This window comes from Callospermophilus lateralis, chromosome 3 (assembly GCF_048772815.1).
Source record: "Callospermophilus lateralis isolate mCalLat2 chromosome 3, mCalLat2.hap1, whole genome shotgun sequence".
Taxonomy (NCBI): domain Eukaryota; kingdom Metazoa; phylum Chordata; class Mammalia; order Rodentia; family Sciuridae; genus Callospermophilus; species Callospermophilus lateralis.
Window position 1 is genome coordinate 86,137,483 of NC_135307.1, and position 144,179 is coordinate 86,281,661.

Below are 144,179 nucleotides of genomic sequence, written 5' to 3' on the forward strand. Positions count from 1 at the left end.
CACTTAAAATAAAGTGGTGAAGGAGTGAAACAAAAGCTCATACCGGTTAAAATATGCTATCAACTGTTCCCTTAATAATCTGCAATTCATTTAGCACATCCTTAAGAGCCAAGCACCTGGCTCGGCATTGCTATTCACTGCCTCTTAGGTACTCAGAACAACTTAGAGAGGTAGGCATTATTATCTCCATTTTACAAATGAGGACATCAAAACTCAGAGAGTTAACTTACCAAGGAATCCACAGCTCAGGATTCAATCTGCAGCACTTTTACATTTAACACAACACTTGTATGTGAATATGGCACTGGCTCCACAATACCCACTAGGCCTTCTGCTCTTAATTAAGATGCCATCTTGCCCAGAAGGAACACAGTGTGATGAAGAAGGGAGTCACAAGTTCATACACACATTTTTGCAACTAAATATGAAACAATGTGGCATGAGCTTTGGGCCCACAAAATACAACTCTTTACAAATTTTTATCTTCACGAAAGAAAAATGAATTGCTATGTTTGGCTTGGTGTCCCTGTTAAGTAGAAATGGACAAACTATACTGAGTGTGCCAGATATTGTGTTAGGTGTTTTAATATAGTAATTTGATTTAATCTTAAAATCAAGTTGATTAGAAATGTAGCAATATTATCCACATTTTATAGACAGCAAAATTGAGAATGACATAGGTCAAGAAAAATCCCAGGATAACGAGCGGGAACCAAAAGAACACAAATAACTTGCAAAGGAAAAACAAAGTAGTACCAAAGATCAGTACCATTAAGTCTATATGAAACTGGAGATACGCTCTGAAATGGAAAACCAAACCCCATGCTGATGCAAGACACAGTGCATTAAAACTGACCCTAAACCACAGGAGTCTAACTGCAGAATAGTTCAGCTTCCCAGAGCCAGGCTCTATGGGCAAACTCATCCTACTTCTTGGAGTTGTTTTGACATTAAAATGTGAAAGTTCTTAAAATAAGGAGGGGGTAAGAGACTCCAAGGAATGTTAAAATAGTTTGTGGCAAAACAGAGAAAGTTAAATATTCATTAAAGGGCTTTCATTTCAAATGATCGTTTTACCATATTGATGTCTAAATTGAGGAGCAGGAAGAAGAGGAAGAAACTCTTACTTAATCCCTCTTCTGAATTCACCATAGAGAATGCAGAGCAGAGGCTGGGGATTTTACCCTCCTCCTGCGTGAGCAGGGGTCTGTAGATGCTGAGATCTTGCACAGGTATCCCTGGCTTCTCATACATGTACTGAAGCTGAGCTGGCTTGGCCAAGAGTCAGCCTCTGAGCCCTGCTGTCTCCATCACTTACTTAGGGATCTTATGCCTATATTTTTTTCCCAAAGGCAAAGCTTGGTCCTGGATTATAACTTCATTACTTTGCCTTTAAATCCAAAGAACAAATGTTAGACTCCAAAATCCAAGGAAACATCTGAAACTCAATCCAACGAAGCTCCATAAATTAAGGAATGTCCAGCTTCAAATACAAATATTCACTTCCAAACATCAGAAGGGTGTGTATGTGCAGGGAGCTGTCAGGAATGAATGGCTCCTCTCTGGCTTTCCATCTACCTGACCAGCAGGAGCTGCTTCAGCTCTACTGTGCTGGGGGCACTGGGAGCCTCACTGCTGGAATTAATCCTCTCACTCAAGGCCTTTGGGACAGACTTTCTGCTGGTTTCCTGGGAGGATATTCTTCATGTTCCAGGGCCTCCTGATCCCATGCTCATTCACTCATTTGTATATTCAGTTATAAGCTCTTCAGCGGCTTTGAACACCCATGGGCCAGGCATGGAGCTAGACAATGAGGATACATTAGTGAACAATCACCAGAATTTCAGCCTTTGGATTTATTATTTCTTTTATACTTACTTCATCCTCTACCTTGTAATCAGGAGACTGTTAAGAATCCATCATTCCTTCAGAACTTACTGGTCTACCAGTACCCTGGTCCAGCAGTTTTCTTGGAGAAAAAAAAAAGACAGAGATCCACCAGACCTGCACAGAACAGTCCAGAAGAGCTCACATTTAGGCTGAGGCAAGGTTAGGGACACCTGGGGAACTGTCTTCTAAAAGATGGCATCATTAAAACCAAGATGGTGTCATCAAAACAAAGATGGTGTCATCAAAACCAAGATGGGAATTTTAGGAAAAAAAATTCATATGCCCCCAAAAGCCGCAGTGGGTAGGCCACATCCCTTGGTCACTCAGAAGTACCTATAGCACCAGCTCCATGCGGGCACTGATGGCTACAAAACAACAAAGGGTGAGCTTCTCATATTCAAGGTGTTCACCAAAAAAGAGCCAGATCCACACAAACATGGTGAATTACAAACCCTCTCCCTTGAGAGTTTGTGGTCCTTTCCTCATTTTTCTTCTTGTGTCAGACTCCCTGATTCCCAAGTCTCATACTTCCCAATTTCTCCCCTCCTCTAATTCATCCTCCACACCCTTGCCTGGAATCTTTATAAGATGCATATTTTTATAAAAAAATTCCACTCAGGGTTATTTATAAAATACCTGCTTGGAAAACTGCCTAAGGGTAGTTCCCAAACTGCTTCTAAGAGCCATGCTGGTCAATCTTCCTGAGCCTCCAGATCCACCAAATCAGAATTTCTGGGGATGGGACCTTGGAATCTTCATGAGAAACACATTTTAGAGTCATTCATATGTGTACTCCAATTTGAAAAGTAGCCTATGGGCTAAAAGTTGATCAACAGGACAAATGCTCTTTCAAAACATTCTCCCTTCCCAGCTGTGCCTGAAGCCATTAGTACCCGTGCAAATACATTCCCTGAATTTAGGAACTTCCACTTCCTGGGCCTGTTCCCCTATAAACACCCCTAAGTTTTCCACGTTTCCTATCTTACTCAGATAAAGACACACACACACACACACACACACACACACACACACACACACTCCACTTGGGAAATTCTGGTTCATCCCATAATCAAAACAAATGTCACTCTTTTGTCATCTTCTCCTGGACCCCTTCAACAGGTAAATGTGCTATGCTCTCACTTGGTTTCCACAGCATTGTGTACATTTTATTTTGTCTCATAATCCCATTGTATTGTGGTATTGAATTCGTGTCCAGTGGCCAGCCTACCAAAGCAAACATGCGCGCACAAAAGCGTGCACACACACAGATACACACACACACACACACACACACACACACACACTCACACACACACAAATACTTCTTGAGGCTATCAGGGTTTGGACTGTATCTTATATATTGCTAAATTCCAAGTGCCCAACACCTATTGAATATAAATATTATCATTAAACTAAGGCAATTCAAATTGTATATATAAAAACATTTTCTATCTGTACATTGCTGTACATATTTTTAAAATATATACATCTTCCCCTCACTTCAAGGAAGATATATATGATTGAGAAAATATGTGATTGACTCTTCAATTCAAAAAAATATTTCCCTCCATTTACTTAGATCCTCTATAGTTTCTCTCATAACTTCTTAATATTCTGGTTAGACTTTTTACATTTCTTTTTTAATGTTTATTCCTGGGTATTTACTGTTTTGATGCACTTTTAATTATTTTGTATTTCAAATCCCAGTGTTTATTATAGACATATTAAATACAACTAATTTTTATATATTTACCTTGTATTCAGTGACCTTGCTAAAGCTACTTCTCTTAATACTTATCTGTAGACTCTTTTTATAGGGGGAGATATCAGGGATTAAACTCAGGGACACTTTTCCTCTGATTTACATCCCCAACACTTTTTATTTTTTTATTTGGAGATGCAGTCTTGCTAAATTGCTTAGGACCATTCTAAATCCTTGAGGCTGGCTTTGAACTTGTGATCCTTCTCCTCAGACTCCTGAGGATTATAGGGGGATTATAGGCTGGGATTTTAGGACTGTGTAACCATGCTCAGCTATCTGTAGATTCTTTAAATTGTTTATGTGCATACATAATTTATATTCAAATTTCTTGCCTTATTTTGATGAGTTTTAGTACAATGTTGAATTAAAGCAGTGATAATCAATGTCATTGTTTCATTCCTAGGGCCAGGTACAATACCCTTTAATATTTCACAATTAATTTTCCTAGAGTTTTTAAAGTGATAACAGTCTTTATTTTCTAATAATATTTTCTATGAATAGATATTGAATTTTACTAAATATTTTCTTTGTCCATTAATGAGATTATCATTTTTCTTCTTTATCATGTCTATGTAATGAATGAATTACGTGATGTTTCAAATGTTAAACCAACCTTGCATTCCTAAATCAAACTCAAGTTCCTTGTGATACAAAATCACTTTCAAATGTCACTGGATTCTTTGCTAATATTTTGTTTACTATTTTTAAGACTGATAATGAGAGAGGTTTGCTTGTGATCTTTTTTTTTTCCAGTATATTTATAAAGTTTTTGTAACAAGGTTTGCTCTGCTCATAAAAATGTTGGTAAGAGTTCTGCCTTTTCAATTCTGGGAAGTTTGTGATCCAATGTTCTCCATTTTAACAAGAAACAGATGTGCCTCCCTTTTCCTTTCTCATCCACACATTATCTTTAAGAGGAGATACATTAACCTATAAGAGAATAAGGTAGCCAGGATAAGGGACTTAGAACACTCTGAAGGTTTAGAGATGTGGTATCCCCCAAAAGCTCATGTGTTGGACAATGTAGGAAAGTTCAAAGGCAAAATGATTGGAGTATGAGAGCCTTAACCAGATTGGTACATTAATCCATTGGTATGTATTAACTGAGTGGTAACCTTAGGCAGCTAGGGTATGACTATAGGAAGCAGGTTCCTGGGATCATGTCTTTGGAGTTTATATTTTGTCCCTCATGAGGAATGCTCTCTCTACTTCCTGGTGGCCATGTCCTGAACTGCTTTCCTCTACATACTCTTTCACCATAATGTTTTGCCTCACCATGGGTTCAGAACAATGGAGTTATCTGTCTATGGACTGAGACCACTGAAACCATGAGCCCCAAATAAATATATCTCTTTTCTGTTATTCTTGTGCAGTCTTTTAGTCACAGCGATGAAAAAGCAAAGAACTCAACTTAGTAATATGTCCACCAATTTTGCATTAAAAACCGAACAACAATATGCGAGTGTGTTGTAAGCATGATTTGTCCTCAAAGTCAATGGGTGAACAGATTTAAAATATAAAACATTTTATTGCAGATTTTCTTACCTAGCATTTCCATATATTTTAACTCTTTGACCAGTATGAATATCCTTGAATTACGTAAGATATGCACATAATATTTAATCCTGATTGACTATATTCAAGCAGACCTTCCATATAGGCTAATTCTGACTCTATGTATTCTGACTATATCTAGATTTATTTTAGATAACTTTATTTATTTATTTTAAGAATCTAAATTTATCTAAAATAAATTTATCTAAAATAAATCTAGATATATCAAAGCCCAAAATCCCATTTCCATATAGATGTAACTAATACTCAGTTTTTATGAAAAATAATTATTTAGGTTGGGCTGGGGATGTGGCTCAAGCAGTAATGCGCTTGCCTGGCATATGCGGGGTACTGGGTTCGATCCTCAGCACCACATAAAAATAAAATAAAGATATGGTGCCCACCAAAAAATGAAAAATAAGTATTAAAAAATTCTCTCTCTCTCTCTCTCTCTCTCTCTCTCTCTCCTCTCTCTCTCTCTAAAAAAAATTATTATTATTTAGGTTATTGTTACCATTATTAATTTGCTTGGTAATAAATTTATTGGTTCTTTTCTGTTAAAACAGACCCCCTTATTTTACCTAGAAGTTAATAATTGCTCAATAAATTCTTGTTAATGTTATGAATAAATCAATAAAATGAATGAACAGAAAGCTACCCTTTCCCTAAAACAAGAGCTAGCAAACTACATCCTGATCCCTTTTTAATTATATAAATAAACGTGTTTTTGGACAGAGACAGTTTCATTTGTATACATATTAATCTCTCTCAGAGTTGAATATCTTTCCTTTCAAAGTTGTATAGCAGAGACCATATGAATGACAAGTCTAAAATACTAGTGATCTGGTCCTTCTGGGGAAAAGTATGCCAATGCCTGCTTTAAAAAGTCAATCTTCAATAAATAATTGGTGAGTGACCAGAATGCACACACCCCGGGAAGCCTATAAACTGGAATCTCTTCTTGTTCACTGTTGAAATAGTAGACGATGGTGCCGGGGGGGGGGGGGGGGTAGAGGGTAGCTAGTGACAAAAAAAAAAAAAAAACTCTGAATTTTTTTTTTTTTCAGGAAACCTGGTTAGATCTTTTGTCAAAGGTCACAATGTGAGGGGTCAAGCCTCCATAGCTGACCCTCTTTTCTGAATCACTTTGTATTATCCAGCTTACCCCCTTTCTCCCCAGGAGCTTTGGTTAAATCTTTTTCTGAGTTTCAGGGCTTTCTTTGCCTCTTTTTTTCAAAAACAGGAATTCTGTGAACTGAATGAATAAGATAGTGACTCAGCCCAGGTGGACTGTTGTGATGACTTTGACAATTCAGCAGATGCCTGGGCCATAACAAAGGGCTTCTCACACAGAGCACTCCTAATTTCTTTCTTCTTAAAATGAAGAATCCTTCACTCTTGAGCTGATTTGGTCAGCAATTCAACGTGCAGCTGAGTGGAAATTCTACAATGCTGGGAACTGCCTAAACAACATTTGTTTTCAATTTCCATTATCCTTCCTCCCCATTCAGAAGGGCATTCTTGTTAGAAAGAATTCCAGTGTCAATATGTTTTCATAACACCAAAACATAAAGTAATTTGGAAAAAACACTCAACTCTTAAAAAACACAAATGTGGAGTTTTCATGTTGATATCCATTTTTACTGCATAAGGTGTTACACACAGATCAGCAAGTTGTCATGAAAAGCAAATGTAAAAGCCACATCTATTCTGGAAAAAAACACAAGACAGCACCACAAATGATACCCTACCCATCTTCTGAGAGCCAACAAAGTTCAGCAATTAATGAATCATATTTTTGTAGCAAACAGTGAGATATTTTTTCTGGTTCTTCAATATGATGATTTCCCAAATATTATATTAAATTGAACAACAGACTTTTATTAATACACTATATAGTCCCCATACCAATTATACGCAGGAACAAAAGAATAGAAGATGAATAATTATAAAATAACCTAGAGAGTCAGACAATATTATTTGCCCAACACCCATTGTTTTCTCAAAACTATATTGGTAACATTAAAAAAATGCAAAAAGGAAAAATATTTTAAGCTAACATATGTTATCATTCAAGTTTGTATTACAGATAAAGTAAGAGATCATATTTTTCTTTGCAAAATATTTCTTTCTAAAAGGTTTGACTGGAATCCATATTTAGAAAAATGAGCAACCCTGATACATTAACTTCCTTATTCAATTCATAAAATTTGTATTTAATTTCAACTTTAGCATGCTTTATTAATTAAGAAAAGCATACCTCAAAATAAAATCATGTAAAGTGATAATTCAAGAGAAAGGACAAAGAAGTAAGTAAGAAAGGAATATAAATGTGTGTTTTGTTGTTGTTTTGGTTTGTGATGTTTTTTACATGCCTCAAGCAGTGCTTTAGTCAGTTTTTTTGCTGCTGTAACTAAAAGACCCAACCAGAACAAATTTAGGGGAGGAAAAGTCTGAGGGCTCACAATTTCAGAGGTCTTAGTCCATAGAAGCCCAGCTCCATTTCTCAGGGCTCAAGGTGAGGCAGGGCATCATGGCGGAAGAGTATGGCAGAGGGAAGCAGCTCACATGATGATCAGAGGGCAGAGAGAGAGAGAGATTCCACTCACCAGATACAAAAATATATACCCCAAAGCCATGCCTCCAATGTCCCACCTCCTCCACCCACACTTTACCAGCCTTCAGTTATCACTCAGTTAACCCCCATCAGAGGATTAATTCACTGATTGGGTTAAGGCTCCTTCAACCCAATCACTTCTCCTCTGAACCTTCTTACATTATCTCACACATGAGCTTTTGGGGGCCACCTCACATCTAAACCATGACAGAAAGGTTTGGTTCTTAGAACAAAAGGAAGTGGTGCCAGGGCAGGGAGCACAGGTATAGAAGAAAAAACTCCTGAGTTCCTGGTCTAGTAATCTTCAGTAAATGAACTAACAATGAAGCCTCAACTGCTTGATCTGGACAAGAGAATAGAATACAGGGCCCTGTCTAGTTCAGAGGATGCTTAGGAGGAAAAGTATAAGGTAGCCATAGGTAAGTGGAAGTTATCAGTTGCAAAAATCACATATATATTAGACCATATTAGTAGACAACATAAATATTAAGAAAAATTCCTAAATGGGCCTTCAGAGACTCTTCATTTTATTCAGAGCTATTTATTCCATTTGTTATTCTTGTAGCTGATTCTAGCCTTAGATTAAATATCTAATGGGTAGATGGGTTTTAATGCAAATATTCTGCTACTTGACAATGTTGATGTCTTTTCTATTAAGTTAACTTTATACAGAAACTTCGTTTTAAGCTTTTTGTTTTGTAAAGTTGGCCAATGGTGGAAAGGAACACACATTCCATACATTAGCAAGAACTGATGGAATGCAAATAAAAAGCAGTTTGATACCAGCCATGAAAATTTAAAATGACCTCACCTCTGTATGGCCATTATACATTTAGAAATTTATCTTATAGCTATACTTGCATAGATGCATGATCTTTCTTTTTACCTTGGTCATCTTAAAGAGCATGACAGTTTTAATTGCAATAGCATTTTAATAGATTGAAAATAATATAAATGATCATCAATAACTTAATAAATATATTTTATTTATTAATAATTGGTTAAACAATGTGTATTCAAACAACTGAACTCTCTCGGCTATTTAAAAAATAACTCGACATTCTGTAAACCTATTGGGAATAGGCTCTAAGATTCTAGGAAGTGAAACAATACAGAATCTAAACACTATAGTAATATTGGAGGAAAAATGGATATTTGTATACGCATTCATGTACGTAAGCCTATACCACATAGAACCTACTTGGAAAAATTACTTAAGTATAAAAAAGGTAGGGCAGGGAACTAGGAATAAAATATGAGAAGTCTTACATTTTATTCTCTGTTATTTTATGCATTTTGAATTTTGGTTCATAAGTTAATTTTGAATTTTGGTTCATATGATTCAAAAATAACTTTCCATAAATAAAAATGGCAGATGAGATTTTCTGTTTTAGTTTCAGGTTACTCTACTGACTGTTAATGCATGAACATTCAGAAAAATCCACAACTAATTTAAAAATTATTTCTTCTTTTTCAGAAAATGTGAAGCATAAAAGTTTAGTTTCCATGATTTCCTTTGTTTCCATCCTGGAAAGCTGACTCTTTTTTTTTTTTTTTAAGAACAATTAGGCTTCCAAATTAGATTGTTACCTTACTTGTGATAGGTACTTGGGAATGTTCAAATGTTAACAAGAGACAAAAAGAAATGGAAAAAAAAATCTTTATAGAGTCTTACACTAGTTCCAGGCTGTGTAAGGAAATCATAGAAAGGTGACTTTCCTCAAACCTGCTGAGAGGACTAGAGAAAAGGCAAGAGGGGAAATAAATAAAATCCAGACAGACTTTCATAGTCAGTTCTCTCTAGGACCAGAGGAAGGTCATGACAGGAATCCTGTATTACTTATTCAGCCCCAGCCTTGGAAACATACCAGCACTTGGTGGGGGTCAGTGGTAAGAGATGTAGAAGGTGAAAACAGGATAGGAGTTAAGGATGTGAACATCAGTGGAGCAAGGACAGAGTACAGCAAGGCAGGAAGATCATATCACAGGGTCCCAGCATTTAGACCCCAGTCTATCACAGCTGGTGGGAAGAGAACAGCAGAAAGCCTTAGGCAACGGTGAAGAAATACAGGCGTCTGGAATTGTCCTGGTGTGAGGCCATGTGTGGGGAGGGGTTTTAATCTAATTTAAATTAGGATCCTATTTTTAACAAACTGACTCTGGAATAGGATCCGACTACTGGGAAGAAAGGGCTAGAAAACACTAGCTGTGGTTGAGCGTCCATGAGCAAGTCTGGCTTGAGAGCCAAGGTGCCAGCAGAGTAGCAGCCTTGGAAGTTGTCTGGGATGAGGCTGAACTTGGTGAAGGGCCAGGGGAAAAACTCTCCCCAGAAATGTGGAACCAAGAAGTCAAGCAGCAAGACCAAGTCCAGATTCCCATCATTAGGAGAGAAGTGTGAGTAATTTCTAAGATGATCCTTAACTCTCTGCTCTTTTTTAGTTTTATATTTCTTTCTCAGATAAATCAGTCTAATGTATTCCATTATTATTTCTTGATTAATGACTCCAAATGAATATCTCCAAACCTGTTCTCACATGCAGTCCCCAATACTGCTTTCCAAGGCTTGTTTGTTTCTTTGCTTGCTTGCTTTACTCTCCAACTACAACTAGACATTTCCTCTGGGATGTTCCAACATCATTTTAAATTCAACATTGTCTTCTTAAGCCAAATTCAACATCTTCTTTTTTCCTTCTGTTTATTTGTGCTGCTACAACAAAATACCTGAGACTGTAACTTGTAAACAACAGAATCTTCTCACAGTTCTGGACTCTAGGAAGTTCAAGATCAAGGCTCCAGCAGGTTCACTGACTGCCCATTTCCCATGGATGGCACAATGTCTTCATATGGTGATAGGGAAGGAAGGGCAGAGGCTGCTCCTTTCAACCTCTTTTTGGAGGTCACTAATCCCATTCATGAGGGCAAAGTCTTATGACCTAATAACCTTCTAAGCACCCCATCTCTTAATACTGTCCATTTGGTGATTAAGTTTCAACATATGAACTTTGGGGAACATATTAAGACCCTAGCACATTCCCTTCCTCTTCTCTCCCCCAATCTCTTTGTTTAGTCAGCGATATCTCCATCTTCTGTTACCCAAGTTCAAAACCATGTGGATACTTTTCTGCCATCTTCTTAGAAATCCAGAGTTGCAAAGTTCTTCATTCATTCATTCAAATATTATACTGAATGAAATCTAGTGTAAATCACATTGCAGATGTGGTCTCCTTAGACCCACACTTCCTCTTTGTCCGTTCCTTCTCATACCCACCATCACACACCCAAGATCTTTGTAACTTATGTATTAGAATATTGTTAAAGCTTTTTTAAATCCTTCCATGATTGTGATTCCCACCCCATCTAATCCATTCATATCTTTAGATTTATTCCAACATATAATATTCATGCAGGCAATGCTTTCAATGAGGGAGTAATCATCTCCCTCTCTGGGTTGTGTGCTCCTTAAGGACAGCATACATTAATCTTACCTACCATGGTATCCCAGAGCCTGTAATATCCAAGAAATTTTACTTAACAAATTCTTATAAACTTCTAATGTCTCTCTATAACTTATTGGAAGCAAACCTCTCCATCTCTGCTTGACTGTCACAGTCCTTGCCTGTCTGGCCACAATTTGTCTATTTAACCATATTCTTCACTTATTTGGCACCTGCTTCCTCTGTACACCCAGGCTCATTTCCTTATTCTATGACACTTTCCACTTACACGTTTGCATCTCCACTGTCTTACTGCCTGAAATGCCTCTCCCTCCCCTCTCATTCAGAGAGCATAGATCCTATACCCAGCTGTGATAGAACAGATACTAGAGGGAAGGAGTGGGGGAAGAAGGTTGGCCATCCCCCTCCCAGCCTCCTCTGAGAAGCATTCACTGTCCCTTCTGCACTCTCAGTGTCAGAGAAAAGACATGCTGTTTCTCACCGGAGCTCATTCGGAGCTTAACCTCCGAATCCAAGCCCATCAATAATGCAAATGGAGCCAAAGGGCAAGAAGTAAAACTTGTCAGAGGCTACAGAGGTCCTGTCTTGAGTATCAACCAACCATACAACATCCAAGTTCAGTAGGGCAGGCAGGGAAGGGAACGAGGAGGCTCACAAACTCTGATATACCAGATATTAGCAAAAAGACAGACTCTTTTGCTTTCTAATGCCCCAGCTGACCTACCCCTTGGATCAGAAGTTGGGCATTTGGCAAACCTGGTTTCTGGTCCTTGATACCATTTACAGGCCCTCTTGCTATGTTACCTTCTGAAACATAAAGAAGTTGAAATAGCCCTTTAGTAAAACTACCACAAAGTTTTTGAGGCTAAAGGCAATTGATTGTTCTAGACACCCTTTACCTATGGCCTGAGGAGGCAGCAGCCAATCCTGAACATTCATCTGACCTCAGCAGTTACCACAAAGCATAAGTTCAATTTAAGATTTTCTTTATATGACAAACACTGTGGGACATTCTAGATAAAGATGAATAAGATATGGTTCTTGGTGTCCCAGCTGCCCCAGCATCCAACATATCTGCCCTTGGACTCACTGAATACACAAAAGGTTCTTCATTACCACATTTGTCCCTCTGAGTCTGTCTGACAACCACTTTCTATCTCTCTCTGACTTTTATTCAAGACCATTTCATAGAGTTTTAGATTTTATTAGACACTGTCTACACCAAAGACTGGATATTTTACGTTTTGCATTTTTCCCTTCATTCCCAGCAAGATCTTTTGAGCTTGATTTCTAATTCCTCCTCGGCTCCAGCTGCTCCTACACAAAAACCTGACTGTAAAAATTCCAGGTCAGGTGATGAGCACTCAACAATGTAACGGTACTCAAGGCTACTGAATTGTACACTTAAAAACGGTCAAATGGTAAATTTTACACTGCATGTATTTCAACACAATAAAACAAAGTCCCTTATCTGGGAAGTACCCAGTCCTGGCCCTGGCCACAGAGAGCAGTCACCTTTTGTAAAGGAATTCAAATTCAAGTAGGAGAAACACAATTTTAACATTCATTAATCATGGAACCATTATTGACCATCGTCCATGTGATGAACATCAAAGTGGGAACAGAAGATTCAGGGAAGACTGTGAAAAACATAGTACTTTCTTTTTTTTTTTTTTGAGAAATGCCAATATAACATTTTATTGCAACCGGGATGACAAAAATCCTTTTCTCTACAAGGAAGACTATATGAAAAATAGGCCCCATGCTAAGAAACCTTTGTTCAAATAGGAGTAATAAAAGAACACTGGAATTGGAATAGAATACCATGGTATTCACTTGGTTCCCTCAGTCTAAGGAATGAAAGTACATCAGAGGGACGAGTTTTCTCTTTTTTGTTTTTTTAATTTTTATTGTTGGGTGTTCAAAACATTACAAAGTTCTTGACATATCATATTTCACACTTTGATTCAAGTGGGATATGAACTCCCATTTTTACCCCGTATACAGATTGCAGAATCACATCGGTTACACATCCACTGATTTACATATTGCCATACTAGTGTCTGTTGTATTCTGCTGCCTTTCCTATCCTCTACTATCCCCCCTCCCCCTCTCCCCTCCCCTCTTCTCTCTCTACCCCATCTATTGTAATTCATTTCTCCCCCTTGTTTTTTTTTCCCCTTTCCTCTCACTTTCTCTTGTATGTAATTTTGTATAACCCTGAGGGTCTCCTTCTATTTCCATGCAATTTCCCTTCTCTCTCTCTTTCCCTCCCACCTCTCATCCCTGTTTAATGTTAATCTTCTTTTTTTTTATTATTATTTTTTTTCCTCTTTCATACATTTGATTCATGTGAGTTATGCTTTTCCATTTTTACCCCAAATACAAATTGCAGAATCACATCAGTTATACATTCACCATGTTTACATAATGCCATATTAGTGACTGTTGTATTCTGCTGTCTTTCCTATCCCCTACAATCCCCCCTCCTCTCCCCTCCCATCTTCCCTCTCTACCCCATCTGTTGTTGTTCCATTCTCTCCCTCCCCCCCCTTTCCCGTCACAACCTCATATATGTGATTCATATAACGATGTGGTTTTCCTTCCGTTACCATGCAATTTCCCTTCCCTCTCCCTTTCCCTCCCTTCATTCGTTTCAGTTTAATGTTAATCTTTTTCTCATGCTCTTTCCCCCTGTTCAGTTCTTTGTTGCTCTCCTTAAATCAAAGAAGACATTTGGCATTTGTTTTTTAAGGATTGGCTAGCTTCACTTAGCATAATCTGCTCTAATGCCATCCATTTCCCTGCAAATTCCATGATTTTGTCATTTTTTAGTGCTGCATAATACTCCATTGTGTATAGATGCCACATTTTTTTTATCCATTCATCTATTGAAGGGCATCTAGGTTGGTTCCACAGTCTAGCTATTGTGAATTGTGCTGCTATGATCATTGATGTGGCAGTATCCCTATAGTATGCTCTTTTAAGGTCCTCAGGGAATAGTCCGAGGAGGGCGATAGCTGGGTCGAATGGTGTTTCCATTCCCAGCTTTCCCAGGAGTCTCCATACTGCTTTCCATACTGGCCGCACCAATTTGCAGTCCCACCAGCAATGTACAAGAGTACCCTTTTCCCCACATCCTCGCCAGCACTTATTGTTGTTTGACTTCCTAATGGCTGCCAGTCTTACTGGAGTGAGATGGTATCTTAGGGTGGTTTTGATTTGCATTTCTCTGACTGCTAGAGATGGTGAGCATTTTTTCATGTACTTATTGATTGATTGTATGTCATCTTCTGAGAAGTGTCTGTTCAGGTCCTTGGCCCATTTGTTGATTGGGTTATTTGTTATCTTATTGTTTAATTTTTTGAGTTCTTTGTATATTCTGGAAATTAGGGCTCTATCTGAAGTGTGGGGAGTAAAGATTTGTTCCCAGGATGTAGGTTCCCTATTCACTTCTCTTATTGTTTCTCTTGCTGAGAAAAAACTTTTTAGTTTAAGTAAGTCCCATTTGTTTATTCTTGTTATTAACTCTTGGGCTATGGGCGTCCTATTAAGGAATTTGGAGCCTGACCCCACAATATGTAGATCGGAGCCAACTTTTTCTTCTATCAGGTGCAGGGTCTCTGATTTGATATCAAGCTCCTTGATCCATTTTGAGTTAACTTTTGTGCATGGCGAGAGAAAGGGATTCAGTTTCATTTTGTTGCATATGGATTTCCAATTTTCCCAGCACCATTTGTTGAAGATGCTATCCTTCCTCCATTGCATGTTTTTAGCCCCTTTATCAAATATAAGAAAGTTGTAATTTTGTGGATTGGTCTCTGTGTCCTCTATTCTGTACCATTGGTCCACCTGCCTGTTTTGGTACCAGTACCATGCTGTTTTTGTTACTATTGCTCTGTAGTACAGTTTGAAATCTGGTATCGCTATACCTCCAGATTCACACTTCCTGCTTAGAATTGTTTTTGCTATTCTGGGTCTTTTGTTATTCCATATGAATTTCATGATTGCTTTATCTATTTCTACAAGAAATGCCGTTGGGATTTTGATTGGCATCGCATTAAACCTGTAGAGAACTTTGGGTAATATCGCCATTTTGATAATGTTAGTTCTGCCTATCCATGAACAGGGTACATTTTTCCATCTTCTAAGATCTTCTTCTATCTCTCTCTTTAGGGTTCTATAGTTTTCATTGTATAAATCTTTCACCTCTTTTGTTAGGTTGATTCCCAAGTATTTTATTTTTTTTGAGGCTATTGTGAATGGAATGGTTTTCCTCATTTCCATTTCAGAAGTTTTGTTGCTGATATACAGGAATGCCTTTGATTTATGCGTGTTGATTTTATATCCTGCCACTTTGCTGAATTCATTTATTAACTCTAGCAGTTTCTTTGTAGACCCTTTTGGGTCTGTTAAGTATATTATCATGTCATCCGCAAATAGCGATAATTTAAGTTCTTCTTTTCCTATTTTTATGCCTTTAATTTCTTTTGTCTGTCTGATTGCTCTGGCTAGCATTTCAAGAACTAAATTGAATAGAAGTGGTGAGAGAGGGCATCCCTGTCTAGTTCCAGATTTTAGAGGGAATGCCTTCAGTTTTTCTCCATTTAGAATGATGTTAGCCTGAGGCTTAGCATATATAGCTTTTACAATGTTGAGGTAAGTTCCTGTTATCCCTATTTTTTCTAGTGTTTTGAACATAAAGGGATGCTGTACTTTGTCAAATGCTTTTTCTGCATCTATTGAGATGATCATATGGTTCTTATCCTTAAGTCTATTGATGTGGTGAATAACATTTATTGATTTCCGTATATTGAACCAGCCTTGCATCCCAGGGATGAATCCTACTTGATCATGGTGTACAATTTTTTTGATGTGCTTTTGCATTCGATTCGCCAGGATTTTATTGAGAATTTTTGCATCTAAGTTCATTAGAGATATTGGTCTATAGTTTTCTTTCTTTGAAGTGTCTTTGTCTGGTTTTGGGATCAGGGTTATGTTGGCCTCATAGAATGAATTTGGAAGAGCTCCTTCTTTTTCTATTTCTTGAAATAGCTTGAAAAGTATTGGAATTAACTCTTCTTTGAAGGTTTTGTAGAACTCTGCTGTATACCCATCCGGCCCCGGGCTTTTCTTAGTTGGTAGTCTTTTGATGGCCTCTTCAATTTCTTCTTTTGTTATTGGTCTGTTTAAATTGTGAGTGTCTTTCTGACTCAGTCTGGGCAGATCATATGACTTAAGAAATTTATCGATATCTTCACTATCTTCTATTTTATTGGAATATAGGGTTTCAAAATATTTTTTAATTATCTTCTGTATTTCTGTAGTGTCTGTTGTGATATTGCCTTTTTCATCCCGTATGTTAGTAATTTGCGTTCTCTCTCTTCTTCTCTTCGTTAGCATGGCTAAGGGTCTGTCGATCTTATTTATTTTTTCAAAGAACCAACTCTTAGTTTTATCAATTTTTTCAATGGTTTTTTTTGTTTCAATTTCGTTGATTTCCGCTCTGATTTTAATTATTTCTTGTCTTCTGCTATATTTGCTGTTGTTTTGTTCTTCCTTTTCTAAGGTTGTAAGATGTAGCGTGAGTTCATTTATTTGTTGGTTTTTTCTTTTTTTGAGGAATGAACTCCAGGAGATGAATTTCCCTCTTAACACTGCTTTCATTGTGTCCCATAGATTCCGGTATGTTGTGTCTGTATTGTCATTTATCTCTAGGAATTTTTTGATTTCCTCCTTTATGTCTTCTGTAACCCATTGATCATTTAGTAACATATTGTTCATTTTCCAGGTGATGCAGGATTTTTCCTTCCTTCTTTTATCATTGATTTCCAGTTTCATTCCATTATGGTCAGATATGGTGCATGGTATTATCTCCACACCTTTATATTTACTGAGATTCGCCCTATGGCATAATATATGGTCTATCTTTGAGTAGGATCCATGTGCTGCTGAGAAGAATGTGTATCCACTTGATGACGGTTGATAAATTCTATATATGTCAGTTAAGTCTAGGTTATTGATTGTGTTATTGAGTTTTATAGCTTCTTTGTTCAGCTTTTGTCTTGAGGATCTATCCAATGGCGAGAGTGGTGTGTTGAAGTCCCCCATAATAATTGTGTTGTGGTCTATTTGACTCTTGAACTTGAGGAGAGTTTGTTTTATGAATGTTGCAGGTCCATTGTTTGGTGCATACAAATTGATAATTGTTATGTCTTGTTGGTGGATGGTTCCTTTTAACAGTATATAGTGTCCTTCTTTATCCCTTTTGATTACCTTAGGTTTGAAGTTGACTTTATTCGATATGAGAATGGGCACTCCTGCTTGCTTCCGAGGGCCATGTGAGTGGTATGATTTTTCCCACCCTTTCACCTTCAGTCTGTGTATGTCTTTTCCTATCATGTGAGTCTCCTGAAGGCAGCATATTGTTGGATTTGTTTTTTTAATCCAGGTTACTAGCCTATGTCTCTTGATTGGTGAATTTAAGCCATTAACATTTAAGGTTACAATTGAAATATGGTTTGTACTTCCAGTCATGTTTATTTATTTATTTATTTTAGATTGGTTAGTTTTCCCTCTTTGGTTATTTTTTCTCCCCCTTTACTAATATACCTCCCACTGTTAATTTTGGGCGCTATTTTTCAATTCCTCTTCTTGTAATATTTTGCACAACATATTTTGCAGTGCTGGTTTTCTAGCTGCGAATTCTTTTAGCTTTTGTTTATCGTGAAATATTTTAATTTCATTGTCAAATCTGAAGCTTAGTTTTGCTGGATACAGGATTCTTGGTTGGAATCCATTATTTTTCAGTGTTTGAAATACGTTGTTCCAGGATCTTCTCGCTTTCAAAGTCTGTGATGAAAGATCAGTTGTTAACCTAATTGGTTTACCCCTAAATGTAATCTGCCTCCTTTCTCTCGTAGCTTTTAGTATTCTCTCCTTGTCCTGTATGTTAGCTATCTTCATAATTATGTGTCTTGGAGTTGGTCTATTATGGTTTTGGATGTTTGGGGTCCTGTAAGCTTCCAGAATTTGGCAATCCATTCCATCTTTCATCTCTGGGAAGTTTTCTAGTATTATTTCCTTTAATAAGCTATCCATTCCTTTGTATTGATTCTCTGTGCCTTCTTCTATCCCAGTGACTCTCAGATGAGGTCTTTTGATGAGGTCCCATATCTCTTGGATAGATTGCTCGTGAGATTTCAGCATCTTTTCTGTCTTGACTATATTCTTTTCAATTTGATAAACTTTGTCTTCATTATCTGATGTTCTGACTTCTACTTGATCCAGTCTGTTTGTAATATTCTCATTAGCGCTTTTAATCTGATTTACGGCTTCTTGCATTTCTAAGATTGCAGCTTGATTTTTTTTTAACACCTCTATCTCCTGATAAAGTTCATTCTTTGCGGATTGAATTTGTGTGGTTAGTTCCTCTTCAAAATATACTTTCAATGCTTGGATTTGCTGTCTCATGTCTTCTCTAATATTCCGTTCCATCTGAATTAGGTATGCCTTGATTTCTTTCCCTGTCCATGTTTCTGATTCTTCTTGGCCCTGCTGTAAATTTAGGTTGTCCTCTATTGTTTGTAACCCCTTTTTCCCTTGTTTTTTCATATTGTTCACGTTGCTTTCCAGCTCTGTTTGACTGCTTAGTAACTGCTTTCTCCTATACATTTGTTTTGGCTTTGTATATCTCTGTTGTCTCTCTTTTGTGGTGGGGGATTATGCCTAGAAATGTTGGGCTTTGTTGTACTTTACATCTGATTCATTCAATTCATATAAGGCTTCTTGGTTCTGTATGCATATAATGTTTTGCTGTTTGTTCTTAGGACTATATGTTTAGGTTGGGTGCTCTGGTGATACGATGGTTAGTATGTCTTGGCTACTTTAGAAGATTGCTCCACTGAAGGTGGATACTACCAGGCAATTGGATCAGGGTGCTGATAGTAGCTAGGTATTTATGAGTCTTATAGACAGCCTCGAGATATTCACCTATTTGCATTTAGACAATTACACGCAATGGAAGATGTAATGCTTGGGATGAGAGTTGGGGGTTAGGGGAATGAGGGTGCTGTTAAAAAAAGAAAAAAGGTTAGAGGTAGAGATAGATTAGAGGGGAATGAAAAGAACAATAAAACTTGAAATGGGGTAGAAAGAGAGAAGGAAAAGGGGAGAAAGGAACAGGGAGAGAAGAAGGAGAGTATAAAATATAGACAACAGCAACAAAACTAAAAACAAAAAAACACAACAACAAAAAAAACAAAAACAAAAACAAAAACAAACAAAAACAAAAACAAAAACAAAAACAAAAAAACCCCACCAAAAAAAAAAAAAAAAAAAAGACAAATTAAAGTCTTAGAGATCCACCTTCCTCTCTTCCAGTAGGCGGTGCTGTGCCCTCCAAGAGGAGCTTCTGCTCTCTACCAGCCAAGAGCTGTCTCTGTAGGGCGTCTCCTGGGGGTCTCTCAGACTTGTCAGTCCAGAGCCATTTCACTTCTCCAGCTCTTAACCCCCTTCCTCCTGACAGTCTACCAGCCAGGTCCTGTTCCCCAGAAGTGACTCCCCCAAGGTCTAGTTACACTTGCAGCCCCACCCCGTGTTCCTTTTAAGCCCCAGTGCTGTGGTAAACTGGTGGCTAAGACCTCGGGATTTGCCGCTGGTGATATGTGGGGCTGGGGGTCTGGGATCCCCTCTGCTTCCCTACGGACACGACCCCTGAGAAGTCAATGAAGTTTCCTGGCTGCCTGTATCAGTATGGGAAGTCACGCACCTGCTAAAGTGGATTCTGCTGAGAAAGAATTCTGGCGGCCGAATTCCGATGACGTCACCTCTCTGCTATGGCGGGCCCCAGGCTCCTTGCCGGAGTGTCCGAGGGGAGGGGTGGGACTGGTCCGGCCCGGTTCGCCTCAGCTTCAGGCTTGTGGAGGTTTGGCTTAAGACTTCTCCCTGCCAAGCTGTGTCTCGGCGTCTAGCAGGACCCAGTCCTTTGGCTGCGGGCGGGTGGACGGATCTGCAGCTGCGTCCGCGGTGCGCGGATTGTGGCTGTTAGTTTTGGAATTCCGCGTCTCTGGCAGGGTCCCGCTCGTCCGGGTCACACAGACGCTTCAAAAAAATTCTAGTAGCTCCCGGGTGGTCTTTCTTCAGAAGAATTTTGCTAGAAGAATCTCCGTTGGACGAATCCAAGAGTTATCCTTGCGATTTTATGTTCCCATCACTGGGTGTGCCTTAAAAGCGCAGCTTCTCTGCCCGCCGCCATGTTGGATCCCCCCAATGTTAATCTTCTTTTCATGCTCTTCCTCCCTACTCTGTTCTTAGTTACTCTCCTTATATCAAAGAAGACATTTGGCATTTGTTTTTTAGGTATTGGCTAGCTTCACTTAGCATAATCTGCTCTAATGCCATCCATTTCCCTGCAAATTCTATGATTTTGTCATTTTTTAATGCAGAGTAATACTCCATTGTGTATAAATGCCACAGTTTTTTTTATCCATTCGTCTGTTGAAGGGCATCTAGGTTGGTTCCACAGTCTTGCTATTGTGAATTGTGCTGTTATGAACATCGATGTAGCAGTGTCCCTGTAGTATGCTCTTTATAGGTCTTTAGGGAATAGACCAAGAAGGGGAATAGCTGGGTCAAATGGTGGTTCCATTCCCAGCTTTCCAAGAAATCTCCATACTGCTTTCCAAATTGGCTGCACCAATTTGCAGTCCCACCAACAATGTACAAGTGTACCCTTTTCCCCACATCCTCGCCAGCACTTGTTGTTTGACTTCATAATGGCTGCCAATCTTGCTGGAGTGAGTTGTATCTTAGGGTGGTTTTGATTTGCATTTCTCTGACTGCTAGAGATGGTGAACATTTTTTCATGTACTTGTTGATTGATTGTATGTCCTCCTCTGAGAAGTGTCTGTTCAGGTCCTTGGCCCATTTGTTGATTGGGTTATTTGTTTTCTTATTGTTTAATTTTTTGAGTTCTTTGTATACTCTGGATATTAGGGCTCTATCTGAAGTGTGAGGAGTAAACATTTGTTCCCAGGATGTAGGCTCCCTATTTACCTCTCTTATTGTTTCTTTTGCTGAGAAAAAACTTCTTAGTTTGAGTAAGTCCCATTTGTTGATTCTAGTTATTAACTCTTGTGCTATGGGTGTCCTATTGAGGAATTTGGAGCCCGACCCCACAGTATGTAGATTGTAGCCGACTTTTTCTTCTATCAGACGCCGTGTCTCTGATTTGATATCAAGCTCCTTGATCCATTTTGAGTTAACTTTTGTGCATGGCGAGAGAAAGGGATTCAGTTTCATTTTGTTGCATATGGATTTCCAGTTTTCCCAGCACCATTTGTTGAAGATGCTATCCTTCCTCCATTGCATGCTTTTAGCCCCTTTATCAAATATAAGATAGTTGTAATTTTGTGGATTGGTTTCTGTGTCCTCTATTCTGTACCATTGGTCCACCTGCCTGTTTTGGTACCAGTACCATGCTGTTTTTGTTACTATTGCTGTGTAGTATAGTTTGAAGTCTGGTATCGCTATACCGCCTGATTCACACTTCCTGCTTAGAGTTGTTTTTGCTATTCTGGGTCTTTTATTTTTCCATATGAATTTCATGATTGCTTTGTCTTTTTCTACAAGAAATGCCGTTGGGATTTTGATTGGCATTCCATTAAACCTATAGAGAACTTTTGGTAATATCGCCATTTTGATGATGTTAGTTCTGCCTATCCATGAACAGGGTATATTTTTCCATCTTCTAAGATCTTCTTCTATTTCTCTCTAGTTTTCTAGGTTCTGTAGTTTTCATTGTATAAGTCTTTCACCTCTTTTGTTAGGTTGATTCCCAAGTTTTTTTTTTTTTTTTTTTTGAGGATATTGTGAATGGAGTGGTTGTCCTCATTTCCATTTCAGAGGATTTATCTGTCGCTGATATACAGGAATGCCTTTGATTTATGCGTGTTGATTTTATATCCTGCCACTTTGCTGAATTCATTTATTAGCTCTAATAGTTTCTTTGTAGACCCTTTTGGGTCTGCTAGGTATAGAATTATGTCATCTGCAAATAGTGATAATTTAAGTTCTTCTTTTCCTATTTTTATGCCTTTAATTTCTTTCATCTGTCTAATTGCTCTGGCCAGTGTTTCGAGAACTATGTTGAACAGAAGTGGTGAGAGAGGGCATCCCTGTCTTGTTCCAGATTTTAGAGGGAGTGCCTTCAATTTTTCTCCATTCAGAATGATGCTAGCCTGAGGCTTAGCATAGATAGCTTTTACAATATTGAGCTATGTTCCTATTATCCCTAGTTTTTCTAGAGTTTTGAACATAAACGGATGCTGTACTTTGTCGAATGCTTTTTCTGCATCTATCGAGATGATCATATGGTTCTTATCTTTAAGTCTATTGATGTGGTGAATAACATTTATTGATTTCCGTATATTGAACCAGCCTTGCATCCCAGGGATGAATCCTACTTGATCATGGTGCGCAATTTTTTTTGATATGTTTTTGTATCCGATTCACCAGAATTTTATTGAGGATTTTTGCATCTAGATTCATTAGAGATATTGGTCTGTAGTTTTCTTTCTTTGAAGTGTCTTTGTCTGGTTTAGGAATCAGGGTGATGTTGACCTCATAGAATGAATTTGGAAGTTCTCCGTCTTTCTCTATTTCCTGGAATAGCTTGAAAAGTATTGGTATTAGTTCTTCTTTAAAGGTTTTGTAAAACTCGGCTGTATACTCATCTGGTCCTGGGCTTTTCTTAGTTGGTAGTCTTTTGATGGCTTCTTCTATTTCTTCGATTGATAATGGTATGTTTAGGTTGTCTATAACCTCCTGACTCAATCTGGGTAGATCATATGACTTAAGAAATTTATCGATGCCTTCACTATCTTCTATTTTATTGGAGTATAAGGATTCAAAATAATTTCTAATTATCTTCTGTATTTCTGAAGTGTCTGTTGTGATATTGCCTTTTTCATCCCGTATGCTAGTAATTTGAGTTCTCTCTCTTCTTCTCTTTGTTAGCATGGCTAAGGGTCTGTCAATCTTATTTATTTTTTCAAAGAACCAACTTTTAGTTTTGTCAATTTTTTCAATTGTTTCTTTTGTTTTGATTTCATTAATTTCAGCTCTGATTTTAATTATTTCTTGCCTTCTACTTCTTTTGCTGTTGTTTTGCTCTTCTTTTTCTAGGATTTTGAGATGAAGTGTGAGATCATTTATTTGTTGGTTTTTTCTGTTTTTAAGGAATGAACTCCAGGCAATGAATTTTCCTCTTAGAACTGCTTTCATTGTGTCCCATAGATTCTGATATGTTGTGTCTGTGTTTTCATTTATCTCTAAGAATTTTTTAATTTCCTCCTTGATGTCTTCTATAACCCATTGATCATTCAGTATCCTATTGTTCATTCTCCAAGTGATGCATGATTTTTTTCTTCCTTCTTTTATTGTTGATTTCCAATTTCATTACATTATGATCAGATAAGATGCATGGTATTATCTCTACTCCTTTATAATGTCTAAGAGTTGCCCTGTGACATAATATATGATCTATTTTTGAGAAGGATCCATGTGCTGCAGAGAAAAAAGTGTAACTTCTTGATGTTGGGTGGCATATTCTATATATGTCAATTAAGTCTAGGTTATTAATTGTATTATTGTGTTCTATAGTTTCTTTATTCAACTTTTGTTTGTAAGATCTGTCCAGTGGTGAGAGAGGTGTGTTGAAGTCTCCCATAATTATTGTATGGTGGTCTATTAGACTCTTGAACTTGTAAGAGTTTGTTTGATGAACATAGCTGCACCATTGTTTGGAGCATATATATTTATGATTGTTATGTCTTGTTGATTTATGGTTCCCTTGAGCAGTATGTAGTGTCCCTCTTTATCCCTTTTGATTAACTTTGGCTTGAAATCTATTTTATTTGATATGAGTATGGACACTCCTGATGGTTTCCGAAGTCCATATGAGTGATATGATTTTTCCCAACCTTTCACCTTCAGTCTATGTATGTCTTTTCCTATCAAATGTGTCTCCTGAAGGCAGCATATTGTTGGATCTTTTTTTTATCCATTCTACTAGCCTGTGTCTCTTAATTGGTGAGTTTAAGCCATTAACATTTAGGGTTATTATTGAGATATGGATTGTTCTTCCAGCCATATTTGTTTATTTATGTTACTTAACATGGTTTGTTTTTCCTCTTTGATTATTTTTCCCCTTTACTGTACTACCTCCCACTGTTGGTTTTCATTGTTATTTTCCATTTCCTCTTCCTGTAATGTTTTGCCGAGAATGTTTTGAATAGATGGTTTTCTAGCTGCAAATTCTTTTAACTTTTGTTTATCGTGAAAGGTTTTAATTTCATCTTCCATCCTGAAGCTTAATTTCGCTGGATACACAATTCTTGGTTGGAACCCATTTTCTTTCAGCGTTTGAAATACGTTGTTCCAGGATCTTCTAGCTTTCAGAGTCTGTGTTGAAAGATCAGCTGTTATCCTGATTGGTTACCCCTAAATGTAATCTGCTTCCTTTCTCCTTAAGCTTTTAAAATTCTCTCCTTATTCTGTATGTTGGGCATCTTCATTATAATGTGTCTAGGTGTGGATCTCTTATGATTTTGCACATTCGGTGTCCTGTAGGCTTCTAGGACTTGGGATTCTGTCTCATTCTTCAAGTCTGGGAAGTTTTCTCGTATTATTTCATTGAACAGATTGCTCATTCCTTTGGTTTGGACCTCTATACCTTCCTGTATCCCAATGACTCTTAAGTTTGGTCTCTTTATGTTATCCCAAATTTCTTGGATGTTCTGCTCATGGTTTCTTAACAGTCTAGCTGAGCTGTCTATGTTCTTTTCAAGTTGAAATACTTTGTCTTCATTGTCTGATGTTCTATCTTCTAAGTGTTCTACTCTGCTGGTAGTATTCTCATTTGAGTTTTTAAATTGGTTTATTGCTTCCTGCATTTCTAGGATTTCTGTTTGTTTTTTATAACCTCTATCTCCCTATATAGTTGATCTTTTGCTTCTTGGATTTGTTTATGTAATTCATTGTCAAAGTGATCTTTCATTGTCTGATTTTGCTGTCTAATGTCTTCCTTAAGACTCCAGATCATCTGAAGCATGTAAATCCTGAATTCTTTATCTGACATTCCAACTGCTGCAGCTATTACCTCTTCTAAAATTGAGTTGACCTGCATTGCTTTGTGGTCCTTTCTTTCCTTGTCTTTTCATACTGCTCGTGTTTCTTTCTGCTTGGTGAAACTGTTGTGTTATTGACTTTTCCCCCTATATATTTATATTGCTCTTGTATAGTTACAAAGTCTCCCTTACAGGCTCGGGTGGCAGCTCTGCTCTGCCCCTCCTCCAATTGGGGCAATGTGTCTACCACGCTGGTGGGCCGCTGGGCTTGCTCCTCCGGTGGGTCGCAGGTCTGCCGGTCTTGCAGGCGCAGGAGGCGGCTCTGCTCCACCCCTCCTCCAATTGGAGCGATGTGTCTACCATGCTGGCATGCCAGTGGGCCTGCTCCGCTGGTCGGTCGCAGGTCTGCCTACCTTGCAGGCGCGGGCGGTGGCTCAGCATAGTACTTTTTTTTATAAAGTTCATGTTCTAGCCTAGGAAATAGCCATGAAGTAAACAGGCATAGAATTAAGTACTTTTTAAAAAACAATTATTTGTTCCTTTTAGATATACATGACACTAGAGTGTATTTTGATATACATACACAGAGTACAAGTACTTCATTAAAACAATAATAAATGTTATAAAGGGAAATACAGGGTCCTCTGAGAACAAGGACAGATTGACATGACCTCACCTGGCTTCTCTTGAGAATTGAAGTTGAAGCTGAGACGTGAAAAATGAGTAAGGAAAAGGGATATGCTGGGGTTGGTAAGGGGTAGAGCATTCCAGGCAGGCAGAACCAAATGTGTAAAAGTAGAAAATCTTTCACAAAAGGTCAAAATTAACCTTGTCTTTGCAAGGAACTGCTAGAAGTAAAAGTAGGCAAATGCAGAAAGAAGCAAGACATCAGACATTTGAGTTCCAGAGCAATAAATTAAAGGTCACACTATGGTGCCCCAAGGAAGTAGGCACAACTTCCAAATAGAGGGGAGGGTGGGTCATAGAAACCTCAGTAAAGAGTTAATATTTGGCAGAAATCTGATATTTTGATAGCTGAAGAAGACAGCTTCCAGGTCCAAAGACAACCTAAACAAAGACACAGACCTGGGAAAGTGCCAAGGGCACCTGGGGACCAGAAGCAGTCCTGTTTTAGTGGAGCACAGAGAAGAAAAGGAGAGAAAATAGGGTGAATGTGAAAGATGCAAAGGGTTTTTAAACAAGATGGTTGGTTCTAGAACAATGGGTAGAAGTGTCCCACCCTCCACCTCCCTGGCTCCTACCTATCTTCAACCACCACTGATGGTTGACCCTGTAAACCAGAACACCAGCTCCCATGCACCTGTAGGAAATCAGTCCTGCAACTGAGAGGGATCCATATCTCCAAGGCCTCCTGGCACAGAGCTGGAAGTAGCCCTCCCTTCTGCTTCAATGGTTTAGAAGCAGTAATAGAGTTAGCTGTGGAGTTCAAATAATTGGAGACTAGAGGGCCTAAAACCAGTACAACACCAGAATACTAGCTGCCCATCCACCACATTACTTCCTTGAGCCTGTGGTGAGATCCAACTGCTAAGGAGTTTGGCCGAGAAACTCTCAGACACTAGGCAGGCAGTAGCATCCCAGGACCATGTTTGACAGCTCCTGGCTCGATAAGGGGGTTCTGAAAAGCTTTGCCTTTTGCCATCTTGTGTCGACCTTAATCTCCAACTGACTCTTTTTTGCTGTTGTCTGTAACCATGTTCTCTACAAATATGATCATTTACTTCTCCAGATGGAAGGCCAAGTGGGAACACATAAGAAAATCATTAACCTCTTTTTCCTGATAACCAGGAAGACTTTTCTTCAGAAAAGAGCCACAGACATTGGCATGCTAAGAAGCAAGGACTCCTCATACCACAATCACATCTATGGGAGAAGAGTCCCCATCCTCATGCGGGCCAGGAACCAGGACCGAAGGGCATGCCCCACAGAAGCTGGCAAATCCTGGACCTCAATAGTTATTCTCAGGGACTGGGCCTGCAGAAACATGGGGTCTGCATTTCTTCAACCATAAACTGTAATTCTAGAAAGCACTGTAAAGAGTTTGGAGATCAGCTCCTTTCTACAAATGAGAGGATTAGACCCTGAGAGAGATGATCTGTATGCACAGAGGCAAGGACTCTGCAACACAAGGCCAGTTACTGTATGATTCAAATTTCCATATGGTAAAGTTCATCATGACCAGCACATTTGTGAAACTGGGATTTCTACCCACTTGATTTTTGAAAATCTAATATTCTTTTAATTTTTTAAAAAATATAACCATTATAGTAAGATCTTGTAATGAGTTTTCTGAAATTGAAGTTGTGCAGAAATTAGAGATATTTCTTCTAGTTTCAGGTTAAATATTACAATTTTTTTGTAAAGATCAAGTGGTTTTGAGTATTAAAAAGCAAAATAAGATAACTCTCCTTATTGGGGTTGAAATTTTAGTAGGAAATTGTTGGGGTACTTGAATGATAGTGATATCCAGGATCTAAGCATTTACACACATTTTCTTCCATCTTCCCAGCAGAGTTTAATCAAAATTATTATGATAACTGCACAAACAGTTCATTGCTGAGCCAAGGAGCATATTATAATTACTTCATTTGTTTCTTAAAGTTTAATACTCTCCAGAATTTTTTCTTCTTCACCATTCTTTGGCTATACAAAAAAAAAAAAAAACTTTTTCCATACCCTGAAATACTTCTATAAAACGTATCTCAATTCAATTTTCCATTTGGATAAAACAGAAAAGCTGCCAATTCCAAGTTCCCCTGGAAGCATTCCTTGGGGAGCATTTTATATCACACTTTACAACGACTTACGCCTCCCTCTCCCAATAATAAAGGTAAAGGTAAAGACCTCTAAATCTTTACTGGGTCTTGCATCAGAAGCCTGCTTATTAGAAAACCAATTCCTCGATGCTCAAATTCTAGAGATATTTCTCCATATTTCTAGAAAATAATTTGGGAAGAAGTAAGCATTCACCAGTAAGGTTGAGCTCATCTGTCTTGCTGGCCCATGGGGTAAAACAGAAAAAAATAGAAGGCTTCATATCTGTAAGCTGAATTTGAATCCTTCCTTGGTCACTTATAAACTATGACATTAAAGAAAGATTCATCCTTATGTTGTCTTGTTCTCCCTCTGGGAAGTGGAAATAATAACACCATTCTAAACACCAATCAGATTATATTATATCAATTTCCCTAGCAGAGATCCAGATGCATAATTGATTCTAAGTTAGTGTCAACTGAACTGTAAAGAATGAACTTATATCCTCCTTGAATCAGCTTTCTGGCAAGATGGGCCTGGGATGCCTTAACTTTCATGCATTCCTATTGATAATATGGATGCAGACTCCTCAGATATATGGAACCAATTTAGTAGGCTTCTGAAAGCTTCTCAGAAGAATCCAATAGCAAGAAAAATCATTTTAGGGAATTTAAATGGCAGAGTTAGTGATGGCTTTATCCACAGGAAATTGGAACATGTAAGATAGTTTCTTATCTGTTTCCCTGAGAACCATTAAACCAGAATTAGATACCTGGATGAAAGAGAAAAATAATTGTCCAATTTCATTTATCATCAGTATCCATTAGTTTGAAACAATGGCCCATAGATAAGTACATGGAGAGTTTAATTTGCAATGCCCAAGAAGAAGTTGACTTTATTTTTTAATTACATAATCATCCTTTCATCTATTGTTTTCATCTTTAAGATGTGTCTTCTAGGCCCACATTGAAAGTCACTATGCCTCCCTTAAACTTTCTCTGACCCTACCTAGTCTCTCTGTATGCACAGCAGAACATCACATGGTACCCCATAAATATGAGCAATTTTTATGTTTCAGTTAAAAATAAATTTGACATCTTCAAATAGCAAAATTGAAAGTAGAATGGTGCTCTCTCTTTCTAATCCCCCAAATCAGCTTTCTTGAAGTGGAATCATATGGTACATTCTTCTCACATTATGTTCTGGTCCATGTTCCCTCCAACTCTACCAACAAGGCAGAGACAGGCCAAGCCCAGCTGACCACTATGTGTTGGGCCAGGAACTGATCATTCTGTTTCTTGTTGGAAAAAATTTGACAGGAAGTCCGACCGATGCTTATAAAACTAAGAAGAAACTATCTTAAATGGAATTCAGAAAAATCCTCCCTAAAACCTATTAAATATAAATGATGAATGTAGCAGTAGTTTTTAACACACTAGGTAACAAACCTTAAAATTTATTTTCACTCTAGAAAACTGAGAAAATTCTTCCAAAATGCATGCCTCTTGACCCTCTGCAACAGTTGTAACAGAAAAAAAAATTATTATGGATCTCCAACAACTTCCAGAAAAAAAATTTGCTAGCAATGATTTTCTGTTATTCTGGAGTCTAGCATACTATTGTTGGCATAGTAATAATGAGAAATCAAACAAATGAAGAACCCCAAGGAGCATTTCATATGACAAGCTACTGGGCACATGGCAGAATGGAAGAATATTTAACTGGATTCAAGGCCTGTTTGTTAATTTCTAGCTTTGTGCTTTGGGTAAGTAATTTAACATCTCTATGCTTCAGTGTCTTTGTCTTCAAAATGATAATATCTCCCCAACAAAGACTCTTAAAGATGTAACAGTATATTGTGAGGAAAAACAACTTAGGAAATGTAAAAGCTTTATCCTAATATAATATCCTAATTGTTGTATTAATTGAGTCCAAAACAAATATATTCCTTGGTATACATACATCTGTTTTCTAAGATGAGATGAATTAGGAAGATTAACTTTTTTATTTTTATAAACAGATAGTAAAAGTACATGTTAACGGGATTTGGTGTGATACCTTTTGTACATTTCATATAACATGCAGGGATCAAATCCAGCATCTATTTTCCTACTCTCTGGCCCCACCCCATTCACCCTTCCTGATCTTTAGTAATCACTTTCCCACTTTCAGGGAGAATGGACATTTAAATAAATGTTTATCTCTAAATTATTTTGAGACTCTTTAGACCACACCACTGCATTGAGTTGAAATACATTGAATCCACACACAATGAACACCCAGGACTTCACGGGTAAGGGCTCAGGGCCTTACTAGGAAAGTCAGTTGCCCCTTGGTCCTGTGCTTCTGTATTACACAAACTACAGCCAACCTTAACTTCTCTCCACACCCAGTTCCTCTTATTAGAACTGGGCACACCTTTGTACATTATTACATTCTGTAATATGCACGATGATTTACCTTTATTTTATGTCTCATATTTGTGTGTTATTGACCAAACAATACTTCTCTCATCTAGTTCAGTTCTCTGATTTTTTCATCTGAACTCTATTTTTGTTTGTTTCTTGGTCTTTTGGTCTTGTGTGTTTGTATGTTTCTTTTTCTTTCTTTCTCCCCCAGCCTCCCTCCCTCTCTCTCTCTCACACACTCACAAACACACAATTTGAATTAATCCTTCAGTGTCCTAATTTAGATCTTCAGACTTTCAATAATATCTTTGACTTAGCATCTGCTGAGCCACAATTCACAACGTGATGGTCTGCAGTTCTTCTCAGGCACCTTTCCATGGCAGGCTCTGAATTATTTTGATTGGTGCAATATCTGCACATAGACTCTCACCACAAAAGAAATTACTCACTCATGGAAAGAGAGGCCAAACCCCCAATTTAAAAACATCAAATGAATAATTCCCAAAGCATTCTATTTCTCCTTTAAACCCAGAACATTTTAATTACCTTGAAATAAACAAAGAGAATTACAAAGCTAACTCAAATTGTTTATTCAAAAGTCACCATCTCTGAAGGATTCCCACCTGCTCCAAAGTTCTTCATGTCTTGAACATTTATTTAATCTACCACCCATGTGGTAAAAAGCCCATTAAAGCAGACTTTAAGTAAACTTTGCACCCATTTGGAGTCCTAAACTGGCCTGAGAGAGAAAGGAGGCACAGAAATGAGGAATGACCCATCTCTTCCCTTACATGTGCATTGGCTGGACCCAAATGGTCAGGCTCCTTGCCTGGAGCTACATATTTAATTGTGATAAAGAGCAAAGAAAAGTAAACATCTTCAAGGACTGGAGAAGTACTCTCTCTACTGAATGGTGTGTGCTATTAGTGTTGCATCTGATAAGCAAAACACACTTGCCTGCCAAAGGAGGCGGGTGACCAGGGCAGAAGAAAGCATTACACACACAGTAGCAAGGAACAAAGACCTGTACATTCAATAGTTTCAAACATGCAAGCCACTTTGATGCAAACTAGAGTTGGAGACAAAAGGCTCTTTCCTCCCCTCCATGAGTGATGAGACCATTAAGTCACTGTAGAACCCTGCTGCTTGGAAGCAGTTAAGGTCTGGAATCCAATCATAGACTGTTTACCAGCCAGACAAGCAGCATTGAGCACATAATCACTCTGTCATCCTCAATTCTCTTTAATGTGCCAATGCCCTGAGATTACACAGAATTTACCCAACCTAATTAACCTGGCCAAGGCCAGGAAGTAATCAGAAGTTCTAGTCTCTCATATTTTCAGCAATGAATAATGAATATTTAAAATCTCATTTGTAAGATGAAATTTTTTCAGTTGAAGGATTGATCGTCTTTTTTTAATTCTGGAAACTGTTCAGTTTATCTCTCTTAACGTTTTTTCTTTCTTATTCTTTTTATTCTCTTTCTGGGACTCTTTAAATTTAGTGCTGAGGATGTAGCTCACCTAGCATGGACAAAGCCCTGGGTTCAGTCCCCAATACACACACACACACACACACACACATAGATATATTTAGGAGCTTTTATTCATGTCTTTCAACTGTTCTTTTTTATATTTTAAACTCTTTAGCTACCTTCCTGGTCATTTATTCAGTTTTACCTTCTAATTCGCAATTTCTTCCTCAGCCTTGTCTACCAGGACCAGCGCAATAGTAAGGTCAGCAAAGTGCCCAGGAAGCACAGTTTAAGAATCCACTCACTCTTGGGCTTGTGCAAGTTCAGGGATGGCTCCTGACAGTGCAACTTCTTTCATTTTGCATCCTGTGTGCCCCCTTGCCTCATCTGAGTTATGGTCCAGATATCGAATCTACAGTTCACGATATCAGTTATCATTTTTATTTTGATGGACTACATTTTTCACGTCCAATTTTTATATTTTAATATCTGCACATTCTTGATTAATAATCCTTTATTCTCATTCCCTCTTTTACTTATTGATCATTCTCTTTCTTTTAACTTTTTTCTTTTCAAAATGCAGAATTATATCTAGTTCCTTACATGGAAAGTCCACAGGTTCTTGGTATGCTGACAATCATAATAGAAAATTTCCTTGGGTGTTTTATGATTTTTGTTTGAAAGCTTATTTTCTTTGGGAGTCTTTTTCTAATAGATTTCCCTCCCTGTCAAGTGGTTTTAGGGCTGGTTGCCTTAGCCTAGTACTCCAGGTTTATGTCACCAAGCTACTATCTAGTACCTTACTTCCAGCCACCCCTGTCGGTGCCATCTTGAAGGCTATGATGGCAGGGCCTGATTCCCATTCTCATGCAGATATTTTTCCCCTTTCTGAGAATTGCAAGCAATCAGGTCTAAGGAGGGGTAGTGGAGTTTCCATGCCTGATTTACTTCCAGAAGTTTAAACACTGATCCCAGCTTATCTAGGAAGCCCAGTTCAAGTGCTCTGCCACTTGTGAGATGAGCAAGGACTTCATCATCACCAAATGCTCCTTGAAGTTCAGTCTCTGTATAGAGTGTGTGTGTGTTTCCCACAAGCCAATAATCTCTCTGTTGATGACTACATCTGTTAGTTCAAGATCATTGGATGTTATCTGCTTATTTTTTAGCATGTTTATATTTACAAAACAAAAACAGTTTGTCTTTTTAAATCACCTCGGTTAAAACCATGTAAATTATGAATATGCTCTTTTTGCCCTCTTAAAATATGAAGACCAATTTTAATATACAAATTTTAACATAGTTAAACCTAAATTCCAGTTTGAAAGATCTAATCTAATGTCACTGTTAGAAGTAGACCTGTTCTTCTCCCTTGCAAGTCTCATGTAAGCCTCAAGGGTGCTTTATGTTTGGGCTTTCTGGGGCATGGGATATACCAGCTTACCTTCCCCACTACCTCCTCATGTGATTTATAGTAATTTCTATTGTTCCTTCTAATTTCTCATTGTGAGATTACAGCATATGGACTCATAGAACAGAGCAATATTTATCTTCTGTAATCTCATCAAGGCCATAATATCAATTATTGATTTTTGCATGAAAAGCCGTCATAAGATTTAGTACCTTATCTAACAAAACAAACACACCATCTATAAACTGAAAATTATAAGATGATGATGAAAGAAATCAAAGATCTAAAACAATGGAAATATATATTGTATTCATGGATTGGAAGACTCAAGATAGTCAACAGGTAACCCAAACTCTTCTATAGATTGAATGCAATTCCTATCAAAACCTCAGCAAGAGTTTTGAAGGCATAGAAAAACTTATCCTAAAATTTATGGGAAGGAAAGGGACTTGAATGGCTAAGCCAATTTTGACAATATAATAATTAAGTGGGCAGAATCATTCTATATAATGTGAGGACTTACTATATAGCTATGGTAATCAAAACTGTGTGATATGATGATATAACAAACACATAGATTCATGGATCAAAATGGAAAAACCTTAAATAGATCCAAATTGACTTTTTCACAGTGATACAAATGCAGTTTAATAGAAAATTTGTAGTCTTTTCAACAAGTTGTACTGGAACAAATGTGCCCAAAATGTTATATACATTACCACAACACTTATGAACTACAAATAAATTTTAACCTAATCTCACACTGTTTACAAAAACTAATTCAAAATGGATCAGAGGTTTAAATGCAAGTCATAAACAATATATCATAGACTTAAATGGAAACATAAAGTTATAAAACTTTTGGACAAAAGCAGAATAAAATCTTAAGGACCTAGGGCTAGGTAAAGAGCTCTTAGTCATAACACCAAAAGCACAGTCCATAAAAGAAAAACTGTACTTCGTCAAAACTTAAAACACATGAGCTGCAAAAGATTTTGCTCCAAGGATAGAAAGACAAGCTAAAGATTGGGAGAAAATATTTGCAAACTACATGTGTCACAAAGAAGTAGTGTGTAGAACAAACCCGGTATATCTATACAAATGAATATCATTGAACAACATAAAGGATGAACTCCCCATTATGAGACAACATTGATGAACCTCAAAATGGTGCACAGTATATGACTCCTGTACATAACATTCTTAAAATGGCAAGCTATAGAGACTAAAAATAGGATAGTGATTGCTAGGGGACAGGGTCAGGAGTCTGGTAGACATAGGTACAAACACAAAGAAGTCGTAAGACGCTCTTTTGTAGACAGAGATTCTTTATACAACTTTATATGTGGGATAACACCACACAAAGCTACACACACACACACACACACACACACACACACACACACCAGTGTACACAAAAATGTGGATTTTAAAACATGGTGAAAACTGAGTAAGATCTATAGTCTAGTTAACAGTAATGTGCCTATGCCAAATTCCTTCTCTTGAAATTGAATTTCAGCTATCTGAGTCTCCATTTTTAGGGATATCTGGGTGAATGGGATTCCATATTACCTCTGCAATTTATGTGAGTCAAAAGAAAAACTATTTTCTTTTTAAAATTAGTGGCTTAAGGCAGCATCATTTATTTAGCACCCAATTTTTACAAGTTGGCAGTTTGATTTGGGGCCACTTGAATTCTTTAGCCACTCCCAACTATGGTGACTCATGCCTTGTCAGTCAGCAGCTGGTCCGCTAGGTGTCTGTTTGGTGGGGCTTGGATGGTCAGGGAATGGGGTAATAACTCCTATTTCCCCTATTAATCAGACTAGCTCCAGCTCATTCACATGTGGCAGTTACAAAGGAGGGTACAATGTGCAATCTTTTCATAAGTCTCCCCCTGTATCAATTTGCTACAGTCCTATTTGGCAAAGCAAATCATATGGACAACCCAAACTCAAAGAATAGGGAAATAAATTCCAGCTATGGTCAGAGGAGTTAAAAAATATGGCAGTTATTATTTTTTCAATATATCATCACTACATTATACCTGTGAGTAGCAGAAGGAAAAATTGACTTGGAGGTTCAATATTTTCTTTTTCTAATTTGCCATAGATCATGTTTCATCATTCCCAATCCTGAATAATAGGACATGGAGAAGAAAAATAATAGAAATATTTTCTTAAAATATGCACAAGATGGTAGTAGACGTTTTTTCTTGCGTTTTCAGGTTTGGGCCAGGTTCAAGTTCACCTCTTATGATATGGAACAAATTCTCCATCTTACTAGCACCCCCAAATAGGGAGAATTTCTATTTATAATGTGTCACCTGTTAAACTAATTTTCTTTTCCCTAGGAACTGTGAAAATGTTTGCACCCAAGTCAATGACATTTTTATTCATATCATAATAGGTTGGCCCAAAAATCTTCAAGAAATAATGTCACTTTGAAGAAATAATACCTATTCCTTAGAGCTGCAAAAACTAAAGAGCTTTTCTGAGGCTACAGAGAAAGGACCACACTGACAACAAGAGAAAGGACCAATAAAAACGGTTCTCTCAGGGGAAGAGGCTCTCTGAGAGGCCCAGCTACACAGCAGTCTCTTGGGCCTTCCAGCCATGACAGAAAAAATGAGACAGATCTAGTGTGTGTGTGAATGCCTTTCTAGTGAGTTCCATGTCAGCTGGGTGCCAATATTTAAATGAAGGGTGGGGATCTACTAACTTGGGGGTAATATTCTACTTCAGCCTCATGATTTGGGATTTCATCAAAGGATTGGTATTCTAAGCAGAAAGAAACTTTCATATTGAAAACAGTATATATGAAGTTCTCCAGAAAATGGAACTGATCTAAAGGACTTCATGATAACATTCACATGTTCAGTATTTGCCAAAACCATCTCTGCTTCTGGGCCATTTCATGTTATATCATCCAAGTATTTCTTTGCAAAATAAGGTTTGCATCATTAGCACCATAACAGTTTAATTTAATAATAATCTTAATAAATCTAATATAGAATAGATATTTTATGGCATTTTTAGCATTTTTGATGCAACATTTTATTTGATGCCCTTCAACAACCCAGTTAAATGGACTGGACAGTATTATTACCCATATTTTCAACTAAGTAAACTGAGGTTCAAAAGTTAAAGGTCACCTACTTACCAATAGCACAGCCTGGCCTGCTGAATGTAGAATCAATGCCCCCTTTCTCATTTTCACCATCACGTCAGAATTCAACAAACGGAAGAATACACCGAAGAGCTATCTCAGGTATTGAAAAGAATATGCGCTATTCGAATCCACAGACATAGAACTGCTTGAAGGAGTCATCAATGGTCAAACATGGTACAATGTGTGAACCAAAATAAGTCATCGTGGTGATGGATTATGACTTGATTAAAGTTAGAATTCATGAATCCATAGTGACAGATGATAGACAGCTGAATAGGAAGGGAAAGCTGTTTCCTATAGTAGAAACCTAAAAACTTTATAAAGAATGACAGGGTTTAAAAAAAATCAGTAATAGATGCTAAAACTAGCAGGTGAAAGTTTTATGAGAAATAGAATATTTACATAGCATCGAAGTATTTCCCCACAAATTACTCATTAATTTCAAAAGGAAAACAGTAACTTTATAGTGGAGAAAACTGGCAGGCAGCACCTTAAGCACATGATCAAGATTAACCACCCCAGTAACAGGACACACTGACGTGGCGTGTCTCCCCATGTACCAAGAAAGACATAACATCACTTTTCATGGCATTTTTGCAAAAAAAAAAAAAAATTATAACCTGAATCTGATCCAGACAAAATGTCAGACAAACCCACATTGAGGGGCATTCTACAAAATAGCCTGTACTCTTTGAAAATGTCAAGATGAAGAAAGATTGAGGAAATTTTCCACAATAAAAGATTCTAGTGAGACAAAACAACTAAATGTCATGTGTAATTCTGAACCAAGGAAAAAATAGCTAAAAAAGGGCATTACAGGACCATTGACAAAATAGACTGTGGATTAGACAATGATATTGTGTCCACGTTCAATTTGCAGATTTAATGTTTGTGTTTTGCTTATATAAAACAAAGCAGCCCTTGTTTTTAAGAAATAAATACTGAAATATTAGGGGAAAGTACACAATGTCACAACAAGCAAGTTCTATACCTCAGTTGGTACAGAAAAATGAGAGAATAACTTTAGATTCTGGGGGTGGGTCAGGAATTTTTAGATATAGCAATGGATTATGGCCCTACAAAGGGTAAAATTACATTAACAGACACACAGTTTATCTGTGGTCTTTTCATGGAGTAAGTAATTGGGAAAAATATCTAAAATGTCTCTTCAAGAGGCAATGATGAAACAAAATGTCTGGTTTTGTGACTCTCACATGTAGTAGATCTTCTCGCTGCTTGAGGACAGTAGTATCTCACTTGGACCATTCACTTAGGAAGAACAGTTAATACGAAAGGCAAAGACATCTTCTAGTTTTGTGAGAGACAGAACAAAACAAAGGTTGTAAGTAATAGCAAGTAAGATCTAGGTTAGATGCAAAAAAAAAGTTTTAAGTATAAAGAGTTGGGAGAAAAAGTTACTGAGTTGAAGATAAAATACTCTCACACAGACACCTTTAAGATATTTAAGAATAGTGTTGACACATATGTCAAAGGGCAGTTCAAGGGAAAGAGATGAATTAGAAGAGTCATTTGTTTATTGATGCTTTCAGTGTAGGCACCATTGGCCCAAACTGAGTAAAATGTATGGTGAACTTGCCAAGTAGTAGAGATTATTTTAAGATTCATTTCTCAGTATAATAAAATATTGTTACCTCATTTCAAATCCTCAGTCTTTATAACTTTCCCTGACAAAATGTCAATACCATTTTGCTAACTGCTGTTATAATAATTAATATATGTATCTTTTCACCTCGTGACCATGGATTACTGTACAGCTGCTTTTGCAAAGTATTTTCTAACCACCAGTGACATTACAACACCAAGACAGGTGAGGAGATCTGCATTCTACAGACCTGTTGCAACCAGGTATGCTCAGATGGCAAACAGCTCTTGGGAGCCAGTGCAGTCAAATGCCCAGGATCACCTGAGGCCCTGCTTGCAAACCCAAGTGCAAACTGACTCTTGCTCCCATTGCATTCCCTCACTTGATTAATTAACTTAAAATTGCCTTCAGTGGCAATCCAGATTTCTGTTTTTAATTTCCTCCTGTGCTGAAAAATAAATAGGCCTAACCACATTTTCAAGCCCCTGTGCAAGGGCCTTTTGTGCTTATAGCAGACCAGTATCCACTGGAAGACATCTGGGCCACTGCCAAGCTGGGTATTTGGTTTCTTTGTTGTCTCTCAGGATAACCTAGCTAACCGCAATCCCTTTCCACCATCCTTCTGCAATGTGCTTGAACTAAAGCCAAGAGCCCATCCTACAAAATGAACAAGAAAAACAAAAAAGGAGGAAATAAATAAAGAGGGGGGCATGGAAAAAATTAGGGGTTGTGAATATTACTCCATTCATCATATTTTTTCTACATTTTCCTCTCATGACTGCACAAAAGTATCCAGGCCCTGAATGCACAATTATATTCAGGAAGAGCTCCAATGGATTTCCATTCCCTCCCCCCACCCAAGAAGATTACAAGATTCTTAACATGAGGTAGATTCCTATGATCCTGTTCCTTTTGGCTTTGGGAGGTGGAGGTGGGATGGCAAATGCCTGAGAGTTTTTAAATGACTATCTGAAGACAATCAGATGGCTTTCGCAGGCCTGTGCCTAACACATGATTTGTATGTCTTCTGCCCTCTGAACACTCTCTCCATGTCATTCCCTGTCTCCTACACCCCAGAAAAATAAAATGAAAAATGAGTCTCTGCCCATTCAAAAGGTGAATTTTTAAGAACAAGTCTTCCCATTTGGAAACGACAGTGGCACCTGGCCAGAGCCTGTACAACAAAGAAGGTCTTGGGATGTTTCATATTTTCTCTTCTGATGGGTTCCAAATGTTCTGGTGGACAATCTTTTTGTTCTTCCCCAATAAACTCCCTATTCTACTCCCCACTGTAGCTATTAATAAATTTTCAATTTTCCTCAAGTCCTCAAATAGTGGTTAACAGTATGAACGTAGACACAAAGGCAAGAAAATATGAGGTATGAACTGGGAAGAACAAACAGTTTGATGGGAATAAGAGTACTCAAGGAATAATATAAGAAAATGAGAACAACCCAGAGTCTGGGTCAGATAGATAGATAGGGCTATGACCATCAGACCAAAAGCTCAAACTTTGTTTGGTAGGGGGAAATCATTAAATATCAAAATATAAAGCATTGGAAAAGGAACTGATTTAGAACAAAGACAAGCCACATTAATAAAAAATAAAATAAAAAGATAGAAAACCAAGCATGAAAATTAGTAGAATATGAATGTTTCATCTTAAGGATTAGCTCTAATGACTAATCATGCCTGACCTAAAAAAACAAATTGGAAGCCTCATACATCTTTATCTGATAGAGCAAAGTTTATTAGTTCTTGAAAAGAGAACAAACATTCTAGGAGAGATCATGTGGACTCCTTTAAATGCCATTAAATGACACAATTAGAAAAATCTTCCAACAACATTTTTATCACAAACACACAGATGAAAAGTCACATGACTCCTAGTAGTTTCTTATACTGACAATTAATACAGAATCTGAAGAATAAGCATCATCTACAGGAGACAGCTGTGTTGAAGACTGATGTAATTTGTGAATGTGGATTTCTGATCCTTCCCGGTCATCAGGGAATTGTGAATTTACAAGACCCAGAGGAGTGAAGGAATAACATATCTTTCCAACTATTCCTATCAGGTATCACTTATGTTAGCTATTCTTTAAATAAAGCATGTCAACTGGAGTTTGTTCATCAATGAGACCCCTACCACCATCAAAAGGGGTAGTATACCTTATTAATTAAGCAGAGATCTCTGGTATTAGATAAAGGAATCATATATAAGCTGGGTACTCTCCTGGTTTATGCCTGCTACTCTAGAATAATTAAATGTAGCCCTTCATTCCACTCTTAAAACAGCCCAGATTTGGGTGGTAAGCTACATGGTCACCCTAGCCCTCATATCTGATGAGCAAAAGGTAGGTTGCCACATACTATGCATGTTATATTATATCATGAGCATGCATTGAGTGAAGTAGTTGGATATGGATAGCCATGACAATATGTGACATGAGTCTCCCTTTCTGGATAACTAACATCATGCAAGATAAATCATTCTATAAATTTATGATCTAAATGTCTTTTTTCCCATTTCTTCCAAAAGACATTGAGAACTGTACAATTTATAACTTCCTTTGATAACTTCCTTTTCTAGCACATCTACAAATATCACCAAAGATATTTACCCTCCAGAATGCAGTCCAACTCATTCAACTTAGAAGTTAAACCTCCAGGATGTCACAGAGATCCAGTTCAGGGTGTTATTTCCCTGAAGTGCCAAAGCCATCTATTTTTCAATCTGCCAAACCAGCAACATTTTAAAAATGAAATATCCATAGTGCAGGAAATTCCAGTTCTAGGACTCAGACTTGAATGCTCTGGCTATTATTGTTAAATTGCATGTGTCAGAGTAGTTTTTTCCTGTTGGAGGTAGACAGTACGGCATGTACATTGTGGTTCACAAAAGCAATGAAAGTATGCTATCATTAGATCCTGAAAGTGGCTAGAAACCTAAAAACAACCAACTTAAGGGGATTTTTTAAATTTATGATTTTGCATATAATTTAGAATTTTATGAGTGATTAGTGTGTTCCTACTTTAGGAATCACTGAAGAAAGTTTAGGGCTTACCTCTTTCAGACGTCTTGTTTAAGAAGTGCTCAAGTTCAATGAAGTTTGATATTTTGGACATTTTACAAAAAATAAATAAATGAATCTTAATCATCCTATGTTATCTTGAAACATTTCAAAGGCTACTGGGTTTCTCTGTCTTTTTCCTTCCATTACCATTGTGCCTTTAAGTTGGTCTCTGAACCTGCAACTATATACCAAGTAGCCAATGACATTATCAATGAAAATTTTGTCAGTAGTTAACAATATCACATCAAAATTTATTTCACTAAAGAGAAAGTCATTCTGAGATAAAGAGAAAAAAAAATTGATAAGGCAAAGGAGTGATGGAAGAACTGAAAATTTCCTCACTCTTTTTTTTCTTTTTTTTGGGGGGGGGGCGCCTTAATACCTGTATATATTAAATGCTAAGTGCATGTCACAATGTCACATTGAACTGATGATTTTTTTTTTTTTGCTTTGGTCAAACTAAATATGAGTATGTGTTGGCTTGGTCTCTTCTTGCTTTGCTTGTATGTACTAAAATTGCCTTTTCTATTGACTTTGGAGTCTACCATAAATAAAAAGAACTCATTAAAGTAATTCTCACTTAAGTAGCCTTAGGATAAGAAAACATCATAGTCCTCTTTAAAAGGTGCCTCCTTTACCCTACCCTAGTTGAGAAAGATTTTACTAGGTGGGTTTGAAACAGGTAGAATATCTATGCACACTTCTTTTTCATGACAGGACATATTTATTAAAAGTCCAATATTCCACAGAACAAATGAATAAGAGCAAATCCTCAATTTTACAATTTGTTGGAAGACATTTACATGTATATGCATACCTAAAGTGTCAATTACATTTTACTGACGGAGGGATATTTCAAATAAAACTAGGAAATTCAAATTTAAAAATAAGAAATTATGAATTCCTTTGGGAGTATCAAGAGAGACTTATAAAAGTGTCAATTCTGTAGCTAACTCTTGTAAAATGAGCTAAATTTTTATTAGAGTTTCAAGTGAAGGAAATATCATGAGTAAAAGCAAAGAAGTCTAACTGCTGGTTGTTTGTTTAACTGGATTTTGTCACATGATTGTATGTGAGTAGTGAAGGAGAATGAGACATCAAGAAAGCTAAGCTTTCTAGATTGGGTGAGTAAATGGGAAATAGGGAAATGAAGACTTCTCTTTTGTCCAGTGAACTGAAGTTCTCTGGTGAATGTCCCACTGGAAGTATTAGAAACACAGACCTAGAGAAAGAAAATATATATGATAATATGAGGAGATAAAGATTTAGAATGAGTTCAAGTATGACATCCAGTTCAAAACAAACTATAAAATCTTGTATTATCCCAACATTCAATGATTGGGGGCTTGGGGATGGAGAGAATGGAAAGGCACAGACAGAATGATAGAAGGAGAGCTGAGAGAGTCTACACAAACCTGAAGAAGAACTGATTGCCTGGCCTTGGCTGTTATTGTCAAACATTATGGAAATTGGATAGATAGAGATACAGAAGATCCAGTGTTGAGAATGGAATGCTGAATTGCACTAAGAAAACAACACAGCTCTCTAATCAGTCAAAAAGAAATAATAATAAACATCAGTATAATTATCATTATCAGATTCAGTAATATTATTTTGATGTCTTTTTTTGGTCTTAATAAATATTTCATCCTCTGTGTCATTTATGTCAAGTGTTGATCCCTAAACTGTGTAAAAACCCTTCTCAAACTTAGGGGATATATCAGTCTTTTTGCCATAACTGCGGGCTTGAACATTTTATTGTTCTTTCCACATGGAAATGAGCTTCAAGCATGGTAGTCTTTGGAGGTTAAGGGTGGATACTTACCTAAGAGAGTGGGATAAAGTGGAATAAGCCTTGTCTAAGTCTCTTAATCACAGAATGAGGGGATTAATGCACCTAATCTTTAAGTGGCTTGGTCATCTTTGGATGTTGTTGGATAACAAATTGTCCTTTTTTGACTATAATAAATTTTCATATTTGGATCAAATGTTACATAGATGTTGAATTTTCACCCTTTAATTGATTAAATGTGGAAAAATTGGAAAGCGCATGTTCAATTGGAATTTATATGAGCAAGAGCTGCTCTGTGGTGGGGGGAAGAGGGAGATGGGAGATGGAAGAGGGAAGAAACGTTTTCTAAGAGTGCTTGCCATCTATCTTTCAGTGTCTTCCTTGATCAAATTATTTATTCGCACTTTCATTTTTGTGGTCTGGAACTTGAAAACTATTTTTAATAGTCCTTTAAAAATAATTTAAAATGTGAAACAATTTATGGAAAACAAATTTTTGTACAATTCTGTCAGCATCTAGAGAAAATATCTTGTTTCTCTAATTTTTCTTCTACCTAGGAAGTTGTCCAACAGGAGGTGAAAGATAAGTTGGGACTCCAATAGGTTTTTTCCCTCCTGTCAAATTGGCTGTGTGCTTGAATTGTCAAGGTTAAATTCATGGCATTACCTCTTCTTGTACTTCCTTACAATTAAGTTTTGGGTAATATGGCAAGGCTTTGATAACTATTGGAATCATTCTTTCAATATTGCTTAAGTAAAGTAGTTAATTAGGGTATTTCAAAATGAAGGAGAAAGGAATTTTGTCTACAAAGAAATAAAATTTAATAATAACGATGAATCACAATTTATTAACAGCCAAAACCACTAGGTAAAATACAACCATATGATGAAATAGATTCATAGAAAAACCTATCCCTGTATAGAATATATAAAAAGTACTGAATAAAATATTCTAAACATTTCTCAAAACCATGACTTATTGGGACATAAAGGAAAAATATAGCCTAGAAATTACATAAAGTAACATTATAAAGGAAGTCAGCGCTAAGCCTGTGATTTTCTTCTGCATCTGCAAATTTGAGTGGGCTATAGGCTCCATTCAGGAGACAGAGGTTAAGAGAGAATTAGCAAACTGAAAGGCAGATATAGAAAGAACTCAGAAGGCAGCTGCATACAAAGTGATAAGGAATATAAAAGATTAAGAGATATGGCAATAGCATACATCTACAAATATATAATGAACACTTCAGAAAGAGAGAAAAGAAAAAATGGGGCAAAGATGTTATTCAAAGATATAATGACATAACTTTCAAGAAGGCAAAGAGACAAGAAAGAAAGAAAAGAGGGAGAGCAGAAGAGAGATTAACCACAAAGGGAAGACAATTAGACTGGCAGCCAACTTCTGCCTACTCTCTCCAGCCTCTGGTAGCCACCATTCTGCACTCAACTTCTATGAGATCAACGTTTTTAGATTCCTCATATGAGTGAGTTCATGCAGTGCTTGTCTTTCTGTGCTTGACTTGTTTCACTTAACACAATGATCTCCAGTGGGCTATCTTATATAGGAACCAAGCCCATTCATGAAGGCTCCACACTCATATCTATTTAACTTCAGAGGACCCATTGCCTAATACCATCATGCTGGAGGTTAGGATTTTGACATAAAAACTTGGGAGGACACAAATATTCAGTCCACTGAGCGGGTATTGACATGGAAGATCAAGGGGAATGTAAGTGGAACAAGAATGTACATTTCTTATGGGTGATTCCCTCCTTGAACCAGTGCTAGAGGTATTGCCATCATCGTTATTATATTTTTTATAATAAAGACATAATTTAAAGTTACTAGCACAGTGTTAAGGATACCTCAAAATGTTTGATAAATGTTAATTGCCCTCAGGGCTCCCTCCATAAAATGAAAGTATAACCATTTCCTTTCTAATATCACTGTGATTCTTTAGGTATCATTGTGATTCAAAGGCAGATGATATTCTAAGTCCAGCCCTGAGTCAAAAAACACAGTGAATCATGACACATTCCAGAAATATGAGGTTAGAAAATAAGATTCTTCAAATGCTCATCGTCTAGCCTTATTCTATCCCTCAACTTATTAATTACCCTCTTCATTTGTCCACCCCAGAGAATTAATTCCTAATTCCCAATTCCCCAGTCTTTGGTGAGCCTTTCTGCGAGTACAATGCTAAGGCAGTTTTAAAATGCAGCCAAGCATAAGTCCATCAATTCTAGATTCAAGGTCAATGGCCATTCAAACATTGACTTCAAGAGTTACCTAGACACCCACAGTCTCTATGCAGCCAGTGATGGTGGTTTTCAACATCTCTTTACTAAACTGAAGAATTGGTAAGGGACTCAATGGTGGCCTGGCTCTTTGGGAAATTGCCCTTGGATTTGATTCAAGGCTGCCTCTAGATTTATTTTCCAAAGAGAAAGCTCTGTTTCTCTTCTGAAAAGAACATGGGGAGAGGCTAAGAATAGGGAAAGGGTGACAGGAATGATGCTGTCATTTGGCTTTATTATGCAGGTCTCTTTCCCATGTTCTACTCTGTATGACCCCTGTAATGCCAAAACACGACCATAGAAATACCCTCATAAAATGTCAAAGTTTTATTGTTTTCCAAATCCATCTGGGAATTTGAGGCTGCTTCTAAGTTCCTGTTGCCTATCAGAGCTGGTGAATTTGATGAATGCTTGGCCAGCCGAGTGGGCATTGTGAAGCTCCCACTCAGCAAGCCTTGGCAGGTTCCTAAAAGATGAAGGGAAAATGGGGAGGGAAGGGTATCCTGCTGGTTCCCCTTATGCTTCTCACTGGAGAGCTGACCTTGCATTTGCCTTTTCATCCATGAGTCCAGTGACAGAAGTTTTCTAAGCCTGAAAATCGTTGTGACCACCCTCTTCTTAACTGCCAGTGGAGCCCTGTAGGGCCGCCTGCTGCTGTTCTTAGTCCAAAAAGTAGGTTAACCTTAGGGACTCACTACCACGCATGCTCTGGAATTGTCCAAACCCTCTCAAGCTGGGAGCCTGCCCTGTTATTCCTTCCCTGTTACTCCTCTGAGATAGTGTTAGGGACTGAATTGTGTCTCCCAAAACTCCTACTTTTAAGTCTTAAAACTTAGCATCTTTGAAGTTGACTGTATTTGAGGATAGGTCCTTTTCAAGAGGAAATTGAGTTAAAATGGAGCCCTTAAAGTGGACTCTAATCCAATATAACTGATGTCCTTATAAGCAAAGATCAGGACCCAGACACAAACAGAGAAGACCATGTGAGGACACAGTGAGAAGACAGCCATTTGCAAGCCAAGAGAGAGTCCTCAGCAGAACCAAATATGCTGACACCTTGATCTTGAATTTTTAGCCTCCAGAACTGTGAGAAAATGAACTTGTCTGTGGTTTAAGCCACTCACTCTAGGCAGTCCTAGGAAGATAATGCAGATGGCTCGCTTCCTTTCTAGTGCCTGGACAGCATAAATTCCCTAGAAAGCCTCTTCTGGTCCCAAGAGGGAAAGTAAGAAAACCAGAAAATTCTGGGAAAATGATAGCTGATTTAATGGCTCTGACTTCTGATTTTTAAGCAGTGTTGATTCTTTTGTGAGATATAAAATATTTTATCTAACCTCCAACCAAAACAGTCCATAGATAATTACTGAACACCTACAATACAGTAGAACCAAAGTATGCATGAAGACATGAATTGGGTGTCAACATATTTTATATACAAACAGAGATAGGAAAAATTGTGGTATATATATGTAATAAGTATTGTAATGCATTCTGCTGTCATTTTTTTAAATCAATAAAAAAAGAACATAGGCTCTGTGCCTTAGGGAAGCTGCTTCATCTTGATTTTAAACAAAGTGGTACATTCAGTATCATGTTTGTTGTTGGCGCTTTTGCAGCTGTTTCTTAAACAAGTTCAGGGAATTTGTATTCTTAGCTATAAATTTTCATCATAAGTGGTTATTGGATTTTATCTGGTGTTTTTCCTGCATTTATCAAAATGACCATATTTTTCACTTGTCTTGTTTTGTTTTGTTTTGGAACTGAGCCACATCCCCAACCCTATTTTATATTTTATTTAGAGACAGGATCTCACTGAGTTGCTTAGCCCCTCATCATTGCTGAGGCTGTCTTTGAACTCACAATCCTCCTGTTTCAGCCTCCCAAGTAACTGGGATTACAGGCGTGTATCACTGCACCTGACTCACTTCAATTTTTAGTGTAGTAAGTTACATTAATATATTTTCTAATGTTTAACTAGACTTTTATTTTGGAAAACATTCAGCTTGGTAAAAATTCATTATATTTTGTTAATATATTGTCAGATTCTGGTTGCTTAGCAGTTTCATTTAGCATTTTATTATCTGTTCATAAGTGAAACTGCTATGTAAATGTCCTTTCATATCTTTCCTTTGTTGATTTTGGCATCAAGTTTTTACTCCTTTAATAAGGTAAGGTGATAATATTCCCTCGTTTTGATTATCTGAAAGATTGGAATTGCCTGTTCCTTGATAGTGGTGAAATTCACCTCTAAAACTGTTGAGGCTGATGTTTTCTTTGCAGGAAGATTGTTAATAACTGGTTCAATCCTTTGGGACTTTATCTCTTCTTAAGTCGATTTAGGAATCATATTTTTTCTATAAGTTTTGTATTTTTTAAAATTTTTCTAAGATGATGGCATATAGATCTACCTCTTTAATAGTCCTTAAGGTACATTTATTTTTTTGTCTCAATTTCCTTCATCAAGCCTATGAAAAGTTTGCCAGTTTCATTAATTATTTTCAAAGACACAGATTTTGTCTCTTATGCTAGCAGAGACATGTGTGTTCACTGTGTCCCCAGTACTTAGAATCCTGCCTGGCATGTTGTAAGCACTCAATAAGTATCTTTTGAGTGAAAAAATGTAAAAAGCATGGAAAAAGCATAAGGAAAACTGTAGCTAAAGACCAAGTCTTAATGTCTATAGCAGAAAGCAAGAACTATTAAATGTGTGGACCTTTTTTACAAGAAGAAAAGGTAAGTGGTAGCTTAATGAAGAATATGTCCTTTGATTGTTAATATCCACATTCAATATTTGCCTAATTCTGATCCCCTAGAAGGAAACACGGATCTTGAAAGATTTTAAACTCATAATAATTTCCTTACTAGTTCTAGTAGTTTAAATAAAAGGAGCTTTGTTTTCAAAAACACATGATAGGCCCTGGCATGAGAAACAAGTGAGATCATGAATTTGCTGATTTTTCTTCACTGTTGCAGACATTAGTCAATATTTGATCTTATGACACCCAGTACTAATCCATCACTATTGTTCATTCTCTAAACTGATGTTGCTTATATCCTGCAAGTGAAGGGACCTCATACAGGCAGAGATGCAGAGGAAATGTTGAAAGGGCGATGAGCTTTGCTCCTGTTGCTTAATGCAGTCCTTCAGATACTGGGTTGTGCAATAGAGAAGGGTGTGCCATTCTTTGTACTTTCAGGAAGAACTCTCTAGTGATCAGCAATTCTAACCTTGCATCTCTGTTCTTAAACCAAATTGAATTAGGAGGGAAGAGAAGTCAATTTCCTGTATTCTCTACACCTTTAATCTGGACACTTCAAAGGATTTTTCTGGTGCTACCTGAACCAGCTGGGAATCAGATTGATTGTGTGAGTCTATAACATGGAAACTTTGGAGATCAGTGTGGGTGTGCTGGCCCAAGCACATAATTTTCTAACAAAATCTTCCTATCATATCATTTTTCCCCAAAGAGAAATAATGAGAACAGACTCCAGGCAAATGACAGTCCTGCAGATCTTTTGTTGCGACAACCACTTGAAACTAAAGGATACCTCTATCAGTTCTTCCTCCCAACCCAAGGGAGTGATGGTGAGGCTGCCAAATGTGAGCACTTGAACTGAGGGAAATGGGTCAGAAGCAGCCCCCTCCCTCTCCATTGTTAGTGATCTGAGCCGCAGAGAGGAGGTAGAAAAAGTATGACTCCTGGAAAATTTTTAAATTGAAACTATGTCTGAGTATACTAAAAGGATCATTTTAAAAGTTGTAAGTGCTGTATATGAGCACCATGTTTTTGACATGGTGGGTACATGAGATTGTTTAGCATGTTTATAGTACAACTATTGGCCAGTAAGTGTTGCACAACAGGTGCTAATATTTTTTAGAAATTTATGTGATATAAAGAGCATTGATCTGAGAATCAGGAGGTTTGGATTATAACCCTGACTCTAACATTAACTAGCTGTGTGACCTCAGGAAAAATCACTGAGTTTCTTTGCATCTCAAGGTTTTCACCTAACGAGCAGAAGATAAGTTGAATCACCATAAGATTGCTTCCTATTTGTCTAATCTGTGTTTCTGTTAATGCTACAACATACCACAGCAAAATTATTCTCTCAAGGAATTGCTGAGCAGCATCACAAACACAAGGAAGTCAATGAGACTTACAGTGAATCACATAAAGTCTGATGTGACTGCAGTATTGGATTCTGGAAAGATGACATGAGGGATGAGAATGGAGGGTCTGAGAATCATCACTGAGTTTGGGGGATAAAAAGCAGCAGTTGAAGATGGTCAAATGAGTCAAGCTCATTTGTTGAGATAAATGAAGTCTACAATACTGCCAATAATGACATCATCCTATATTTTGATAGGATTTCTACCTTTCGACCTTTGCTGGTCATCAAAATCCCTTAGATACACTTTTTAAACAGAGGTTCCTTAGACCCGCTGATGCAGAAGAAGTCAGCCATAGAATACTTTGTAAACTCCATGGTGACAAAGGTATATGATGAAAATTATTTATATAATGCATTATGGTTTACATACCTTTCAACAATATCCTTTGATTCTCACAGCCAACATGGGAAGGGAGTGGTAGGTGCAATTACAGAAGAGAAAACTTAGGCTCTAGAAAATGATACCTGTGAAGCTCTACACCCATTTTCCGAGCCCAGATCCACTCATCTTCATCCATTTTCCACTATGGATCAACTACCCAAACTGAGAACATGGATAAGGTGGAAAAAATATTATTGCCCAACCAAGGAAATATTGAAACCAAGAAGCACAATTTGAGATTGGCAAAGGGTAATTTAGGTGCATTGAAAAAGCACTTCTTTGTAATGATTACATTCATTGACCTGCTAACTTAAAGATATGGTAAAAGATGATCAAAGGAAGTTTCAATCAATTCATAGGTGAAGGATCCACTTGCTTAACTATTTGAGAGCAGCACCATATATATTTATGAATTTGTCAGAGACGAAAGTCCAAACTGGATGCATAATGTTACTGACAGGCTACAAATTATGGCCTGATAGTCTCAGAGCTTGCTGTATAGTCTTATCTGCCTCAGCCTTCGCCCCCCAAAATTAGTTATCCATGCCCTCGGAAAGAAGGAACAGCTCAGATAAATGAAATGGCCACATTACCCCCAAATCAGCTATAAAATATGAGGATGTGGTCATGATCTCATTACCACAGAAAGACTCTGGGGCCCCTGAGTGACATCAGGCAAGCTAGTTATTACGTGGTTAAAATGGAGAAGGAAACCAACAGTTATCAGATGCCTGCAGTGTGGTAGGCCCCACTTTACAAACACTATCACATCTAGTCCCTACAGGAATTCCAAGAGGGCAGTGTGATAAGGAACCCCTTCTCACAGGTGAGGACAATCAGGCTCTCAGAGGTTAAATGACATGCCCAAGGTTACAGAGCACCACACAGTGCAATTGAGATGTGTCTACCTCTAAAGTTTATGATCTTTCTGCTATTTAGGGTTTCTTTTTTGCACTTTTATTGGTACATAATAAGAGTGGGCTTCATTGTAACATATTTGCACATGCACTTCACATAATTTGGTCAGTTTCACTCCCCAGTACCTCCTGTTGCCCTCCCTTCCTCTTTCGCCCCTGATCCTCTTTCTCTCTCTATCCTACTGATATCCCTTCTATTTTCATTCATATTCATTCTCTCTCTCTCTCTCTCTCTCTCTCTCTCTCTCTCTCTCTCTCTCTCCTCCCTCTCTCTCCCCCCCTCAACTTTCCTTTTTCTTTTCTAGCTTCACATTTGAGGAAAAACACATATGACCCTTGACTTTCTAGTCTGGCTTATTTCGTTTAACATGATGCTCTCCAGTTCCACCCATTTTCCTGCAAATAACATAATTTCATTCTTCTTTCTAGCTGAATAAACTCCATTTGTATAATATACACCATATTTTCTTTATCCACTCATATATTGATGGACACCTGGGCTGCTTCCATAATTTGGCTATTTGAATTGTGTTGCTATAAGCATATCACTATAGTCTTGCTGACTTTAATTCTTTTGGATAAACACTGAGGAGTTGGACAGCCAGGCCACTTAGTATTTCCCAAAGTCTCCCAGAAGGTAAGAGAGACTGATGGCATGTAATGAGCAACTAAGTGAAAAGACTTGCCCACTGTGAGATGGCTGCTGCATTTAGTGAGCTATGTGTCATTGTTTTTGAAGCTTTGTCAGGGGGCATTTCTATGCAGCTCACATCATTAACAACAGTAACCGGCACAAGGGCAAGAAGACAGAACACCTGACATGGGATGCATCTGAACCTTACACTGACATGTGCCCTGTGAGCTGTGAGTTTCCCTAGTGTGGGAAACCCTGCCTCACTTAATCACCCTGACATTTTGTAACAGATTTGGCATTTCCAATAGCATGGCATGCAAACTGTCAAAAATAAATTAACACTAAGAACAAGAAATGGAGCAGTCAGAGGGTTGTTGAATAATCGAAATTCACCACCTATTATAAAAGCCAGAATTCATAGAAGCTGCTGCTTTCAATTTTGCAGGGTGCTAAATCCCAAGGAAACACTTAGCATTACACATACTGTCCTTAAATACAAACCAAATTAAAAGATTCATACTTGATACAGAGAATTAAGTGCCAAACGTTTTATGCCCTCACCCTAACACTGAGAAAATGCCTTCCCATAGAGTGTGCAGCTTGGCTAGCACCAACTGATGCTGATTAACAGCCCCAAATATAGTAGACACAGAAAGCATCAAGTCACACTGAAACTACCACATCATCTCTAGCTTGGATGATTGCAATAGCCTAATCCCTGCTATCCCCCACCTTATTCACCCTCTTTCAGCCCACTCCCCACCAGCAGCCAGACCACCTTCTTGAAATATAGATGTAATTATATTGTGCCCCTGCTCAAAACTTCCCATGGTTTCCCAGTGTTCTCCCCCACAGCCCAGCCACTCCCATCAGCCTCACCTCACTACCCTCTTCTCCATGCTCAAAGCTTTCATTTGTCCTTCCTTTCGTTCCAACCACATCTGCCTGCCTCTGGACCTTATCACATATCAAGCCCTTGCTTGAATCCCAATTTTTCTCCCCATTTCCTTAGCTAGTTTCTTTTTATCTTATTACTGCCCATCTGTCACATTTTCAGAGCACCTACATTGTGTGTCCTATATAATTTCTCACAGCATCCATTGTTCCACCTTCAAGATGATTGCAATTGGTAGAATGCTGTGATTAAGCATTTGAGTCTTTATTAATGTCCATTTTTTTCTACAAATTGTAAACTCCATGCAGGTAGGAGAAAATGACTAGTTAGTCATTTAGCATATGTTGTCCTACTTTTAAACGCTATGTATTGTTGTTCATTTAATCTTTGTTGAATGAACAAATGAATGGCTGAATGAACATAGTTGTCCTTTCCCTGAAAGATTTTTCTTTCATACTAAGTGTCTAGAAAAAATCCAAAGCAAGTTTCCTTTTGGACTGAGAGCCTATCCCTGCATGTCAAATTATCTTTGCTGGGCACAAAATGGCCCACTGTACCAAGAACGAGCTCCTTACTACTTACCAGACACCAGCCTGATGTCACAGATCTCACCTACAAGATGATTCCTGTGGTACTAGCCACAATCTAGACCACGAACGAGACCAGATAATAAGAGGTCAATTGCTTGCCTTGCACAAAAGAGTCATTCAATAAATGTTTTGCTGGAATCTGAGAGTTGAGCAAAGTCTACCAAAAAGCCTCACACTGAAGTCTAAAAGTTTAGGGTGTAATTTCAAATATTGAATTTTGTTGTTCACTCCTACAACCATGCCACCCTGAATAAACCTGATCTCATCTGAAACTCGTTATTCATATCAGTATATTAGAACATTCACATCTTTGCCAAAGTATATTTCATTGGTTGCTTAAGAAAATATGATGATCTTGGTCAGAATCTACCTCCAACTTTGCAAATCAAAACCAAACACAGCAAAGCAAAACAAACCACACTCCAAGAGGTTTAACCTTTGCTTTATGGAACAAAAGTTTCTGTCTCTATCTCAGGAATCTGGAGACTCAGAGAAGGGTATGAAGTATGGGCAGTGCTGCAAATATGCTTGTGGCCCACAGATTCTGCTCTGTGCCTGTGTCTAGTGATAAATATGATGGCAGGAGTCTGCAGACATGCCACAGCAGAGCAACCATAGAGGACATAGCTTAATAGGGAATCGCAAGCAAATGTACTACTTCCTTCTTAGTACATACCCTAAAACTGCATCTTAATCCTGCAGGTAATGTCAAATGGTAAAACAATGGCATAAAAGGGGGTAGTGCAAATAAATGAGACAAGCTCCCTATGAGAATTGAGTCAGTAGCCAAGCCAAGTAGATAAGAAGTACCAATGCCCATGTCTATGTTACATTCCAGTACTCAGTGATCTGAGTGGAGGTGTGTTACCAAAAATATAATTACATCTATATTCCCATGCAGGAGATCATTTAAAATATTAGGAAAGACAAAACCCACACATGCTCATGTGCCCTTGCACACGCACATACGCATCACGTGCACGGCACAAACAAGACAGAGAGTCAGTGACACCAGGCACCTGCGTGCAGATCTTTCCCTGCTCCAGCCCCCACACCATGAGGGATCTCAGACTCCCTTGCCCCCAACAAAGCAACTGTTCCTGAGTGTCTGCTGCTCCAGAGTCATGGCCAGGAACCCCCCTCATAGTTTCCACAGACACATCCTAGTGCAACACTGGCCAACCTGGTATCTGACAGGGTTAGCTGCTGGACCCACCAAATTGACAGCACAGTATCCCAATGTTGGAATCAAAAGGTTCTGATTAAACAGCCTTTCTTCTCTGTCTCCCTGCTCCTCCCTGACCTCTATACATGCATTCAAAGACCTGAAGAGTTCCTTTGCTTTCCCTGGATTATTTAGCCAATTATGGTTTTGGGATATGCCAAAGCAAGTTCTAATCAAATACCTTATCTCTGGGTTTGTCTTCCACATAAAATATGAGTCACGCTCAGATTCAAATAATTTAAATTAACCTTTGTCTTCACCACAGTTTCCTTCTTCAGGATCAGGCTTCGGATCTCTTCTAGGTTTGAGTCAACCTCAGTCTCTTTGCCAGGCCTTGGACAGCCCAGGATTTATTTTGGAGTTAACGTCACAGCACATGGTACATAAAGAGAAAAATCAAGGTTTGAAACAGGCATTGGCTGTTACTAAGAAATCAGATAATAGGAAAAACTTAGATCTTATTCCCAGGCAAGGCTGTGTTATCGCTTCATAATATAAGCAGCTGGTTGCTGCCCAAATACCGATGTGATTACCTTTCATTCTGTGTCAACCATTGTGGTTTAAAGTTTTTGTTTCAAAAATTTTTTAAGCTTAAAGATGCCCATAAAGAAATATAGTTTGTCATAGGAAGGACCACAACTTACATCTTTATTGGATTATAATTCAATGTTAAATTGAGATTTGAAAAGGCCTAATACATAAATAAGGAACTCAAGTGACAAACTGGTAATTTCCCACTTTCTTACTAGTTGTGGTCAAAGTTATGCCACCGTTCATTGTGAGAACTTGGTTGGATTGCTTAATTGCATGAAGCTCAACATGACCCTCTTTCAAAAACAGAGATTTCAATCTTTTCCCAACATCCCAAGATCATAAAATCTGATCTATATATGCATAGAAAGAACCAAAGGTAATTTGAGAAAGCATAAAACCTGATATTTACCTTAATCTTTCAAAGTCATACAGCAAGGGGCCTGGTGACCATCTAGATACCATAAAATACAGTGAAAGGCAGCTGGTTATGTTTACACAGCAGAGAGGAGCATGAGTTGGAGAAGAAAATATTCTTCATATTTGACTTTCATTAAGTATTTCAAGTTTGAGAAATAAAGAATATTCTCTTTGACGTAAGACATACTAGACAATGCAGCATGGTTCACACTCAGTCACGCAGCCTTGGGATCAAATCTCCATACTGGCCACGGAGCCTTGGACAAATCAGTTTACTCAGCCACTTAGTTTCTTCACTTGTCAAATGGGGAATAAAGCAGCTTTTGGCATATCAGAGGTGCTCCACAAATAGCAGAAACACCTGTAAGATGCAATGTGTTGATCTTCTGAGGGTGGCTAGAATGTAACATGCGAGGAGAGTGAGGGCAAGCCTCCAAGGAAGCCCCAGCAGAGAGTCACTCTTTCAACCTTTATTCAGTCACCCACCAAGGATTTACTATGACCTGCTGTGTACAGGAGTCTGGCTAGAGTTGGAATACTCATCTTTAAGAAGAAAGAGAGGTTAGAGATAACCACAGTGCAATGGGTTCAAGGCTAGGAAAGAGGGAGTTGGGGCTACTTCTCAGAAGAGGTGGCCCAGGAGTTGACCTTAGAGCACAGCATAGGAATTGGCCAAAAGGTCACTGAGATGAAATACAGCCCCAGCATAGGGAAAGGCTATGTGAAAAGAACACCGCCAGTGGTGTGAGCGTAGGATTGAGTGCAATGCCGGGTAGTGTGTCTGACTGATAAGAGGAAGGAAAGAAAAATAGATCCAGGTGTGAGAGTGAAATGAATTACAACTAAGAAGCCTGAGATGGATATGATAGGAGCAAAGATAGGAAATGAGAAGAATAAGATAAACCAGCACTGATGATGGGTGGTGGTGGTGTGGATGGAGCACTGGGCGTGGAATTCAGAAGACTCTGCAGTGGCTAGTTAGCTAGTACTGCTGGTATGGCCTTCAGTAAGTCCCCTTGGCACCTCTCAATTCCAGTTGCCCCAGCTCTGAAATCAGGAAGCAGCACCTGTTAAAATCTAAGATCTCTTCTAGTTTGTCCAGTTTAAAAAAAAAAAAAAAAAAATGTGTCCACTTTCTACTCAGTGCTGGCACTATCCTAGCCTCTTTGGATTTGAAGATGAACAAAATATGTTGGTTTTTCTCCATTTGCTACTCCCACTTGCTCAGATCCATCCTCATCCCTTTTCTGCCCATTCTGTGCTCAAGGATCCCATCTCCATGCATCACCAAGACTTCCTGGCTTTCTGATTGTCTGTATTACCTTCACACAGTAGGAGGCACCTATGGAAAGGGCAGGAGAGAGAGATGGGGGGTACTTTTCCTCCTGTTTCCTCCTTGCTTCCTTTCTGAGGGCTGGCTACTTCTCACAATTACAGCACTTTCCTAGAGGTCGTCTTGAGTGACCACAGCCCTTTCTGAAGTCCAGTAACCCTATTTCCCCACTTGCTCCTCCAGGCCCAGAGATACCAATGAATTCTCACTTGTTCTAGTATCTGATTACCTCCATTTCCTTTCAAACTTCCTTCAATCTCCATGCATAATCTCTTCATTAAAATTTCTCCAGTTAAACCATATGAGTGAGCCGGGTACAATAGTGCACACCTGTAATCCCAGCAACTCAGGAGGCTGAGGCAAGAGGATCACAAGTTCAAAGCCAGCCTCAGAAACTTAGTGAGGCCCTAAGCAACTTGGTGAGATCCTGTCTCAAAATTAAAAAAAAAAAAAAGAAAGAAAGAAAATAAAAATGGCTGGGAATGTGGCTCAGTGGTTAAGCAACTTTGGTTTCAATCCTTGGTACCAAAACAACAATAACAACAACAAAAAAAACTTAAATGAGGGGAATCTTATTCCTGCCAGATTCCTAAATCTCACAGAGCTTAGAGTGCAATTGGGAAGGCAGAATTGCCAATAGGTCATTTTGTCCCTATGTTAAACACTTCCTCCAAGGAAGAAGCAATAATGAAGGCTGAAGAAGAGATGCTCAAGGGGAGAATTTGGAGAAGATCCCAGGATAGGGATGGAAGGACTAATCATGGAATAAATGGTATCAATAGCTTTTGTTGCTATTATCATTATTATTATTGTATTATGAACAATTTATCAGATAAACAGCTCAATGGAGAAGCATAATCTGCCATATTAGAATAGAGAAGCCCAGATTGAGTATGTGTAATGGGAGAACAGGAACAATTTCAGCTGTGAATTTGAACAAGGGTTGGTTTTGCTGTTTTATATAGGTTGATCATTTTCAATGTTGTGGGCCAACCGTGAAAATTCAGAAATTTAACGTGCATGCAAGCTGTATTTAAAAAAAAAAAAAAAAGCTAATTCTGTATTTTAAATTAAAAGTTAGCAGGGAAACAAAGATCAACAAAGCCAACGATTTCTATACCAAGATCAGTTGAATTCCTTTCTAACACCTGTGCTCATGATACTTGGTATCATGATTCCAGAGGCTAGGGCATCTTCTAACTTTCTCTACTACCATTTATGCTGTCACAGAGAACACAATGGGGTCCTCTGTGGTATGTGCATGGCAGATGTTCCACTGCCTTGCCCCTGAAATCACCCAAGTTATGAGTAAAGTAGGAAGATGGACATTGCATCATACAACCAACCGTGGCACACAAGCACGCAAAGGGAGCCCAGCAATGTGGAAGTCAGGCCTCTATTCTGCGTCATATTGGAGCCATCAGCTCTGAGACCTTGAGACCTTGTGACCTTTTCTTGCCTGACAGAATAGAGAGTCTTAGAAATCCATCCACTCAAGCAAAATTACAGGTCAAGAAAGAACGCTATAATCTCAATGGGAAGCTGAGGCAGGAGGATCCCAAGTTCCAGGCCAGACTCAGCCACTTAGTGAGACACTGTCTCAAAATAAAAATAAAATAAAATAAAATAAAAATGACTGTGGATGTATCTCAGTGGTTAAGCACACCTGGGTTCAAAAAATAAAAGAATCAAAACTCTAACAGACATACCACTGTACAAAAATCCCTTCATTTTAGATCTTGGGCAGGTTATTAATCCTCTGAGTTTGTTTCTTCATCAGTAAACCAGAGTTAATAGTAATTCATGATATTATTAAGAAAATTCAATGAGATTGTGTAGGTAAAAGACCTAGTCTGATGTGCTGCTGGGTTGGCCTGCTATGTGGCAGTCCATGTTCTGCTGGGATGACTCAACATACTGGGCACATACAACCTCTTAGAGGACTAGTTTGGGCTATCCCCAAGAGGTTCGAGGTGCTCCAACATGATCCTCATCATTTTCAGCCCAGAAAAAATTCAGGTATCTTCATCCCTCAGAGGACTTTAGGGAGTATTTTGAGGGGACTATGAAATTGCAACTGCTCCAAAATCACCTCTTAACCGGTGGGCAAGCCAACTTCCCTCTTATTTAGCTTGAAATTTCTATCATTAGAGTCAATCTTTGGAACTAATACCAGACAGCAGCAGCTGCTGCTGCTTCTGCTGCTGCTGCTGCTGCTGCTTCTTCTTCTTCTTCTTCTTCTTCTTCTTCTTCTTCTTCTTCTTCTTCTTCTCCTCCTCCTCCTCCTCCTCCTCCTCCTCCTCCTTCTTCTTCTCTCTCTCTCTCTCTCTCTCTCTCTCTCTCTCTCTCTCTCTCTCTCTTTCTCTCTCTCTAGCACACACACACACACACACACACAAGCACTTTGCACCAAAAATGACCAGTTGTACTGACCCATTCACCAGTTCCATTTTCTCTAGTCGTTGTTTGGCCCTTGATGTTATTACTGACCCTTCACTTAGCCTTCCCAGTACCTGCTTCGGAACCTATCTCATAGTTAGCAGACAACCACAGCTCTTGCCTCATTGGACAAAACCCACACTATAGACTCTCAATTTTCTCCTCTTTCTCTTCGCATTCAGGAGGCTCCCACCTCTGACCCCCAGTTTGATGTTCTCTTATCCAGCAGAAAACAGGAGCCTGAAGGAAGAACCACATGATAGGAAGGAAAAGGAAGAAAACTTCTCCAGGCCTGGGAAGGAAATGTCTAGAACTTTAGGATGAAATTAAATGGACAAAGTGGTTTGAAGTACAAGTCTCATAAGTTTATTTTTTTACAAATATATATATATATAGTTGCTAATGGACCTTTATTTTATTTATTTATATGCGGTGCTGAGAATCAAACCCTGTACCTCCCACATGCTACGCAAGCGCTCTACCAGTAAGCTACAACCCCAGCCCTTCTCATAAGTTTAATAAGTCAGACACACACACACACACAAAAGATCTGCATAGTCAAATGCCTTTATTGACTGAAACAGAAAAAACTATTGTGGGAACTTGAGGGGCATAAGGGACACATTTTTTGCGAAAGTGTCTTTCATTAAGGATATGTACCCTTATCATGGGGGTTACCTACTTTACCTCTCCATAAAGTTGACCTTACCACGTGAAGAGTATTAATAGGGTACATTTCTAAACCCATCATTCTATAGTTAATGCTATAGAAAAAGACATTAACCTGATTAGAACTTAAAAGTAGTAAATATCACAGTCACAATTCCTTGAGCCCAACACCTTTGATTCATTTTTCTTTAACAGCAACCTAGCTTGGTACTCAAGAGATGCTCCTTAAATGAACAAATGACCTGGCAGAGGAAAAACTAAGTCATGTCTAGGATTCTTGGGGACTCTCAGTCTCCTTTATTGAGCTAAGTATGTGATAGAGACCCACTGACCCCTAAACAAGCAGCTCTGCATGAATCACAGAAGCTATGTCTTATTCTAGAAAGGGAATCAGACCAATACAAGAGTTGCAAAAGAAAAAGCAGGCTCCAAGCCAGGTGTCAGGTCCCAGGCTGCTGAAATAGACCTACAATTGTCATGATAAGGGCAGCTGAAGTTTCTCAGCTCTGGGGAGTAGCAAGCCCTCTGAAATATCTACTATCAAAACCATATGATTTAGCTAGGCATTTAACAGCTATAAACACTGTCTCCTTGGGGGAGGGGGGTATCTTGTAAAACCAAAGTCCAAGCCAATGTCCAGACACACCCAGCAGTGGATATTTTATTGCTAGCCAGTCCTCCAAGCCAGAAGTCCAAGTACCCTTTTCCCAAGCTCAAACAAATTTATTCTAAAGTAAGTCAATGCAAGCAGGCATTTTAAAGAGATTTTAAACACTACGCATTGTTGTAGAGGCTTTGTATCCTTATCTGTACGCAAAGCAGTGGGAAATTGTAACTTCTGTAGACAAAAAGTATGCTTAGCCCTGTTGCTTTCAACTCCTAAACTCTAACTGAACAAAAAGGTTATTGCAATCTTTGGTCTGCGATGATTAACCATAGGAAACAAGGAGCAGAAGCTTGTCCACAACATGTTTTAAATTTCTAATGCTTACCCTAGTGTCAGTGTTAAAGGAAAAAAAATTGTGACTTTCATTAAAAATGGTGAGGCAGACCTATTCAAGGGGAGTCATGGTGATGGGTATTAGGGCCACTGCAATGGAGCCTTGCAGTGGGAGAAAAAAAAAATGGGCTCAATTCCAGCTCTAAAAAGGACAAGTGAGGATTTATAGCCAAAACACAGGGTAGGGGTCTTGTTGATGCAAAATTACTTAAAGGAAACATCAAGGATAAAGGGGTTTCTGGTTAAACCACCTTGATAGGATTGATGCTGACGGCCAGCCAGCTGGAGTGATAGGATATAGAGGGTTGTCAGATACCAAGGGTGGGGGATTTCTCCTAAACTTAGAAAATGAAGGCTGGGAGAGAAGGCTCAAGGTTACTACTCAATCCAAAGGCAGAGGGGGAAGTTCCACTAAGTATCTAAACCACAATCCCACTTTTCTGTGCAGTGGGGACAGTTCTCAAAGTGCTGGCTCATTACTCCAGCTACAGCCCACATACTTATCCACACTATTGCAGCCCTCAAGGACAATGACAGTGGACAGGGACAGTGAGGGTGGCCCAGAGAACATATGAGTTATTGCAAGTCCAAGGAAGGAAATACTAAAAACCAATGTAGCATTTAGTACACTGACCACTTTGACATTTTCCTAACATTTCCTAGAGTCAAGGTGGAAAATATTGATACTTTGATTGCAAAAGGAGACTACAAGACTAATTTTAGGGAAAATTGGAGACCCTTGATGTTGTTACTGACCCTTCACTTAGAGACCCCTAAATTTATAATCATTTTTTAAAGATCAGGAGAACAAAACATGAAAAAGAAATCTTTTAATTAGATATCTTTAAACCCATCAAATTTTTAAATAAAAATTTTAATTCAATTTTTAAGTTTCCCAGTAGCCTTTTAAATTTACAATGACAGAGATATTGTCTTTGTTTTTTATTGTTTTTTGTTTGTTTGTCTGGTTGGTTGGTTGGTTGGTTAGTTTTTGGTTTTGGAATCTCCTTGGCCACTAATTTGATAAGTCTCTCCTAATGTTTTCTGAGTAATTTCCCTAATAATTTTTAGGGAAGTTAATTTACTTTAATCATTAGCAATATTATTTCTTTATTTAGCATTTACTCAAAAAATATTCATTTGGCACCTGAAGAATGCAAGTCATTGAACAAGGCACCAAGGAGCATGGAGGAACAAGACACAGTCTACAGTGATACCTGAACAGGAGGATAGCCACTGTCATCCATCCTTGAAAGGCAGAATCATTTGTATCTCAAACAACAACAACAAAAAAATCTGTCTTTGGTGGTTGATTAGGCAGGCACTGGAAGCCCACAATCCAGAATAAACAATGGTGGGCACCACTATCATCCCTAGGCAGGAAAAACAAGGAGACTCCTCGGGACCTAGGGTCAGGGGCTCATATCAGAGTCTGGAACCAGATGGAAGTTGGAGCCTTAAAGGGAATATGGCTCTACCAGAGACAGTTCCCAAGGCATCAGGGATGGGGAAAAGACCCCGCTTTCTCTTGTTAGTGCCTCACTTAGAATAAAATCAGTTGACAGTGGAGTGTGGGCAGCACAGCCCACAGGTCAGACCCTGTGACATACAGCAGAGCAGGGAGTGGCAGAGGTCTGAGCAAGCAGGCCATACCCAGGGAGCACTGACACCTACCTGTGTAATAACCAAATACAAATGAACAATCCCACAGGGAATGTAAGGCAAATGTTTGATGACCCTATAATAATTGCCTTAACAGAATTGCAGGCAAAACATAATGAATATTTAGAAAAAAAGAATATCCATTCCATTTAGAATTGCAGATACCTTATTAAAGAGGCAGCACTGTGAATATTTGGGGAAATGAATAGAATTTTGAATCTAGAGAAAACATAAAAAGGACTCTATTTACAAAAAACTAACAGGCTTGTAAATATTCTGGAATCAACTACTGAGACCATATTAAAGATGGACCAAAGTACCAAGACAGGGAATGTGATTTTTTTCTGGTAGATGGGAATCACTGAAGATTTGGAGGTAAGAAAGTGACAAAATCAGGGATATACTTTAATAATTGCTCCACTAGCAGTACATGGAAAATCAGTTGGACATGGAGACATCAGGTAGACGATGAAGTCTTAAACCTGAGGGGTGGCCATGAGAATACATGGAGCCTTCTCTAACTGGTTGGGTATCAGAGAATAGTAGTGGTAGGAGAAGGGAGAAACCCAGGAGATGACCACATTTCAGTAGTTTCCAAAATAAGTGAGCGAGCAATTATGCAAAAACAGGAAGAATGAATGGTGAAAAAGAGTGATAGGATTTTTAATTTTAGAGAAAATTTCGGGAAGTATCCAGAACTGAATTTGAAATCAGAAGATTTGGGCTTGAAACACACCTTCTGCTTATTTATTCTTCCTGCTCCCTCATGTTTTGGGGATATGTGAAGTCTGTAATGGCATCTTTGGCTCCTCTCTCCAGAATGATGTTTCAGTTGCTACACCTACTGCTCAATGCTTCACGCTTATTATTCTGAAAACAAGTGCATTTGTCATGTAATGATGTCCACCAGAAGTCTTGTCATCTATAAACAGGGACAATGGGGTCACACCATATTTAGTTTGGCTACATAAAGTCCTGTCCATTAGCATGAGTTTAGAAGGGACTACAGGCATGACAAGCAAATATCGACAGCTCAAGTATAACTGGTACCTAAATTTTATAGTTAAATACTTTCAACAAGACTTAGCAAGCATTTTGTAATCGACTTGGTTAGCATGGTGTCAATTTTTCTCTAGCAATTCTATAAAAAGCACTGGGGGAAAAAAGAAAATACAGGATAGAACGTATAGGATAACACATTTTTTTGGACTAGTATGTTGGCCTCTATAGAAATTGAAGGATTGAAGAGAAGATATTATCCTAAGTACCATGTTTAAACCACTTAGACAGTAATTCAAAACCCTACACAATCTGATAACAGCCTTCTTCTCCAGCATTATCTCTCTCTCTAAACATTCAGTCAATAGCTCAAATTCAAATATGCAACAAACAAGTACTTACTCTATTTCAGTCTTTGTGCCAATCATCACACCAAGCACTCTCCAGCCATACCTCTTCCATTTAAACATTTCTACAACTACTCCTTAGCTAACCAGGCTCCTTTTGCCCATCTCTGCACATGTGGAAATCTGTCCATCCACATCATCCTAATGGTGTACAGGAGCAAGGCACTATAATTTGACTACTTAGGATTCCAATACAGTTCTACCAGTAACTAGCTGGGTGACCTAATTTAAACTCTACCCTTCAGTTTCCTGCTCAGGGTTAGTGTGATGATTGAACACGTGTATAAAGTTCTATAAAAAAGCAGAAATTTGTTACATGTTGATAAATGTGAATAAGTAGTAGCAGTAGGAGTTTAGTGCCAGGCTGAAGATGACTTTTCTTTATAATACCTCATGCTCATGAGGACCCCTGTTCATGGTTCAGATTCACATGGTTCTTAACATCTGTGGCCTTGCATATGTTTTATAACTAATAAACTAAATTCTCCTTATGTTTAATTAATAAAATTCCCCTTGAAGCAGTCTCCTACGACAGTTTATATTCCCCCCAGCACACACAGGCATATGCTTCATAGTAACTAATGGTAATGCTAAGTGGGTGTGTGAATTAATTCAGTGGACCCTAAGGAAAATTCTACAGAGAATGAACAATCCTTTCATCACCAGGAAACATAAACACAAATGTGACTGCCAAAATGGGAGCAGGGTGGCCGTAGAATCTCCTTCTTCTAGAGCCTTTAATAGTATCTCTGCTTCCTATCAGCCTGGGTTGGCTTAGGTTCATTCCTATTAGAGGCTGGGTGATGAGCTAAATGATTTATAATTCTACCAGTTCATCTCCACAGAACACCTCCAGATAGTCATGCTTCCAAAATTTTGTTTGTTAGCTGCAGCCCTGCTGGGAGCCAGGCCAAGACCCTTGCATCCCTAGCATAACCCACAGGCATGTTGCTGGGACCAGCTGAGGCTGGCTTGATTCTGGAGAAACAAGAGTCCTCAGCTGATGGTTTGACCATGCAAAGAAGTGATCACAGCTGCTTCAGAGGTAATCAGCAAAGAATGTCAGGAGGAAATGGCCCCAGGGACTAGAGATGCTTTGCCCTCTTAGATGCTAGTTTCGCAAGGCAGTGGACAAATGACAAGATGGAAATGGCACTCAGCTAGGATCAGTGATAGTACTGGGAAATGACTTTAGTCTGCCAGCTGTACCACACATCTGCCACCCCTTGCTGAGAGAAACCACTGCATGAAAAAGATAAGTTTCCCAGCATGACTAACTTGTTGAGTGATCATCTTTTTGCTGCTTTCCCCTTCGTGCTGATGGGAAATGAGGTGTCAATGAAAGCACACACTTGAGGAAGCCCTGCTGTTCTGAGGCACATCCGTCCTGGTTGAGTCTTTTAGGGCAGAAGTGGACACTTGCCTCCACTTTGAGGACTCACACGTTCTCTTTAGCCTCTTCTCCTGCTAGAACCACAGGGGATCAGATCAGCTTCACTGTGAGGTGAGGTCTGTCCCACTCCAATGCTGGACCATCAGTAAAATTAGAATGCAGAACTCAGGGAAGTACACACTTTGCTCTTACAAACTGAACCATTGCAAAGTTAATCCTGCAATCATCACATTCACTCAGTTCCAGGTTTGTCATTGCTTTCCAAGTTATCTTCTACAGAATGGTAGTTCCATGAATTAGGAGTAGGAAATCCCTTGGAAGAAAAGGATTTGAGATCTAAATGAGTCTGAGAAATGTGGTTCCTTGGGTGGGGGGAAAAGGAAGGAGGTGGCTGCACAGTCTGGTGATTGCAGGAACCTGGGCTCATCTGCAGAGGTAGGCAGCACCCACAGGTGAAGGTCATGGGTGAAATGTGTTGAGAGACTTGGGAAAAGACACTCCTTTTTGGTGACTTTATTTGAAAGGTCTGTAGAAACAAACTTCAACCCTCTATATTAAACTGTATTTTCAATTCCATATGAAACAAGACTAAAAACTCCCCAGAAAGTCTTAAAACCCCTATTTTCCAGGAAAATTCCATAAATATAAATGGATCTCTCTAAAACATAATCTTGAAAGTCTGGTAAACAACAGCAGAAGATGCAGTGTGGGCGACTGGAGACTATGACCTGCCTTCCTGTTGTCCTAACATATAGATTTTTATTTTCCACATTTTTATTGGTGCATTATAGTTGTGCATATTGATGGGATTTGTTGTTACATAGTCACACATGTACATGATATAACAATATAATTTGACCCATATCACTCCCCAGCACTTCCCCTTTCCCTCCCTGCCTTCTATCCCTTATTCCCTTTCTTCTACTAATCTCCCTTTGATTTTTTAGAGATTCACCCTATCTTTGTTTTCCTTTTTCCTCTCTACTTTGCACATATGAGAGAAAACATACCAACTTTGACCTTCTGAGTTTGACTTATTTCAGTTAACATGATGGTCCCTAGTTCCATCCATTTTCCTGCAAATTACATAATTTCATTTTTCTTCTTGGATGAATAAAACTCCATTATGTATCTATGCCACATTTTCTTTATTCATTCATCCACTGATGGACACCCAGGCTGGTTCCATAGTTTGGCTCTTGTGAATTGTGCTGCTATCAAAATGGGTATGCACTAGCATGCAGTTTTATAAGCAAGAAGTCACTCATTAAACCTGTGGTTGAGACTGTCCCTTTATTGATTTCCAGACACAACGGCATTACAGGTTCCCTTCAGTTGAGTAACAACCCGAAGCATAAAGAACTCATTATCCAGCGAAAGTGCTGACTCCTCTGGATGCTCACTCTTTAATTATCAGTTTAATGAAAACCCAGTAGTTGGCCAAACTCCTCTGCTCAGGCAGGCCTAGAGATGCACTGAGGGGTAGGGGAGAAAACTTTCCCCCAGTGCAAACAATGCCCCATCACTCTTCTTCCTCCTTACACCTAAACACTCTCCAATTTAAATGATGAACAAAAATTCACCTCAATATTATAAGTCTTTCTGGCCATCTGAGGCTTGGAGAAGGACAAGCACGGATTCTTAGGCCATAGACAGGAGACTGCAGGGGACTGTGCCCAAGGCCTGTGGACTGTGCTCACTCACAGAGAAGAGGTTATGAGTCGTCGAACAGTCAGTTCCAATCTTGGGTGGATCTTGGTGGTAATAAATTTCCTTTACCTCCCATGCTTCCATTTTCTAATCTGTAAAACAAGGAGGTTTGTGCCAAATGATCTCATGGATTCTTCTGAATATACTTCCAGCTACTAGACAATGACTCTAACCAAAGAGGAACCACATCTTTCTTGCTCTCCACTGTTAACTCTAGCACCAAATGCAATTCTAAAATATAATAGGTGCCAAATGGATAATTTTTAATGTATGAACACTCAAATAAATAAAACATAAAGTTCATCATGTGAAGCTGGTTCATAGAATTCAGGACAAATATTCCTCTTTTCCCTTATTTTTGCCTCAATTTCCCAGATGGTATCCCAATTGTTCCCTTACTAGATTTACTTCACTGGTGCATTGAGTTCCATTGACACCTACCAGAGACAATGTAAATCCTCTAACAGGGAGTTTGGGCAAGAAAAATGTGTCAGACATATCCACTGGTGACAACAGAAGTCACTGTGGAAAAGATTATAGAGGATGGATGGTGATGACTTGTGATTTGAGATGCAGAAAGTGAAGTACCATTCTGCAAAAAGAAAAAGGAAAAAAAAGTAAGAAAAGAAAAAGACAAAGAAATTCACAGATAATCTTGCCAAGATAAAAATAGTGCTGCCCAAGGAAAACTGGAAATGTCAGGCATTGTTTCTGTATCTCCAAAGTGCCTTTTTCAGTCCCTTTCCCAAATTCATGAAAGGACTCATCATTTACTGTATCTGCATATGTAAGACTTTTATCTCTAATTGTGCAAATAATGACATATGTTAAAGGAATTTTTGACAATAGAAAACACATGGGGAAATCTTTGGCAGGATAGTTCAATGGAAGGCTGAGAGATCTTCATACCTCTTACTCTCCATTACACCTAAAACTAGTCTTAAACCTCCTGTAGAAACTTTTCTTATGCCTGGGGCTTGGGGTAAAATAAGAAGTTGCAGAATTTACCTAAAATGAACGAGGTGGCTCCTAGCCCATTCCCAACTTCCTGCACCCCATGGCAGGGGTCAGGGTGCAGAGCTCACTCTGACCTAGTCCTCTCCCTCCCTTGGGCTACTACTCTAGTCCAATACAAGACAATCCCAAGTCCTTCCAAATGGGTCACAGGTTAACTTACCCCAATCTTACCCCTAGGCAATTTCAGTGTTTTGGGTTTCTGTTCACCTAGTTCTTTAAGACTAACATCAATCCCATATGGTGACTGGTTTTTTGAACATCCATAAGCTGATCTATAATTTGAAAAAAGAAAAGAATATTAAAAATTAGGCCTGAATCATAAAATTAGAGATGTGCAACAGAATAGAAGACAGCTTGAGTCATTAACTGGAATACAGAAAAACTCAGCATTGTCCAGAGTAGAGCCAAAATCAAGGAGAAGAGAACCTTAATGAGAGCACAATCTAGGATCTGGGTATGATTACATGCCTGAAAATGATGGTAACAGATCATAGATTGTGCTCCCACTAAGACTGAAAAAGAACACAGAATCATGAAAATTATTCATGATGAGGGGAGTGACTAGTAATGTGCATGTGTCATCCTAAAAGTAATACTAAATGTACCATTGCAATGTTGAATATAACCATACACCCATCATGCTGGCCCACTGCCAAGCGAATGCAGGAAAAGTTATATACACCTTAACATGAGCAACTTAATGTAAGTTTTATTAAATGAAAATGCTAAGCCAAACTGTTTAGTGTTCTTAGCTCTGGACTTGTGATTGTCAAATTGTGGTTGTCTCTAGTAATTGGCATTATTGAGAAACTTTGATATTATTTGATTTGTCCAATACCCAACCCCACATTCGTAAATGTTTTACTTTTATGTGAACTTCTATTATTTAGTGACTTAATATTAAATTGATATGTTTTTAAATATTTTTAGTTATAAATGAACACAATGTCTTTATTTTATTTATTTATTTTTATGTGGTGCTGAAAATCGAACCCACTGCCTCACACGTGCTAGGCAAGTGCTCTACCACTGAGCCACAACCCCAACTCCTAAATAGATATTTTGAAATAAAATTTGTCATTTAAAAAAAATTTTTTTTAGAAAGAGGGAGAGAGAGAGAGAATTTTAATATTTATTTTTTAGTATTTGGCGGACACAACATCTTTGTCTGTATGTGGTGCTGAGGATCGAACCCGGGCCGCACGCATGCCAGGCAAGCGCGCTACCGCTTGAGCCACATCTCCAGCCCCATTTAAAATTTTTTGAGGGTTTTACAATATCCACTGGTACAGGCTATGTAATTTAGTATTTAAAAAGTGGCATTGTTGTCAGATAAACCTCGTTATAAATTAACTTGAGAAATGAGGGAACTTGTGCTGTGAGAGGTTATTTTATCTCTGTATAACTCCCTGTGCTCTTCTATAAAAAGCACAGAATGCATAAAGTGTCATGACCAACCAATATACTAATCAATAGTCTCACATGAGGGCTGAGACTCATGGAAAATTATTTTATTATCCACGGTTGAGCAAAATCATTTTATTATCCAGACAACATCTAATCAGAGTTGCAGAAATCAAACTACTTATGCAGGCTTTAGAAATTCAACAACCTGGATGATAATGCCAAAGGATTATGTTTTAACCAGGATATCAGGTGTGCACAGTGTTGAGGAAGTAAAAAGTACTTGAATGACCCTATCTACACTGGGCCAAACCAATGGAGATCAATCTTATTTCTGAAGATCTTAGTCTACCTTGGAGCTCTTCAATTGTGTACAAAGTTAAGTGGTGTGTTTATTGAAGTAGGTAGACTATAGCTTAAAGTTTCTTGTGTTTTTGTCTTTCTAGTTCTATTTACCATCATAGCTAATGATTCCAGGTCTTCCTTATTGACTCCAACATTGTTCCAGGTGTGTGTGTGTGTGTGTGTGTGCGCGCAAGTATGTGTTCATTTTCAGGCAAATTTAAAAATAATCTCTACTCTGACATGGCTGCTATTATTTCCCCCATTTTAAACATGATATAAATGAGGTTTAGAGAAGCTAAGTAAGATACCCAAAGTCAAAAAGCAAGTAAGAAATTTCAGACAACAGCAAACAAATTTGATGTAATTTTTGCAGGACAGAATGGTAGTACCAGTTCTGTATCTGTATACTATTATTCCTATAAGCAAATTTGAATCATTAGTTCCCCCATTGAAACAAAACTACAAATTTATTAACTTACCTATGGCATAGGATATTCAGTAAATAATAGATCTGGAAGGGAAATAGCTAAAAGGTCACTACAAGCAATAAAAAATAATCTAAACAGTAATAGTGGTAAAAATAATAATAATAATAGAGAAAATAAAAGAGAACTTGTGTTTCTTTAGACTTTTTGTGAGTAACTTTGTGTAGTCTCCTTTTCACAAGATCTTTCAAATTAAGTAGATAAATGTTAAAGATAGATATCTATCTCCAAGAATGGCAACTAGAATATCCCCCTACATGGATCTTACAGGCCATAAAAACACAGGAACAAGCCATGTTCTTTAGTGTGCTTCTCAGTTTTGGCAGATATGTACATGCTTTATGGATGTGGTCATCAAAAAGTCCTTGTTAATATGAGACTGGAATCCCATGACTACTACAGCTTTGGCACAAACCGCCTTCAGGACAGTGTCTCTTACTGACCACTTTATGGCAAGTGATTGGTTTATGATTTCTAAGTCTGTCCTAATATGAGTTAGGAGGTGTTTTCTATATTAGCTTGAAGCAAACTTACACTTTCACAAGCAAGTGCCAAGACCTGAAGTTTCCCATGGTTCTCCTAACTTTACCCAGATCCCTGGATCTATGCAATTACAATGCATTCACTCAGTAAATAATGACTATGTTTTATAGACTTGCCTAGTACTGTGCTTCATACAGTGAGGGAGTCCAGCAAGTGAAGACATGGACCCATCTGGAAAGAAATTAAATATCATAAAATTTTAGTCACACAAAACATATTGTAAGCCTTCTCTGGAGTTCCATGGGCCAAGAGGTCACTCCAAGTCCTACAGTATCCTGGAGCTATCTATAGATGCTAACTATGAGTCTCAAATACATTTCTGTTACCATTTCTCCAACCCCCGGCCCCCATCCATTTGTATCAGCTCCCATCCCAGGAGATTCAAAGGTTCCTACTTTGTAGGATTACTTTTTCCAAGTTTGTTGACTCATCCAGAACTATAACCCAGCTTTTTCCAGGGGATTATAGGATAACACATAAGTTTTATATGTTTCTAAGTGGGGATTGAAAAAGCAGAAAGATATAGCAAACTATCTGGGCACCTCTTCTTGTATTCCAGCAGCAAAGGGCCTATTTGAGGTCATAGCCTGAGCCTCCAGCAAAGGTCATTCTGTGCTCCATGAGCACGCCTGGCCTGCTCCTCCTCGGGATCTGAGCCTGGGTGCTCTCTCTGCTTCCTCTCCCACTGCCTTCAGATCTCTGCTCAAATATCAACTTTCAAAAATGCCTCCCCTGACCCTCCCACCCAACAAATTAAAACTGCCCCATCAACCTTTCTTCTCTATCTTAATTTACTACTTATCATCACCTGAAATAAAAATGGTTTCCTTTTGCCTGTCCCCTCCCCTAGAAAGTGACCTCCCTAACAAGAAGAACTTCATGGGCTATGTTTTCTGCTGATGGCCCAGTTTTAGGCATTTAGAAAACAATCAGTGTATGTTGATTTAAAACAAAACAAAACAAAATGTATGAGATAAACCAACTTGTTTTTAAGCCCTGAGATCAATTGTCTGAGCAGGGAGGCAAACACTTTTAAAAGCTGGCTCTGCCTCCTAAATAATTCAGATGTTATTTTCTTTGTGTCCTGGCATCTTGCACCTTACTCCCTTCTCCCAGGGCATATTTAGCCCAGAGCCTCAGGAAGGATTTAGACAGTGCTTATTACAGACTAAGACTTGGACCTATGCACATACCCAGGCTCAAGATCAGACTTGTGGTAAAACCACAGACAGACAGGGAATGGCTGTTGACTCCACCACAAAGTCTGGTCATAACAGAAATGGGAGGTTAGCAATGGGGGAGCCAATTACCCGGGACATTCAATCACTTCGACCACAACTGATTTTTTAATTTAAAATATTTTATTATATATGTGAGATATACTAAGGGGGGGAAGGATATAAATGTATGTACGTGTTTGCTACAAATTGGACAATACTGAGTATGTATTTTATATGCATATCAAATACATAAAGCTGAATCTTCTCACCCATGATAATTGCATGCCTAAAAAATTTCAAACTATTAAAAATCCATTATAAAACAGTTACTTCTTTAGAATTGTGTTTGTGGGCTAGAGTGCTTGACCACAACTGATTTTGTAAGTTAATGCTTCATGGAATCTTGCTTCCTCATTCTCAATGGCCTGTTTCCATAAAGGGACACTGAGAAGTGAAGTATTTTGCCCAATGTCCCACAGTGTATCAGCAAAAGTAGTAGTTTCAGGAGCCACTAGGTTTCCTTATTTCCTGCTTATAACCACTCAAGGACATAAACTCCTAAGAAGGTACAGAATAAGTTCAAGCCCCAATGTGAGGCAGGAAGAATTACACACACACACAAACGCGTGCACGCGTGCACACACACACACACACACTCACACTCTACATGCTACCAAAAGGCATGAGTCCTTCCCAGGTTGTCTATCAAAATGGCTGAACTTCCCGTTTTCTTCAAAGCATGTTGAATGAAGCTCCTCTTCATTCAGCTCCTCCTCTGTCTCCTCTTCTTCAGCTTGTGGAGCACCTGGCTATTCCTCTGGTAGCAGTTTCCAGTTCTTGCCAACCTGGAATTATCTCCAGGGAACCCTGGGAGACTAAATCTCTAGCTTTCAAGTTCTTCTAATCCAGACACATCCAAATAATGGCAAGGTTTCCTGCCCTTGACTTCCCCGGGAAGGAAAAGTGCTCCTGAAGGAAACTGCCTTCTCTTGTGACAAATGATTGGAAGTTCCTTCAGAGGCCGTGTTGTATCTCCCCTCAAAGAGCAAATTTAACTTTTAGCCTTCAGCCTTTCAACTATCAGAAGAATAAATCAAACCAATAATAGATGAAAAAGACTTCCAAACTGTGGGCAGAGGCAGATGAATAGTATAATTTCTACCATTTTCTTAATCTCTTTTTCTTCCACTCACTACCTGGTTAATCTTTTAGTACTGGTTCCCCTTCAGTAACCTTCCCATCGACCTTAATTGTACTTCAACTTCAATATGAGAAACAAAGCAGCTTAATCTCATTAGCTGACATTGGTGGGCTATTTAACCCCAACTGAAGTCAGTCTTCCTGGCCTTATAGTTAAGGATCCTCCCATCTGGTCTCACTGCATTGTGATGGTCCTCAAGAGAAGGGGAGGTACATTGTGCCCTCCAGGGGACATGTTTGTCACCACTGGGAGCATGCTAGAGGTATCTAAAGAATAAAGACCAAGGATGGTGCTGAATATCCTACAAAGCATAAGACACACCCCTACTAAAAGTAATTATCTAGTCTAGCATATCAGAACTCCCTGACATTTGGAAATCCTGCTCTTTAGCCTCTCTCCACTCTTTTTTCCTTTTTAATTTTCAAATAATTGTTTTATAGATGATTTGAAATCTGCTCAATATGGCTTAGTGTTCAAACACTGGAACCTCCTCAGAGCCCTCCTTCCACCTGGGACGCCCCCGAACTCTTCATCAGCTGGCAGATTCCTATAGTTACTTTAAGACCTATCACCTCTTCAAAACTTTGCAGGGTAGATGTGGTTTTTGGTCTTTCTAAACTTGCAGAGTACTCGGTTAGACCCTGTTCTATGACATTTATCACTATTGTTGGCACTAATATGCTGTAGGCTCTAAGAAAGTAAAATCCTTAGCTTGTTTATTCAGGCTATGACTGGTACCTAGAAAATTCCTGGAATATGGCAAATGATAAATCACACGTGAGGAACAAGCAGGGCCTCATCTATGCTCTGCTTTCAACCGTCTCCCATCAGATCGAAGTTCTCCAGAGCTGGAAGGTGCTTCAAAGGTGACTGTTGTATGTCTAAATATTTCAATAAATACACAAAAGATAGAATAGTAATGTTAAATAAATAATTAGATGCAAAATAATTATAATATATGATAATTAAAATCACAAGTAAAGGAGAAAAAGATATAACAAAGTCAAGCCTGTAGAAGTCCTGAGCAGCAGTCTACCCATTTCAATTTTTATTACAAAGAATCATGTCACAAGTATGTTTCAATGTCTTACATTTCCTCATCTTTAAAAAAAAAAAAAGTAATCAAAATGAACATTTAAATGTTGATTGCTCATCTGGAGAGCACATGGAGAAAACACACAGAGACAGGACCTGCCATCGGCTGTGACTGAATTAAAACAAATACTCTGCCCTGGAACACGAATGTCAGTTCCTAGTGACACCCCACAAACCTCCTGCAATGCAGACACACGCATACTTTGGCAAGCTATAATCAAATTGTATGGTAATCATTAAAAATAGAGTAGTAGATAACATTAAACTTGGGGCCTTAATGGAAATTCAGCTCTGTAACCACTTATCTAACAAGCTGGTTTATCATGCTTTTCTCAAATTCTGTGTTCGGTGAAGATTCATTCTTAGTATGGCACTTCACATCCTGCATCTTTCTTTACTTTGACATGCTGACAATGTCCTTTTTACCTTTTATCATGGGTTTTATTTGCTGCTTCATAATAGTCCTCCCACACAATTCTCAATCCTTTCATAAATTGTATTGTGAAATGCAATTTGTATTGTAATGTGCACTTACTAGGCGTCAGAATCCCCCTAAGCATTTTGTGTCCTTATCTCATTTAATTCTTTGGAGACCCACCTCAAACAAAGGTGCTATTATCACCCCCACACACACACTCATGCCAGGAAATTGAGGCTGAGAAGACTCAGGACTTTGCCCAAGGTCACATAGCTTAAATGTGGTTTTAGTTGTGAGTGGCCTCTGTGGCCATTTTGAAATATCTTAATTCATTCAAGATGTTAGTAAATATTTATTGAGCACCAGTAATGAGCCAAGCTTCATGATGGCTGTGGAGAAAAAAATGGTAAGTAATGGGGCCCATGGTCATTCCTTCCAGGAAGCTGACAGTCTACTGGACAAGAGAGATATGAGTCAATTAGCATCATAATGAATATACATTCACAAACTAAGCTGAGTTTAGTCTATGACTAAATGTCTATGTCTATGACTCTGAAGTCAGGAGAGGCTTCCCTGAGGAAGTTCTATCAGCTGAGATCTGAAGGATGGTTAGGAATTAATGGGGACTTATTAATTAAGGAATAAATGGGGACTAGGGAAGTAGAATGGAGGATGGGATGGGAAAGAGTCCAAAAGGAAAGAACAGCTCCCACAGAGGCCTGGTGGGAAGGAGCATGGCACAATCCACACACTCAAGGAGGCAGCAAGGGGGCAGATGATGCTGGGTGACTAGAGGGTGGGTGGGACCAGATTTAGTTTGGATTCCACTAGAAGAAGACTTTAAGACAAAAATTCTGTTTAAGTTGCTTAATGGAGAAGTAATTGAAGAGCGTTCATTGGGGGAGGGAGAAATGAGAGAAAGAAGAAAGGAAAGCTGTAATTGGGCAGTAGAGAGTGGACTTCACTATGAGCAACTGGGGCTCAATCCTACTAGGGGCTCTTTGAGAAACCATGTAGAACGGAACTCAGGCTTGTCCCACTGAGGAGCAGGAAGGTGGCCCATTTATCTTCTGATTCTCACTGGTTCAGGGGTACTCCTAGAGACCCGGGAGGGTTTGTGGGAAAGAGAATACCAGAATCTCTCTGCATATGGAGGATTGTCTCCAGGTGTTGTAAACGGGTGCCACCTTCAGTATCTGACCTTAAAGGACTCTACCCAAGAGCCATGGGGAGCTATTCGATGGCCTTATCTGGGCTGAAGCAGTAGTTCAACTGGATTTTGGTTTAGAACATTGTCAACAGTGTACAGAAAAGGTTGAAGTGAGGCTACAATGGTTGTCAGGAAATAGCTAGCAAATTTTTGTAGGCAGAACTGGTTACATAACTTGTAGGAACCAGCACAAAATGAAAATGTAAGGCAAAGCAGGCTAAAATGCTTTTTTTCCCCACCTTGTAGTACTAGGGATCAAACTCAGGGCCTCACCAGTGCTAAGCAAGTACTCTACCACTTAGCAATGCCCCTGGTCCAAGCCCTTTTTATTTTACTTTGAGGCAGGGTTTTGGTATGTTATCCAGACTGGCCTTGAATTTGTGATCTTCCTGCCTCTGAAGGTACTAAAATATAAAATTTTTCCCTTTAATCTGTGCTTTCTATAAACTGACCTAGCATTGTATTTTATTTTTTGTGGGGGACAGTCCTGATTTTGGTTTTATTGTGTGTGTTTATTTGGTTTTTGTTTTGTTTCTACTGAATATCATACTCTCTTGGGCATATCAGGACTCACTGAGTAAGTAAAGACTGTCACAGGCAACCAGAGGTCCTATCCTATAACTTATCGTGCACATGCAGCCCAGCTACATAGTCAACCTCTAGTTTGAAGTGCCATGCCCCAGATAAGAGTGGAAAAGTTGAGACAGCTGTCTCCCCTTCCCATGATCCAGCCTCCCTAACCCACAGTAGAGAATGAACTTTAAAGGAATTTCAACCTCCACATTAGAACATGCTAAGTACCTAGATCCAGGGTGGGCAAGAGGCTACCTACCCCAACTGAACCTACCCCTGCTAAACCATGGCCTTTCCAGTCCCAGACAGAGATGGTCATCACCATGCCCTATCCCAAGACCCATCCTTCACCACATCTGTGTTGAGATTCCCCTTGAGGTACAATGAGACAGTAGTCAAGGAGTGGGGAGAAGAATTTTAGGCCCAGCTTGATCATCAAGAACTGGGGAAGAAGGGAGCCAAGAATCATCCAAGGAAGTGGAGAGGTAACAGAGATCAGACAGTGTAGGAGCCAAGGCTATGGTCTTTGTAGGGACCAGCACAAAATGAAAATGTAAGGCAAAGCAGGCTAAATTGCTTTTTTTAGACTGCACTTTCAAAATATGTATTCAGATGAAATTATTATTAAGAAGTTTAATATATTTTGGAAGAACATTTAACTGCAAACAGAGGACTGTATGGAGCATGGGGCCCTGTGTGACCATCCTGGTTATAATGCCCACAAAGTTGGCCATGGTCTAGGACACAGAGGACAGAACCTTAGGCTAGTGTAGGAAATAAGGAAAAGTAACCAACTTGAAAAATATTTTGGAGATAAAAAAAAGACATAATGGTAGTTGGTTGTAGATTTGGTATGGATGGCTGAATGGAGCAAGATGGAGAAACATGGAGAGGAAGTGTGTGTGGCCATGGAGGTACTTGGCATGGAGCTCCCTTCAAGAAAGTACTTCCTGCCCAGCTGGGGGAAGTGAAGTTAGCCGACAACCTCCAGCCCTTAGCACCTTTGGGATCTGCCTCAGCTTTTGTGCTGAAAACATGCTTTTGGATTTCCTGAGGATTTGTCAGATCTGCCGTCTAGTTTGAAAGTTCTCTTGCTCAGTTCTGCTTCCTCCTCCTCTTTTTCTCACAGGTGTGCAACCTACATGAGTCTCTGAAGATTTCCCAGCCCAAGCCTGTTCCTTCCCTCCTCTGAGGCATTGCCTCCCCACTCAGTAACTCCAGCTCCATCTCAGCATCTTCTTCCTAGGGAACCCAACTGACGAGTGTGTGAAAGACATCTCCTTATTATCTGTTTTGTGCATTCACATGAACTCCTTGAAACACCAAGAGCAGCAGGCTTATGGTGCTTTAATCAGTGAATATTACGGAGCACTTTTATTTATTTATGTAGTTATTTATTTATTTATTTATTTGACAAAGTAGTATGTTCGGTTCAATGGAGAATTCAGATTAAGATCACTGTTTCTCAGGAAGGCTATAGTCTAGATGGAAGGATTGACTCAAGAAAAATTCACAGAGGACTTTTCCAAGTACCTAAAAATAATTCTTTGCAAGAGATAAAGGCCTCCAGATGTGGAGGCAGACCACACCTTGAAGATGACACAGAGTTGCCTCTGCCAACCTAAATATAGTTTCCAGGCTCCGTGTGTGTGTGTGTGTGTGTGTGTGTGTGTGTGTGTGTGTGTGATGGAATTATACAGTTTCTCATCTCTGTAAAAAGTTAGTATTTTATATATAACCAGGAAACCTACCTTGACTTTCAGAAGAGTCCCACATTTATGTCCAAGAGGTTATTAAATTTAAATTTCTCAACAGGCCCCCAGAGACAGGATGTGAGTTGAGCCTTGGGGGAGGCCTGCAAAACATGCCTGGTTGTCCTCTCCAAGTGCCCTGTTCCGCCAGGCCTGGCTGGGCTGATTTGGAAAGTTGTTCACAATGAGTCACCTATTTGATCTAAGGGTGACATCAAAGGTTTGATGCTCCATCTGTCAATTCTCACTTTTATGTTTGCTCTTTATTGCAGCCATTTATAAATAGAGGCTTATGGAATTAATAAACTCCAAATAAGATGATCATTCCCTATATCTCTGCCAGGTGTTCTAAGGGAACAAAGAAAGTGTTAAATCAAATGCCAAGTTTGTGGTACTTAATTCAGAAAGCAGAGCTCCCCTGGAGCAACCTCTACTTTGGACAGAGTCCCCACCATACTCTCGTCCCCGTCACTGACAATTCAGTGACATCATACACTCTGTCTCTTAGAAAGTTGAAATGTTGCTAGAGAAATAGAACATGCACTTAGTCTTTCAACACATGGAGACCTAATGTGATCATCAACATGTGAAACAGGTTCTCTGATGAACAATTCTTCATGGGCACTGAAATATTTCAGATCCTGGCTACATTTTGGCAGTGGTCCCTGATAGTCAAAACAGGCAGATTAAAGCTCTGGATGACATCCAAGTATCTTGCAGACTTTGCTTAAACTACTCATAACAAAAGTCACAGAAAGAAGGAATTTTCTCTACCCCTTTCCCCAGGTAAATAGCGTGAAGTTGAGGGAAAAGTAAAGCTATTGTCATAGGTCTTCCCTCATACCTCCGTTTCCATCTGACAAACGAAGAAAGGTAGAAGGGACATCAAGGCAGATAGCAAGGGATGGGTGTCTAACCTCTGGGGAAATCTGAACTGCAGGTGGACTCTGATGGACATATTGATAGACGTTGTGGATCATAGTCAGATGCAGCAGTGCAGGGTTATGTTACTGAAATACCTTTGGACTTTTTTTCTTTAAACCTAAGAAGAGGAATAGGCAAGTAGATTCCAGGTCTCTACCTTGTTGTTTCTATAAATGGGCACGTGATGGGTCATTGTGATTCATGCCAGCACCACAGGTTCCTATCATTCTGCCTTTCCAGATTCTAAAACTGAAAGAAGGCATCCCTAAAGCTTCTGGAAACTCTTTCTAGGTGACACTTCTTCTTATAGGAAGGACAAATTATGCTATCCAAGTCCATCTTCCCACTCCATAGATCTTCCCCAACTGTTCACAGGAGATCACCATGCTAAGAGGTATAGGCAGGCATGCATACAAATAGAAAGCAAAGTGTGGTGGGTGTTTTAGGCAGCTTTGTTTGTTGTTGCTGCAACCAAAAGACCTGACAGGAACAATATTAAGGATGAAAAGTTGGGGGCTCACAATTTTAGGGGTCTGAGCCCATAGATGGCCAACTCTATTCCTCAAGGCCCAAGGCAAGCAGAACATCATGGCAGAAGAGTGTGGTGGAGGAAAGTGGTTCAGGCTATTGCACCAACTCAGCTCACAAAATATATCCCCCAAAGGCATACCCCTAATGATCCCCTCCTCCAGCCATATGCTATGTGCCTATATTTCTACCCAGTTAATCCCTATCAGGGAATTAATATGCTGATTGGGTTAAGGCTGTCATAATCCAATCATTTCACCTCTAAATCTTCTTGCATTGTCTCACATATGAGTTTCTGGGGAACACCTCATATTCTAAACCATAAGAGTGGAAGATAATATGTTCAATATTTGTGTGAAAAAAAATATGACCATGGTCATCAAAGCCATCTCTTCCTTTCACAGATGAATGAAACCCAAAGATGTGTTGGTACTTACACAGGTCACAGTGGTGGACTCTGCTCAGATCTGTATGTTCTAATTCCAGTCCTGTGTTTTCACCCCTGCAGGCTAATGGTCCTTCCAGAGGTGCTAATGGACTCTGAGAAGAGCCACATTAGGGAATGACTTCTTTAAGGACCACCCCACAGAGACTCTCAGCCCCTCTGCCCTTCTCCTGTAGTACCCTCCATGATTAGTGCAAAATAACTCTTCTTGAGAAATAACTTCCTAATGCCAAACTTTGGGCCATTCTGGATAAAAAGACAGCTCACAGCACTGTTCTAACACACAAGAGGAGAAGGGGAGAAAAATGCACAAAAATGTGCTGGGCCTAGAGAAGTAAAAACAATGGAATAATGGGAAAAAAATTGCTTTTCATCCTCAGTTCAGCAAACATTCTCCAGCCCCTGAAATGCCAAAGGATTGTGCTAGTCACTGTGTGTGGAATGGTGAGTGAGCTGTGTGACATTTAAAATGGATTTATAAGGCTCTTGCCCTCAAGGAGACCATCATCCAACAGAGAGATGCAGACATTCTGTCTAATAATTCTAATAATTGGTACAAACCATGGTACAGAAGTTGCTCAAGTTGAGGCAAATAAAGTCAAAGAAAGAGAGAGCTCACTTTCATTTCTTACACTAACAAGCACATAAGAGGAAGTGAATTTCAGAAGTAAACCACAAACTAAGAAATTTGTAAATGGTATGAGCATGATCATTACTGGTGTTTCATTTTTTCTTCCTGAGTGTTCTACATAGAATTTTGTTTTCTTTGCATTTGTTCAGTGCTGGCTGCAACTAGCATCTGTCAACCATATGCCTTTTTGGACCTTAAGCAACCAAGCTCTAGCGTGAGGCTGTGTGCTTGTGTTGTAGAGGCTTCCTCAGTCCTCTGGGCCCCACCTCTCTGTCCTGCCCACTCTGGTCACTATCCACAGCTGGTGCCAGATGATTCCTGTGACTTGCAAACAGGGGGCCTGCAGAGGTCTAGCTTTCTGATCCTGAGCTAGGACCACCCTGAATCATCTAGGGAGAAAATATGACTGAGGGAGGGACTACTCCCCACCCAGCTTTCCTGTGGTTAACCACCCCCACCTCCAACCCCACCCCACCCAACCCCACCCCCTCGCAGCTACGGTTAAGCATCTAACAAAGCCTGCCACATGTGTCATCATAGCTTTTAATAAACCACCACCTTTGACAAAGACAGTGAATCTGTCACGTGCTTTCTGAGAAATGCTGTCCATGTGTTCTGTTCCGTTGACGTTCATCCTCCCAACTCAAATTGTGTAAGAAGTCTTAGGCATTCTCCAGGCTCCGACCGGGATGCAGGGTTTTCCCCATCAGCTATCTTTGTAGGCTCTACTCTAAATCAAGACTGACAGAATTCCAATCATTTCTGCTTTTGGCCAAAGGATATTCCCAATTGCTTGTAAGGAGAGCTTACTCACGGCTGCCCATCTTTATTTTAAAAACATAGGCTTATCCAACATGTTTTAAAAATCATGGGTCTTCTCTTTTCCCCAATTGATTTCAGGTCCGCTGATCTCTGCTCTATCACTGCCTCACCTGTGGGCTGTAAGGGTCTTGACTACTTAAAATCAGCAAGGGTTCCAAGAACTCAAGCTTCCAGAGTTAATAATAGCTCCATTGATGGAAGGTATTTGCTTCAATTCACACAGCCTTATCATATGTTTTAGAAAACAGCAATATGGGAAGGAGAATTGTTGTTTTCTTCTGGTAACTAGGAGGGCAACTTGATCCTATAAAGAACCTCCTGATTGTCACCCACTGGCTGGGAATATGGAGGATCCCCTTTGGGTCCTAAAAGAGATTAGACCAGGACATGGTCTCCAGTTCAGCATCTATGGTGAGTGGACACATGTGACCCATGTGGATGTTGGGATGGGAGCTCCTTTTCCTCTGCTCTTGTGGTCAGCCTGACTCAGCTCCAGAAGTAGCCCTGGGGCCGTAGATGTACAGGACTTCAAAAGGAAGCCGGAATGATACAGCATACTAAATGCCATTGCAGGGTGCCCCGACCTCACGTTTGTTTGTGCTTAGGGCGGCAGCCCAGCACAAACAACAGGAGCCCAAGACTGCTGTGTCCCCCTGGGCCACTCATGGTTTCAATGGGTCTTAGATTTTAAGAGGTGGCATTTTCTTTAAGCTTCTTGAGTGCTTCCAACTTTCTGCTTTGGCCTTGAATATTTACTTATTTGAGTAATATTATTTGTTAAGCAAATATTTATATCTACCATGCTCCAGGCACTGTGCTAGGCACCAGAGATAATATAATTGCCCTTATGGAGCTTATATTCTAATAGGGAAGCCAAAAGTAAACAAATAATAAGTAATCATATAATAAAGCAATCCCATAGTAAGAGGTCTCATGTGCAGGAATGCGGGCGCTGGTGACACTTCAGCACTGATTCTGACATAGAGTACGTGGGAGCCTTATTTGCTATGTGATCCTCAGGGAAACCCTATGAGGTAGGCATTGCTAGCTTTACTGGACAAACAGAAAACTTAAGCTCAGACCGCACAGCCCCCAAATGGATGAACCCCAATTTAAATCTGTGTTTGTTTGACTCCACATTCTTTATTGTTTCACCTCATCTCTACTCCTGCAATAAGGGAGTAGAGAGATAAGAGAAGGGAAGGCCAGGGTCTGAGACTTTAAACCTGCAACAAGGGCATTCTTGGAGTCTCAATTGCCCAACTTGAGCACATTTTTTAACATTCAGAAGTGCTTCCAATTGCAAGATGGTGGTGCTAGACCTTGGCTGAGGAACCCAAACCTTCAAGGGCACATCTCCTCATTATGCTCCCTGCTGTTTCTTCCAAAGGTCCCTAGCACCCACCCTACTCATAGAACTGGCAACTGAGTTCTGGTCTTGTCCCTTTTAGGATGCTGAGGGCATCCTTCAGATTCCCGACCAATGGGTGACAATCAGGCAGTCCTTTATAAGACCCAGTTGCCTTCCCAGATGCTAGATGAAAACAATTCTCCCCATACTTCTGTTTTCTGAAACACATGGAAATGCTGTGGTGAACTGCAGCAGACACTGTCCAATGGTTGAGCTATCATTTACTCTAGAAACTTGGTTCTTGGAACTCTTGCTGATTTAAGCATCCAAGCCCCTTTCAGCCCACAGGCAAAGCAGTGATAAAGCAGAGGTCAGTGGATCTGAAATCAAAACACCTGTAAAATCCTGCCTCTGACTCTTACTATAACCTTGAGCCAGAGACTTAATTTCTTTCAGCTTCAAATTCCTTTCTGTAAAATAAATAGCAATGCAACTTAGCTCACAAGAATCATTGTAAAAAGAAAGTAGACCCAAATGAGCTCTTGTGTTGAAAGATTAGTGCATGGTAGCATATTGTAAATGTTAGGAGTGACTTTAATTATCTTATTTTTTTCATTAAAACCAAGAGAAAAATATGTCTTTTAGCTACTAACTTAAACCTTACTTATATTTCTTAATTCTGGGAAGATTATTACTATATGTGTCATGCCTAAGATGAGGTCCCTTGAGTGTTCATAATAAGGTCATAATTTCTCCACCAGGGATAATGCTAGGAAGTAACAGAGGGAATTTTTCTCTCTAATGTCCAGCTTTCCACACCATTTGCAATCTGTTGCTTAAACAATCAATCCTTATGGTTACATCATAGGTTTTATCTACTCTCCAACCATTTTAGAAATAAACACACTGAGTTTGAAAGGGTTAAAAAGAAAAAAATGACAACGAAGAACGTTAGTTACCTTTATTCAATAATCTTTCTTCCCAGGGACTGTGTAACCTAGACATTTCATCCCACTTGAAAGGGATAATATTTACCCCCCAAAACTAAAGAGTGGCTGTTGAAAGCATGAGGTGTACGGAGTAGGAAAGTGTACAAAGACAGGGAGGAAATGAAATAGCCTGCCTACTTCTTATCCTTGAGTGCTTTCGAGAGCCTGTCTGGGGCCTGCAGCCTCAGGAAAAGCCAAGGCTGTTTCTCTCCTTCACCTTTGGGCTGTTTTTTACTGCCATTCATTAAGGAGATCTTTTCCATCAGCCTTATCATCTCTTTCTTGGCTCTTGGTCAGGTTGAGTCAGACCTGGAACACTTAATTTCACAAAGACTAACCAATCTTTTGTCTAGACACATATGTCTTCTATCAGAGCTCTGCTGGCCAGGGTCAAGGGAGAAGTGGTAATGTGGTTCTTTTATGTGACTGAGCGGTATGGGCAGAGAACTGAGAGGAGGGGAGACAAAGGGGCATGGAGCAGAGGGAGACAGGAATAAGTTGATAGCATATAAAAATGAGCCATTGAAAGCACTTTGAACTCTGTTGGAAAAGTGTAAGGAAACAGTTTTAGAGCATCCTTGAAAGGGTTTACAAATCCAGATTAGAACTCAGTTTCAAAGGCCCCAGGACATGTTGCCTCTGTGTGGACCACTTTGTATCCCTTATCTTGACTCTCTTCCCTGACCAACTTTTATTCATTCTTCAAGTCTTATGCTGAAGGACACTTCCTCAGGAAATCTTTCCCCATCCCTAGAAGGTAGGATAGGTTGCCATTATGTAACGTCATCACGTGCTCTGCTTTGCCAGGGTGGTTCTCATCAGCACTCTAATTAAATGATGACGTGCGCATGGTGATTTGGAAAATGACTACAAATATTTATTAGTTGTTGAGCATTTTGTAAATTATCTTTTAACTGACCTAATTGCAATTTTTAAGTAGCAATATTACACAATAAAAACAAAGTCTGTAATTATTATTAAACTAATAATGTTGTCTCCCTGGCTGAGTTTTAAACTCCTTGAGGGCAGGGACTGTTTGGGCTTGTATATCATTGGATGCCCACTTTCTGACACTGCGTCTAACATCTAGTTTGGCTCTATGATGGTAGAGATAATGTCATGCATACCTTTCATATAACTTGGACACAGAATAATTGCTGATGAGATGAACAGACATAGCAAGTCACAAAGTTCTTGAAAGTCTCCCATTAGACCTAAAATATCCCCCATTATTCCAGCTCTCTCTCACAATTCCTTCCTTGCAGGAAACTGTCACCAAATGAAAGTAATTTGCACATGGTTACCTCTGCCACAGTCTTTTCAGGTAACTGCGTTTTCCTGGTCACCAAATGTCTCCAGTGTCCAATATTGCTGGGAGCCACAGCCAATTAATATGATGCATGGCATTTTTGATTGAAAGGTGACGCCAGCTAGCCATTGAGATGATATGATTATGTTAAAAATTACATTCATATGGATACCGGACTCCTGCTGTTTACCTGGGCCTGCTGCGGGACTCCTGGAGAGTTCCCATTGGTTGGGAAAGTGCAGTAGGAGGGAATTCCGGGGGAAGTTTTGGCGCTGGGGGTCCGGGAAGGAACCGGTGGAACGCCGCGTGGGTGGATCAGGATTCTTCCTGGACACAAACGTGGTATTTGGCGGTTGTTTCAAAAATAAAGTTTGTTCCTGTTTGAGTGGCTCGTGATCTTGTGCCCAGCCAGACAGCAGCAACTGGTGGCCCTGTACGGGGAGCGCCTGAAGCTTGGAGGTGAGTAAAATTGCTTGCCCCTGAGGGAAGGCGACAGAATGGGTGACCATTTCAAAAAACAATGTGTTCTTCTTTTGATTTATTTTGTTTTTGTTTCAAGCTGCCTATCCCTAGAATTTTCTCAGGCAAACTGGGAAAAATGGTTGGCTCAAGGCTTGAAGTTGTTTGGCCCGGAGAAAGAGAAAATTGATACAACTATTCTTTGCTCCGTTTTTGTTTCATTCTGTTTCGGTTTTGTTTTATGCTACCTTATCGGATTGCGTTACCTTTATAGTAGATTAGAAACTAGTAAAAAACAAACTGAAAAACTGTTAAGTAAATTGTTAGAGGTCCAAACTGTGGTAGAAAACATGTCAGGTCAAGCAAAAGAGAAGGTCTCTCCAGCTAGTCAGACAGAGGAAAATTTGAAGAAAGAAAGCTTAGAGGAAAAAGGACCATCAGTTGGGGAGTTACAACAGGAGGCTGCTACTAACTCCGTTCTATCACCAGAGGGCGTAACAGCTGAGCGGCCCTCAACTCCCGTAGTTGATGCACAAAATCCTAAGGCAAGATCCCAAAGACTAGCATGCCCTGTACTTGAGCAGGCAGGAGGGCAACGAATCCACCGTGCCTTAGATTTCAAAACAGTAAAGCAATTAAAGGAGGCTGTAACAACCTATGGCCCGCAAGCACCCTTCACCATAAGCATGGTCGAATCTATTACCAACTTAGACATGACACCAGCAGATTGGGCTAACATGTGTCGATCTGTGCTAAATGGAGGACAATATTTGTTATGGAAGGTTGCCAATGAGGAATTCTGCATGGAGACAGCTAGGCGAAATACAGCAGCCGGTTACCCTCAAAGAAATCTGGAGATGTTGTTAGGAAAGGGACCTTATGAGGGTCAACGGCAACAAATTGAATATGATCCTGGTGTATACGCACAAATTGCTGCAGATGCAGTTAGGGCATGGAAAACTTTACAGGGGCATGGAGATTTACAAGGACAGTTATCTAAGGTAATACAAGGAACTAACGAACCTTACGCTGAATTTGTAGATAGGCTTATTCAGACAGCTTCTAGAATATTTGGAGATGTAGAACAGGCAATGCCATTTATAAAACAACTGGCTTATGACCAAGCAAATCGTTGCTGCAGAGAGGTCATTAGACCATGGAAACATGAAGATTTAAACACATATATTAAATTATGTAGAGACATTAATGAACAAGGACAAGTCTTAGCAGCAGTACAACAGGCTTTAGATGCCAGGCCAAAAACATGCTACAATTGTGATCAGACAGGACATTTTAAAAGGAATTGCCCCATAGGAGGAGGGTTTAACAAAGCTAGGTATCAAAGGAATAGAATACCAGGTATTTGCCCACGATGCCGTAGAGGGAGACATTGGGCTAATGAATGCCGTTCTCAAACCACCATAGAGGGCACTCCGTTATCAAAAAACGGACAAGGATCAAGTGTTTACCCACGATATCGTGGAGAAAGGCATCAGGCTCCATTGCCAAAAAACGGACTGGAGGGCCCAATGCTCCGGGGCCCAAAACCACAAATATACGGGGCAATGGAGGAACCCAGCAGCACCATCAAGGTAGTGCCCAGGACACATTATCCATTAAATCCCTCATCAGACAAACTAGAGGGAGCGCAGGGCTGGACATCTGCGCCTCCGCAAGAGCAGTACTAACTCCAGAGATGGGAATTCAAATCATTCCCACAGGAGTAAAAGGACCTCTTCCCCAAGGAACGGTAGGTTTATTATTGGGACGCAGTTCTTCCACACTAAAAGGACTTATGATAAGTCCCGGGGTAATTGATCCCGATTATGAAGGTGAAATAAAAATTATAGCTAGTTCTCCAAGAGGCATATCAGTTATCTCACCAGGGGATAGAATAGCACAGTTACTAATAATACCCAGCCTACATGATAAATTTTCCAGTCGTACTGTAGAAAGAGGTACCAGGGGATTGGGCTCCACAGGTGTAGATTGGGCTATGCTGTCTTTAAATTTAGATTCTCGCCCCATGCTAAAACTAAATATTCAAGGATATGACTTTAATGGGCTACTGGACACAGGTGCAGACCTTAGCATCATATCTAGTCAGGAATGGCCAAAACATTGGCCATTACAACAAGCCACTCAAACGCTTCGAGGCCTAGGAGTGGCTACTAATCCCCATAGAAGTGCAATGGTATTAGATTGGAAGGATCCTGAAGGATGTGAGGGAACTATACAGCCATATGTATTGGATCATCTTCCTATAAATTTATGGGGACGAGATGTCCTAGATCAATTAGGTTTGACGTTAACAAATAACATCAATCCTAATGCGCCCACTACTAGGGCTAGACAAGGTTTTAAAAAAGAAAAAAGATTAGGAAAACAAGGACAAAATATAGCAGCACCAATTCAAATAGATCAAGGAACAGACAGACATGGGTTGGATTTTCAAAAAGGGCCACTGAGACAATAAAAATTACTTAGAAATCAGAAAGACCAGTGTGGGTTCCTCAGTGGCCCCTAACTAAAGAAAAGATACAAGTAGCCCATGATCTGGTCAAACAACAATTAGCGAAAGGACATATACAACCTTCCATATCTCCCCATAATACTCCCATTTTTGTCATTAAAAAAAAAATCTGGTAAATGGAGATTATTACAAGATTTAAGAGCCATTAATAATGAGATGGTTATTATGGGACCTGCTCAATCAGGGATTCCCCAATTGTCTGCTTTACCAAAAACCTGGTATGTTTTAGCTATAGACATTAAAGATTGTTTTTTTTCAATTCCAATTCATCCTGAGGATAGTCCACATTTTGCATTTACTATCCCTGCACTAAATCATGAAGGTCCTGATCAGAGATATGAATGGAAAGTACTCCCTCAGGGGATGGCTAATAGTCCAACTATGTGTCAAATTTATGTTAACAAAGCAATCCAACCACTTAGAAATCAAAATCCTGAACTACAAATATTTCACTATATGGATGATATGTTATTGGCACATAAAGATAAAAACACACTGCTAAAATGTTATGCCACACTTACAAATTTATTAAAAGGTTATAATCTAGAGATAGCAATAGATAAAGTACAATTAAATCTTCCAATTAATTATTTAGGAGTTCTATTATCCTCAACCATGGTCCGTCCACCAAAAATTCAAATACGAGTAGATCAACTCAAGTCACTTAACGACTTTCAAAAGTTATTGGGAGACATAAATTGGATAAGGCCTTATCTAGGCATACCAACAGGAGAGCTAGGACCTTTATTTGATATCCTAAAAGGTCCATCAGATCCAAATTCACCCCGCATGTTAACACCTGAAGCAAGAAAGGCATTAAAAATCATTGAAACATATATGGAAAATATGCACTTGGATAGAATTGATATAAGTTTGCCTTTATTATTTATTGTACTACCAACAAAAAATATTCCTACAGGAGTATTTTGGCAAGAAGGTCCATTATTGTGGATACATTTATCTTATTCTCCTAATACTATTCTTACTAGATATCCTGAGGCTGTAGGACAATTAATACTCAAAGGAATAAAAGCAGCAAAGGGAGTGTTTGGGATTTCTCCCAATAAAATTATTACTCCATATACTATGGATCAAATTGATGAGTTAGCCAATGAGTTAAATACTTGGGCAATAATCATGTGTAAATCTAATGTTTCATTTGATAATCACTTGCCATCTAATCCTTTGTTGTCTTTTTGGTCTAAGCATCCTGTAGTTTTTCCAAAAATGACAAGAAAGACCCCTATCATGAATGCTCCAAATATATTCACTGATGGGTCAAATAATGGTACAGCAGCAGTAGTTACCCCTGATCAAACTTTTACATTTTTAGTACCCAAACAATCAGCTCAAAAGGTAGAGCTTAATGCAGTATTACAAGCTTTTATGATGTTTAAAGATTCTGTATTTAATTTATTCTCTGATAGTCAATATGTAGTTAATGCTATAGTATCCCTTGAAGATGCTGGTAGGATTTCCCCTTCTTCTACTGTTTTCTCTTTGTTTTCCACTATACAAAGTCTAATCTGGGACAGAAAAGATCCATTCTTTATAGGACATATCAGGGCACATACAGGATTGCCTGGAGCCCTTAGTTTGGGCAATGAATTAGCAGATAAATCTACACATGACATACATATTTTCTCCACAATAGAAGAAGCTATAAATTTTCATAAAAGGTTCCATGTCAATGCTAATACTTTACAAAAACGTTTTAAAATAACTAAAGAACAAGCCAGACATATAATAAAACAATGTCAAAATTGTGTGACATTTTTACCACAAGTTAATCTTGGAGTCAATCCTAGAGGACTGATACCTAACCATATTTGGCAGATGGACGTCACACACTTGCCAGAATTTGGAAAATTAAAATATTTACATGTTACAGTTGATACTTCTTCCGGATTTTTGATGGGCTCCCTTCATGCCGGAGAAAAAACTAAAGATGTTATAGCTCATTGCTTACAAAATTTTGCCACTGTGGGTGTTCCTAAACAGTTTAAAACTGATAACGGTCCTGGCTATACCTCTACCTCTTTTAAACAATTTTGCTCATCATTTGGTATTACTCATATAACAGGAATTCCATACAATCCACAGGGACAAGGCATAGTTGAAAGAGCTCATCAAACTATTAAAATGTACTTATTAAAACAAAAGGAGGGAATTGGAAAGGGGTATATATCCCCCAAAGATAAACTTAAAATAACCCTCTTTACTCTAAACTTTTTAAATTTGGATTCATCAGGACTTAGTGCTGCGGAAAGGCATATGTATCCAAAAAATGTGCATAAGCCTAAAGTTCTTTGGAAAGATATTCTAACAGGACAATGGAAAGGTCCTGACCCAGTAATTGTCTGGAGTCGGGGCTCTGTTTGCGTGTTTCCACAGGGAGAACAGCAGCCGATTTGGATTCCAGAAAGACTAACCAAAACGATTTCTACAGATCGAAAAGAAGATGATTTGACTCAAATCCATAACAGCTGATATCCAGAACTCCAGCTTGGCCATTCTTACATCTGCGACAGTGATTAACCAGAATGCTTTTTTCAATATCTATTTTATTATTGCTTTTTCCCACATCATAAAGTTCTATTTTATTTTTGAGCTCATATAGACCTAGGTTGATGTTTTTCTGATCAGTTTTATTTTTTGACTGTAGAGTTTTTAACATTGCAATGGAGATTTCACCTAGGTGAAACTACAAGGCCTTTACTATTGTCTTATGTGTTGTATGTTATATGTGCACACTTCTGTTTTGTGTTATATGTCTATATGTGCGTATGTCCATAGATCATATATGAGGAGTGCTCATAAAAAAATGGATCCAAGTACTTTTTATTATTCACGTAATTTTAATGGTTTAATTTAAATTGGGTAAACAGCTGTTAAAAATTATTTTAATATGTGTACAAATAAGCAGGTTAACAGATCTGTTTGTTTATTTTCATCTTTCCTTTTCATTATATTTAATAATTCTGTTCAAGATAATGTAAATTGTTCTAAAAAAAAAAATGTTTTCTTAGTACCTGTTGAAATGTTACATTTTTTTTTTTCTTTCTCTCTTTAACATCATTGTCAGAATTCCTATTTTTCATCCCAGTGCCGGCGAAGACAAAGATGAAACCAAACTACAACTTCTTCGATAATTATCACAACAAACTGTATAAACTGATACATCAATGATCTTGGGAGGAAATGGACATATTGATAGATTCCTCCACTTTGAACTGCTTACAAAACTTGCCTGGACTATGTATCACTTGTATGCACTGTGATCTATCTGTTGATACAACAAATTATGGTAATGCTGGCGTATCTTTGCTGATGTGTCACCAGTGATGCAATTTTCCCTAGGAGTCGTCAATTGATTTGGTGTCGTGGCATTTCTGTATCCTCCTCCCTTCTACTAGTGATGGTCTAATTTTGGGGGCCAACAGAGGTGAGGCAAAGAACCTCACCCCCCCACTGGCACCAAGGCCAAATCTGGGGGCCAACAGAGGTGAGGCAAAGAACCTCACCCCCCCACTGGTGCATAGGCCTATCCACAAGTATGGCTATATGCTGGACCGGTAGTCAGTGACGGGTATGATCCAATTGCAGTGGTATCAACCTAAGACAGGAGGCTGACGCCTAAAGGTCAGTTTTCCAATGACGGGTAAGAACCATATGTTGAATTGGACAAACCTAACAGGCACGGTCCCTAGCCACATTACTTGTTGCTTAATTAAACAGAAGGGGGGCTGTGGCTCCCAGCACAATATCTCCCTGAGTAAGCACCCACATAAAGAAAGTCATTTAATGTGTACATTTCCATTAATGGACCGTCAGGTTCAAAACTCTGGAGATCTTTTACAAACTCAATGGAAGTATTTAATATCATCGCACATTATGAGATACTTTTAAAAGTCTGTTAGTTTTACCAACATTCTAGTCCATATATCAATGTCAAAACAAAAGCTTTAAGCAGTAGTTGTTATGCTGCTGGTACTCAAATCTTAAATTTTTAATATGTCTTTATTTGATTCTGGCTTAATAACAGCCCCAGTAATTTTAATACCAGGCTCTGTGGCACTTTGCATTGTTTACTATGCTTCCATATGCAAAGCAAGCTGAGACAGCTTAGGCCAGTGTCTACAACCATTTAAAGGTATAGCCTGAATGTCAAAAGATATGGAAGGGATTCTGGAGAAAATTCATTAAGTTGGACACATATGGGTCAGAACCTACAAATAAATGCCTTTCATAATACCACTCAGCATGGCTGGCGACCAAGAGCTTGCTAGTTAATATGCTCATGCTCCAAAAGATTGAGAATAAATATGCAAAGAAAGTATGCCATTTTGTTAACAGTTTTTGGTTGGAGGGGTTATCTGCATTGTGTGTGGAGGGTATTCTTTTCATTCATTCAAAACAACTCATCTTTTCATGCCAACAGTGTACTCCATCCATACCAAGAAAATCTACCAAACACTGTACTCACAGGAACTGTCCTCAAATACAATCATGTGGAATGTTCAGAGAGAGCAGGAAAAGTTCTTGTAACCTGCCTGCCTATCTGTAGAGGACATTGTTTGTGTTGTCATTTTTTCCACCCTTCATGCACAGAAGGTCAAGAGAGTAGGTGGCCTCTTAGATAAGTGACCTCTGTGTACATTCTACATTCTATAGTCATTACCTCACCACGGGGAACAGGGACAGCCCTGCCCTCTTGTTCTATGTTCAGCAGCCATGTACCATCTGGCTAAAACAGACCACATGGCTAGTGTCTTCTTCAGCTCCGTCTCCCCATTGAGTCCTAGAATGAATATACAAACAGATAAAGATCTAAGTTGTCTGGTGCATAAGAAATCTCAATAAAGGTGAGCTTGTCTTCCCTGCCCTCAGTAAATCTAGGAAGAATTCTCTCTCTGCCTTCTGTCAGTTAAACATGCAAGACTCAGAGGCCAAGTCTCAGCACTAAAGAACGATGGGCTAGCATGGCTGTATTCTGCATATCCACCATGATGGTTAATTTTGATTGTCAAATTTACAAAATTAAGAGATGCCTAGAAAATTGGTAAAGCAAACTTCCCAGTGTGTCTGTGAGTATGCTTTCAGTAAAGATTGGTGTGGGTCAACAAAATTTTCCAAGTTCTATAAACCAGCTTTAAATTCCAAAAGGAAAAAAAAAATCTCCTTAAAAATGTTCTAGTGATACAAAGACAAAGTGAAAATTGTTTCTTTTTTGTGCATATTTTTTCTGTAGTAGTGAGTCTTTATGCATGCATGTATATGAGAGAAGGAGCATGGGAGCAAGGAGAGGGAGAGACAGACAGAGAGAGTTGAGAGAGACTTTAAAATGTCAACATTCTTCGTAGTGTTGGGAACCCAAACATAGCAGTCTTAGATCAGCGCCTGAGAACTGAAAAGAAAAACTGACTAGACAACAATCATAAACATGGTTCTTTTAAATTGATGTTGCTCATATCCCTGGGAGAATAAAAACATAAAATCAAACAAAAACTATGGTTTGGCAACTTTTCCAACTTTTAAGAGGCTTAAATAAACAGCAGTTTGGGTCAGAAAAAGCAATGGTCATTTTCAGAGTTTCAGGATTAGCAGGATACATTCTGAGATATTTCATCAGAATCCAGGGAGAGCTGGAAGCTTGCAAATTAATTAGGAAATGATCACTTACTTTGCTCCAGTGAATTCTATAGGAGTAGAAACTTGGAGGGGAAAAAAATCATCCTTTCTCTTATTTGGTGATAAAGAACTCAATTTGTAAAGCTAAGCAGCTAGCATATGGGGAAAGACCCATGTTTGGATTCCCCAAGTCTCCACTTGGAATATGCCACTGTTTAGCCTCCCATGTAGATAGGACAAGTCCCTGCTGGGCTGGCTGACCCTCCCAGATCACATCAGAGAGCATCTCACCAGGGCCTGGGACACAAAGTCACAGAGGGGCCATTGAGAAGCCATCCAAAGGCAACTTATGTTCCCTCATGGATTTGGCAAGCGCTGAAGGTCACATCTCAGATTGACCTAAAGACTGAAGCTTCCTCCGTGAACTTCAATTCCCCTTTCCTTGACTCCCTCCCACCACAGGCTGCAAACAGCTCAGTTCATTCTCTCACATCAAAGAATTCTTTTTATTGAAAGAGGCAAAACTGTTCCTTTTGGTCCCTCTACCTTATATGGCTTGGAGAGGAAAGGCGGGAAGGAAAGTACCTCGAATATTTGCTGTGTTCACTTTCAAAGGGTGCCCTGTTTGCAGAGGGGTTATCTTGTGTCTACATACTCTGTTTGTCCTGGGTCTGAAGTGGGAGTTTGATGAGGTGAGCCTGAATCCCTTTCAATACCACAGTGACACTTCTCTGGGAGGACCTGGAACTAAATTATTATTTTTTTAAAATCATGTGCTCCTAGGACACATCTGAAAAGAAGGACCCTCAGAAAAGTCCTGACCCTTTTGAATAGATTGAGAGTCCAAAAGGTTGCATATTTCTTTCTTTTAGTTACTGATATTTAATAGCATAGAAAACTATAATCATTATTGCATAATTGGGATCCTGATCTATGCCTCTTATTGCTATGGAATAAGACATCAGACCCAAAACCATGAGCCTTTTTTCTCTGAGGAAGCTTCTGGGTCTTTATCCCCTTCTTTTCCACTTTCAACATATATGGAATAAGCACATAGAAATAATTCAATGGAGACTTGTTGAATTTAAAGGAACAGAAATCAAAGCATGTGCACACATTTCCAAGAGGAAAATAAACATCTCATTCCTCATTCCAAAACCCCAGGGACACTTCACTATAAAAGTACCTTAGAAGCATGGACATAAATCCTGCAATAATATGGCACAGTTCTCTGGTTTTGCTAAATTCTCCATGGGTGTGCCTCTTTCCTGTCAGGATTTCCTAAATATAAATGAAAGCACAAAAATGTCCAATCATCTTTGGTTTGTCCCTTGTGGGGAAAAAGACCAAAAAAAAAAAAAAAAAAAAAAAAAAAAAAAACCTTGAGTTTCCACTTTGGAAGGTATAGTCTCAAATTTTTACTCTGAAAGTGAAGAAGACACCCAAATCTTTGAACCCTTTGCTATCTTTAGTATCTCCCATGCAACTACTGGAAGTAATATTAAAAAATAAAACCCCAGATCTCTTAAGAAAAAAAAAGAAATCTTTAATTCAGGTTTGTTGTCTTCAGTTATATCTACTTTCTTAAACTGTTTTCAAAATATCTAAGATCTAAGACTTCTAGCCTAAGTTTCTGCCCCTCCATGACCAGTTTACTAATGAGTATTTATATCATGCAGTAATTATGAGGCATTTTCCTGTCACTAGGAAACTCTTCTAATTTGCTAATGGTAAGATAGTTCCTATTTAAGCAAAAAGCCAACTGAAATGCTAACTCGTTTTAAGTAAGATTCTTAATTAGTGCAATTGTCAAAATACTTGTGATTCAAGACAAGCAAAACACAAAAGCAATCAACCCTTCAAATGACTTTGTACACAACTTCCCAAAATCGGAAGTTTTAAAAGGATCTAAATCAGGGGTCATCCAACTACAGTTCACAAGACAAATTTGGTCTTCCACGATGTTTTTGCAAATAAATTTTATAAGAACACAGCCATTCATTTATGTACTGTCTATGGCTGCTTTCACTCTACATGGCAGATTTGCTATACAGCCCATGCTGGCCACACAGAGCCATACTTACTATCTGTCCCTTTGAAGTAGCAGTTTACCCACCTCTACCCTAAATTGCTTCACAAAAATGGTCTCTGGTTATTTATCTTTGCCTAATATACTCCATGCCTAAAATTACAATTTCTTTTTAAAGAAACAGAATATTTGACCTTCATATTTAAGGAAAAGAGTTTATTACCAGTTCTAAAACTGATGTACAGAAGACAGAGTTAAAGGACAATTGTACTTTTCACAACTTTTGTTCAAGGAGGATGGTGACTTTTCTCTTGCCTACATATGCTATGTTGGTGGACCGTGAAGGGAGTTCAGAATTAGAAAATTTCCATGAAACATCTGCCTTTGTAGAATGTAAAATAGGTCACTGGGCCCATGTGTGGTCAAGGAGGTAATAGACCCCAGTCACAGATGGAGGGCCAGATATCTTACAGATGCCTTCTATTAGAATCAGGGCTGCTAAACCACTCAGGCTCCAGAGCTCACATCACATGGGCTCTTTCCTCCAGATTGTGCTCAACTACTAGAATAGAATCTAAATCATAGAGACCGAACACAAACTGGACTCACACAGATGCCCCTCAGTGCCCGAGACCCAGGCCCTTCCAACTCCTCATTCAGCATTTGTACCTTGGTGTTCTCCTTCATTTGACCTCAGATGTTCCCAGCATATCTGCATTCAGTTCACTGGGATGAGAGGGTAGGGTCAGAAAAGAGGCAGCAGAGGCCAGGACTTTGTCACTGGGCATGGGTAACTGCAAGAGAGACCGACAAACCTACTGTTTTATTCCAACCAGCATGGACCCAGGTAAAATTCAAGAGCTCTGATGCTTGCAGAACAGGTATCAGGAGACAACAAGCATCCTCCACTATAGTGAAGAAATAGTCCCTCAGGATAAATGAGTGTAACTCATCATATCTTGAGGACAGGTGTCAATTGAGAGTAGAAATAATAAATTATCTGAAAGGAGAAGAAGGCACCTTTCTATCTGGAGAAAATATCACAAAAGAAAGAATGAGGCCGCCTGCACTTCTATCGCCATTGCTGCTGCCTCTGATTCTGCTGCTGCCAGAGATCACCTGGAGGTCTCCTTTCTGGGTGCTGCTGCCACAGAAGAAACAGCTGCCCTGGATGCAGCTGAAGCCGACACTGCTGCTGACCCCTGGAGATAGCCTGGTGATACCGCCCCAATTGCTGACCCACTGCCTGCTGCCAGCAAACACTGCCACTACCACTGCTACCACAGCATAGAAGACTACTTCGGGGGAGACTCCAGGTTTGGTTGCAGGTGGCTGCACCCATTTTGGGACACCAGCCATGGCCAGGGGCCTGGGTGCCAGCAGGTTTACCACTACAAGAGCCTCTGTCTGGGGACTCCAGCTGGGACCTGCAGGTCCAGTGTGGGGGTGCCTGCAGGTTTGCAGGAGCCTGGAGTCTTTCTGCTGAGAGTGCCGATGGCCGTTGTCTTGCTGCTACATCTCAGTATTGCTTCTTTGCACAAGTTCATCCTTGGTACTCTCTCTGCAAGTAGGAGCAACATTGAGATCTTGGGACTGTAGCATGGTCAAGCCTGAGGTATATGAAGCCCAGATTAGTGGGATAGAGACAGGGTTTGCCAGGGCTGATCTCGGTTTGGTGATCCTGAGAGATGTCACAACCAGGGCTGAGAAACTGTTGAACACTGACAGAGACAGTTTGACTTTCCAGCAAGACTTATTTTACTTTATTTTATTTTTTGATTCACTAATCTCTCTACCATATTTGGAACAGGATGTTTTTTATGAATCAGTCTATGGAGTTCAATGATATGTGAATGGTGTTTTGCATTTTTGTTGTATTCTTATGTCTTTAATTTTTTCTCTTTGATCACATTCTTCCTCTCTCTTGTCTATTTTCTTGGATTTTCTTTCCAACTTTTTTCCAACCAACAGCCAATCTCTGTCAGATCCTCTTCCACTCTTCCTGTGAATTTTTACTTCTAGCCTCTCTTTTCCTCCCTCATGAATATTTCATACTACAGGACCTCTATTCTCTCATCCACCATTTGAAATTGTAAATCATTTTAACAAATATTCTGTTTGTACTATTGATAGTTATTGAACTCATCATTTTGTTTTAATGAGAGAAAGCAGTAGATGCCTTAGTGGGAGCTATTAGGTTTAAGGCTATATATTGTGTACACTGGGTGGTGTTGATATTGGTCTTAAAGGCAAAGTGCTGGAAACCTTCAGGGACACTATAGTTTTACAGGGTAGAATTTATCCTGACTTAGATTCATACTTTTAGATGGGAAAACACACTGACAACATGAAAAAAACAAGGGAATAAAGCACCCCAAACAAACCAAGATACTTCAAAAACAGAAGTCACTGATAATACAGTAGAAGAAATGTCCAAGAAGGAGTTCAGATTGTACATAGTTAAATTGATATGTGAAGTAAAAGATAATATAAAGAGTGAAATTTAAAAAATACAGAAAGTGAAGGATGTCCTCTTTCCCCTTTTCTATTCAACATCATTCTTGAAACTCTAGCCAGAACAATTAGACAAAAGAAAGAAATTCAAGGGATAAAAATAGGTAAAGAAGAACTCAAACTATCACTATTTGCATGATGGCATCATTCTATATCTAGAAGATCCAAAATATTCCACCAGAAAACTCTAAAACTAATAAATGAATTCAGCAAAATAGCAGGATATAAAAACAACACCCATAATCAAATGCATTCCTATACATTAGCAAAGAATCCACTGAAAGAGAAATTAAGAAAACTACTCCATTCACAATAGCTCAAAAAATAAAATAAAATACCTGGGAATCAATCTAACAAAAGAGGTTAAGACCTCTACAATGAAAACTACAGAACACTAAAGAAAGAAATTCAAGAAAACCTCAGGAGATGGAAAGATCTCCCATGCTCTCTGGATAGGCAGAATTAATATTTTAAAAATGGCTCTACTACCAAAAGTGTTTTACAGATTTAATGCAATTCCTATTAAAATCCCAATGACATTCTACATAGAATTAGAAAAAGCAATCATTAAATGTATTTGGAAAAATAAGAGACCCAGAATAGCTAAAGCAATACTTAGCAAGAAAAGTGAGGCAGGAGGCATCACAATACCAGACCTTCAACTATACTACAAAGCTATAGTAACAAAAACATCATGGTATTGGCACCAAAATAGACTTGGAGACCAATGGTACAGAATAGAGGACACAGAGACTAACCCACATAAATACAGTTATCTAATATTAGACAAGGGTACCAAAAATATTCACTGGAGAAAAGATAGCCTATTCAACAATAGTACTGGCAAAACTGGAAATCCCTAAGTAGCAAAATGAAGTTAAACCTCTGTCTCTCACCCTGCATAAAATTCAACTCAAAGTGGATCAAAGACATAGGCACTAGAACAGAGATGACCCAAATCTTCACCATGTCAGCTTAGGATCTGACTTTCTTAAAAAGATTCCTAAAGTGCAAGAAGTAGAATCAAGAATCAATAAATGAGATGAATTCAAATTAAAAAGCTTCTTCTCAGCAAAGAAAGAAATTAATAAAGTAAGGAGAAAGTCTATAGATTGGGAGAAAATCTTTACCACATGTACCTCCAATAAAGCATTAATCTCTAGGATATATAAAGAACTCAAAACACTTAACACCAAAAAAAAAAACCACAACAATAAACCCAATCAATAAATGGGTTAAGGAACTGAAGAGATACTTCACAGAAGAAAAAATACAATTAATCAACAAATATATGAAAAAATGTTCAACATCTCTAGCAATTAGAGAAATGCAAATCAAAACTACTCTAAGATTTCATCTCACTCCTGTCAGAATGGCAATCATCAAGAATACAGGAAACAATAAATGTTGACAAAGATATGGGGAAAAGGTACACTCATACATTGCTGGTGGGACTGCAAATTGGTGCAACCACTATGCAAAGCAGTATGGAGATTCCTCAGAAAACTGGGAATGGAACCACTATTTGATCAGCTATTCCATTCCTTGGTTTAAACCCAACAGACTTAAAATCAGCAAACTACAGTGATGCAGCCACATCAACGTTTATAGTAACTCAATTCACAATAGCTAGACTATAGAACCAACCTAGGTGTCCCTCAATAGGTAAATGGATAAAAAAAAATGTGGTATGTATACTCACTGGAATATTACTCAGCTTTAAAGAAGAATAAATTATGGCATTTGCCAGTCAATGGTTGGAGTTGGAGAATATCACACTAAGCAAAACAAGCCAATCCCACAAAACCAAAGGCCAAATGTTTTCTCTAATATGCGGATGCTACTTCACAATAAGGCGGGGTGGGGGGGCACTAGGGAAGAATAGCATTACCTTAGGTTAGCTAGAGGTAAATGATGGGAGGGCAGGGGAGGGGATGTGGGGATAGGAAAGACAGTAGAATGAAACAGACATTATTACTGTATGTATATATGTGACTACATGACCAATATGATTCTACAACATGAAGGCTCAGAAAAATGAGAAATTATATCCCATCTATGTATGATATATCAAGGTGCATAAATGCATTCTGTCATGTATAACTGATTAAAACAAATTAATTTTTTTTAAAAAAAGAAAGAGAATGAATCTTCTCAAACTTCCCCTGAGACCAATACTACCCTGTACAGTCTGTTTCAGAATTCATATTGTCCCTGGGCTGGTTCCAGATAAAAGGGCATGACCTTACTACTAAAATTCAGGCTGTGTCTGGCGTGGGCTGCCAGCCAGCATGTGATGTACTGCTATGAGTCTGTCACACAGAAATGCCAGCACTAAGCAGAACAACCAGGAAGTTCACTTCCAAAGTCATCCACACAGCTACTGCCTCAGCCAAAACTCTTTGCAAACCCTATCCAATCTGCAAAGGGAAAAAAAACAGGAAAAAGGTGGGCAGATATGCTGTCCCCGCCATACACAGGACCCAGCAAACCTGCCCAGATGAAAGAAAGGAAAAATGAATTTAGACACCTGGGACAAAGAAAGAAGTACAGGATGACCCCACGTTCCATTCATTTCAGGCCTTCTCTAAGCCATGGCTTGCCATATTGAAGGGCATTTACTTGTCAAGCCATATACAGGCAATGCTTAAGCTGTACCAAAAAGAGAAAAGAAAAAGAAAGAAAAGTAAAAAACAGGATCCAAATATTAAATCAAATTATTAAGCCAAAAGGGAGTTGCTCTGTCATTTGCGCTAAAAAGAAATCCAAGAATGACAGAGAAAGAAATTTATTATCCAGCTTTTCCATATTTTGCCACTGAGAGGAATGTCCTTTTCATGCTTCCCATGAAGAAGGGGGGCCTTCTTCTTGGGTGCCTTCTGCTCCTTGCCTTCCATGCAGGCACCCCAGGTGAGTGTGTGAACTCTCAGGAGAGACATGATTGCAAGATGCCTGACATCCCAGCAGCACCAGCCGTTGCTTGCAGAGAAACCTAGGCCAACCCTGGATTAAATCTTCATGATTTCTTATCTTCCTCAAATTCGTTTCATCATCCTTTGTCCTCCTTGTTACATCCTCCTTGAGGAATCCCCAGACTGCTGATCAAGCCCTTCACCCACGCCACCCAGATCAGTCTGGGTCTAGACTTCCCTCAGCATCCCTGCTACAAAAATGTATGTTTTATGCCTTTCATTTCAGCACAAGAAAGTGGTCAGTGTTAGAAAGGAGCTGATAAAACACTTTCCTGAAGAGCTCTTTGGTCAAAGAGGAAGCAAAATTTGCAATATCAGAGTTTTTAAGGGGAAAAAAAATTAATGATGCTGACAAAACTACGTATCAAAATGCATGGTGCCCAGCTAAAGTTCATTTAGAGAATGAGTGTGATTTTATACATGTCTTAAATATGAAGCAAGAAGAAACTGAAATAAGTTGAGCAAAAGATAGATGGAAAATATTACTAAGCAACTTTTGGAAAGAAAAAAGGGATATCAGGATCATCGAAAAATAACATTAGTATTATAAGGGAACACTGAATATAATTCTACGTGACCACATTATTAGAAAAATTTCCAGAACATTTGAATGACCAAAAAATCGCATTGAGATAGAAACCTTAATATGCCATATGAAATTTGAAAAAAATATATAAACAACAACATAAAAATCATCAGACTCAATAGTATATAATTTGCAAGCTTTTGGGATTGTATCAAAAAATTTGGAACCTGGAAAGCTTTTTAACTAATTTTAATGAGTTGATAGAAGCCTGATACCTAAAATTTGACAGTTAACACACATGTACACACATACCAAATACATCATTAACATCATGTGTCATGTAGAGGTCATGTCTTTCAATATAATTCAGTTACATATTTAAAAAAATAATTCAAAGCAGCCAAATAAGTTTTATTCTAAGAGCATAAGGATAGTTCAGTATTAGGAAGTCTATTAATATAGTTCATTAGAGATCAAAGGAAAACAGTCAACCATCTCAACAGACACCTAAAGGACATTTGACAAAACTTAACTTTCATTCCTCCATTTAAAAAAATATTGTAGTAAAGTTTAAAAAGCAGTTTCCTTAACATTACAAAGATTATATCTATCAGAAACTAATGATCAGCTTCACGGGGCTAAAATAGTGGAGGCATTCTCATCAAAGTCAGGAACAAGACAGCCGTATCTGCCACCACCAGTATCATTTCACATTGACCAGAAGTTCTGTCCTAATGACTAGACAAGAAAAACAAATTGTAAAATGTGATATTAATACCAGAAATAAGGAAAATAAAAGTAATATTCCCAGTAGAAGATGTGATTATTCACTTGAGAAACGTAAGAATCAACTAAAAGGCCACTAGAATTGATAAAATTTCCTAAAGGTTAGTAACCTGTTGAAAATGGAACAAACAATAGTTCCCTAATATACTTGCAATAATGAGTTCAAAAGTAAAATGGAAAAAATCCATAAAGAACAATAATAACATAGATAAATAAGCTAAGAAAAAGCTCATCAAAAAATGCAAAACACCACCATTTATTTTAAAAAAGAAACTATAAATTATTTTAGGAAATAAAAGGAAAATTAAATGCACACATGGACACACAATATTTACAGATGGAAAAACTTAATACCAAAATCATGCCAATTATTTGTAAGCTGATCTATAGATATTGCACAGCATAATATTTAGAGAAAGCTCACTGGTGAATGTGGCCAGGCTCATGCAAGCACATGCCACCTCTGAGAGCATGTGGCTTGCAAGAAAGAGCAGTAGGACTGTCAAGCTAGAGTGTGGCACTCATGGAGAACCCTGAAGGGCACAGAGCTGGAATGGGAATCTGTCATCAGATTGTGAAGGATTTGAACATTTTGGGGATGCAGGAGTTCAGGGATCTAAAATATTATACCCTGAGCAAATTTATGCCCAGGATTCATGCTCAGAAGTTTTGATTTGCTTTCATGTTGATTTATACATACACATAGGGTTGAAAGCTGTTGTAGGCTACAAGTACCTTCAGAAGCAAGATGCTTATGTGATTCTGACTGTGTTTTGGAAAAATTGCCGTGGAAGCCGCATGAAGGTGTGTTGAAAGGCATGACATTGAAATAATGGAAGAAACTGAGCCCCAGAGGGAAGAATATACTTGCCTAAGCTGACACCACACACTAATGGCAGAGTCAGTTTTCCTAGAACATGGAATTCCTAACTCCGAACTGAGTACCCTTTATTCAGAATTCTATGCCAAGTGGAATTCTAGGTGCTGTCAGGCAGTGTCTATTGTGTCATACCCAGTAGGCATCAACCACTCATTGATCTTATAAGACAGCCCCCAGCCACCTCTCACTGCAAAATAACCCTCAGGAATATCTGAGGTGGGCAAACCTTTTTTGGTAAGGACAAATAATGGAGAATACAAGGTAATTTAGCATGATGATCTGGAGAGGGTTCATTCATAGCAGAATCCACAAACTTACAAAATGGGATGAACAAAATAGGAATTCTCAAAAGTTATATGAATAATTTACTCATATATTTTCATAGAATGTACACAAAATGGACACAAAAATTTAAACTTTTTTCTTCCTTCCGTCAAGGAATTTGAATCAGTCAAGTAAAATTGTGTTCGTGTGCACACACTCTGTACCTTTGCTATGTTTTATGCAATTGGGATAGAAGTCCTTTAGAAATCCAACAGAGTCAGTTAACCTGATCTCCAACATACATCTACAAATGATAAAAAGGTTAAGACCACCAAAATCTACCATATTCAGTTCTGGGTTTCATACTAGGTACACAGTACCTGATAGAGATTTCACAAAATGGAAAAAATAGTATCTTTTCACTTGTTTTTTTTTTTTAATTTCTATCAAATGAGTCAGGAATATTCCCCTAAAGAGAAACAATTTTTTTTTGAGAGAGAGAGAGAGAGAATTTTAAAATTTATTTTTTAGTTTTCGGCAGACACAACATCTTTGTTTGTATGTGGTGCTGAGGATCAATCCCTGGCTGCTCGCACACCAGGTGAGCACGCTACCTCTTGAGCCACATCCCTAGCCCAAGAGAGGGAGACAATTTTATTGCTGATAAATTTAACATCACTTCCCTTGTCTAAACCCAAGATAATGACATTAACTTTAAGGAAATAACAGTTAATTGTCATAGTTTGGGGAGAGCAGGAAACAAAAAGGGAGGGAGAGAGGGAGGAACACAGAAAGAGTGGGAATAAGTGACATTTGGCATTTCGCCCTTTCTATGCAATATTTAAGAATTAAAGCCAGGTATGATTGTGTACACCTGTAATCCCAGAAGCTCAATAGGCTGAAGCAGGAAGATCACAAATTCAAGGCTAGCCTCAGCAAGTTAGCAAAGACCTAAGCAACATAATGAGACCCTGCCTCAAAATAGAAATAAAAAGTTCTGGGGACTTGGCTCAGTGGTTAAGTGCCCCTGGGTTCAATCCCCCGGTACTGAAAAAAAAAAAGAAAAAGAAAAAAAGATCAGTTACAATATGAAGACTGATCTCAAGTTGACCCTAGATCTAAGTGCAAATTCAATCCTCCAGGCTGATTCTTATCTCAAAATGATGACTAATAATCCTACAGGATATGTATTAGTGCTAATACAGGTCTGGGGAAAAAAATGACACATCAACCATCCCTGAATCCCTAGCACTGGGAGTCTAGACCTACAACATCATGACACATATCCATAAGAATTTCAAAATGCAAAGGTGACTAGTGCAAGGAGGGTTTTTGCTTTTGTCTTCTGTGCTTTTGGAGTCCTGTCCAGAAAATCATTGACTGTACCAATATCTTAAAGTGTTTCCTCTAGTAATTTCAGAGTTTAGGTCTTACATGAAGGTCTTTGATCAATTTTGAGGTGCTTTTTATACAGGTGGAAGATAGGAGTCAAGCTTCAATCTTCTTCATGTAAACATCCAGTTTTCCCAGCACCATTGGTTAAAGTAGCTGTCCTTTCTCCAATATAGGTGTTTTGGCTCTTCTGTCAAACATCAGTTCTCTGTAAATGCATCTACTTATTTCTGGATTCTCTATTCTGTTTTATTGATCTATGTGTCCATTCTTCTACCAATACTATGCTGTTTTTGTTCCTATGGCTCTGTAGTGTCTTGAATTAGGTATAGTGATACCTCTAGTTTTGCTTTTTGCTGAAGATTGCAATTAGTTATTTGGGATCTTTTGTACTCTATACAAATTGTAAATTCCTTTTTCTAGTTCTGTAAATAATGCCATTGATATTTTGAAGGAGATTGTATTGAATCTATAGATCACTTTGAATAATATGGACATTTTAACAATATCATTTTTCCAATCCATGAACATGGAGAGTCTTTTCCATTCTTTAGTGTCTTCTTAAATTTCTTTCATCAGTGATTTGTAATTTTCATTGTAGATATTTTTATATCCTTATTTAAATTTATTCCTAGATATTTTTGTAGCTATTATGAATAGTATTGCTTTCCTGGTTTCTTTCTCAGAAAACTTATTATTGGTCTATAGACAAACTACTAATTTTTGTATATTGATTTGGTATCCTGCTACTTCCTTGAGTCTATTTACCAATTCTAATTGTATTTTGATTTTGATAATCTTTAGGCTTTTCTACTTATAGAATCATATCATCTGCAAACAGGAATAATTTGACTTCCTCCTCTCCTATCCACATGCCTTTATTTTCTTTCTTTCTCTTGTCTAATACATTTTTGCAGTTTCTGCCCTACCAGGAGTCCTGACTTGCCTCCAAGAAGTGAATATAGCAAAAGCTTGAGCTGGGGCCTCTCTACATGCAAATGATCAAATAAACCTTCGCAGTTATTATATGTTTTATCTGATTTCTAAAGCTCCAAATCTGAACTCTGTAAGTAAAATAATAAAATGTTCCATGATATTCATTATCTCCAAATACATCATTTTAAATGCATAACTTACTAAGTGAAACACTGGGGATTTGGAAATGTGCTTTCTCAGTGAAGTATATAAGACTGTCTTAATACAAAACCGCTGCCTTTGTTCTTCCCCAAATCACTTTTTGTGCCTTGGTCCTCTCCCTGTCCTTGGCTCTGCCTACTGAAGGGGCTCTGCCATGGCTTTCCTCTGGTCTGACCCAATAGTAGCCTAGTCCTAAATGCCTTTCAAAAATATCTGCCTAGGGTTTAACTACCACATGTTCTGAACTGCTACTCGAGTCAGTTAATATCTTATCATGAAGATGGATTGATAAGGGAGCACTCTAAGGTTTCACAACTACCTTTACAAAGAGTGTTCTAGGAGAAATGCCTTGATGTAAAGGCCCTGGGGATGGGGACAGAGCACTAGACCAGTTATTGCTAAGTTCTCCTTGTTGTCCACCACCCTCTACATAATAACTGAAAAGTCCATCCTTGTTGTACTGTGATTTCTTTCTTTTTATCCCCAGCAGCCTTTTAAAGGAAAGTGAGCAAAATAACCACTGAAGCAAGTATCAGGTTGTATGGTGTTATTTTTTGTGTGGTTATATCTTTAATTGGTTCTATAATTTATCCAGTGTCCCTGATCCTTGTCATTTGTTCTACACAAGCCCAAAACAACTCTAATCTTTGAATGAACTTTGAAATGAGCTCAGAGCCATAGAGATTTGGCCCATCTTTCTCTCCCTCTTCCAGTGCTTTCACTTTGGTGGTCATTATGTAAATAGGAAAACATTTATCTCTAGTTTCCTGGAACCATCTACGTAACCATATCATCAGGTATGTGGGAGATCAAGACCTGTGGGTGAGTCCATGTAAACATGTGCTCCAAAGAGAAAAATTACCTCCCTATCCTTAACCCTAGAGACAAGACTCTCTTCCCTTCACTAGGCAAAGCCTACCACACTGTCAGAGCAGGTTTCCTTGCTGACTCATCAGTGCACCAAGCACCACAGCAAGAAAATAATGCTCATTTTCAAAACAGTACCATAAAAAATCAAAAAAGTTATAACTTTATAATAATAAGATGATCCTGATTAGTATGTTTTTTCCCATTTTTTAATAGCCAGGCATGCATGTCTTACAACAACAGAAATATATAATAACACTTCTCACTCATTATCCCCTTAGCCTTTTGTAATAATTGAATCCTATAATCATAAAACATCTTCTTTCTTTTCATCCCCTTTGTCAAGAATTAATTAAAATCATGTGTGACTTCTATGAAACACTAGCTCAATTCAGTATGGTGTGATGATTTCTAAGACTTTGGAGTAAAGTAAGATTCAGACGACTCTGAGCCTACTGATTATTTGATTTTTCTAATGATTTATCCAAAGTTCACAAGGGTCATATCAGACTAACCTAAAATTTTCTTTAAAATGCCCAAATTCTGAACATGATTAGGAGAAAAAAAATGGAGCTCCTTTTACCCTACAATCTTTATCTTATTTTTCTAACATACGTGCAGATTGAGTTTTTGTTGTTGTTGGGTTTTTTTTTTCTTTTCTTTTCTTTTGAGTGGCAGAAAGCCTACATAATAGTGTCTTAAAGAACACAAAGGTTGACTGTTCATATGGTACAACACTATATCATGTACAACCAGAGAAATGAAAAGTTGTGCTGCAATTGTGCACAATGAATCAAAATGCATTCTGCTGTCATCTATACCTAATTAATATTAATTAACTAATTAATTTTTAAAAATACAAAGGTTGATATATGTTAGTGTATGTTATGAATTGGATATGAGGCATCTCCCCCAAAGCTCCTGTTAGGCAATGAAGGAATGTTCAGAGATGAAATTAGATTATGAGAGCTGTAACCTCATCAATGCATTAACTCATCTGATGGATTAAATACTTTGAATAGACTACCAGGTGGGAACTGTATGCAGATGGGTATGGCTAGAAGAGGTCGGTCACTGGGAGCATGCCCTTGGGGATTATAGCTTGCCCTTAGCTGCCTCTTCCCCACCCCCACCCCTCTCTTTTCCTGGCTTTCATGAGCTGAGCAGCTTTCTTCTGCCACTATACTGTGTCTCACCCAGGGCCCAGAGCAATAGTCAGCCAACCATGGATTGAACCTCTGAAACCATGACTCCAAGACAAACTTTTTCTCCCTAAATTGTCAGGTATTTGGTCACAGCAACAAAAACTAACACAGTGCAGATGATACAGGGCTGTCTGGTTCTCCACAAAACCAGTGATCCAGGTCTTTTCTAACTTATTGCTTCACTGTGAATGGCCTCAGCTTTATGATCCCATATGGCAGTTGATACCCTCCAAGATGGAGGAAAGGATAATGAAGAGGTAGAAACAGAAAGTAACTCACTTCATCTCTTAAGAAATTTATCAAAACCTTTCTCATGACATTCTGCCTATAGCCAGTGAACAAAACTTTTCACTCTGGCATAACCTAGACCCAAAGGAGTCTAGGAAATGGGATGGTTACTGTGATGAGGGATGGCTCTCCTCACCACAACAAAAGACTTTAGGTAGGTCCAGTGAAAAAGTCAAAGGCTCTATCACCCTGGAACAGTATAGCAATTGAGGATTGTTAGTAGTCTCTTTCATACCATCAATTATTATTATGTTTTCAAACCACAAATAATTTTAGATTAAGAGATGAAGCTGGCTGACATGCTGGCAGGAGGTCAGAGGAGCAGGTGACAGAATCTATGCTAAAAAACAGAGTTGAAACAGAAAAGTAAAATCAAAGAAGAAATGGGAATATATCATGAGTAAAGGGAAGAAACTGAGAGTGAACTCCAGAATTACTTACAACCTACTAGATATCGAACCTTCAATCTATAAGAACAAGAAGATTGGTGACAGTGTAAGAAAAATGAATAAATAAATAAATGGGATAGAATACAGCCAGAAGCAATACCAGGTAAATGTGTGTAGAAAAATGGATTAATAGTAGTTTGATGACAAAGTGCTATTCATTTGGGAAAAAAATAGATTTGGGTTCCTTCCTACCTTAGCTTGGGTATTCTAGAAGCAGTGCCTGAAGCAAGGCTTAAGTGCTAATGTTTATTAGAAGATGCAGTTCCAGGAGAGTAAGGGTAGGGAGAAAGAGAAATGAGGAATAGAAAGATTGAAAAACATAACAAGATAATGCATACTGAGCTTGCTAGTACTTCATGAAGAAACACAGCTAGTCACATAGCCAGACAGGACTCCACAGATGCACTGCACAAAAAAGCAGTACTTCTGAATGGCTCGCTGGAAGAACATGCAGAGTTCAAGTTTATCTACTGACTTCCTTCTGTCTCCTGTGTTCTGCTGAATTAGCTCTCCATGCTCCTGGTTGTGGCTCTAGGCCAAACCTCCAACTGTTGGAGAAGCCAGTTACATTCTTTTCAAATCTGAAGCGATGGAGGAGTCAAAAACTAACACTTCAAATGCGAGTCTGGCAGGTATCACAAGCACCACCATACAGCTGAGGTGGGGAAAGGTTGGAGATAGTTGAGGATGGAGAATTCACGAACCCATGAGCTCCATTCTATACAGAATCAAATGCTAGACAGATTAAATGCAGAAATGGTAAAACAATAGTGGCCAAGTGAAAGAAGGAGAAGAATATTATATATAATTTGTGAAAGGAAAAGTCTTTCCTAGAACATAGGGAAGGATGAAAGGAAGAAAGGTAGTCTGAAGGACTGGAGGGATGGAGGAAGGGAGGAAGAATTGGCAGATTTGACTAAATTTCATCCTGGGAAAAGACTCATGCATATATACAAAAGTAAAATAACAAATAGAAAAACACAAGAGGATAATATTATTTGCAACACACACACACACACAATCAATCAATCAATCAATGCCAGTAAGCGCTAAAGAACCTCTACAAATCCATATGGAAAACTATTTAAATGAAAGAATGATTTGCCTTAAAAATCAGAGGATTATCTTAACATGACAGCAGTCTAACCATATAATCTTTTCAATGGTGACCAAATCCCTAAAGCAAACATAGATGGAGACATTGCAAAAAAGTAAAGAGAAATATTGCAAACACTTTAGTGGACTTAATTACTTTACAGCATGAGATTAAAATTTCCAAAGTTCCATCAAATGAACTGAAAAAAAATCAACCCCCCTGTTTTCATTGTTGTATTTCTCACATGAGCTAAAAATCTCAGAGATTTTAGTTTACTCCAGGAAGTATAAACTCCATTGAGTATTTCTATAGCCACCTCCACCAGGTGAAATTCTGACTTACTCACAGAAAAAAAAAAAAAACAGTCATTTTGCCTGGGCATCCTGACTTAATAAAATTTTATAGTGTTAATTTAGATTGCTTCCTTTAGGAAAAAAATGTTGTTTTTTTCCCCATAGTAAGGCAACATTAAACTAGGAATAATTACACAATGCACTTATTTTATTGGCATTTTCTCAAAGCATTTTTTATCTGTTATGTAACAGGTTCATCATAAGAATATTAGGAATAGAGAGCAGGGTTTTTTTATCACCATTTGACAGAATAGGTTCTTGATATACAGAACAGATAAAGAGTCAAAGTGTCAATTATTGGCAAAGTCAGAACTAAATTCTAAGTGCCCGCCAACTTCCCATCTTATGTGTTTTACTTCAGATTTCACATTTTCTACTGAAAAGTGTTTCAATACCATGATCCTACAATCAGGGAAATGTGTTGTTTTCAAAATATGTATCTTTAGAGAATCATAATGGAGTTCAACTGGCAACTTCAGAAAAACAAAATTGTATTCGATTCTCTTAAACAGCAATGACTAACTGATCAAATGCAGTAAGAGATGTTAGTCTTCACACTGAATGCCAAATAACTCATCCCTTTTTCTTTAATATTGTGAAATTGAGCCAGGAAATTCCTTCTGGGTGCTAATTTCCATAGTCATTTTCCCTTCATCCCAGAAGTTGGAGAAGGCACACAGGGTAAGGAGCCACCTCTCCTTCCAGGGCAGGATTACTCCCATCTTCTATTGAGAAATTCGGCTTCAGATCATAAATACCCATCATCTGATGCACGTTGAGCAACAAGAGCATAGAGCGTCTTCTGCCAAGCCCCAGGCACCAGACACTGTTGAGTCTCTTGGTGGTGAGGTTCGAAATTCATCCAAGCTAGACATGCTTGTCTTCCAATGTGAGCCATGAATGATAAAAGAAAAAATAAGTATAAAGCCAGAAATGTGAAAAGAATTTAACATTTCTGAAAGTTATTAGTTTGGATTTGGTTTCTATTTGAGGCAAAAAGTCAAAATCTCAAGTAAGATTTTGCTTGATCTGTGTCATGTACATTTTACTTGATCCATACCAATATTCCCAATTTCAGTTTCCACTCATTAGACTGGGAGCTTAAAGAGGTTGAGGACTTTTGTTTGGTTTCTTGACTGATTCATCCCATGTGACTAGAGCAGTGCTTGTCATATGACAGCTGCTGATCCATGATTTAATAACTAAGTGAAATCTGCAGCCAGATATTTCTTTCTCATCTCATGTGGACCTTGAATGAACAGAAGATGGATTCTTCAATATGCTGCCATTCTTTAGATTCATTTATGTTTTCTGGAGTTTGAATCTATTACCCCAGGGAAATTCTCCATTTGGACAAAGGGAGATAAAAATCCACTGAGTTGAGCCAAATATCTCTGATATTTTCATAGCTTTTATTCATTATTCTTTCAAGGTTTATCTTTATTTTTTAACTAGGCCCAGCTCAAGAACAAAACACAGTGTTTCAGTTTGCTTTTTCACTGCTAAAAGACAGACAAGAACAATTTTAGAGGAGGAATAGTTTATTTTGTGGCTCACTGTTTCAGAGATCTGACTCCATAGACACCGGCTCCATTCCTTAGGGTGCAAGGTGAGACAGATTTTCATGGTGGAGTGTGTGGCGGAAAAAGGCAGCTGGAAACGTGGCACCCAGGCAGCAGAGAGAGAAAGGGCTCTCCTCACCACAACAAAATATGTACCCCAAAGGCACACACCCAATGACCCACCTCCTCCAGTCACTACCTGCCTACAGTTACCACCCAGTTAATCCCTATCAGGGAACTAATGCACTGATTAGGTTAAGGTGCTCATAAACCAATCATTTCACCTCTAAACTTTCTTGCATTGTCTCACACATGAGCTTTTGGGAGACACCTCATATCTAAATCATACCACACAGGTTACACTTAATAATCAAATCTACGAATTCTAGAGAAGCTAGGAAAATAAAACAGAAATTTATCGGAGAAACACATGCTAGCTCAGAAATTGAAAGGGAAAGTTGAAGAATGCAATTCAGAAAGAATGGGAAATAAGATCTGGAGATACATTAACAGAATTAATGAACAGTGTTTCAGGGTTCATCTGCTGGGGAATCAACTGCAATTGCCACTGTTCAATATTAGATTTCCAGTCAGAAAGGCTAAGGAAGCTTGAGGCACCTTAACAAAGTGGCACCATTACTGTGTACAATAAAAAAAACCACTACATATACCAAAGATGGTGATTATTATCAGCATATTGGGAACTGACTTTGACTAGGCAAAATTAGATGCTCCTTACAACAACCTTCACTAATCTGGCATGTAACCTACAATTAGACAAACCCACATCATGAACCTTTCCTTACTCAAAGGACAGAATATGTAACTGCCCTCCATGAATATGGACACTGATAACAGGTCAGAATAGCAACTGAAAAACTCCTTAGCAAGCCAAATAGGTGAAAACAACCTACTGACCACAACTTCTTAAAATTAGTGTTGCATGTGGGAAGCATCCTCTGTCCTGTGAAAGGTAAGAATTCTGAAATGTAAAATCAAAGCACCCTACTTAAACAGCTACAGCCTTCATTGTATGGGTGGAATTGACAACAGAAGCAGATTCACCTATTTCCCTGCTTTGAGTTTTTATTGGCTGTTAGTATCTTTGATCACTTCAAAATAGAGGAAGTCCCTGCTTGGGGGACTAAACATCATGGAACTAAAAAAGAAAAAAAAAAAATGACTGTTGAAGCTAATTCTATGCAAAATGATCTGAATAATCAATAGGGAAAACTACAGTTATTCCATGACCCTAAAAAATATTTTGTTAAGCCTTGAGGACACTTGCCTAGCATGTACAAGGTCCTGGGTTCAGTTCTTAGCAACACACACACACACACACACACACACACACACACACACACAAATTGTTAAAACATTTAAAACTCTCCAACTGTTGACTTTGAATGTATAGGTGAATGAAAAAAAAATAATGAAACTAGTATTTATTTAGTGCATTGTAATTTAAAAATTAGAAACATGGAGAATTAAAATGTTTTATTTCTTTGTAAAAACTACATATTAGATCCACAGATGTTTCTTGAGTAGTTTGAACGGGGCTTCCTTCCTTCTCATAGTATTAACTATGGAGAGTATTTTCTAGACCATGCAAATTGTCACTCTAAATTTGGGTTCATTTCCAACATCTTATTCTTTATGCTTTGGTGTTGTGAAATAGCTCCAAGAGTTCCCTAAACATAGAGGGGTTTTTGCTGGCATCACTTCCTCTAGAACATTTTCATCTTTTTCATCATAACTTTTTCCTCCTTTACGTCAGTAAATCTATCTTTTCTAAGTCCCAGCTGCATTTCTAGAGTGTCTCAAAAGGCAGGATCAGCATTTGCATGGTCAGCTATTTCTCCTATTACCCATTTGATTTATGTGTCCAGCCTCACCAAATTTCATTTTTTGCTATATTTTGTCTTTGTTTTCCCTTTATCAATTACCTATCCATTTTTGTAAAATATCACAAGAATTTATTATTAGTGTCAAAGGGACAATATGATTGGTCACTCATCATGAGTAATCTGTGCATCTGTTATTTACATAGTAACTTTGAACTGAAGAGGCACCAGCAAAATCTGTGCTTCATGCAATACCTCATGGTTAATACGCCCTGGTCTTTAAAATTTGAGCTGTGTTGTTGGGGACTAGTGTTATTTAAGTAAAACATGGTGATTGAAATCCACATATATCAGAACTGTGCAAAGTGAGGACTCATTGTATTATAACATATTTTTCTGGAAGCCTATTAATGGGTTCTAAAATGTCTTATGACTTTTTATTGCTCCCTCTTGGTGAATTTTTGGAAAGGAAACTAAATATCATGCCCTATCAGTATTTTCTTTTAATTATTATAGAGAAATTTATATTTGACCACTGAATTAGAACCATCAAATAAATCCTATTTTTAACACTCTGTCAAATAAGTTAGATTTTGGTACATCAATTTATCTGCAATGAAACAAGATAATCTTTTACTTCTGTCTATAAGATTAAAACTGGTGAAATGCCATTCATTTTTCAAACACAACTCAAATGTCACCTGCTACATGAGTCTTTCCTAGTTTCAGCAGACTGTGAGTCAAGTATCTCCAAGAACAAAGATTTCATATGGTTCATCTTTAAATCCAGCACACTTTCCACTACATATTAGATCCACAAATATTTCTTGGATAATGACAAATAATTTATCTCAAACTTAATTTTTTTCTTTCTAATAAATAAAAGAATGCTTCTCATTTTGAGATTCTAAATAATAGAAAGGCCCTATAAGAGGTCAGTTTGATGTACATCCAGGAGTAACAGAATCTAATTCTAGATTCCGGAGACATCTTGTGTGTGATGATCAGTGGCAACTGAGGGAAGCCCTTCTGAGCAAGTGACTAAAAGCTACCTGTATTGTGCATATGGGCTCTGCTTGCTCACAGTGGCTTTGGTATTCTCAGCTCTCTGAATCCATAATGGATAACACATGGAACAAGAGAGTCATGAAAAAATCTTATCAGTCATATGGTTCAGTGCATAGATCAGAGGAAAATACCTTTTAAATGAAGTTGAACCAAACATCTGTCTTACTCCCCTTAAAAGTACAGAATGTTCTGTATGAACTAATCAGACTTTAGAACTCTGCAGTAACCTTGTATATTTCCTAACAACATGACATTCCTAAAGTTGCTGCTTATTGGAAACTCATCACTGACAGAACAGTGTTCTCCATACTACACAGAACAAAATGTAAATATCACAAGGTGCACTGGACTCAGCACATGAGAGAGCATGAAACAACATATATACATTTCAATTAGGACTTTCTCAAACATATATACTCTTATAAATCAGAAACAAATGCAAGAAAGGACTTAGCTCATTGGTCAAGTTACACAAAATGCATTCCATTAAATTAATTCTTTTATATGTAGATTTCTGCGAACAACTTAATAGACTTTATCTGATGAAAGGGATTGTGTTGTCATTTTACAGAAACAAAGAATCAAGGTTCTGGACCCAAGGGCACAATGGGACACAGAACAAAATCAGTTGTCCTGAAACAGAAATCTTACCAAGATGCAAACACTAGGAGAAACAATCATAAAGTACCATGCTAGGTACTTGGAGGATATGTTGTCACCAGATGATGAGGCTCAGTAGACTCAAGGGCCATGCATAGAGAAGCAGGAAGAGGTGACAGCTTCAGCAAAGGTGTGGATATGGCAGGGCATGATATGAGTGAGTGGGGAATACAATCAGGAAGCCAAAGAGTAGGATGATGAGGGAGCGGCAGGACTTAAAGCTGGGCAAAGCCAACTAGAACTGTGAATAATTTCAAATGTCTCACTTTAAGAGTAGTGTCTAGATTTGAGAGTATAGACAATAGGACCTATGTCTCCAGATTTTCAAGGTAAAGTTATATTAAAGCCTTCTTATTTGAAAGAACTTCATTCTGTGACAATAGAGCATGCATTTGGAGTTCTTTTGTTGCTGCTGTTATTGATGGTGGTGGTTTGTTTTTGTTTTTGTTTGTCTCTTTTTCTGTCTGAGACTACAGCTCTCCTGGGCCCCAATGGCCCTGCACTTATAGACTTAGTTACTCAGCACACAGATGCAAGCCAAAGGGCCAACCTGGCAAAAAAAAAAAAAAAAAAAAAAGCAGAAAGGTATCAATGAAAAAAGACTTTCTCTCTATGGTTGCAAGGACTCAAGGCTCCTCTGAATCTTTTTCAGGCTATTTGGTCATCATTAGAGTTGAGTGTAAATTTTGGTATAACTTCAAATTGTCTTAGTCAATATAGATTTCCGTAATAGATTACCATAACCTGGATGGCTTATAAACAACAGAAATGTATTTCTCATAGTTCTGGAGTTTGAAAACTCTAAGATGAAGATGCCAACAGATTGGTGTCTAGTGAGAGATGCTGGTTCATAGATGGCAGCTTCTGGCTGTGTTCTCACATAGAGGAAGGATCAAGGTCAATCACAAGAGCTTCACCCTCATGACCTAAGTAAGCACTTCTTAAATGTCCCACCTCCAAATACCATCACATTGGATGAATGGGGGGCAGGGGGACATAAATACTCAGTCTATAGTACTAATCATCAATACCATAGATCTAATTTTGGGGCTGAGGATGTGGCTCAAGTGGTAACGCGCCCGCCTGCCATGCGCGGGGCGCTGGGTTAGATCCTAAGCACCACATAAAATAAAATAAAGATGTTGTGTCCACCAAAAAAACCTGAAAAATAAATATTTAAAAAAATTTCTCTCTCTCTCTCTCTCTCTCTCTCTCTCTCTCTCTCTCTCTCTCTCTCTCTCTCTCTTTAAAAACAAAGAAGATCTAATTTTATTCAATTTCTTGTTTTCATATCCATTTCTTTTCAAGAAAAATCCACCTAGAGTATCAGAAACTGAACAAAGTACAATTCCTTATGCTCTAGCCATGGAGAGAACACAGAAATAATATAAGGAGTAAAGGCCACATAGTCCCCTCTGAAGCACACCATTGGGAAAACAATAATGACAATGCTGAGCACATAACATTGATGCCTAGAATATATCTTCTTCTAATTAGGAGCCCATTCTTGTGGATGTACATGATGGTGGGATTCGCTACAATTTCTTTTTACCAAAATACTTCTGAGAGCTTTTAATTTATAAACATGTTCCGTGAATCTTCAAAAAAAAAAAAGGAGTAATTTTTCTAATTAAAATAAAAAAGCATTGATGCTGTGGTGTGGCAGACTCCCTTCTAAGTCATACATCATTACTATTCTCAACTCAATGACCTCAAAACCAAACAGGGTTCCTTGATAACCTATAAGCATGTCTCTGAAAATTAATTCTTGCAGTTTCTCACGTGGGGATGGGGGAGACTAGAGGAGCTCTGCATAGAGGAGCATATATAGTACAAGAGTAAAGAGGCAAGATCACTTTGCCACTATTCTGAGCAGTTCAGGATAAGAGGAATGGAGGTTGTTATTTTTTTCTAGCTTATCTAGAAAAAAGGAAAGAGAACTTACACAGTGAGGGTTCAGAAACAGTGTACCCTGCAAAGATTCTCTCTTCCTCCTTCCCTCCTCAACCTCTCATAATCCACTCATTTGATTTCCCATTTCTATGTCACCATCCAAGGAGCCTCTCCCAGCCCTCACCCAATGGAGGTTTCTAGACTCTACCACTCAATCTTGGTCTTTTTCCCAAGTTCTGACAAATCCAAAGTCAAGGGAGTAAACTCTAGTCTTGGGAATGAGGAGATAGCAGGGATTCTCTTCCCTCTCCAAGGTGCCACTGGAAAGATATATAATTCCATTTACACTTCTCAACTTCTTAGTTACCTAAGAAGCACACCAGCACCCTGAGTTGGGCATTGTATTTCTCTGGAGACACCACTCACCACTATTTTGATTGCATGTAGGGAAAGGATGTCTCTCCTATGAACATGGTTGGCTCTGATCAGATCCTGATACGCTCTGGCTGAGAATGTCTCACAGATGTATATATGGGGGTAGAGGAACAGGGACAGGGATATCCATTCTGCCTCATCTTTTATAGCCACAACAACTTTATGTCTCAGAGGAGAAAATGGAGGCTTAGAAAAGGTAAGTAACTAGAATAAGGCCACTCAGCCTATTGCACATGATAAGCTGAAGGTTAAACCCTTTTTTATTCTCTCCACTGTAACATGTTTACTCCTTGTCTGACATTGGAGAGCCCATCAACTCTTACATAAATGTTGAATATCTCCTGGTATAAAGCCTGATTGCCCCCAAAGAATTGTCTCTCCTTGACAGAAGGCCTTGACACAGCCTTTACTCACTGAATTGCTAGCAGAGAAAAAAGGCATGGAGAACTGTCCAAGTGTTGGAAGTCTTCCAGCAGCTTTTCAGATCTCTTGTCCAAGTACCATGAGCCCTGATCTGCATTGTTCTTCCCCAAAGAGGTAGTGCCAGAATTCTTGCTCCAAACTTCATTCTGAAGACCAATTTGTCCACTTCAACACAATTGCTCTTTCCCAGGATTTATCTTTATTTCCAGTTTCCTGAGTCAAACTCTTGGGCTTCTGCACTCTGAAATTGGCCATGTTCTTCCCACTGCCTGTCTGCACCAAGGATTTGGCTAAAGTCAGTGGAATATGCAGTAGCAAGTGGAATGTCCCCTTGTGACCTTGAGCTCCTTTTCTTGGCTCTGTAATAAGCTCTGTTCCAGTCAAGAGCTATTTTTCTTTTCTTTTTACTTTTTGCTTTTTTGCTTTTCTTTTTTTTTAATCACTTTATTTTGTTTTGTTTGAGTTTTCCTAGAATTTATTTTTAAATTACATCAATAAAATTAACTTTTTTGGTGAGTTTTGACAAATGTCTAGGCACATAACCACCACCATGATCAGGATACAGAACAATTCCTTCATTGCAAAAATAATTCCCCGTGATGCCCACTTGTACTGAAGTATTCCCCTCACTCTTCATTCTTGCTAACCATTGACTGTCCCTGTCTCTTACCTGTTCCAGAGTGTCACACAGGTGGAATCATACAGTAGTTAGGCTTTTGAATCTGGTTTCTTTCGTTTAACACAAAGTAGTAGATTCCTCCAAGCTGTTTTTCAATTCACAAGTTGAAAAGCATTTGGGATTTTTGCATTTGGGGGTGATAATTAATAAGATTTCTCTAAACATTTTCATGCAGGTTTAATGAAAATCAGCTTTTATTTCTTGGGGGGAACTGCCTAGGAAGGGGACTGATGGGTCACATAATCAGTATGTTTGATTTAAAACAAAACTGCCAAACTGCTTTCAAATTGACTGCATTACTTTGCATTTTTACCAGCAGTATATCAGAGCTGATCCACAGCCTCACTGGCACTTGGCAATGTCAAAAGGGTTCTTCTTTCTTTTCTCTCTCCCACTTTCCCTGAGACCAGTTCCAGTTATGAAGACACTCCTGTGGAAAGGGTGGGCCTCCATGGACCCACAAAGAGACAAGTTCATGACAGTTTACATGGTCAATGAACCCTGGAACAAAAAGATCCATGACCCACCATGAGTCATGAAATTCACTCTGCAGATGTCCAGGCTTGAAGTTCTCCCAACATAGCAAGTTAGGAATACTTTTTATTATGTCCTTACACATCCCTGTACCTGACACCATGCAAATACTCAACTTCCACACCATTAAATGCCTTCACTTTGTTCTCTTGGTTTTCATATATTTCTCTGGACATGTGGAAAACCCCACACCTAATAACACATAATTTGATAATTTCAGCCCCAGAGAAGATTAACAGTCCCAAAGTACACTCTGTTTCCACCTAGAGCCAAAGTAGAAAGGCCCAGGACTACAAGACACATTCTAAAATAATGGTTCTGAACTTTTGTGAAGTCATGAACTCCTTTTAAGGATCTTGAAGAAGTTCTAGATGCTCTTGTTAAAAATGAAGAAATCCTATACCAAAAAAAAAAAAAAGTATTTGAAGTTCATCCTTAGACTCTAGTATAAAGAACCACTTTACTTATTAGAAGTAAGTCATTTTACAGTCCTCATTTGAGGGGAGGAAGACTCAGTATCACCTCCTGAAGTGAGGAGTACTGTGGCCATGTTTTTTCTAAACCACCAACCATGCCATGTAACTTCCACAATTAAACCAACATTTACAGAAGAAAAGACTTGCTGCCAGGGAAATGAGCCCTGAGCTCAGAAGACCTGATTCTTCATCATGTGACTTTGGGAGCCTGCTTCCTCTGTCTGGTCTTTAGCTTTCTCCTGTAGGGTGGAGAATTTAGATCTGGAGACCCTGGAGGCCTTTCCCCTTGGACTCCTGTGATCTGCAGCACTGGTTTCTTTAGCCTCACCTCCCTGGCCGTACCCACACCAGCTGTGACTTGCAGACCCTACACCAACTGCTTCTCCTCCCATGCACCTTTCTCATCAAGACCCCAATCAACTGAGATTTTTGTGGGAACCTCAGGAAAACAAAAAAAAAAAAAAACTTGTTTGTTAATGTTAAACTGCCTTGTTTTACTTTCCCATTCGATAATGAGTGAACATTTGGTTTCATCTCCCCATGAGCCACATGAAGTCTTCACAGACTGGAGCTACTTATTTCACCTCATTTATACCTGCCCATGCTATTGGTGAGCAGGGCCCAGAAACATTCTTTATTAAATAATATTAGGCTCATCTACTATACAGAATCTGAGATGCCCCCAGGGTTCCTCCTCACTTCTGGAGAAGCTGGAGCTCTCAGCTCTTCATCCTTCCAGCCAACATTTCTCAAGGGAAGAAATCATCCTCAGTTAACTGCCAATGGCAAAGGGCTTAGTTTTTCATTTTCAGTCTTTTCCAAATATCTTTTAAAATTAATCCATAAACCAAAAACATCTCTCCCTGGATTAGAAAACCAAATAACAAATGTGAATGCATGACCCATCAAATATTTCACACACACACATACACAGAACCTTTTGGATTCGACTGCCTGCATCATGAGTCCTGAGGTCGGTGGCCTCACACACATCTCTGCAACTGTATTTTGGCAGTCCTGACTTGGGGCAATCAGACCAAAGTGATCTCACAGTTGGAGCAGTCCTGCTCAGGCCTCCATCCTCAGGGAACTACTGGCTCAGTGGCTGGAGGGGCCAGAAGGCCTGGCTCAATTATAGGGGCACAGGGGCCTCACTTTCCTAGTCACCTTGACCCCTAACTCCACCTTCCCACTCCAACTCCCTGTACCTCCCTGCATACCAGTCAGCTCTCACCCTCCTCCCAGGTAGGGTGTTCAACTGGCCATCCCACTCAGTGAACAAGAAAGATTTAAACCATAGCAGGGATTTCTAACCTACTACTCCAGACCTCTTGGGATGCATGGAAGGCTAGAAATATCGATGGGGGGAAAGAACTACAAGTTTTTTTGTCCCTCTAATATCTAATTGAAGTTTAGCATTCCAGCACACCTTAGTAGTACTTGTGACTTTATTACAAATAAATACTACAGCTATTTTAGCATCACATTATAGTTGCCACAAAGTATCTTGCTTATGAATCACTATTTTAAAATTAGAGGAGTTACTAGATCCAATGTTAGAGTATGTTATATAATGTATTAATTGAGAGGAACTTATGTTCCTATAACACATTTCTTATTTCAACAACACTATTTTAATAAAAAATTATTCTCCTTTGTAATCCAACAAATACTATTCTAAATTTCAAAAGTGTATATTTCTAACTAGGGAATTACAGACTTCTCAAACTATCAAAGTACAATAGTCACCCCCCCTCAAAATCAAATTAAATACCTTTCAATTACAATAATATATGCATTTATTGATCTTCTGACCTTCCCCACTGGGCCATTTAGTCTCTGGATAAAGTCAAATCTACCCAAACCTCAGTTTGAACATACTCTGAAGGGAGAATGAGAAGTTCAAGAGTTCATCAGTCTAGCACAAGTTGATCTTATTACAAGTTCCACTTTGATTTGAGTTATGAATTTCCTGTAACTAGATTGCTGCCTGGTTCCAGAGTTCCTCAGTGACTCAGACCCTACCTTATACTCCAGACACTGGACCCCTACTAGAAAAAAAACATTAAAGGCCTCTTGTTAGTCTGAATAGCCAAAGTTTCTTGCTCAATAAATTGGGATATATTTGTGTTGACCATGTTTTCTTCTACAGAAATCCCAAATCTGAATGGCTGCCAGGAGACAGTCCATGAGACATTGCACATTGCATCATGAAATGTCAGCTGCCTCTTCCTGTGCAAATTCCCAATCTCCTTTACACTGGGAAGAGTTTTCTAATTGACCATTTTTAGAATCAGTGGTGTTTTAGTCAGCTTTTACCTTGCTGTAACCAAAAGATATGATATGAACAATTTTAGAGGAAGAAAAGTTTACTTGGTGCTCAGGATTTCAGAGGTCTCAGTCCACGGATGGATGATACAGAACATCTTGCAGAAGGGTATGGAGGAGGAAAGCAGCTCAGGACATGGCAACCAGGAAGCAGGGAGAGATTCCCTCACCAGGGACAAAAATATAAACCCCAAAGGCACAGCCCCAGTGACTTACTTCCTCCAGCCACACCCTACCTGCCTACAATTACACCCAGTTAATATCAGTGGAAGAGTCCACTGATTAAGTTACAACTCTCATAGCTCAATCATTTCACTTCCAAACTTTCTTGCTTTGTCTTACACATGAGCTTTTAGAGGTCACCTCACATCTAAACCATAACAAGTGGTTTTACACATTCAGTCCTAGACTCCCACAGGAGCTGCTGTATTGAAGTGAAGAGCTAATGAGAAGTATATGATCTAGTGAGCCACCATATCTTCCTTCTCAAATAATATTTGAGGTGTAGATTAGTGCAATTCCTAGAGGGCAAGACATAGCCAAGCTACAAAATGACCTCATAGCTTTTTGAAATGATAATATAGTCCTTAAAAATCAAGGCTGAGAAGATTACAAAATGAATCATAAACCTGCCAAAGAAAAAAATAAAATAAGTAACTTGGAGGTCAGATAAAATAAAACATGAAAGGCATGTTCCACCAAGGAAAGGTCCTTTGCTGGAGCCCTGTTTAAACAGAGAGGGGGAGATGTTGAGAGCCACAGCCGAAGGGGCTCCAGCAAACTTTCAGACTGCCAGCTGATGATTGACTCACAGCAGCCCCAGCAACATCTAGCTGATTGGCTCCTCTGTGGAGATGCTCATTGAGCAGTTTCCCTGCCCTTTCAGACCACGGAGCTGCTCATTGGGGGACTTTTTTGGCTCCACCCATGCGACCTAGCCAATCGGCCTCAAGAGCAGGAGGATGGTGGGAGGAGGAGGCTGTGTTGGGGTGTGTGGCTTGTGGGAAGCCGGTGGTGGCAATTGGGCTCTGAGGGTTTTTTCCTGAGGAGCTGTTTTGTTTGGCGTGTGTTGTTCTAAAAATAAAGTTAGTTTCTTTTGACAAGTGGCTCCTGAATTGTGCCCAGCCAGACTGCGGCAGTCCTTGCTTTTCATATATGAAGATTTTCTTCTGAGGTACTACCAATTCGGAAGGTCTTCTTATCGAAGAAAAGACTAAGATTTTCTCAGTAATATTTTATTAAATCTCTGGGCATTCCTGAGGAAATATGGAGACTGGGTGAAGGCAAAGAGAGACAATTTAAGTATAATGCTTATGGCTGAACTTGCTTAAGTTACAAAAAAGTCTTCTCAGACTTTCCTGATACCCCCTTCAGAAACAGCATGTTGCCACATTAACTCAAGTAATTGAGAAATAAGTAAGAACATATTATTTGATTTGATTTCTCCTTTAAAAATTAATACTTGGCTCCAAAAGAAATGACTGCTAAGTTCTTTCCTGTAGAGCCACCATAAATTTCAAGGTTAAGAGTCCTGCTAACAAATAAACCTGGGTACTGCAGAGTCACGTGGTTCATTTTCATGGGTATGATAGAATAATAACATACAAGTCTAGGTCATCCTTAGTGTTTACTTGAGGTCCTGCTTTAGCTCTCGGTTCTTCAAGAACTCTGACCCACCAAGGAAAACATTTCCAAAGTCACCATTAAACAACATGCTATCAAGTACTATCGAAGTTCAGACTCCTCAAAACAATACATTTTCTTGGTTCATCTCTTCTTCACAGGGGCTACTGACATGAAAACCAAATTGTTTTCCCAGGAAATGTTATCTTTTCTTGTGTCCACGGGCCACCCTAATAAACATGTGTGGAACCTAAATGTAGTGAACTGCAGTAACAAATGAATACTTCATCCTGAAGATTTCTAGGAAATAAATATGAATGCAGCCCTGGAAAAAAAAAAGTACAGGAATCCATTTTATTGCAATGGCTTTTAAATAATAAAATGTGTTTTTAAAAATTCCTCAGTTACATGTGCTGCTTTTGAAGCTAGGCACAGTGACAAATGCCTATAATCCCAGTGGTTTGGGAAACTGAGGCAGGATTGCAGGTTCAAAGCCAGTCTCAGCAATTTAATGAGACTGAAGCAACCTAGCAATACCCTTTCTCAAAATAAAAAGGGCTGAGGATGTAGCCCAGTGGGTAAGCATCCCTGTGTTCAATCCCTGGTACCCTCCTCTCCAAAAAAGTGCTGATTTTGCATCTTGTGATCTCCAGCCCATGCTATCTCTCAAAAGTACCAATAATGTAGTTCAGTAATTCTTAAACTTAGCAGTATATTTGAATAATATGGAAAGATTTTTTTTAATCTCAATGCCGTGAACATAGTCTAAGCCAATTAAATCAGAATTTCGGGGACCTAGGCGTCAGTGTTCCTTTTTAACTTCTTCGGTTACCTCAATATGTGTCAAGTTTGGGAAACAGATCCACAGTCCATCCAGACTTCAGAATGTTGAGAGCCACAGCTGAAGGGGCCCCAGCAAACTTTCTGACTGCCAGCTGATGATTGGCTCACAGCAGCCCCAGCAATATCTAGCTGATTGGCTCCTCTGTGGTGATGCTCATTGGAGATGCTCATTGGGCTGTTTCCCTGCCCTTTCAGGCCACGGAGCTGCTCATTGGGGGACTTTTTTTGGCTCCGCCCATGCGACCCAGCCAATCGGCCTCAAGAGCAGGAGGATTGTGGGAGGTGGAGAGGCTGGTGGTTGAGAGAGTGGCTTGTGGGAAGCCGGTGGTGGCAGTTGGGCTCTGAGGGTTATTCCTGAGGAGCGGTTTTGTTTGGCGTGTGTGGTTCTAAAAATAAAGTTAGTTTCTTTTGACAAGTGGCTCCTGAATTGTGCCCAGCCAGACTGCGGCATCAGAAGCTTGCTTAATCACACTGAGAGTAGCTCCAAACTATGGCTACCCCTCAGAGATACCAATAGAAACAATTTTCTCCCCTGGTTAGAGTTTTGCAGGAACCAAGATGCTCAAAACTTAGGTAATCTGACTACTGCCCTGCACTGTTAGATGAAGCATGGCCACCTAAATAAGACTAGAGTGAAGGAGGTAGATCTGCCTGGTGGTGATCTAAAGATAACTGAGGATCTTGGTATTCATCTTCCATTCCTATCCCTAAACAAAGACCAAGGCCTTGGCAACCAAGTTGCAGCCTCTTTTCCTCCATCCAAAGTGACCCTTCGTGTTCTTTGTGGCCCAACTTTGCACATAGAAATAGTCTTTGAATGGAGAATAGAAGCAATGTATTCCAGTGCCAATCAACCCAGGATAGTCCTACCATCAGACACAGACCCACTTGTTGTCATGCTAACCAAACGAACTAAAGAAAAGTGTTCCAAGAAGACAAGTCTTGTATCTGCCAAGCCTTCAAATTGCTTGCACAGTTAAAGAATAATCAGAGTTAACCAAGACTCCCTTTCCTTAATAAAATGGAAAATAGCTCATGAAATATTTTTCTCAAGAATGAAATATGAAGCACTGACTTACATTGAGTGCTGACAAGTGTCTATGACTGATTTACATAATCAATTAGAGCACTGGATGAATGAGGGCCTGCCCTAATCTCAAGCTATGTCTTAACCCCCATCCCCCACCCCCGCTACCCATTCAGCAAAGGCAAGTGTGGCTCAGAAGGCTCTCTGACTATCTAAAGGAAGGCTCCCGTCCTTCTACCAAGATGCTTTACCAAGATAGATGCCCAGCCCTATAGCACTTACAGTTAACACACTAAGGGTACTAGCTAATGACCCAAAACAAAAGAGAAATGCCCAGATAGACAATTCCTCACATTCTAAAATAATATATTTATTAATAGTAGGATAAAGCTTAGAGTAAGGCCACGATTTGGGAGAGGAAGGGGAGACTGGGAAAACTAAGAATTAAGTCACTAACATTACTAGCTATATACAACCTTCTTTCTCTCTTTCCAGAGGAAGAGTTGCATTTCTTATGGGGATAATTCCTCCACCAGAGATCTAGATCCTCCCCGTCTCTCTCCTATTGGAATCCCTTTGTGAGTTGTCCTCCCTCATAGCTTACCCTCTCCCTAACAGCTCCTTCTCAGTAGAATCAACCCCCTCAAATCCCCCCTAACTAAAAACTGAATATAAAGAACAATGGTTTAAAAAAAAACTCAAAATCTGCTTTCTCCCATGTGCCCTTCTAGCCAGGGCCCTACCCCACCATCCTCACACACTTGCTGGCTTATTCACCTCCCACTTACTCAGCAGCCTGCTGATGTCTGGCCTTCATCACTACTGCTCCAAACTGCTGTTGCTAAGGTAAACAGTAACACTCGTAGAGCCACAGGAAACTTCCAGTCTCCATCTAATCTGACAGCTACCTTGTATTACACACATCTGACACAACCTCCATGAAGCCCTATCTCCTTCATCCTTCTCCACCTCACTCTCCCCATTCTGCTCTTTTTTATTGTTCTTCCTGACTCCTTTGGGTGTTTCTCCCCCTTTGACCAGCTTTGGCATAAATACTGCATCCCTTGGGGATTTTGGCCCACTTCTCATTTCACACCTTTTTGGTAGATGAATCCCCAAGGGTTCAACTACCACCCTATGTTAATAACTTTCAGATCTATATTTACCACCTTGCTATTTCTACAGAGTTTCAGGTCTGAATAGTCCAACTATGCGTTCAACATTTCCACCTGAGCTCACAGACATCTCAAGCTCCACATCCAAAATGGAATTGCCTTTTCCCCCAAGCCTTCTCCTCTTCTTATGTTTCTGGCCTCAATAGCAACACCATATAACTGGTTGCTCAAGTTAGAAAAGGTGGCATCATCCTTTTTCAGTCTGTTTATCCAATAAATTCTCAAGTCCTATTGCTTCTGTCTGAAAATTAGTGCTTTGAATCCATCACTCTGTCTTATTTCCTCTGCTAAATCGAGGCCACTGTCATCTCTTGCACTGACTATGGCAATGAATCCAAATATTTTCCCAGCTTCTGGAATAAGCCACTACAATCCACTCTCTACACTGCCACCAGTGATCTTCCTGACTTGAAGTGCTAACCTTCCCCCACATACACCACTCAAAATCCTCCATAAAATCCCCCAGGGCCTCTGAATGGAAGCCCAACACTATATATAGCTGAAAGAAGGCACAAGACAAATTTTCAAAGTTTGTCCCAGGCTGGAGTTTTTGTTGTTGTTATTGTTTGTTTTGTTTTGTTTTCTTCTAGAGCTTGGGCTCTATTGTACAATTATAATATATCAAGTCTTTTACTGTGTGTGCTAAGAAACTGGTGACTGATACTTGTCACAGAGATTTTGTAAGGGGAGGAACTATAACTTTTCTCATTGTGTCAAGGAAGGTCTGTCAAAAACTCTATTGGGAAACAATATGAATGCTGCAATAAAGAGAACATTTAAAGAGTTAGAGAAAATACTTCTCTCCCAGAACTCTAAAACTAGGACTCAGAATGATGTCTGTCTGTCTTCAGATCTTAGACATCAGTGAGTATTAGAAGCAATGTCTTTTTTTTCCCCACACAAAACACATTTGTATATTAGCATGTTGCCATTAATATACATTAAAATTCAGAACACAGTGATGAAAATTTTTAAAAGATCTGATACAAAAAGGTGACTAAATTTGGACAATTTACTAAAAAGGGATATAAATGGCACATATGCAAAGAAATAGATGTTAACCATGAAAAATTATACATTAAAACCTGAGTGATTTACCTTTATTATATTTAGAATCATCAAATTAAGAAATTAACAAAATTAGAAAATGAAAATAACAGCTGTTGGTGAGAGTAAGAATTAGACAGGGAGTCGGTATAAATACGGAAATCAAGTCAGGTCAAATCAAGGAGGCCAATTTTGAGTAAGTCCTTGAAGTTGCAGGCCATCCCCTGAGGGATTGAAATGTTAATTCCTTAGGAGCCCTTCCTCCATCCTGAAGTTGGAGGCTGTCTCCTGAGGGATTGAAATGTTAATTCCTTAGGAGCCCTTCCTCCATCCTGAAGTTGGAGGCTGTCTCCTGACGGATTGAAATGTTAATTCCTTAGGAGCTCTTCCTCCATCCTTATCAGAAACTGCCCCTGCTCCAACCTGTGGCCAATGTAACCTGTCCTAGGAATTGCCCCTCCACACAGGGAGATATGAGGTTGTTGATATGTCCTGGGCTGCACCATCCTGTCCTTCCCCCTTTAGCCCACCTGGGTCCCACCTTTTGGCCACCCCATGGAGCATTCCTGGGCCTAGTCCCTTATACAGGAAGGAGAAAGGTAAGGGGGGGAGAGGGCAGGAGAACAAAGGAAGCCTAGGACACATAAAAAGGGCAGAACACCTGGCTTCTTGAGATACCAGGAGACCAGCAATGACCCCCTTCTTCCTTGCAGGAGAAGTCTATGCTACCCCTTTTTAAATAAACCCCCGCTTTATATGCTTGCCTTGGTGTGCTTCTCTAGTGTTCAAACTTCAACATGTGGGGAAGCAGGACTGGTCATGAACAACCAGCAGTATCACTCTCATCACTCTTTGTGGGAGTTCAGTGTGATATAACCACTTTGGAAAGCACTTTGAAGTAATGTCTTTGGATTGCACCTACTGGCAGCCGATGGCTCACAAGGAAAAGCCTGCAGACTATCTCTGTGGATATCAGTAGAAATGGTTCACACATTCCCAGACAGCATACAAGCATGGAGGTTTGAGGACTAACTCACAGACACGTAATCTTGGACCAACCTCAGAAGCAAATTATTTATCAAAAGGAAAGTTGAGGTTTCCATGGAATGTGTGCCTGTGTACATGGTCATATGTGTGTGTGTGTGTGTGTGTGTGTGTGTGTGTACATGTATGAGATTTATTAAGTTCATCCATTTACTTAACATGTCCTTCACATTATATCAAATCCTCACAACTGTCCTGCAAGCTGGACACTATTTTCTCCACTCAACAGAAGATTAAACTGAGCCCTTAGATCCTAAGCTCCCATACCAAATTTTTTTAAAAAGGAAGGCAGGACAGAGACCCTGGGATGCTATGTTCTGAAGACAGCCCTTCTTCCAGTACACCTTCCTCCCTCTAAGTCATCACTTTCCTAGTACTGGTTACAAGAAAAGTCAGTAGGAATGTCTCTGCTTTACGATAAACCACCCTGATAAAAATGATTCAGTGATTATTTTTGAGATGTCAGAGCTGAAAATGTACAGATTCCACGGGACGAAGAACCTGCCAAGTTGCGATTGCACAACCAAAGCACTGCAAGGAACCAAGGAGGCCGAGTGCGTGTTGGAAAAACCACAGATGTCATCTGGGACCACTCAGAGCCCCAGCTCTCCAGCAGGACAGCCTAGCTTCCACCGGAACTAAGGCCTTATAAGGCTAAACTAAGACCCGACTTCCTCAGCAGCAACCTGATGTGTGTGCTGCCTGTTCCCTTAGCTCATTGGCATCCCACTGGCTGAGCGACAGCCCCGTCATGGAAAGAACACCACTGCCAGAGAGGACTCATTCAGTCCCCATCCTGAACTGGATCACAAACACCCACCGAGTCATAAAGCTGCTCTCAGTCTTGCTATGGGAAGACAGGGGAGGCAAGACCTGGGGTCAGGAGAGGAGATATTTAGGTTCCCCAGAGAAATTAGTCACAAGCTTTATCCCTTCATCTCCCTTTTCAGCCATTTATTTGAGAGCAACAATCTCTGAAAGGGTGAAAAACAAAGTCCTCCCGCCCCAGCATGTGTTCCGAAGTTCACAGGGAGGCTATTCCTGGTTTGTTCAGGGCCCACAGGCTGCCTGCCTACAGCTGCGTCTTCCCATGGGTAACTATTCAAGGTGGAGAGGGCTCCAGGGAACAAAACCAGCCATTTGTTTGACTTCCTTAGACCTAGTTACATTATGCTAAAACTCTAAGAAAATAAAAGGAACTTAGCAGAATGAACTACACCAGGTGGACCTCCTGGTTCTGAGAATTCCCATTAACCGGCAGTTGAAAAATAATGAAAAGGAATGAATCCGCAAAGCTGAACACACAAACATGCTTTAGAAAATGGAATGTTCACACTATTGCCAAGTCACTCTCCTTCCAAATATTGATTATTCTCTACAGATTATGGAAAATATTTGTCTGAGCTGTTATTTCAACTACTCTCATTTTTAGCTACAAGGATAATAGAGCTGTAGTAAAACATGTTCCAAACTCCCCCGCCACCAACCCCTGAAGGTAAATTACTGATGTATGAATGTTGAGGGTTTAGGGAAAGGTAAGGAAATTCTATAAGGATCCTAGTGACCTTCTAAGAGGAAAGAGACTGCAAACCCTTAGTGGAAATGCATCAGGCTGATTTATGTGACCCCAACAAAGGCCTGAGACAAGAAGGAGCTACCAGATCCTTTAATAGAAAACATCATAGGTAGCAAGAGACAGGACTGGTGGGCAGGCTGGACCCCAAGATGGACCTCTGCAGGTGGTTCTGGTTCTTTGAGGCTGTAACTATCAGAACTGGTACTGATCCAGCCCTACTGAGGACAAGTTTGTGTTCTAGGGAAAAAGATACATGGGAACCTAAAGTGACACAGCCACCTTTTTTGGCCCTAGCAAGAGTCATTCGTTTTGTGGTGCATTCTGGGAACAGGGAATAAGGGAGAACCACTGTGGCTGGGGTAGCAGTTGGGAGAAGAGGATCCAGCCCTCCTTCAATGTTCCTATTTGTGTGAACCCAGATAATTTGCATTTTTCTAGGTGGGGGACTCTACACCAGTTCTCCCACTTGGCAGCTGACAATTGCATGACAAAATATCCAGCTTCAGCGGATGGCTTATTGCCTCTTCTGGCTCCACGGACTATAGTAGCCCTTGTCTCACAGACCTCAGGGAGTGGGACTGACCCAGGGTTTCAACTGCTGTGTTTTTAAGTTCGCTGCTGTGTTTACCAATGACCCTGCTTGGGCTGCTCTCTGCCAACGACAGAGTGTGGGAGGAGGGAATTTCCTCTGGATCGCATTGGCTGGACCCTACATTGCCAAAGGCCTAACAGAGTTCTTTAGATGATGTGACATTGAATACTAGCCCTTGGGCCCTGCACATTTCATCTGGCCCAACCAATGAGATAGTCCCTATAGAAAGAAAGAGAAAATCTCATGGTTATTGACTTTCCACCCAGTGCCCTATCTACATTTGACTAGTAATAAAAATTTCAATTCATCAAATGCTCATTTTGTGCAAAGCACTTTACATTCATTTATTTCATTATTCCATTTAGTCATCAACATGATTACCAAGTCTCTATGTATCAGCACTCCCCAAAGAGTTAAGTACACAGCAGAGAGCAAGGGTAAAAGTCCCAAACTTTATGAAGCTTGCATTGCAGAGAGGGAGACGGTTAAAGTAAATAATAATAAATTTTAAAAACATAGATGTGTATTTTAAGAACTGATTAATACAGAAAACTGAAATAGAGCAATGTACTAAGAAGTTATAGTCATAGAGGGAGGTCTATTTTACAGGGTAGATAGGGAAAGTCCTCGTGAAGATGCAAATAATAGCAGAGACGTAATAGAATCGAGGGAGTAAAAGTAAAAGTCGGGACAATGAACAGTTCAATTGGTCTCTTTTAATAAACATGACAAACCCATGAGTCAGAAGGCATTATTTCTCTATGACAGAAGAAGAACCTTAGTATCAGAAAAGTAGGACACTTAGTGGGTCTCCAGGCAAAGCCCATGTTGTTAACCTTTATGGTTTTGCTTTTATGGAAGGTAGATTCCAGAATTTTCCCAGTTTCTAAAACCAAACAGAAGATTCAGGTTTCTTAATAGCCTGTAATCACTGATACCTTTTGTGCCCTTTCCAATGTAATTATTGGGGTACAGAGGAGCCACCTCAGAGGTGACAAAGAGCTGGCTGTGCTACAGCAGTCCCTGCCCCAGGCTTCTTGCCCACAGAGCACACCCACATGTGGACCTGCCTGGGCTTCCGCTCTGCCTCTTCCCATCAGCAGGCTGGCATTGCCTGGGGGCCTTAATTCCTGAGCAGTATATGCTGGGACCAAGACCTTGAAGAAACTGGCCAGGGAAATGTTCAGGCAGAGCAAAAGTGGAGTCTTAATTGAACTTAAACATGAAAACTTGCAAAGTTATCAACATCTGTGGGAAAGTAATCTGATTAAAGCTTGTAATCCAAAGGTAAGCCACCAATAGCTGCCACAATCATATGAACTCAAAAAATAACTGTTAAGTCTTCTTAGTTTTACAAATGGTTTTTCCTTAAACAGACCTAACACAGAGCAAGCCTCCCAAAGGTAGGTCTTGTTATTAATTATTATTGCATTAGTAATAAGTATCGTCAACATAGTTGTTTTTCTGATCTGAAAGTCCTGGGAGTTAGGAAAACGGGCCAATAGCAGGTCCTCACGAAGTCGCAGTTCCCTGTGGTAGCTAACCAGCCTGAGCAAAAGTCCCAGCAGGGATGCTCTAAAACCATATGACAGCAAGAAAACTTGTGACTCACCAAACCCATGGTACTTATGTTGTTCTTGCTGCAAAGAATATCCTTCCCTCCTGGGTAATAACTGAGCCCCATAAATAGATTGTAAACGTCTACTATTCACCAAAAATAAACTAGTAGAACTTGTAGACACACCACTAGCTCTCCCAGGCCATTTGATTTTTGTCTTCTTCCCATTACCTGCTTTATTTAAATCCCAAACAAACCCAAAGGCCCATGTAATAATCAAAGTACCCATAGTTTCCTGAGCCCTGAGTAACCAGGGCCCTCCTATTCTATTATCAATAAAGTTTGGGTTGTTTTTTTTTTTTAATTCCTCAGCAGATGTTTTGTTGTTACTAGTTTCATTTCTGGCATGTGATTAAAAATCTGCTTGACCCAACTTTGTGATTACTGCATGGTTGTCTACAGGATGGTGAGCTTTTTGCATAACAGTCTGCTAATTTGGGAGCCAACATAACCCCTGATTAACTCAGTACATACAGAATGGGATGCAATTCTATTATTGTTAAATGATTATATTAATATCTAAAAATGATTATTATGACAGTTTATAATAATGATCACCTCAATAGTTTGGGGAAGTAATATTTCTACCCACTTTCCCACTCAGCCAGTGAAGCGATCTTTTATATCCAAGTTGGAATTTATATATGATAAAGATTTGATATACCTTCTTTTGCTCCTTCTCTATTCTCTAGTGGTAATAGTCAACTAGGTGATCAGTCTCAACATCTGAGAAATATTAAGCATTACCACACTTGAATGTGTGCATTTCATTTAATCAAGAGAGGCAAACTGTCTTGAAAGTCTGGATGTTTTTGGAGTCTACCAGTTCCAAGAGGACCTTATGGAGGACACAACTTACATCCATTCCTCCTACTGCCACCTGGTAGGTTTGGATTGACCGAATCCTTCTTACATGTGGACTATGTCCTTGATAAGGGATTACAGAGTGGCCAGGCACTGATGATAAGCCCATCCCTTATAATCCCAGCCACTCTGGGATTAGGTAGGAGGATTGCAAATTCAAGACCAGCCTGGACAAGTTAGGGAAATCCTGTTTCAAAATAAAATTTTTGGTAGAGTTGGATTCAACATTAATCAGTGCTGAGGAAAGCTTGCAATGAGATAAGAAGTTCTCCAAAAGAATGTGTTAACTAGGGAAGAGGGAGGGAGATCTGGTCACTTTCCTAATCTCCAGTCTTTGGGAGAGGATCTGAAGACTGAGTCAAGTTGTAAAGTAAAGGAATGTACTCATAAAACATTTGACGAAAGCCACCTGTGCAGCGGGCATGCAACCTATCCCATGTATTTCCCCAGCTTATAGGCACAGCACTGCTCTCCACTGTATCCTGACCCACTGCCCACAGAGTAAGTAATAAAATGTCCAAAACCTCCACTGAGTCCTCCAAGTTCTCTTTGGGATTCGTAAAGAGTATGCTTGGAACCTTTGCAGCCCTAGGGTGGAACAGGAATTATGATCATTTTGACAATATTAATTTTGCTTATCCAAGAACGTGGGTGGTCTTTCCATCTTCTAAGGTCTTCAGTTTCTTTTTTCAGTGTTCTATAGTTTTCATCACAGAAGTCTTTCACCTCCATGGTCAGATTTATCTCCAGGTTTTGTTGTTGTTTGTTTGTTTTATTTTGCTGAGGTTATTTTGAATGAAATAAGTTTTTTATTTCTTTCTCAGGAGATTAATTATTGGAGTATAGGAAAGCTAATGATCAATGCAATCCCCATAAAAATACCAATGACATTCTTCACAGTACTAGGAAAAAAAGTCCAAAATTCACATGGAAGAATAAGAGACCTAGAATAGCTAGAGAATACTGAACAAAAAGAGTGATGCTGAAGGCATCACAATACTTCATCTCAAATCATATTACAGAGCTACAGTAACAAAAACATACATAAAGATCAATGAAACAGAACTGAAGAACACAGAGACAAATTCACATAGATAGTTATCTGATCCTTGAAAAAGTTGCCAAAAACATACATTGGAGAAAAGATAGCCTTTAATAAGTGGTGCTAAAAAAACTGTCTGTCCATATGTAGAAAAATGAAATTAGATTGCTTCCACTCACCCTGCACAAAAAATCTGCTTAAAGTGGATCAAAGACTTAGGAATTAGACCAGAAAAACTGCAATTTCTAGAATAAAATGTAGGACCAACACTCCAAAATATTGGTGCAGGAACCTGCTTCCTTAAGAAAACTCTTAAAGCTTAAGAAATAAAACCAAGAATCAATAAGTGGATGACTTCAAAGAAAAAATGTCTGCACAGCAAAGGAAACAAGAGCATGAAGAGAGAGCCTACTGAATATGAGAAGATCTTTGCCAGCTACTCTTCCAACTGGAGATTAATATCCAAAATATATAAAGAACTCAAAAAATACCAAAAAAATCAATAAATGGATAAATGATTAAACAGACATTTCTCAAAAAAAAGAAATGCTAACAGCCACCAAATATATGAAAAAAATATTCAATATCTCTAGCAATCAGGAAAATGCAAATAAAAACTACACCAAGATTTCATCTCATTCCAGTTAAAATGACAATCACCAAGAATATAAATAACCATAAATGCTGACAAGGGTGTGGGGGAAAACATACAATAAAACATTGTTGGTGGGACTGCAAATTAGTGCCACCACTCTGGAAAGGAGTATGAAGAGTCCTCAAAAACTAGAAATGAGGAATTAAATATTTAAATAGGGGCTGTAGCTCAGTGGTAGAGCACTTGCCTTCCACATGTGACATACTGGGTTTGATCCTCAGCACCACATAAAAATAAACAAAAATATTGTATCTATATAAAACTAAAAAAAAATTTTTTTTTAACTAGAAATGGAACCACCATGTGACCAATGAAGATAGAACTGAAGAACACATTTGACCAACCTATCCCATTCTTTGGTATTTATCCAAAAGAATTAAAATCTGCATATATCACAGTGATAAGCCACTTCAATGCTTATAATAGCACAATTTATACTAGTCACAGTAGCAAAGTTATGGGACCAGCCTCAGTGTTCCTCAGGAGACAAATAGATAAACAGTAGAGTTTTACTCACCATAAAAAAAGGGGAAATTATGCCAGTAGCTGGTAAATAGATGGAACTGAAGAACATCATGCTAAGTGAAACAAGCCGGAGCCAGAAAGTCAGGAATGAATGCTTTCTCTGATATACAGAAGCCAGGGAAAAATAAGATTTTTTTTTTCAAAAGGGGATCTCATGAAAATAGAAAGGAGATCAGTGGAACAGAGGAAGGGGATAAAGGGGGAGGGTTAAGGGAGAAGAAATGGGAAAAGGAAGGAACTGTGGAATGAAGTTAACCAAATTATGCTATGTACATGTATGAATAGATCACAATGAATTCCACTTTTATGTGGAATTCTAACTATAACGCACCAATTAAAATATAAATTAATAATAAGTAAAATGAAAATTTTAAAAAGAATTGGAGACCTAGCTCAGTGGTAAAGTTCTTGCCTAACATGCACAATTTCCTAGGTTTCATCCTTAGTACCACAAAACAAATAAAAATTTCTCCTAGAGTTTAAAAGATACAATATATTTAATAAGCAGTCAGTGATCTGTCAAGCTAGCTTCAATAAGCTGTTTTTATAAACATTTTATAAACATCCTATTAACCCAGGATAAGAGGACAAATCCACATCAAGCAATCAGGTAACTAAGACCTCAAGACACTTTTATTTTACTGGTCTCTTACCATTTTCATGAAGCCAAGCTGTCACGCTTCCCTCCTTTCCTGACTCCAAGGTTCTAGTGTTTTGGATTTTGTCTTAGAATCTCTGCTCAGTTCCTGATCTCAGAATCATAATATCTCATGATTGGCAAAGAGAATGAAGGTGATATAGTTCAAGTCCGCGTTTCATAGTACAGGGAGTCTCTCCCCAGTGTTTTGCCCAATGGTCATTTACCCTAGTAAATCCTTATGTTGTAAAAATGCCATGGCACTACCAATTCTTATTCATTTGCTTTAGGATCAGCAAATCTCCCTCTCTGAAAGCTTCATCCACTTATCACCATCCTGTCTTCCTTTCTCCTTTCTACACCACTTACTTCTAACTGAACACATGCACTGTGTTCTCACCAAAGTCCCACTCTTCAGTGTGAAGTTTGCAGATGTGTCAGCCTTCTGGTTGGCATTCTATGGGTGCTAAGTTTGGGTATCTCTCTTAAGTGATATCCATGGCTGGGGACACTATGGATATGACCCTAAAGTGCAAAGTACAGTGGGACCATCTTCTGTCATGATCAGGACAATACTGGCTCTATATAGCTCAGGAAAGGATTAGTAGTTTACTGAGTTCAATGCTAACGGATGTTGGGATGATGGAAATGAATTTTTGGTATTTTTTCATAAGAATTTCTATCAAGAAGGCCTTCCCTGTGTGCTAATGCTTGTTTACAACCAACGTATCATGATTTAGGTTTCCATGACAGAACTATGTCTTTTAAAAGGAAGAATTAAGAGTTCCATAAAATCTTCTAACAAGATTCTCTAATGAGGCAGATTACTGTGTATTTTTTATCATTTCAACTATGTAGTCATGTAAATGTTTATTCATAGGGGACTTTCCAAAACAAGGAAAGTTTTGGAAAAGCTTTTCCAAAAGTTTTTCCACTTCTAGGTATATTTCTTGGCTTGTGCTGAAAATCTCCAAGATATCAGATATGAAAGTAAGGAAGCAAGATAGATGTGGAAGAAAGCCACTTCCCAGAAAATTAAATGTTTGGATTCCATCCTCAGTTCTGCCATTAACTATCTGTGAGACTCAAAGTCAACTAAATTTTTTTGAGTACTAGGTTTTCAATTTGTAAAAAGCATGGCCTACTTAGATAATCAGCTTGGTTTTGCATCAATGATAAAAATGTTTGCGACATGTTTCTATTGTTTAAAGCCTTGACAGATTTTAAAAGATCAAAATCATGTAAATTATGTTCTCTGACAATAAGGAATTAAGTTAAAAATCAATAACAAAAGAAATTTGAAGATACACAAATATGTGGAAATTAAACAACACTTACATAAATAACTACTAGGGCAAGGGAAAAAATGGTAGAGAAATTAGGAAGTACTTGAGATGAATGAAAATTAAAAACACAGCATGCCAAAAGTTATGGGATGCAGCTAAAGCAATGTTGAAAGGGAAATTTATCGCAATAAATGCCTATTTTAAAAAATAATCTAACCTGCCAACTTAGCTAACTAGAAAAGAAGAACAAACAAAACTGAAAGCAAGTAAACTAAGAAGATACTAAAGATTCAAGTAAATATAAATGAAATAGAAAATAATTTTAAAACAGAAATTAATTTTAAAAATATGTTGGTTCTTTGAAAAGAACAATATTGACAAATCTTCAGTTAGGCTAACAAAGAAAAAAAGAGAACACTCAAATTATTAAAATCAAGAATGAAAGAACATCATTACTAGTTTTATAGAAATAAATGTTTATAAGAGACTATCATGAAAAATGCATTATTAAAAAATTAGAAAACTTATAGAAAATGGAAAAATTCCTAGAGACATAAATTATTGCAGCTAATTCAAGAAATGGAAAACCTAGAGCTGGTCATGGTGGTGCATATTTGTAATGTAAGCTACTTGGGAGGCTAAGGCAGGAAGATCACAACTTTGAGGTCAGCCTGGGCAATTTGTAAGACACTATCTCAAAAATAAGATTACAAAAAGGTGGTGGGGTGGTTGGGGATATAGTTTGGTGGTGGAGAACATGTCTATCACTTGCAAACCCTCAGTTCAATCCATGGTACCACAAAACAAGGAGAAGGAAAAAGAAGAAGGGAAAGTGAAAAGCAAGGAGGAAAGGAAGGAAGGAAGGAAGGAAGGAAGGAAGGAAGGAAGGAAGGAAGGAAGGAAGGAAGGAAGGAAGGAAGGAAGGAAGAAAGAAAATCTAAATAGATTTCTAACAGATTTAAAAAAATAAGACTAAATTTGTAAGTTAAAAAAAAAATCTCACAAGGAAAAATGCAGGCCAAGATGGCCTATTTCGTGAATACTACCAAACATTTAAAGAATAATTAGTGAGGATGAGGCAGGTGGATCAAGAGGTTGAGGCCAGCCTGGGCAACATAAAAAGACCCCATCTCAAAACAAAACAAAATTAAAGAATGATTTATACCAATCCTTCACAAACTCCATTAGAAAATAGAAGAAAAGCAAGTATTTCCCAACAATTCTATGAGACCAGTGTTACACTGGTACTAAAGCCAGACAAAGCTATCACAAGAAAAAGAAAACTGTATACCAATGTTCTTTATGAAATCATGCAGAATTCCAAATTGAATCCTGCAACAAATAAAAAAAAAATATACCAGAGCCTAGTGGGATTATCCAAAGAATTCAAGTTTGGTTTAACATCTAAAAATCAACTTACATAATAAACTACAACTGCAGAACAAAAATAAAAACCACATGATCATTTCAATAAATGCATTAAAATTTGATAAATTCCAACACTGTTTTATGATAAAAAAGAAATACTCAACAAACTAGAAATACAAGAGAACTTTCTCAGCCTCACAAAAACCTATAGCTGATATAAAAAGTTGTAAAAGATTTAATACTTCCTCTCCATTCTCAGATGATATAATCTTATGTAAAGAAAATTGCAAGGAATCCACACCAAAAAAAAATTAAAACTTGAGGCTGGGATTGTGGCTCAGCTGTAGAGTGCTCACATAGCAGGTGGGAGGCCTTGGTTCCATCCTCAGCACCACATACAAATAAATAAATAAAATAAAGATACTGTGTCCAGTTACAATAAAAAAATAAATATTTTTTAAAATTTTAAAAATAAAATAAAAATAGAAAAATAAAAACTTATTGCAATTTATAAATGGGTTCACCAGGTTGCTAGGTAAAAGATCAATATCCAAAATTAATTGCATTTCTATATGCTACCAATGAAAAATCAAAACAAAATTAAGAAAATTTCACTTATTTCACTTATAATTAGCATCAGAAATAATAATATTCTTTGGAATGAATTTAACAATGTAAGTTAGTTGTAAGTAAAAACTTTGTATGCTAAAAACTACGAAAATTGCAAGACATTATTGAAAGATGTTAAAGAAGATCAAAAAAAATGGAGAGACAACCTATGTTCAAGGATTTGATGATTTGATATTGTTAAGATATCAATACTTCCCAAATTGATGTACAGATTCAATGCAAATTCCTAACCAAAATTCTACCTTTTTACAAAAATTTCAAGCTGTCTCTAAAATTTATTTAGAAATGCAAGGTACCCAGACTAGCTGTAACAATCTTGAAAAAGAACATAAATGAATGACAATAAGCACATGAAAAGATATTTAGTATCAGTCATTACGAAAATGCAAATCAAAACTACAAAAAGATATTAATTCACCTGGATAAAATACTTATAATTACTTTTTTAAAAACACAATAGAAAATGCCATCAAAAGCCTACTAACCAAACAAGAAAAGCCCAGGACCAGATGAATTCTCAGCTGAGTTCTACAAGACTTTTAAAGAAAAATGATCACCAATACTCCTCAAAGTATTCCATGAAATAGAAAAGGAAGGAACCCTTCCAAACTCATTCTATGAGGCTAATATCATGGAAAAAGAACTTCAGACCAATATCTCTAATGAACATAAATGCAAAAATTCTCAATAAAATTCTGGCAAATTGCATACAAAACATATTAAAAAGATAGTGAACCACGATCAAGTGGGATTCATCCCAGGGATGCAGGGTTGGTTCAACATATGAAAACCAATAAATGTAATTCATCATATTAATATACTTAAAAACAAAAATCATATGATCATCTCAATAGGTGCAAAAAAATAAGCATTTGACAAAATACAGCACCCCTTCATGTTCAAAACATTAGAAAAACTAGTGATAATAGGAACATACCTCAATACTGTGAAAGATATATGCTAAACCCAAACATCATGCTAAATGGAGAAAAATTGACAGCATTCCTGCTAAAAAGTGGAATGAGACAAGGATGTCCTCTTTCACCACTTCTATTCAACATCATCATTGAAACTCTAGCCAGAGCAATTAGACAAAAGAAAGAAATTAAAGGGATACAAATAGGTAAAGAGGAACTCAAACTATCACTATTTGCTGATAACATCATTCTATATCTAGAAGATCCAAAAAATTCCACCAGAAAACTAATAAATGAATTCAGCAAATTTGCAGGATATAAAATCAACACCCATAAATCAAATGCATTTCTATACATCAGCAAAGAATCCACTGACAGAGAAATTAGGAAAACTACTCCATTCACAATAGCTTCAAAAAAAATAAAATAAATACCTGAGAATCAATCTAACAAAAGAGACAAAAGCATACTATAGTGATGCAACCACATCAATGTTTATAGCATCTCAATTCAGAGTAGCTAAATTACGGAACCAACCTAGGTGTCCCTCAATAGATTAATGGATAAAGATAATGTGGTATATGAACTCAATGGAATATTAGTCGACTTTACAGAAGAGTGAAATTATGGCATTTGCTAGTAAGTGGTTGGAGTTGGAGAATATCATGCTAAGCAAAATAAGCCAATCCCACAAAACCAAAGATGGAATATTTGCTCTAACATGTGGATGCTAATTCATAATAAAGCGAGGTAGGGGCACTAGGGAAGAATAGTGTTACCTTAGATTAGGTAGAGGTAAGTGATAGGAGGGTAAGGGAGGGGATGTGGAGAGAGGAAAGATAGTAGAATTAGTAGAATTAAACAGACATTATTACTATATATATATATATATATATATATATATATATATATATATATCCAATATGATTCTGCAACCTGTACACTCAGAAAAATGAGAAATTATATCCCAACTATGTATGATATTTCAAAGTGTATAAATGCATTCTACTGTCATATGTAACTAATTAAAACAAATTTTAAAAATTTATATATATATATTATATATATATATATATATATATATATATATATATATATGAGAAAGAGAGAGACAATAACAGGTATTGATGAGGATTTGGAGAAATATGCATATTCATATATTGCTAACATAAATGAAATATGGTGTAATCACTTCGGAAACATTTTGGAAGTTGCTCAAAATGTTAAACATACAGTCACTACATGACCCAGAAATTCCACTCCTACATATTTACCCAATAGAAATGAAAGCATATGTCCACTTAAAAATTATACAAAAATATTCATAGTAGCCTTATTCAAAACAATCAAAAAGTAGAAATAACCCATGTTTCCATTAACTGATGAACACATAAACAAAATGTGGACTACCCATACATAGAATATTAGGCAACTATATAAATAAAGTATTGATACATACATGCTACAACACAAACCTCTAAATGTCAATCTTCAAAATACACAATCCTTGAAAACATTATTTTCAAAATATATGATTACTAAAAACCTTATTCTAAGTGAAAAGAGATAGTCACAAAAGGCCACATAGTATATGTTCCCATTAATATGAAATGTACAGACTAAGCAAAATCTACAGAAAGTAGATTAATGGTTCTCTGAGCCTGAAAGGGGCAATCAGAGGAAAGAAATGCAGAATGACTAATCACAGTCGTAAGATTTCTTTTTAGGAGATGGGGGTATGAATATTATATCATAGTGATTATAGCACAATTCTGTGAATATTCAAAGAATTACACACTTTGGACACATGTATCCTGTCGTATGTGAAATATATGTCTCAATAACATTATTTGAAAAATAACAAAAAAAAAAGAGAAAGAAACTGGAGCAAAATAATAGCTGCCCTTGAGAAATTCAGCTGAGTTTTCCAAGTAAGAGGAAACTTGAACAATAAGATGGTCTTTTTAAAATGTAAACTGCAAAAGAACATACCCTATAAAGTAGAAAATATTCATAGATAAAATATGATAAAATGTGAAGAAAAGATCAAGAGAAAATTAAATGTAGAGATATATATTATTGATTCCTGTATACTAGAGTTAAATTTTGCTCAGAGTTTTCCAGTGTCGAGAAAAAAGGCATAAGGTGGTTAATATAATAAGCTACAAAGCAATTATTAAAATTTTCATGACACTTAATTCTGAAAGGACAATCAGATGAGATACAGCCAATTTCTACAGGCATGGTCTTTGTTCTCTTGGAGCTCCTAGTTCAGGGTCATAAGCATGCAAATGATTAATGTCACTGATGTAACAGCTACAATGGAGTCATAATGGAAAGAGTTATCATTTGACTTCAGAATGTGTGGGATCCAGGAGAAGTTTCACAGAGGAAATGATGTTTGAGGAGGTTGGAGAACATTCCATGCTTCTGTAGAGGCTGCAATTACCTGGCCCATATGGTAAACTGTATATAGTGTAGTGTGGCTGCAGTTCTGGGTCTAAAGATAAAATTGATGATAACTGAGAATGGCAGGAAGGCTGGAACCTTCCATGGATGGCTTTATGTGCCATGCTGAAAACTTTGGACTTTACCCTCTAGGCAGTGGGAGCCATTGAATGGCAAGTCATGATTGATAGAACCTAGGCCCTGGAATGAAAAAGTTTTCAGAGCTAACCTAAAGAATTCTTGCCTTTGAATTTAGTTCTCAAGGATTGTAATCCCAGATGTGTCTAGCAATTTATGACAGTGATTTGTATAGGAAGATATACAAATTATATTGGAAGATAGTTTGATTTGAGATTATAGGATATGTGAGCTCCAAGTAGCTCCCTTTGTAATTATCATAGCTTTCTACTGAGCCCATAACATTCCTACGTGGTTCTATTTCTTGAAACTCAAATAAATTAAGTCATATGTCAGAGTAAATCTGTGGTCATGAAATCTAGCCACTGCCTACTGGTAGATTCATGGATAGGGCATATAAGTGGAGGAAAGCTTCCAACTTTGACACACACACGTATAGGTGCTGGGCTGGTTAGTTTACATGTCTCATCACACTTTATCTTCATAGTTACCCAGTCAAGTACGTAGTACTCCCACTCCACAAATGAAGACTATTTGACTTATAAAAGTTAATACATACCTGTAATCCCAGCAACTTGGGAGGCTGAGACAGGAGGATCACAAGTTCAAGGTGAGCCTCAGTAATTTAGTGAGATCCTGTCTCGGCATAAAAGATAAAAAAAAAAAAAAAAGGATGGTGATGAGGCTTAGTGATAGAGCATCCTTACATTCAATGTTCAGTACCAAAAAAAATAAAAAATAAAAGTCATTGTCCTCACTGACTGGATTGGCGTGGGTACCTACTTTTAA